This window comes from Microcebus murinus, chromosome 19 (assembly GCF_040939455.1).
Source record: "Microcebus murinus isolate Inina chromosome 19, M.murinus_Inina_mat1.0, whole genome shotgun sequence".
Taxonomy (NCBI): domain Eukaryota; kingdom Metazoa; phylum Chordata; class Mammalia; order Primates; family Cheirogaleidae; genus Microcebus; species Microcebus murinus.
In genome coordinates, this window is record NC_134122.1 from 28,884,470 (window position 1) to 29,023,043 (window position 138,574).

Below are 138,574 nucleotides of genomic sequence, written 5' to 3' on the forward strand. Positions count from 1 at the left end.
GTGTTTTGAGAAGGTAATGAGCAAGTGTATCAAATGAAGCTGGTAGTTTAGTAAAATGAGGACTGGAGCAGAGGCCATTGTGTTGACCAAGTAGAAGTCATTGGTGACTAGATGAGCAGTTTCCCTTTTGCTGAAGGGCAAAAGCCTAAGTGTAGTTGGCTTAAGAAAAAATGAGGGAGCTGGGCGCTGTGACTCACGCCTGTAATCCTACCACTCTGAGTGGCCAAGGCAGGAGGATCACTCAAGGTCAGGAGTCCAAAACCAGCCTGAGCAAGAGCGAGACCCTGTCTCTACTAAAAAATAGAAAGAAATTAGCCGGACAATTAAAAGTATATAGAAAAAATTAGCCCGGCATGGTGGCGCATGCCTGTAGTCCCAGCTACTTGGGAGGCTGAGGCAGAAGGATTGCTTGAGCCCAGGAGTTTGAGGTTGCTGTGAGCAAGGCTGATGCCATGGCACTCTAGCCTGGGCAACAGAGTGAGACTCTGTCTCAAACAAAAAAAAAAAAAAAAAGAAGAAGAAGAAGAAATGAGGGTTATCAACCCTGGGAGGCAGGCAGGAAACTTTATAAAAATGAAAAAGAAGAAATGAGAGGAGTGGATTAGAAACAGCTAGTATACACAACTTATCTGAAGAGTTTTTTATTTTTGAGACTGAGTCTCACTTTGTTGCCCAGGCTAGAGTGAGTGCCGTGGCGTCAGCCTAGCTCACAGCAACCTCAAACTCCTGGGCTCCAGCGATCCTTCAGCCTCAGCCTCCCCGAGTAGCTGGGACTACAGACATGCACCACCATGCCCGGCTAATTTTTTCTATATATATTAGTTGGCCAATTGATTTCTTTCTATTTATAGTAGATACGGGGTCTCGCTCTTGCTCAGGCTGCTTTTGAACTCTTACATCTAGCAATCCACCTGCCTCGGCCTCCCAGAGTGCTAGGATTACAGGCGTGAGCCACTGCCACTGCGCCTAGCCAACAACTTATCTAAAGAGTTTTGACATAAAGAAGAACAACAAAGAAATGGAGTGATAGCTAGGGGAGGTGGTGAATATAATCAAAATCTTTTATTTTTCTTTATAAGACAATAAATAAAGCCTATTTCATATACTGATGGGAATAATCCAATGGAAAGAAAAAACAAGATGATGAGTTGGGACTCAGTGCACAGTGGCAAGTTAACCTTAGGTGGTAGCTAGATCAGTTTGTCCCCAGTAACAGGAGGGAGAGCAGAGCAAACAGGCCTGAGGCCTGTGGGGGATGGGGTTGGGCAGAAGGGAGCTTTTAGTGTCTTCTGATGGCTTCTGTTTTCTTTTCTTTTTTTGAGACTGAGTCTCACTCTGTTTCCCAGGCACTCTGTGGCGTCAGCCTAGCTCACAGCAACCTCAAATTCCTGGGCTCAAGCAATGTGCCACCATGCCTGGCTAATTTTTTCTATATATATTTTTACTTGGCCAATTAATTTCTTTCTATTTTTTTTTTTTTTTGAGACAGAGTCTCGCTTTGTTGCCCAGGCTAGAATGAGTGCTGTGGCGTCAGCCTAGCTCACAGCAACCTCAATCTCCTGGGCTCAAGCAATCCTCCTGCCTCAGCCTCCCAAGTAGCTGGGACTACAAGCATTCGCCACCATGCCCGGCTAATTTTTTTTGTATATATATTAGTTGGCCAATTAATTTATTTCTATTTTTTAGTAGAAACGGGGTCTTGCTCTTGCTCAGGCTGGTTTTGGACTCCTGACCTTGAGCGATCCTCCCGCCTCGGCCTGGCTTCTGTTTTCTTAATGAGATAGGAAGCAAGACAAAGAGCTGAGAGTGGGAATGGCACAGGAAGCATTGGGAGGATAGGAGAAAGGATTGAAAAATTGAATCCAGGGTTATGGGAGAGTGAATGGTCCAGAGAGATATTCAGATGCTGGGCAGCATTAAGGACCTGCTTGAGGTTCAAGGTCATCTATTTGAAATGAGACTGGTTGCCACGGTTGGGTGTTTTCTCCAGCCACATTCAGCTGCTTGGGACAGGCTGAGTGAGTTTACCAGGTGTGTGGTTTTGCTAGACAGTATAATAAAGGGAGGGAAGGGCAAGGGAGATGAAGGTGTATGTAGGGGAGTGCTTATGTTTGACCAGCCTTGCCAGGTCTGTGCAGCCCAGTTTAGAGGGAATCCTTGCACCCTTGGTATTTGCTCACCCTCAGCTGCCTCCAGCAAGAACCCCCTGCCTTTGCTTCCTCGGATATTGCCTCTTAGTAATTTTCTATGCAGTGATCTCCCCCTGCCCAATTCTGCTAGTTGGCTGTAAACCCCAGCTGTCTTTGCTATATTCTGAGTTGAGTCCAATCTCTCTTCTCTATTGCAGCACCTTGATGCCAACCCTGAATAAAGTCTGCCTTACTGTTTTAACAAGTGTCCAGTGAAGTTTTCTCTTTAACAGGGGTACTAGAAGAGGTGAACTGAGGAGGAGGAGCTGCAGTTATAGGTAAAGACAAAGTCCAGGGCAGAGCTGATGTGGTAACAGGGTAGGGTGGAGGGTGAGATTTATGGGGAAGCACAGTTAAGCGACAGACAGGCCAGAGTGTTGGAAGTCTCATCAGTGTGGACACCAAAAATTGTGACAGGCGTGTGGGCAGTTAGGTAGCAGAGATGACCACTGAAAATGCCTCAGATTAACTGCTCATGAGAGCTCTCTCCCTGGCAAAGCCACGTTTGGGCTGGTTTGAACCCCTTCCTCTGCTAGGGAAACATTACAGCCAAAGGAGGGTGGCAGGAAAGGCTGTTTTCATTTCCTGAGGCTCCAATGACACTGTGATCATGAAAAACTGCATAAATGACTGAAACTTGCCAACCCGTCAATTTCCTAACCTGAAAAATTGAGATAATAGCAGTACCTACCTCACAGAGCGGTTATGCATATTTAATGCAGGACTATAGGCAAGAATAATTTGGTGAACATTTAGGCATTGTTCTAAAGTGCCTAGTAGCTCGCTGAACTGTCACAGTAACCTTAGGAGGGAGATTCTAGTTTATCCCCACTTTACAGGCTGTGCTGCTGTTGAGGGGACCTGTGAAGGGTGAGGAGGGAGTCCCAACTTTCAAGTTGGGTTCACAAGTTCCTTGATTTCTGCTGGAGGTGAGAACACTGCGCCCAGAGGCATGAAAGCACCCGACGACGCAGATCGATCACGGCCTGAGCCTCGGGGGCTCCGGACCCGATCTTTGGCCAATGGCTCCCTCCGGTGGCGGAAGCGAGTAGCGCAGCCGGAGGGCAGGATCGGGCGCAAGGGGAGGGTCTCCGCGGGGATAAGGGACGAGGCCGAGACCCAGCGGACGTTCCCGGGTTGGAGGATCCGGGCTGGAGGCTGGAGAACCCCGGAAGGCGCCAACCTCTGTGGCTTGGAGTTCCCAGCTACGCACCTGGCCAGGTGTCCCGGCCCCGCCCACCCCCAGGCCGCCCTCCGCCGTCCTCGCACGCCCCTTTCAGGAGTGGGGTCCAGTCCGCGCGGCGGCGCGGGTTGGCATCAGAGTGATGGGGGCTGTAGGACCCGTGGCCACACCCTGCCGGGGACGCACGCCTGTGCAGCGAGCCGGGTGGCATCGCGGGCGCACGTGGGGTCGGGGGCGCGGGGCTGGGGGAGCGCCGAGGGGCGGGGCCTCCCGGGGCGCGCCCACGGGGCGGGGCCCGGCCGGGACCAATGGCGCGCGGGCGCTGGCGGGGCAGGCTCCGGGCCTGGCATCCCGGTAGCCTCCGCTGTCTTTTCCGGCCCCGGCGCGCCCTCCGCCCGAGGCGGACCCCTCCGGCTCGCGGGGATCGCCCCGGAGCGGCGGCGTCCTTCGGGTGGGTGAGTGGGCGCCCCGCGGCACCGGCCTGTGGGGTGCATCTGGTCGGGAAGGAGGAGATCTTGGCCCCCGCACCCTGCTGCGGGAGCAGTGGGCAGGAGCCGGCTCGCGGGAGGAGGACGCGGGGACCTTGTGTTGTGCGATGCGAGCTGGCCTGTGTTTCTGTTTTGGTGTCCGAGGGGTGTGTTTGGGCTGGTAGGGTTTGGGGGGGCGCCTCGTGTGGATGAGGAATCCGGGAGGCAAAGGAGGTGAGGAGGGGACTGGCGATGGCTTGAGGGAGAAGCTTGCCGGAGGGTGGGGCTTTGGAGGTTTTGGAAGTTTCTTGATGCCTGTAGGCAAGGTGACTGACTGCCTGGGGAGACGTGGGAGGGGAAGCGCAGGACTCAGGAAGAGGGGGCGAGGAAGGCTTTCTGCCGGTAACTTACTTCCCTTTTGGGGGGTTTGCTTCCTCTTGTACTGCTAGTTCAGGAGCAAGAGGCTGGAGAAGCCTGCGCTGCCAGAAGGTCTTTGCCTCTTTCCAGACCGCTGCCATCTGTAGTCTCAGGGACATGTGGGAAGGGGCGGACCTCAGGAGCTGGGAGGGCCCTGACACCCATGCAGAGGGGCTTTGAGTCCACCTTTGTGGGGCAGTGACTGGGACCATCTGCAGCCCCACAGACTTGAGTTTCTGGTAAGCAGCGTTTGTTCGAGTGTGTCCTTGCAGCTCTCCCTTTTGGGAAGGGTTCTGGGTGTTTGGGGGCTCTGTGGGGCTGCTTTCCATGCATCATAATCTCTCTTACAGGTTTCCTAACCCATCTGTGGCTTCCGCTGCCTGCGCTCAGCCATGGCCAGCGAGAGCTCGCCTCTGCTGGCCTACCGGCTCCTGGGGGAAGAGGGGGTTGCCTTCCCTGCCAATGGAGCTGGGGGTCCTGGAGGGGTGTCTGCGAGGAAGCTGTCCACCTTCCTGGGTGTGGTGGTGCCCACTGTCCTGTCCATGTTCAGTATAGTTGTCTTCCTGAGGATTGGTGAGTGGGTGGTCTAGGCACTTATTCAGGTGGGAAGTGGTGCGGAAGGAGTGGGACTGGGATGAGATTGGGGAGGGACCCGGATGAAGGGCTTTGGGGGGGGAGGGCTCCCTCTGGGCTCTTGCTCTTGTGTAGGTCTGCCTTGGAGCTCTACTGGCCAGTGGGGTGAGCATGGGGGGGGGTATAAGCCCCATGTGACCTGATTTGCCACTCCTGCCCTAGGATTCGTGGTGGGCCATGCTGGGCTGCTGCAGGCCTTGGCCATGCTGCTGGTTGCCTACTTCATCCTGGTGCTCACTGTCCTCTCTGTCTGTGCCATCGCCACCAATGGAGCCGTGCAGGGGGGTGGAGCCTACTGTATCCTCCAACATCAGTGGAATGGGGTCCGGGCTGTTCTGTCGGGGAGGGTGTGGATGGAGTGGTACTGGCTTCAGCCAGTACCCTCCATCTGCTCCGGGGCAGGGCAAGTTTTAATGAATGTCTGGTAGGTAAGCTGGTATGGTGAAGGGGACCAAGACTGCCCTACGTGTTACTGCCACTTTCTAGTCACCCAACAATTTTGTTGATTAGCTAGTGATCATTTTAAAGGTGAGGAAACTGGAGCTCCTAGAGTACCAGTGACGTGGCTAGGGGCTGGCTGCACTGGTGGGTGCATTGCCTCAGGGAGTGCAGGGAGACAGGCCCGGAGGCCATGTGTGCAGTGCTCTGTGCTGTGGCCCCTTCCTTGTGTCTCTTTCAGTTTTCTTTCCCTTAACACTCACCCCTGCTTCTGCTTTTAGTTATGATCAGCCGGACCCTGGGGCCCGAGGTCGGGGGCAGCATTGGCCTCATGTTCTACCTGGCGAATGTCTGTGGCTGTGCCGTCTCCCTGCTGGGGCTCGTGGAGGCCGTGCTTGATGTCTTTGGGGCTGGTCTGTGCTCTCTCCACCCAGTCTGGGTAGCTCTGCAGGTCTGGGATTGTGGGATTGTGAAGGAGAAAGTCCCATGCAGCAGAGGGGCAAAGCAAGCCACTACCTGGGCTTTCTTGAGCTCCTGCCATGTGGCCAGCCTCCTACAGGAGATGGAGGCAGCCCCGAGGTTGGCCCTGCCCACAGGGAGCTTTTGTTTAGTTGGGGAGACCACCAGGGAGAGCTAAGATGCTGGGGTAGAGTTGAGGGAAAGGGGAGATGGCCTCTCTGACAGCAGGTGGGTAGAGGGGGGTCTCATCCTGCTTTGGGTCATGGTTGGGGCTGGGTACGTCCTTAGGCTTTCTAATTCTGTTCTTGCCTCTCCAGATGCCACAGGGCCCAGTGGGCTCCGGGTCCTGCCCCAGGGCTATGGCTGGAGCCTGCTCTACGGTTCCCTGTTGCTGGGCCTCGTAGGTGGGGTCTGCACGCTGGGAGCTGGCCTCTACGCCCGGGCCTCCTTCCTTACATTCCTGCTGGTTTCCGGCTCCCTGGCCTCAGTGCTGATCAGCTTTGTGGCTGTGGGGCCCAGGGAGATCCCCCTGCCTCCTCGGCCTGGCCCCAATGGCTCCTCCCTGACGCCGGGGTTTGGCCACTTCACTGGCTTCAACAGCAGCACCCTGAAGGACAACCTCGGTGGTGAGCTGGGCGCTGCGGTGTCATTGTTCTTGGGAAGAGGGGTGGGCATGAGTGAGGGCTGGGCCCTTAGAATCCCTGGATGAGAACAGGTGTCAGAGGGAAGCTGGGGGCAGGTGTCCAGACCTCAGAGCAGTGCAGTTTGATTTAAATCTGCCCAGCTCTCATTTGTCCAGTGAGGCACAAAAGAGCCCCCAAGCCAGTCCCTGCCTTAGAGGAAGTTGAGTTCTAGCTGGGGAGAATTCAGAAAACAAATAGCACAGTAAGACTGAGTGTGAATCAAGTGGACAAGCATCGCCCTGGGGCCCAGAGTAGGGGGCCTGACTGTGGCTGCGGAGGGGAGGGCAGGAGCTGACGGGCTGGAAGTGGCCTGAGACAGCGGGGGATGCAGGTAGCAGGAGGGCAGGCATCTCAGGAAAGAGCATGCAAGAAGGCCTGAAGGGAAGGACAGAAAGGGGAGATGAGTCTGGCCAACCCAGAGCCAGTGTGGAGCCAGGCTGGGGTCTGGTGACGTGGCGGAGGGAGGCATGGGGTGGGGTGAGGGAGGAGAATGTGAGGAGAGGGTGGCAGCACCAAGAGGCCTGGAGCCCTAAGAGAGATGCTGACATCCTCTACTTTCTGGGGACAATCTCCCTCAGCTGGCTACGCTGAGGACTACACCACGGGGGCCATGATGACCTTTGCCAGCGTCTTTGCCGTCCTCTTTAATGGCTGCACAGGCATCATGGCCGGGGCCAACATGTCAGGTGAGCTTCCCCCCTTGCCACCTCTGGGGGTGTGGGGCTGCCACCCAGATGGACCTAGGGCACCGGCGGGAGGGCTGACCTCTCTCTCTCTGCTCTCCTCCCTCCAGGGGAGCTGAAGGACCCCAGTCGGGCAATTCCCCTGGGGACGATTGTCGCTGTCGCCTACACCTTCTTCATCTACATCCTGCTTTTCTTCCTCTCCAGCTTCACCTGTGACAGGTACCTAGAGAGGATGGGGTGAGGTGTTGCAACAGGGTGTGCACCTGGGCCACCAATGGCAGCACAGACTGGGAGCAGATACCCACGTTGTTGGGGTGGAGGGGGAGAGATGGAGTTCCTGCCACTGATGGGGAGGGCTGGCTGTGTGGGGACGGCACCTGGTGGCCAGTGGATGCCATGGACCTGGTGCTGTTGGAGGCACTTAGTTTGGGGGTGGAGGTGGGGACTGCCTTTCTAGTCAATTTGCATTTCCACAAATATTTGGCCTCTCATGCATGTACTACTGGGAACGATCACTGGGTAATTAACTCGAAGGCAGCCCAAAGGTAACCAATGAATACCCAGTGTATCCCTTTAGCATATTTGCTGTGTTATTTCAATTCTTGAGATGGGGGCTGGCTCAGTTGCGAGTACCCAGCTCCTAACCACACAGTGTCTCGAGCACTTCTCTCACAAGGGCCCTGCAATGGATGGTTATCTGTGTCCACCCCCTTCCCTTCCTCCTAGGACCCTGCTGCAGCAAGACTATGGGTTCTTCCGTGCCATCAGCCTGTGGCCACCATTGGTGTTGATTGGCATCTATGCCACGTCGCTCTCAGCATCCATGAGCTCACTCATAGGTGCCTCTCGAATCCTCCATGCCCTGGCCCGAGATGACCTCTTCGGTGTGTTCTCCTCTGCTTCCTTGCTGGCTTTAAACATGCCCTCCTGTGTCTGTCTCAGTCCCGCTTGGTCCAGGCTGATATATCCACCGTGATTCTGTTTTTATAGGAGTGATCTTGGCACCAGCCAAAGTTGTGTCCCAAGGGGGAAACCCCTGGGGGGCTGTACTGTATTCCTGGGGCCTAGTGCAGGTGAGTCTTAATCTTTAAAGGGCCCTTCTCCTCACCCCACCAGCTGGCAGGATAGGGATGGGGGTTTTAGACATGAGCTGGGAGATGTGTATGGAAAAGCAGATGTGTTGGCACTTTGTGGGGGTGCACTGCTACTTTGGATCAATGCCTACCTCCTGATCCCTGCCCAGCTGGTGCTCCTTGCTGGGAAGCTGAACACACTGGCTGCTGTGGTCACCGTCTTCTACTTGGTGGCCTATGCTGCAGTGGACCTGTCCTGCCTGAGCCTGGAGTGGGCCTCAGCCCCCAACTTCCGGTGAGCGACTAAGAGGCCTGTGTCCCCAGAAAGAAGGAGGGAGGAATGGGAAGGACTTGCAGCCAGGGACTGGGGCTGGGGCTGGGGCTGGGGCTGGGGCTGGGAGCAACCAGCCAGGTACTTGGGGCAGACCCTGAGTTCCCTTCCTTCTGCCCTCCACCTACCTAGCCCCACCTTCAGCCTGTTCTCCTGGCATACCTGCCTGCTGGGCGTGGCCTCCTGTCTGCTCATGATGTTTCTCATCAGCCCCGGGGCCGCCGGCGGCTCCCTGCTCCTCATGGGTCTGCTTTCTGCCCTGCTCACGGCTCGTGGGGGCCCCAGCAGCTGGGGCTATGTCAGCCAGGCCTTGCTTTTCCACCAGGTTGGGGGAGCTCCAAGGGTGGTGGGGAGTGGGGAGGCAGTCTGGGAAAGCCCCCTGCCCAGGGTACCCCATCTTCCTTGGCTGGAGTTGGTGTTCCTGTCCGAGAGGTGTTGTCCATTGGGGCCCCTCCTCCCCACCATCTCCTCCCTGTCCCCAGGTGCGTAAGTACCTGCTCCGGCTGGATGTCCGGAAGGATCACGTGAAGTTCTGGCGGCCCCAGCTGCTGCTCCTGGTGGGGAACCCCCGGGGTGCCCTGCCTCTGCTGAGGTTGGCCAACCAGCTCAAGAAGGGGGGGCTGTACGTGCTGGGCCATGTCACGCTGGGAGACCTCGGTGCGTCACTCTCCTTCTGGCTCCCATCTGTCCTCTCCCCTTTCCTCCCAGAGCCCAGTGACCCTCCAACCAGCCCCAGCCCTGCCCTGGCCCATTTGGGGTTTGGACTCTAGGACAGAGTGAGTGAGTTTGGCCAACTTTGGCTGCCTTCCTTTCTGTCCCTTCTCCGCAGACTCCCTGCCCTCAGACCCTGTGCAGCCGCAGTACGGGGCGTGGCTAAGCCTGGTGGACCGGGCCCAGGTGAAGGCCTTTGTAGACCTGACTCTCTCGCCCTCTGTTCGGCAGGGAGCTCAGCATCTGCTGCGAATCTCAGGCCTGGGTGAGCCACTCCCCTCCTCTGAAGAGTAAACCACAGACTGCAAATTGCAAAAGGCCCTCAATCTAGTGCAAATAAGACCGGAGTGGAGTGCAGATAAGACCGTGCTCAAAGATAACAGTGCTCAAAGATAACAGCCACAGACAAGGTCTAATAGGATAAGCTAAGGACTAGCAGTGGGGTGACACTGTTGCGGTTTTTGTTTTCTTCTTGTTTTTTTCTGAGCCAGAGGTTGGGGCATAGGCCCTGAAGAGCATATTTCTGGCGACAGTGGGAGCATTATTTGAGTCTCGGGCTGTCCCATCAAATCCGATGGTTTCTAACCACCAGAGTTCAGAGAAAGAGACCACTGTGCACTGATGTGGCCAGTAAAGGTTCTGTGGAGAAATGGCAATTCGGCATGGCTGTGAGGGGGCTGAGGAGTAGTGAGTGTGATGTGGCGCCCAAGACCATGAAGATGCCAGAGGGCGTGTGGAAGGCGTGGAGGGTTCCAGCTCTTAGCGCTGAGGCCTCCAGGCTCCTCCAAATCCATGTTCAGCTTCCCCCTCCTCCCCTAATCCCAGGACAGCGACTGTCACCTAAGTGCATGCCATGCCTCCTTCTCCACTTAGAGCTGGCTAAAGGTCAACAGTGTTGAACATTGCTCTGTTCACTGTAAATCAGTAAATCAGATCCCTGGAAAATGCTTAGGAGGGGTTGTGACTAGTTTAATTTGCAAGATCAGCTGGAGTCACACCTGTGGAGATGTTTGGGGGTGTCATCAAGCATTATTAGCCTAGAGCATCTGAGAGCCTGATTTTCCCACCAGCCCCACTTCTTTGTGCAAACAGACCACTATGGTCATGAAACTTATCCTGTGGTAGATAATTCCAGTAAGAGGGAAAGCATTTATTTTAGGTGGTAAATTCTCCTGATACATAGAGATTGATTTACAGGTAGATTTTTCAGCACTCTGTCTGTTTACTGAGAAGGAGTCTTAGGGGAGGTCTCCAAGTCTCCCTGTAAACTCAGCCTGGTTAAAGGGCAGGATGATCTGATTCCACATTGGTTGCCCGAAAATTAAAAATCAGGAGCCGTCAGCAGGGACTTGGGACACTGTGGTTGGCATATGCCCAGCTCAGGCCTCATGCTGGGCGAGGGCAGGCTGTAGTCACCTATTGCCCCAGTACTGGCCAGCCATGAGCCTTTGGGCCAGTGACTTCACCGCTTGGTGCCTCAGGTTCCTTATCTGGGAAAGGGGGAGAATAAATATTAATAGTACCTACCTCATAGCGTTGCTTCAAGGTTCAAAAAGTTCAAATACAAAGTGCTTTCTATAGAGGACATAGCCCCTGAGAAGCGTGCGGATGTGAGCTGGGGACCATGCCATTGACCACCATTACTAGGGCTTTGCAGTAGTGTCACCGAAACACACTGTGCAGCCTCCATCCATTTTCTCATCTTCCCCCAGCAGGGTCTGGGGTGCTGTTACCCTGGGGATTGACCATGAGCTTGACTGATCAGTGTGTCTGGTTTGCTCGAAGGAGTCAGACTCCTATCTTGAAAACGGTGTGCTGCTTAAAGCTGGGAGTGAATAGCAGCCTACCCTCCACGGCTGGGCAGTGCTTATTATTTATAAGAATCCTAAGGTGAACTCTGCCTATTTAAGTGCAGATTAGTCATGGCGATAATCAAATAAATGCATGTGAAAGTGGTTAGGAAAACTAAAAGTCATTATGCAAATGTGTATAATGTTGCCATAAGAGCCTGAGCACAGTGGGCATGTCATACCTTATGGCTGACACACATTGCTGTCAGTGTGTACGAGTGGGCGCATGTTAGCGTTCTGTAAACTCCATCTGTGAGCCTGATTTCCTGTCTGTTTCTTTCTACCACCCCCTCTCTGCTCCCAGGTGGCATGAAGCCCAACACGCTGGTTCTGGGTTTCTACGATGACACGCCACCACAGGACCATTTCCTGGCAGATCCAGCTTTCTCTGAGCCAGTGGACAGCACCAGGGAGGGCATGTCCCCAGCCTTGAGCACCCTGTTCCCTCCACCTCGGGCTCCTGGGAGTCCCCGGGCGCTCAGTCCTCAGGACTATGTGGCCACTGTGGCAGATGCCCTCAAGATGAACAAGAATGTGGTTCTGGCCCGAGCCTGCGGGGACTTGCCCCCTGAGCGGCTGAGCCGGGGGTCTGGGGGGACCTCTCAGTTGCATCACGTGGATGTGTGGCCTCTCAACCTGCTTCGGCCCCGGGGTGGGCCCGGCTACGTGGACGTCTGTGGCCTCTTCTTGCTGCAGATGGCGACCATCTTGGGCATGGTGCCTGCTTGGCACAGTGCCCGGCTCCGGATCTTCCTGTGCCTGGGGCCTCAGGAGGCCCCTGGGGCGGCCGAGGGGCGACTCCGGGCACTGCTGAGCCAACTGAGGATCCGGGCAGAGGTGCAGGAGGTGGTGTGGGGCGAGGGGGCCAGGGCTGGGGCCGCAGAGGAGGAGGAGGAAGGGGACTTTGTGAACAGTGGGTTGGGAGACACCGAGGCAGAGGCCCTGGCACGCAGCGCCAACGCCCTTGTTCGGGCCCAGCAGGGGCGCGGCACAGGAGGAGGGCCTGGTGGGCCTGAGGCTGGCAGGGATGACGTGGGGCCTGCCACGGCCCTCACCTTCCTATACTTGCCTCGGCCGCCTGCGGATCCTGCCCGCTACCCCCACTACCTGGCACTGCTGGAGACTCTGAGCCATGACCTGGGCCCCACGCTGCTCATCCACGGTGTGACCCCTGTCACCTGCACTGATATCTGAGGCCCCTTCCTCCAGGGGTAGGTAGAGGGCCCAGGTCCTTGGCCCATCCGGATTCGTGGAGGAGGACGAGGAAGAGGAGCAGGAAGGAAGCACCGCCTCCTGCTGGCTCTGCCCTTGGGACGGGAGCCCCGCGGGGTTTTTTTTTAAGGGAATCCTGGGCTCGGGCCTCTCCTTTGGTAGAGGGACCTGGTGCACTAATGTGGGGTGCTGTCCCCACCGAACAGGGGAAAGAGTCCGCAGCCTCCCGGGCTGGCTTCCCTTCACTGGTGCCTTGGCGCGAGGGGCTGGGTCTCCTCCGCGACTCTAGGCTACCTCAGTCTCCCATCCTCGCCAGACTCACCGGCCCACGCGGCGTGGCGAAGTTTGTTCTGTATTATTTTTCTAACTCTGCTGACCATGAATAAAAGACCAAAAGACTATGGGCTGCCTAACTTTGCTGGCGGGTAGGTGAGAGGGAGGCGGGTGGGGACCTAGGCTCCGCGGTGAGGCTGCCACGTGCAGGGCGGGCGCGGCAGGGGAGCCGGGGGACTGGGAGGCGGCCTGGCTTGCGCCTGGGTCGCGAGCCCGCAGCCCCCGGCCCGTCCCCCTCGGAGCGTCCTCCCCTCTCGCAGGAGGGGGCCAACTCGGGGAGGGACGGCAGTTTAGGGCCAAGGGGGCCACGTGACCCTCCCCCAGGAATGCGGTGACGTCACCGGGGGCGTGGCCGTCCCCAAAATTGGGGAGGAAGGGAAAAAAAGCCAGAAAAAGTTTCTTTCCTGGAGTACCAAACGAGGTGTGGGACAGCAGAAGGGGTGCAGGCCAGAGGCCCAGGCTTCCGTGGGGCTGTCTGGAGTTCTCCGTTCCTGGCCATGTCGGGGCCCACCTGGCTTCCCCCGAAGCAGCCGGAGCCCGCCAGAGTCCCTCAGGGGAGAGCACTTCCCCGAGGCACCCCGGGGCCGCCACCAGTCCCGGGAGCCGGTAAGGCAGCCCCCTGGGGCTCGGGAACCGCCAGGCGCTCACCTCTGCCCTCCAGCTGCCGCCTCTCGCCCAAGCTGGGGGACCAGCTGCAGGAGCCCTCCTGCGGCCCCCACTGCCTCCTGCCATGCGGGACCCCGGGTTTGTGGGGAGGCTGGAGGGGCCAGGAGAGCATCACGCAACCTCATCTCGCTGCCCCCACCCCATCTTGGTTTCTCTCTCTCACCCCAGCACTGCAGCCCCACCCCAGGGTCAATTTTTGCTCCCTCCCACCTGAGCAGTGTTACCAGGCCCCAGGGGTGCCAGAGGATCGGGGGCCCACCTGGGTGGGGTCCCATGGAGCACCCCAGCGCTCGCAGGTGAGAGCTGGGATTGCCAGGTGGGGTGTGTGGGGCCCCCTAGAGCAGAATATGAGGGGGGGGCACCTGGGCAGGAGAGGAGACACAGTGATTTGCATCTTCCCTGCTCTGGCTCCATCCCCAGGGGCTCCCCCCAGAGAGGGGGGGCCTGCGCCCAGGAAGTCTGGATGCTGAGATAGACTTGCTGACCAGCATGCTGGCTGAGCTGAACGGAGGTCGTGGTCATGCTGCTCGGAGACCAGACCGACAGGTGACTCCCCTTACTGACCTCGATCCCCTCCCCAGCCTGCTCCCTCCTCTGGATTTTGGGTCCCAGGCCACCCTCACCTCCACCTCCCTGCATGTGAATGGTGTACATCCTGGCATGGAGGAAGCGTGGGCAGCAAGAGCTTACTGGAGTATGGGACCTTGTCAAAAGTCTGTGCTTGCCTGGGAGCCACACGTGGGTCACTTCTAGGAACACAGGTCCTGGAATGGCCATGATCACAGCTTCTGGCCTGCGTTTCTTCCCAGGCTTATGAACCCCCTCAGCCTCCTGCTTACCGCATGGGCTCCCTGAAGCCGAACGGAGGGGGTGCTCCACCCCAACCGCTGCCAGCATCCCCCTATGGGGGCCCCACTCCAGCCTCCTATGCTACTGCCAGCACCCCGGCTGGCCCAGCCTTCCCTGTGCAAGTGAAAGTGGCACAACCAGTGAGAGGCTGCGGCCCACCCAGGCGGGGGGCCTCTCAGGCTTCTGGGCCCCTCCCGGGCCCCCACTTTCCTCTGCCAGGCCGAGGTGAAGTCTGGGGGGCTGCCTATAGGAGCCAACGAGAGCCAGGGCCAGGGGCTAAAGAGGAGGCAGCTGGGGTCTGTGGCCCTGCAGGAGGAGGAAGAGGAGGTGGGCACGGGTCCCAGGTAAGCCCTGGAGTACAGGGACTTTTGGTCCTCACATTCAACTGGACATTGAATGGGTGGGGTGGGGGTGTGGTTTAGGAGGCTGGTTTTGGAGCAGAGTCAGAGGTTGGGTGTGGAGCAGGTCAGGAAACACAGATGGGAGGGGTCTTGAGATGATGCCTGCTGGGCCCTGGGCTGAGCTGTTCACAGATGAGCTTTCTGGGTTGAATTGCCTGGTCACTCTCAGGGATTTTTACAGCATCAGGAGCCAGAAGTGGGACCGACTCTCTGATTACCACCTTCCAGGTCCCCCTGAGCCAGCCTCCCGAGGAGGAGCTGGAGAGGCTGACCAAGAAGCTGGTGCATGACATGAACCACCCACCCAGTGGGGAGTACTTTGGTGAGCCAACTCTGTGGGCAGGGTGGGAGTCAGCAGGACAGCAGGTCCGGCTTCCTGGGTCTGTGCAGATTGATCCTGTTCCTCCTTGTCCTCAGGCCGGTGTGGTGGCTGCGGAGAAGATGTAGTCGGAGATGGGGCTGGCGTTGTGGCCCTTGACCGTGTCTTCCATGTTGGGTGCTTTGTGTGTTCTACGTGCCGGGCCCAGCTTCGGGGCCAGCATTTCTACGCTGTGGAGAGGAGGGCATATTGTGAGAGCTGCTACGTGGTGAGTGTTTGTGGCCGGAGGCTGGAGTCAGCAGCAGGTAGCAGGGGGCTTCCTTCCATCCAAGGTGGGAATTAGGTGTCCAAGCCTAAAAGAGGTACAGGGCTCAAAGCTGGGTTACTCAAACTAATGTATAAGAAGGGAGAAATTTACCAAGTAGTTCAAAACTGGCTGCTGGAGGGGAGGGATACAGTCTCTTACAAGTGTGAGGCATCTTAGAGTTAAAGGAATGCATTAAATTCCCACAATACCCCTGAAGCTCAGAGGTTAAATACATTATGGAGGAAGCTGCAGTGCTGGGACCTGAAGTCAGATTTGCTCAAGTCTATCTTTCACTGAATCGCATGCAGTGATAAATAGATGGGTGGGCCAGCAGGGTGCCTGCTGGACTGTGTGGCTCCCTCTCCCTGCCTTCCTGCCCTCCTTCCTAACAGGCTACCCTGGAGAAATGTGCCATGTGCTCCCAACCCATCTTGGACCGGATCCTACGGGCTATGGGGAAGGCCTACCACCCTGGCTGCTTCACCTGCGTGGTGTGTCACCGCGGCCTTGACGGCATCCCCTTCACAGTAGATGCCACCAGCCAGATCCACTGCATTGAGGACTTCCACAGGTCAGGCCTGGCCCCCGTCAAGATGTCTGACCTTTCCTATCTCTCTCATCCCTCCTTCATGCCCCAGGACTGTCCCCTCCTGTTTCCAACCCCTTGTTCTCCTTCATTCTGTTTGACATCATCCTTTTCCCAAGACCCAAGACCGTACATCTGGCCTCTTCCATTCCCTCTTGCCTCCCACCTTCTCTGGGATCCATTTTTGGTCCCTTGATAGCCTCTTTGGTTCCCTTCCACCCCAGGAAGTTTGCTCCACGATGCTCAGTGTGCGGTGGGGCCATCATGCCTGAGCCAGGTCAGGAGGAGACCGTGAGAATTGTTGCTCTGGATCGCAGTTTTCACATTGGCTGTTACAAGTGTGAGGTCAGAGGACCTGGGCAAGACCAAGAGGCTTGCAGTGTCTGGGGTGCTGGGTAGAACAGGAGGGAGGAGGAACCCTGGGGTCTGGGGCTAATGAAAAGATGTTGCTTCTTTCCCAACAGGAGTGTGGGCTGCTGCTCTCCTCCGAGGGTGAGTGTCAGGGCTGCTACCCACTGGATGGGCACATCTTGTGCAAGGCCTGCAGTGCCTGGCGCATCCAGGAGCTCTCAGCCACTGTCACCACTGACTGTTGAGTCTTCCTAGAAGCACTTGCTGCATTCTCAGTTCCCATCGATCACCCTCCCTGACATCTACCTTTACAACTTTGTCACCAAATGCTGTCTCCTCTTTCTCCAACCATGAAATAATAATTCCTTAAGAGTTTACAGAACACTTTCAAGTCTCTTGTCTCATCTGATTCTCATAGTAGCTTAATAAAAGCAAAATTGTTATTGTCTCCATTTTCACATGTGAGAATGCCAGAGCTGAGAAGTGACTTACCCAGATTGCATGGTTCTCGAGTGCCAGAACCAAGATCAGAACCTGGAACCGGGGTGTTGGCTCTGGTGCAGTTTTCTTTTTTTTTTTTATTTTCCAACTCTACTACACCTTTTAATGTCATTTGGTGTGAAGATACCCTCCTCTCAGTGCTGGAAGCAAGGCTGCAGCATTTCCTGTTCTTAAGTCTCACACTCAACTCATTGAGAAGGGACTTGGTGTTACCTGTGTGTGAGGGGTGGTGCATTTAATCTGGGGAGAGCCAGATCCTGTCTGTTGCTCAGGATCGTAACCTACAGCCTATCTCATCTAAGTAATGGTTGGGGTTTAAATCTGAGGTCTGCCCGTTTTGCTTAAAATTGGGAAGCCTTTGTCAAAGAACAGGAACAAAGGGTTTTGCAGGCATTTTGTGGTACCAATACAGGCTGATTCTCTGGAGGGAGCAGAAAATGGTGGGAGGAGATGCTTTAAGATGGTTGCTTTTATCTTCTATTTCCTGAACGTCCGCGCTCCCCAAGCCCATGCCCTGAGCGAGGAGGGGGCGAAACCATCCCCAATGAAATCAGGAGGCGCCCCAAGAAAAGGGGTCAGTGGAGGACAACGGCTGAATGCGACCTGGCTCTAACTCTGGGCACATCTAAAGGAGCACTTCCCTCGCCCTCAGCCAGAGAAAATTAAAAAGGCAGCTCCCTTCACGCCCAGAGAGCTCGCTTGGCTCCGCCCAACTCCCGTAGTTCCTCGCGATCTTGAAGTTCTCGTCTCAGAAAGCGCGCGAGGCTTCGGTGTCCCCGCCCCTTCCCATCACTCCCTGTTCTCTCCACTCTCCAATCGACGCTTAAATTCCAGTTCGGGTCGCGAGAGGGGGCTTGTGCTTCTGAGGCCCGGTTCCGCGGGCGACGCAGGCGCAGCGCGAGCGGCGCGCGCGACCGCTCAGCTTTAGTTGCCCTACTTTCTTGGCCTCTCTTCGGCCCCCTTGCTGAGAGCCCCGCGTCTCCCTCTTCCCCTCCTTGCCATCCCCGTCGCTCGTCCGAGGCCCAGTTCACCTCAAAACAAGCCCACCAGAGCGCGAATCCAACGGCCGCGGCCGCTCTCAGGTGGGGGAGGGGAGGAGGCTGGGGGGTCGTGCTGGTTCGGGTCTGAGGGAGAGGAGCCTGGGGCCCCACCGGGAAGAACATGGAGACCCTTGAGGCGAGTGGAGGATGGCGGCGGCAGCGGAAGGCTGGCTTTGGTGGGAGGGAGGCGGGTGCGCTGCCCCTGAGGAACTGTCCTTCCCTTCGCTGGTCCTTGTTCTGCACCCTGACCATCCCTCTCTGGGCCCCAGGCCTCTTCAGACCGCGCCATGGGTGACAGTGATGACGAGTACGATCGAAGGCGAAGGGACAAGTTTAGAAGGGAGCGCAGCGACTATGACCGTTCCCGCGAGCGAGATGAACGACGTCGAGGGGACGACTGGAATGACCGGTGAGACTGTTTTTTTTCTTTTTTTGTTAACTTAATCTTGTCCCTCTTCCATTCCGTTCCACCCCCATCCTCATTGCTTTTGCTTTATAATCTTATTAGGGTGAACCATATGAAATCGCTGATTTGATCCATTTCTGTGGTTCATCCTATTTGCTGTTGGCCAGAGTACCAGCTGCGGCTTGATTTTTGAAATGTCCTGAAGATCAGCAATAGAGCTAAGAGAGGTTTTTTTTTTTGTTTGTTTGTTTTTACTTTTTCGCCTGGAGAGGGGAAGTATGGAGAGAGTCTTAAGTATGAAAAAAAAACACTATTTATATATGCGTTGAAAGTGTGCATTTTATTATTAGTAAATCATACCTCCAAAATATTGTTTCAGGAAAAGTAATAATGTAGAATTGGTCTGACTGGAGAGGTTGTCAGACCAGATCCCTGACAAGATATGATTAAATTTCTTGTCATCATTTTGCCTAAAATCTCAGAGTTCTTTGGGTAGTGCTAATTGGATTTAGTTGATTATAAGATGTGGTTATTGGCCTGGCGCGGTGGCTCACACCTGTAATCGTAGCACTCTGAGAGGCCGAGGTGGGCAGATTGCTCAAGGTCAGGAGTTCGAAACCAGCCCAAGCAGGAGCGAGACCCCCGTCTCTACTATAAAATAGAAAGAAATTAATTGGCCAACTAACATACATATATATATAGAAAAAATTAGCCGGGCATGGTGGTGCATGCCTGTAGTCCCAGCTACTCAGGAGGCTGAGGCAGCAGGATTGCTTGAGCCCAGGAGTTTGAGGTTGCTGTGAGCTAGGCTGATGCCATGGCACTCACTCTAGCCTGGGCAAAAAAGTGAGACTCTGTCTCCAAAAAAAAAAAAAAAAAAAGATGTGGTTATTGCCTTTAGGATCTTACAGTGTGCGCTTGACAAGGGGATCAGATGGCCTCGGGTGAGCTGTAAATGAGCTTATATAAGAGATAGTCACAGGTGCTCACGCCTGTAATTTTAGCACTGTGGGAGGCTGAGGTGGGAGAATTGTTTGAGGTCAGGAGTTCGAGACCATCCTGAGCAAGAGTGAGACCCTGTCTCTAATTAAAAAAAAAAATAGAAAGAAATTAGCTGGGCTTGGTGGCGTAGTCCCAGCTACTCGGGAGGCTGAGGCAGGAGGACCCTTGAGCCCAGGAGCTTGAGGTTGCTGTGAGCTAGGCCAACACCATGGCTCTCTAGCCCCAGCAACAGAGCGAGACTCGTCTCAAAAGAGATCATCATAAAGATGGTAAGTGTTGAGGGACAAGTTTTTAGGGTAGAGGAGATGGTGTGTCAGAGCTGCAGAAAAGTGTCACTTGACTTGGAGAGATAAGTGAAGATTTCCCAGACATGAATAATGTGAACAGCTTGTAGTTGTGGACATAATGTTGTGTGCCGAGAAGAGCGCATATTCCAGTTTGGTTAAAGTCATGGTTCTCAAAATGTCCACAGACTCTAGGGAGTCTGCAGGGCTAAAATTATTTTTTATGGTAATACTTAGATGTTATTGTCATTTTCATGGTGTTGACATTTGCACATATGATGCTGTAGCAATGATAGGTAAAACTGCTGGTGCCTTAGCACAGATCAAGATGGTGATACCAAGGAGTTAAAAAAAATAAAAAGAAGCCTGTTTCACTTATTGCCCTTGATGAGGCAGTAAAAAATTTTTATTTATTTATTTATTTATTTATTTATTTTTTGAGACAGAGTCTCGCTTTGTTGCCCAGGCTAGAGTGAGTGCCGTGGCGTCAGCCTAGCTCACAGCAACCTCAAACTCCTGGGCTCAAGCAATCCTGCTGCCTCAGCCTCCCGAGTAGCTGGGACTACAGGCATGTGCCACCATGCCCAGCTAATTTTTTCTATATATATTAGTTGGCCAATTAATTTCTTTCTATTTATAGTAGAGATGGGGTCTCGCTCTTGCTCAGGCTGGTTTCAAACTCCTTACCTCTAGCAATCCAGCTGCCTCAGCCTCCCAGAGTGCTAGGATTACAGGCGTGAGCCGCCGTGCCTGGCCTAGCACTTCTGCATTTAGAAGTGCAATGGTTACTTTGAACAAGAGCCTTTCTGTGATTGAGTTTGAGCTGAACTACTAGCTTTTTTCCATAGGATGGCATTTTTACTTGAATGAATGACTGTCAGAGTGATTGTTCATACTTGAGTGTTTGGCAGAAGTTTTCTTGAAAATTAATTGAGAGAGCCTGTTACATCAAAGAAAGCTGTCAGTGTTTGTTGCTAATGATGAACTTTCCGGTGAAAACTAAAATTTTGGAAAACTTGTATCTATCAGTATGAGTTTAAGAGCTTCCTAGTACTTAAAAACTTTTCTGATGAGTTAGGTAATGATATTGATGAATATGGTATTTTGATATTGTATGAGACATTAAGAGCCTTTCAAAGAGCGAGATAGAACAATAGATTTGAACGCAGCAAAGTATGAAATGATCACTGATACAGTTTTAAATTGAACATTCCAACAAGCCCTCCTTTGTTTCTGTGTATATAGGGGTTTTTTTTGTTGTTGTTTTTTTGAGACATGGTCTCACTCTGTTGCCCGGGCTAGAGGGCCATGGCATTAGCCTAGCTCACAGCAACCTCAAACTCCTGGGCTCAAGCAATCCTGCTGCCTCAGCCTCCCGAGTAGCTGGGACTACAGGCATGTGCCACCATGCCTGGCTAATTTTTTCTATATATTTTTAGTTGAGCAATTAATTTCTTTCTATTTATAGTAGAGACAGGGCCTCACTCTTGCTCAGGCTGGTTTTGAATTCCTGACTTTGAGCAATCATCCCGCCTCGGCCTCCCAGAGTGCTAAGATTACAGGTGTGAGCCACTGCGCCTGGCCTGGGTTTTTTTTTTTTTAAAAGACAAAGTCTTACTGTTGCCTACACTGGAATGCAGTGGTGTCATCATAGCTCACTGCAATCTCAAACTCCTGGGCTCAAGTGATCCTCCTGCTTCATCTCCAGAGTAGCTGGGACTGTAGGTGGGTGGCGCCATGCCCAGCTAATTTTTAAATTTTTTAGTAGAGACAGGGTTTCACTACGATGCTCAGGTTGGTTTTGAACTTTTGGCTTCAAGCATGCCTCCCACCTTGGCCTCCCAAAGTGTTAGGATTATAGGCATGAACCATGGAGCTGGGGCCCCCAACTAGCCTTTAGAAACTAACTCTTGTTTTTGTTAGTATCAAAAGAGAATATCCACAGTTATCTGAAAAGGCTATTCAACTATTCCCTTTTCCAGCTACATATCAGTGTGAAGCCAAATTTTCTTCATATTTTTCAACCAAAACAAAATATCTCAACAGGTTGAATGTAGAAGCTATCTTCTATTAAGCCAGACCTGGAAGAGATTTGTAAAAATGCAAAAAAAATGCTACTTTTCTCACCAAAAATTTTTGGGAAAATAGTCACTTTTCATAAAAGCATGTAATTCATATTAATGGATAATTCTAAAATTAGTAGGTATTGAAATTTTATGTTTTAATTTTAATATAGTAAATATTTAATGTAGTAAGTATTGATAGTTATGACACACATACACAAAAACTCTCTGGTGTCCTCAATAATTTTTAAGAATAGGCCGGGTACGATGGCTCACGCCTGTAATCCTAGCACTCTGGGAGGCCGAGGTGGGCGGATTGCTCGAGGTCAGGAGTTTGAAATCAGCCTGAGCAAGAGCGAGACCCCGTCTCTACTATAAATAGAAAGAAATTAATTGGCCAACTAAAAATATATAGAAAAAATTAGCCGGGCATGGTGACTCATGCCTGTAGTCCCAGCTACTTGGGAGGCAGAGGCAGTAGTAGGATTGCTTGAGCCCAGGAGTTTGAGGTTGCTGTGAGCTAGGCTGACGCCACGGCACTCACTCTAGCCTTGGCAACAGAGCGAGACTCTGTCTTAAAAAAAAATTTTTTTTTTAAGAGTATATTGGCCAGGCATTGTAGCTCACGCCTGTAATCCTAGTACTCTGGGAGGCTGAGGCTGGCGGATCCTTTGAGCTCAGGAGTTTGAGACCAGCTTGAGCAAGAGTGAGACCGCATCTCTACTGAAAAAATACAAAGAAATTAGCTGGACAACTAAAATTAGCTGGACAACTAAAAAATACAAAGAAATTAGCTGGACAACTAAAAAATACAAAGAAATTAGCTGGACAACTAAAAATATATATATATAAAAATTAGCCAGGCATGGTGGCACGTGCCTGTAGTCTCAGCTACTTGGGAGGCTGAGGCAGGAGGATTGCTTGAGCCCAGGAGTTTGAGGTTGCTGTGAGTTAGGCTGATGCCACGGCCCTCTAGCCCGGCAACAGAGAGAGACTCTGTCTCAAAAAAATAAAAAGAGTATATGGGGGTCCTGAGACCAAAAAGTTCAAAAACCACTGGGTTAGAGCAAAGGCTTTTTTTTGGCTGTTAAGATGGGGGTGGCATGTGACTGGTGGAGATGATGCAGTAACCTCAGGAACCAAGATTTTAAACACTGTTATTTACTACCATTTAAGCAGGGGTATGGCATGATCAGATGTGTGTTTGAGAAAGGTTCCCTTGACAGCAGAGTAGAAGAGGTGAGACCAGAGACAGGTAAACAACCACTACTGCAGTTCCAGGAGAAATGACAAGGGCTAGGACTAGGCCTGTGTTTATCGAGATAGCAAAGAAGAGGACAGCTTTGGTAGGCATTGAGGTGGAGGGTTAACAGGATAATGGCAAATTAGTGGTGAGGGTTATGGTGGTTAACTGAGTGGACAGTGGTAAATTGATACAACTGAGAGTGAGAAGCAGGGAGGAGGGAGACAAGCTTGGGCCCATAGTGGTGGGACTCACAGGCTCAGTTCTGGCAGTGGACAATAAGGGGATTATTAATGTGGGTCTGAAGCACAGGAAAAAGGCCAGGCTGGAGAATGGGTTCAAGAGCCATCAGTTTGTGGATACTGGCTGAAGTCATGGAATTAGACAACAGTCTTTTTCTATTTAGAGTAGTTTTAGGCTTTTAGTCTGGTATCTCAGGTAGCATAGGAAGGGTCCATCCAGGAGTGTGCCATGGCACATCTGCTGTATATTTTCATTTCCTTTACTTGTTTTTATCTCCAGAGAGTGGGACCGTGGTCGTGAGCGCCGCAGTCGCGGTGAATATCGTGACTATGACCGGAATCGGCGAGAACGCTTCTCGCCTCCCCGCCATGAACTCAGCCCCCCACAGAAGCGCATGAGGAGAGATTGGTGAGATGGCAACAGTTTCTCTCTGTTCTTCTTAGCCTCAGTTCCACTTGGGCCTCAGCTCTCTTCATCTCTGCTAAACTCTTGATACTTTCCTCTCAAATTTCTCATACACTCATTGTTTCTTTGCCCCTTTAAACCCTTGGGTGAGACCACATTCTGTGTATGCCCCTTCCTCTGTCCCATTCACCTTTGTGCTCTGGAGAGATGGTTCCTTTCTGTCTGACTTTTGTGTTCCCCACCCTCAGGGATGAGCACAGCTCTGACCCATACCACAGTGGCTATGAGATGCCCTATGCTGGGGGGGGTGGGGGCCCAACTTATGGCCCCCCTCAGCCCTGGGGCCACCCAGATGTCCACATCATGCAGCACCATGTACTGCCTATCCAGGCCAGGTAAAGACCCGGGGTTCTGGGGTTCTTGGGAGGAGGGAGTTGGCAGGCATCAGGGAGGGGTCAGGTGCGAAGGCCATGGCTGGAGCCAGGCAGTAGGGTAGGCACATAGAGCAGTGCCTGTGGGATGGTAGCAGTTGGTGCTTGGGGTGATGTCCATGGTGAGCAAAGGAAGAGGGTAGCTGGCTCCCTTGGACCCCACAGTCCCCCACCTTTTTCTACCACAACCAAGACTTCCTGGCTGGGGCTCCCCCTAGGCTGGGCAGCATTGCAGAGATCGACCTGGGTGTACCACCACCAGTAATGAAGACCTTCAAGGAGTTTCTTCTCTCACTGGATGACTCTGTGGATGAGACGGAGGCGGTTAAGCGGTATAATGATTATAAGCTGGATTTTCGAAGGCAGCAGATGCAGGATTTCTTCCTAGCTCATAAAGATGAGGAGTGGTGAGTGCCCCTATTTCCCTGCTACCTTTTCCCTGGCATGTGTCCCCTGGCCCCACCAATGGAGCTGCAGCCCTGTCCTCCCATTTTGCCCTATTTGGAACTTCCTGGGGGTGGGGGATGGGAAATATAACAGCATTGGCTGATGGGGTCTCCCCCTTCAACAACTGCCACTGCCCCTACCCCATCTCCCTTTCGTACTGTCCTCAGAGAGTGGGACACCTCCAGGCTGCTGGCCAGAGCCATCAAGCCTCTTGGGGCAGCAGACAAGCTGCTTCCCACTTGCTGGTATTGGGTCATTGTCATTCGTGATCGCCAGGACCCTGTGTGGCTGTGGCTTCCTCCCAAAAGCGACGAGTGAATCCAGACAAGTAAAGCAAAGATCTCAGGGTCATTTGACAGAAAAAGAATTTTAATTTTTTTTTTTCCTTTTGTGGATGTTTTAATTTTAATCAACCATCTTTTCCCCCCTTCCTGCTCCTCCTCCTCCTCCTCCTCATCCTCTTTCTGCTCCTCCTCCTTGAAAAGAGCCAGAACTGGGAACTACACCCGCTCATCGACGGAGCTCGGAGCAAACCCACCTCCACCCCCACCATACCCAGCCCATACATGAGCCCCTGGGCTGAGCCGCGGTGCCCCGGCCAGGCAGACAGGCAGGGCACTGCTGTGCACAATGCAGCGGTTTAGCTGAATGTGATTGCTCAGGTAGTCAGTCAGTCAGGGCCCCCACCGCGGAGTCCCGCAGGGGTGGGGCATCTGGGCCGGGCACCCCAGCCAGGAGCCAGCCGGTGGCCCACCAGCCAGCATGGGCCCTGGGCGCCGCTAGTTAAATCTTGAGCTCTGTTTGACCAAGCGGCCAAGGTAAAGATCCTGGAGGTGATGCCTGCGGCTTTCCTTTCCTCTTACGCTCCACTTGTGGTTCTGTCATTGCTGTCCTCTCTTTCTAATTGCTCTATATGTCTTGTCTTTATCTCTTTCTTCTCTGTTCCTGTTCTTGCTCCCTGCCTAACACTTCTTCTGTTTTTGTTTTTTTCTAGTTTCTCTGTCTGGTCTTTAGTTTTTCTCTTTGTTTTTGATTTCTGGGACTTTCTCACACCTTTGCTTTCCTTCATATCTCTCTTTTTTTTCATACTCCTAATTTTGCCTGTTTTTTTTCCCCCTGAGTTCCTATTTGAAATATTTTATTTTTTTAATGCTCCATCCTAATCCTTTAGCCCTCTCCTTTCTCTATCCCTGTGGGCAGTACCTGAAGCTATAACAGCACTTCAGTTTCTCCCTTTGGTCTTTCCCTGTCCCCTTACCATCTTGCTTATCTTCCCGAGGGGGGAGAGAGGTTTCCTGCCTTTGGCTTTTCCTATCTGGTGCATTTCAGGTTTCCCTCTGTCTTCCACCTAGGGGTGGAGGGAGTTGGTGGGAGCAGTTCTTTTAATAATGGTAGTTTGGGGTTGTCAAGGAGAGGGAGGTTCTTCAGGGCCTACTATTTCCTGAGCCTTCCTCTCCGAAGCTGTGGGAAACATCTTCGTATGTTAGTGTTTCCCAGAGACTCGGGGTGATCTGTTAAATCTGCCTCTCCAACCCTGGCCTCCCCCTGTAGTCACTGGTCTTCCCAAATCCAGAGCTCTTAGTTCCTGGTTCTCCCCTAAATCTTCTTGGAGCACAACCTCTGGTTCCTTTTGGGGTGTTGGGTGGTTCTAGTGCACCCCTATCCCCTAATCTCTCTGCTTTTTGACCTTTTGTGGGTGTGAGAGGATGGGGACTATGCCTGGACTTTTCTGGGCCCCTCCCCACATCCTGGCCGTGGCCTCTAGTGACTATTTTGTCTTTCCCTCCCCCCATTCCTTCCCAGGTTTCGGTCTAAGTACCACCCAGATGAGGTGGGGAAGCGTCGGCAGGAGGCCCGGGGTGCCCTGCAAAACCGACTGAGGGTGTTCCTGTCCCTCATGGAGAGTGGCTGGTTTGATAATCTGCTCTTGGACATAGACAAAGCTGATGCCATTGTCAAGATGCTGGATGCAGGTGCATGGATTTGGAGGGGTGGCAGACATCCGGGCCCCTTAGGAGTTGTAGTATCTGGTGACCAAGATCTTGGTTGGGAAATAGCAGGTTGAAAGAAACACAGGGCCCTTGGATTGTGACCCTTGCTCCCTTTGTTGGTAGCTGTGATTAAGATGGAAGGAGGCACAGAGAATGACCTTCGCATCCTGGAACAGGAGGAGGAGGAGGAACAGGCAGGGAAGCCCGGGGAGCCCAGCAAGAAAGAGGAAGGCCGGGCTGGACCAAGCCTGGGAGAAGGAGAGTGTAAGGCCAACGATAAGGATGACAAGAAAGAAGGTGGCAAACAGGTCTGAGTAATGGGGCTTCTGAGTGCTGCCTTGGAGCGTGTGGGAGAAGAGAGGGGGACATCCTTGGTGGTGTGGTTGCAGGTACGGGGTGGGTGGGGGAAGGTGTGCTTCTGGGCTCGGTTGTGGAGGGTAAGAGGGGGCCCTTTGATAAAGGTCCACAGCAATTGTCTCTACCTGTAGGCTGAAAATGACAGTTCTAATGATGACAAAACTAAGAAATCCGAGGGTGATGGGGACAAAGAGGAGAAGAAAGAAGACTCTGAGAAGGAAGCCAAAAAGGTAAGGTGTCTCTTGCATGGTGTCAGAACATTGGGCTGGGGTCCGGGTTACTTGACTCATCCCCTCTGCCGCGGCTCTTACAGAGCAGCAAAAAGCGGAATAGGAAGCACAGTGGTGATGACAGCTTTGATGAAGGCAGTGTGTCTGAGTCTGAGTCTGAGTCTGAGAGTGGCCATGCTGAGGAGGAGAAGGAGGAGGCTGGTAGGTTTTATTTTCTGCTTCTAGTCCATTCTCTTCCTACTTAATGGGGATGGCAGGAGGTGAAAGGTTGGTGAAATTGATGGGAGGTGGCTTTTAGGGGAAGACTTCTCTGATGGGGGACAGTAACAGCTTCTGTTTCTTTCCTACCAAAATCAATAATAAAAATTCACCCTTACCACTTCCTACATAGAAGAAGCACTCAAGGAAAAGGAGAAGCCTAAGGAAGAAGAAAGGGAGAAGCCTAAGGATGCCGCAGGGCTGGAGTGTAAGCCCCGGCCCCTGCATAAGACATGCTCTCTCTTCATGCGCAACATTGCGCCCAATATCTCCAGGGCTGAGATCATTTCTGTGAGTGGGGAAATAAACTTGAGGGTAGGGGCTGATACCCAGGATGTGTTCCTTTGGCAGGGTGGGTGGAGAGGAAGGCATTGGCACTGCCTTTGACAGATATCCCTATTTCACTTAACAGGGAGGCCCCCTTCCCATGGGCCCATGCTCTTCAAGGGCTGGTCGTTGTTGCACCATTTGCTTTCAGGTGCTAGCATTCTTCAGCCCATGACTGGTTTTTTCTTGCCTGAGGATGGGAAGGATTGAAAGGCAGTTTCCTGGGGTTTTGAGGGCAGCAGGGATTGGAGGAAGAAGCAAATCCTTGAATCATTAAGTGGGGTTTCTGTTCCTCTGCTTCTTGCAGCTTTGTAAAAGATACCCAGGCTTTATGCGTGTGGCATTGTCAGAGCCCCAGCCAGAAAGGAGGTGAGGAACTAGGTATCTTGGCGAGAAGGTGCAGGGGAAGTCCCATGGTCCCACTTCTGGACTGTGCTGACATTTTCTTTCTTGTGTAGGTTTTTCCGTCGTGGCTGGGTAACTTTTGACCGCAGTGTTAACATTAAAGAGATCTGTTGGAACTTGCAGAATATCCGAGTGAGCTCTGGGAATGGGACTGTCTTGGGGAAGAGAAAGTGTGGTTCTCCAAGCCTGCATGACCTCTGACTTCATTGTTTATTTGTTGGTCTATTCATTTTGTGCCCTCTTTCATCTGTTCAGTCGCTCCCATTAATTGTTTACTCTTGTCTCTGGGCTGGGCTCTGGGGCTGTTACTATGGATTAGACATATCTGGTCCCTGTCTTCAGGGAGCTCACAGTCTAATCAATCACTGGTGCTCGCAGGAGGGGCCAGTCTTTGGACTGTTGCTTCTCAGGCAAGTGTTGGGAGCTTTCTGATTCTGTGTTCCTCTAGCTCCGGGAGTGCGAGCTGAGCCCTGGTGTGAACAGAGACCTGACTCGCCGCGTCCGCAACATTAATGGCATTACCCAACACAAGCAGATTGTGCGCAATGACATCAAGCTGGCAGCCAAGCTGATCCATACGCTGGATGACAGGACCCAGCTCTGGGCCTCTGAGCCAGGGACACCTCCCCTGCCAACAGTCAGTGACTCCCTTATGGGACTTTTTCAAAAGCAGCTGATACCACCTTATCTGCTGTGGGCACCTCTGACCTCACTTTGATCTGTAGTATTGACCCCTAGTATCCTCCTGCCTGCTCACTTGTTTGCCCCTCCTTGTCTGGGTAGTACCTCCTCCAGCTTTCAGCAGAACAGACTGACCATAGTAATCATTTGTGGGCTAGGGTAGAACAAGTACAAAAATGAAGGCAGATGCTAAGGGGGCAAAGATAACCCTGAACTCTGTTGCCCCTCACATTGCCTTTCCAAATGCACACGTTCTTTCTTGGGTTACCTGTGCTAGGTTTTTTTTCTCTGCCTCACTTGGTCCTCTTCTCTCTGCCAGAGCCTGCCCTCGCAAAACCCAATCTTGAAGAATATCACCGACTACCTGATCGAAGAAGTCAGTGCTGAGGAGGAAGAGCTGTTGGGGAGCAGCGGGGGAGCCCCTCCAGAGGAGCCTCCCAAGGAAGGGAACCCAGCTGAGATCAATGTGGAGCGGGATGAGAAGCTGATCAAGGTGCCAGTAGCACATGGGGTGCAGCTCAGGGTAGTTGAGGGGCGAGAGTAGGGAACCAAGGGTTTCTTGTTTCCCTTAGGTTTTGGACAAACTCCTTCTCTACTTGCGCATTGTGCATTCCTTGGATTATTATAACACCTGCGAGTACCCCAATGAAGATGAAATGCCCAATCGTTGTGGCATAATCCACGTTCGGGGGCCCATGCCACCCAACCGCATCAGTCATGGAGAAGGTGAGCTCCAGGTTCCCATTCCCTTTTTCTCCCTGGCTGCCCTTAGTCCTTTGGTGGCAGTCTTTTGTCACCTCCCCTGCAGTCCCCTCCCCACTCCTATCCTTCCTTCTGGCTTTCCCCTTCAACCTTTCTTTCTGTTCCCAAACTACAGTACTAGAGTGGCAGAAGACATTTGAGGAGAAGCTGACTCCACTGTTGAGTGTGCGAGAGTCTCTCTCAGAGGAAGAGGCCCAGAAGATGGGTCGAAAAGACCCTGAACAGGAAGTGGAAAAGTTTGTCACCTCTAACACCCAGGAACTGGGCAAGGATAAGTGGCTGTGTCCTCTTAGTGGCAAGAAATTCAAGGTCTGGGATGTTAGAGAATTGGTTGGGTAGAATTGTAGGAGGTGGGGTTGAGACAGGAGGTAGGAGTGTGGGGGTGGTGCTCACTGGATGGCAGGGGGGAGGCTGATGATCCTTCCAGGTTGGGCCTGGTAATGAGGGAACTCACGTGACTTGCCCTGTCCTGATCATCTCTCTCCACCCAGGGTCCTGAGTTTGTACGCAAACATATCTTCAACAAGCATGCGGAGAAAATTGAGGAAGTAAAGAAGGAGGTGGCATTTTTTAACAACTTCCTCACTGATGCCAAACGCCCTGCTCTGCCTGAGATTAAGCCAGCCCAGCCACCTGGCCCTGCCCAGAGTAAGATACGATCCATGAGGGTCTGCATGTTCCCTCTACCTGAACTGTCCACTGACTCCTGTTTCTCTTTAATGTGTCATCCCCTGAGGAGTTTCTGCCCCACCCCTCAGGCCATAGTCCTAGAAGTTAGTTGCACCCCCCCCCCCCCCCGCAGTAATTCATGTCCCTGTCCGTGTTGTACTCCCCCCAGGCCTGACCCCGGGACTTCCTTACCCACACCAGACTCCCCAGGGTCTGATGCCCTACGGTCAGCCCCGGCCCCCCATCTTGGGCTATGGAGGTAAGTATATGAGGGAGATGAAAGGCCTTGGTGGTTGTATGGGACTGGGAGAAAGAAAACTTAGCTAGGATGTAGTTGAAGTCATAGGTTTTTAACTCAACATTGATCTTTTTCATAGGTGGTGCAGTCCGCCCTGCAGTCCCCACAGGAGGTCCTCCGTACCCCCATGGCCCATATGGTGCTGGCCGAGGGAACTATGATGCCTTTCGAGGCCAGGGGGGTTATCCTGGGAAACCTCGCAACAGGTAAGAATAAGCTAAGATGTCTAAGCTTTCTTGTGTCTTTCAAACTCCCTTTCAGGAACCCTTAGCTCTCATCCTGTTTTACCTCTTCCCTCACAGGATGGTTCGTGGAGACCCAAGGGCCATCGTGGAATATCGTGACCTGGATGCCCCCGACGATGTTGATTTCTTTTGAGCCGTCCACCTTTCCTCACTCTTGGTACCACCTAAACTTGTTACTGCCTTGTCCCATCCAGCTGAGAATTTTTTTGTACGAACAGCCCTACCACCAATAAAAGCACTTCCATAGTGACTCCTGACTCAGTCTATGTTATGATACCTCTCCAAATCCTCCCAAATGTCAGCGGGGCCATGTTACCTTGGCCTTGCCACTTTTTTATTGATACTAAAGGCCTCTGGCTTTGTTGGGAACCCTTTGTGGTAAATAGGTACACATGTATGGGATCATAGAGCAAGTCTCAGTTCTGGGACCTTTACCCTCAGTCCAGGGCATGCTGCTGCCCTTCGGCGTCATGGGTGGTCAAGCACAGGTTGTAGAAGGAGTTGGGGTCAAAGGTTGTGCTTACCTCCTGCCAGCCCACCCACCCAGCAACCTGTAGTTCACTGGGGCTTTTTGGAGGGCCCCAGTAGTGAGGGTCCAATACCAGGACATAGGCTTCTGTGTCTGGCCCGATGCAGACTCCCAGCAAGGCCTTGGACTGGGCGTCCGCGTCTCCCCCCACCATCACAGGGCCCCCACCCCCTGAGAAATGGGAGTAGAGCCTCTCCAATTGTCCCCGAATCCCTGTTCCACGTGGCACATGGCACAGTCGCCCCTGAGGCCCTTTGAAGTGAGTGAGGCAGAGGCTGGCCTCTACACAGCCGATCCAGTTCCGGGAGCCCCGGAACCCGGGGGGCTTGTCGCCCATGTCCTCCAGGGCCGCCTGCATGGCGGCCAGTCCAGGCACGCCCACGGACTGGCCCTCTGGCCACGAACACAGCGTCTGTATTGTGCGGTAGCCGCAGCCCCAGCCCCGGTCGTCCAGCCCGTCGCAGCCGTAGTGATAGTAGAGGTAGTGGCCCGAGAGGACCGCCAGGCGAGCAGGTCCATGGCACGGCGGGTCCAGGCCCACATGGATGTCCTTCAACAGCTCCAGGGTGGTCGGTGGAAGCGGCGGTCCCGAAGCCAGACAGACACGTCCTCCTGGCGGCGCGGAGCGAACTCCAGGGAGAACTCCGGGCTCCAACACTTCCTCTCGGCTCTGGGTCTTAGACTGGCTGCCGGCAGGACCGGAGAGCTAGCTCCAGTGAGCAGCAGGGAGCAAGCTACACGATCGCCGCAGCTCCCACAATGCACCGCCGCGCCCGCCTGCAGGTCGCCAGCCTCACTGCGCAGGCGCGAGCTCCGCCCCGCGGGGCCGGGGCCTGGTCTCGCCTTGGTGGCTGGTGTGCGGCGCAGGCTGCCAGCGCCCCTCCTCCGAGACCCGCCTGTTCAGCGGCCTCCATCCCCACGCGTGCGTTCGCTCAGCCCCAGTGATTCAGGCGTCCTGCCGCCACCCCCAGCTCTCCAGTCGCGCACACTACTGTGGCTGTAACAGTTTATTGGCAGCCCACAGGGGCGAAGGCACCGCGGGGGGAGCTCAGCCCAAGACATGCAGAGGACGAGGAGCCCCCGGGGAAGTAGGGGGTGGGGTGGGCAGGGTCTGGGGCTCACTGTGTTATATCCCAGCCCTTAAATAAATACTATATACAGCTAGGGGTCCAGGCGGGCGGGAGGACGTGGGGGTCCCGCCTGGGTCACAGGTCTGAGCAGCGATCCTGCTTGCTGTAATGGTCGAACTGGTTCTTCCAGTGTACCATGTAGGAGCTCCAGCGGTGGAACTCGGCCTTCCACTGTCGCTCTGCCTCATCCAGCGTGTCTGCGGCCACCGCGCCCGGCAAATGGAGGGGGGGCGGGTAGGACACGAAGAAGGTCGGGGAACGGACGTGGGGAGGCACGAGTGCAGGGAGGACATGGAGAAATGTAAGACCACGTGAGGTGGTGGAAAGAGGATCAGGAGAATGTGCGAAAGATAGAAGGCGAGAGGGAGGGTGAGGGTAAGGCGGGGCCAGAGACGGATGGCAGGAAGGAGAGAGGAGAAAATGACCGGAAGACGGAGGAGGACAGAAGGGGGAGGGTCCGTGGGTTGGTGGGGAAAAGAGAAGACAAATGATTGACGGTTATAGCCCCACTGGGGGGTGCTATTCAACCCCGGGCCTCCTGCCCCCAACATCAGGCTCAGGCTCCAAAGGATAATTTTATAAAAGAATATTGGCTTTCCATTTCCATTTAAACAAAGGCGTGTGGGTCCCTGAGACAGGTAGCAGGTCATACTCCCCCACCCACCCTGTCCAGTTTGAGTAACTTGGTTTGAGGAGGGAGGGGGCGCTGGGTTGGAGGTCCCTGAGTGGGCTCTTCCCCACGGTCCGACCACTTGTTAGAGGGGGGGGGCCCTGGGGCTGGAGGAGGAAAAGGCCCAGGTCACAGCCGCAGGAGCTGATAGAGAAAGAGGAGGAGGAGGAGGAGGAGAAAGAGGGACAGGGGGAGGCCAGGCTTGGGCCTCGGGGCAGCCTCCCCATGGGCGGGGCCTGAGCAGGTGCTGGGGGATTCCGAGGCTGGGGGGAGAAGAGAGGGGTTACACCCCGCTGGCTCCCACTGCCCTCTTTCTGCGCCCTGAATCCCCCCCCCCACCTGCCCCTGCCCGCTGGCCCCAGCGTACCGGTGGCGCTGAGCAATTTGGGTAGGAAGCGGTTCCAGAAGGCGCAGGCCTGGGCGCGCAGCCCCCGGCGCACCTCCAGCGGCCGCAGGTCCAGGCTCACGTACTGCTGCGCTCCCGCCGTGTACGGTGGCCACTGCGGGGCTTTGGGGTCAACGGGATCATTGGGGTCTCTGCGGAAGGAAAGGGGACTCAGCCTGAAGCAGGCCAGCCCCACCCGGGGGATAGGAGTGGGGATGTGGAATGAAGATGAGCAGTGGGCACAGACTGTGGCCCATCCCCACCTGGCAGGCACTCTGCTGCTCTGCTGCCCTCTTACCGCCCTCCCACCGCCACTGCCCCAACCCTTCTCTCTCCTCTGCCCTTCCCTCAGTCTCTCTGTTCCATCTTCCCCTTTGTTTCTCCCGTAAAGAAACTGCTAGGATATCTTGGACCCTTCCCGCATAACCAGGCCTGGTCCTGTCTCTAGAAACATCACATTGTCTTTCCACAGCATCCATCTGATGCTGGATTGATTGTCCCCTTCTTCCGTCAGGTACTGGTGTGTGTGCAAGGGAGAATGTGTCACAGCTAATGAATCACCACTAGTCCCACTTAATCCAGCTCTGCAGTTCCTGCTATGACTGCCAAGTCCTTTGTCTTGGTCTCTCTTTGCCCACCTCTCCTCCTCGCTTTCCTCTGCCTCCGTCCCTGTCTCTCTGGGTCCTGCATCCTGCCTTCCTTCTTCCCCGAGTCTTCTGTGTGTCTCTCTTCCCTTCTGCCTCCTTCACAAACCTTCTCCTCTCTGGCTCCCCTTTCCTGCCTCTCTCCTGCTGCTCCTCTGTGTGTCTGTGTGTCTGCCTGTCTGTGGGCCCCCCGCCTCCCGACCCTGGAGCCTTCTCCCTCTCAGCACTGCTGACCCTGTGCGTGCGAAGTTGGCCCAGTATCTCATCAGTCGTTGGGCAAAGATTTTCTCCTCCGTGGTGTAGTTTAGCGAGGGGTTCAGGGGGAGCCCGAAGATGAACTCGATCTCGTAGCCGTGAGGCACCCCCATCCACAGGGGCCAGGAGATCGTGGAGGCACGGTGTTCAAAGATGTAGGCGTAGACCCGGGCACCCTGGGCGGCCAGTTGCCCAGCCAGCTGGGCCACGGGGCACACGACGTTGTGGTCGCCCACCACATCACTCAGGGCCTCCCTCAGGCGTGCTGGGTCCTCAGGATGCAGCCAGTCTGTGTAATGCAGGACCACAGCCTCGGCTGCCAGGTCACTTACCTGGGGGACCCCGACCCGCACCCCGGCCAGGAACTGGGCCCGGCTGATGAGAGACTCGTTGTCTTTGCTGAAGCCTGGGGCCCCGTAAACGAGAAAATAGGAGCCCTCATCCTTCACCACACCCACCAGCACCTGGGGGTGGAGGGTGGAATGGAGGGACAGGCACGGACAGACAGGCAGACAGAAACAGATGGACAAAGAACCAGAGAGATGAACAGTTACAGACCCAGCGCCATGGAGGGAGAGAGTACGAGGTTGGGGAAGGGACGGAGAGAAAGAGGAAATACACCCACAGTTCCTTTCCTCTCGGCCCCACTGACCACTTTGGGATCTGAGCCCTCGGGGCAGGGGGTGACCATGGGGCCCAGAAGCCTGGACCCCTGGGAGTGGGTCTGGAGGAGCCCTCATGCCTGGGTCCCGGGGGGGAGGTGGGGCTGTTGGGACCCAGAGGAACCAGCTCCACCCTCACCAGCCACTAGTCACCTGCAGGCCATGGAAGTCTCCTGCGTTGATAAGGGCCTCGGGTGTGTCACTGAGGAAGTCTCCATCCACCACAGGCACAAAGGAAAATCGGAAGACACTTTCCTGAGGCAGTACGTGCCACTCGTGGTCCACCAAGTCCTGAGCTGGTCGTGTCCGAAGGCAGGCTACCAGCTCTGTGTCATTGCCACCAGCACTGCCCGGGGGACAGCCCACAAGGCGGGCTAGCAGTGTGGCCCTGCGTCGGGCCTCTCCCATGCCCACCGTGGCCCAGGGCCCATTGGGTGCACCACTCTGCAGCACAGCCCTGTGGAACAGCCCCCGGCTGGGCGGGGACAGCAGGTGCATGCCCACTGAGGCAGCACCTGCACTCTCCCCAAACAGCGTCACTGACATTGGGTCCCCTCCGAAGGCTGCCACATTCTCCTGCACCCACTGCAGTGCCAGCCTCTGATCCAGTAGACCAACGTTTCCCGGGGCCTCTCGGCTCCCTGGCAGGGCCAAGAAGCCAAAGGCTCCTACCCGGTAGTTCATAGATACCAGCACAGTCCCCTCAGCTTGTACCAGGAAGCGGCCATCATACACATCCAGGGAGGAGGACCCACTGTAGAAGCCACCCCCATAGATCCAGACGAGGACAGGGGTGGGGGACGAAGGCCTGGGGTATGGTGTCCACACATTGAGGTAGAGGCAGTCCTCACTCAGCGCACGGTTGGGGTTCCACATCTCAGTGCCCTCAAAACCAGGGTACAGGGTGTCCACATATTGGTAGCAGACGCTCTGGAAGGTTGTAGCATCCAACACCCCTGGCCAGGGCCGCTTGGGCTCTGGTGGCAGAAAGCGACGGGGCCCCACAGGTGGCTCTGCGAAGGGAATGCCCAGAAAGGCAGAGACAGGGCCCCCAGGGACCTTTAGGCGAATACCTCGCAGCCGGCCACCTCGAACTGTCACCAGCAGCTCTGGGTCCTCCCGGCCCTCAGCACCTGCCCCTCCTCCCAGGAGGGAGAGGAGGAGGAGAAGGAGTGGGGAAGCCAAGGAGGAAGCGTGACACCACGGGGGCCTCATGGCTGTAGGGCAGGCAGCGTCTGCTGGGAGAAAGAAAGGGGAAGGGTGAAGGCCTCAGCGGCCAGGAGGGAGGAGATTAGGGAACAGTTTTGCCCAAGGGTTATCACTGAGCTACAGAGGAGGTGGGGCAGGAGGAGAGGGAGGGAGGGAGGGAGGGACATGCAGGGACAAGGACACAGGCCAGCAGGCAAGGGAGGACAAAGATCAGGCAGATACACATTCCCAGACAAATGCAGGGAACAGAGGTGAGTCCTGCCAAGGAATATCCTCCCCTGCCCTGCAGGGGACCCGCCACCCTCACCTCCTTTCCCAGGCTGGGAGGACTGGGCTGGGCCCTGTGTGTGCAGTGCGGGCACCAGAGGCCGCAGTCTCCTGTACAGGCCACCAGACAGGGGCGCGGCCCTCACTGACAGGCAGCACCTTTGGGGGAGCTTGAGGCAGCGTGAAGGCTCTACCCAAGTCTCCTGCGTTGGCCAGGGCTGGGGCCCTGAGGGGTGGCTTGAGCTTTCAGGGGCGGGAGCCCCAGGTCCTGGGGCACCCCAAATCCTACCTACCACACACCCTGCCCCACCCTGCCCAGCCTCATCCACTGTCTGGCACCGTGCTGATACTCGCCGGTTCCCATCACTATGCACCCGGTTAGCCTAGCCCTAGCAAACAGGCTCGCCAGCCCTGGACCCCAGGATTCATGCCCCCGTCTGTCCGAAGCTGCGGTGCACGCCGCCGCCGGCGGGAGGCAGTAGAGACCGACAAAAGGTCGGCGCTCCCCGCCGGGAGCCGGGTGCCGGGAACTTGGGGTGGGGGTCTGGCGGCTCGCGGGCATGGCGGAGGGGCCTGAAGGGCGAGCCGGGACGCCTGTGTTCCCGGAGCTCCGGAGATCCCCGGCGGCAAGGGCAGGGGCGCTATTCTGGGGCAGCAGCTGTTGCGGTTCCGGCATCTCCAGCCAAGGGATCAAAATTCCCCGGGTGGGAACTCCCCCCTCTCCCTCCCGGCGGGCACCCCTCACCCGGCCCCCGCCGCCCTGGACTAGGGGTGGTGGTGGTGCTGGAGATTAACTAGGGAACCCGAGTGCCGCTAATTATAACTCGGGGCTTCCGCTGAGCCTCCCCTTCCCCAAAAATAGAGATGGAGTCTCCGCGGGAGAGGGGTCCTGGGCCTCGGAGGGGGCCTCGGCTGGGCGCTACGCAGGGGGGCTGGACTCGCGGCTCTCCGGATGGGGGGGCCCAGCCAGCGCCAAGAACCTGCGCAGCAGCTCGGGTTCCGCCCCGATCGGGGTGTCTTGCAGTGGCCCCAGAGTTGGGGGCTAGCGAGGAAGGGGCGCTCGGGGTCTCCGCAGGAATTCGAGATGCGAGGCGGTGGCCGGCCCCGCGGGGCGCCTCGCGCACGGGCGTCGGCAAGTGCGGCGGCGAGGGAAGAGTTACGGGTGAGTGTGGGGCGGGGGTCGCTGGGCAGGCCCGTCCCGTTTGGGGGCCTGGATGCCCCGGGGAGCGCACCATCTCCCGGACGCCGAATGGGCCGCGGGCCGGGGCGAGGATCCCGGGCTGGGAGGCAGACTCACCTGAGGCGGCCAAGCCGGGCCGGGCCGGGCCACGCTGGGAGCTGGAGGCGGCCGATGTTCCCCGGCGCAGGCTGAGCCGACTCTGACAGCCGCCGCCTCCGGCCCCCCGCACACACCCCCTCCGGGTCGCGCGGCGCCCCCGCCCGCCCCCGCCCACTGTCTCCGCCCCCGCCCCTCCCCGCTTCCCTGGGCTGTCACTTCCCCTCCCTCTCCCTCCCTCGGAGTCGAGACCAGAGACCCCGGGGCCCAGACGCAATCCAGTGACAGACGCCGACAGACGACAGACACGCAGTGACAGACACGACCCAAAGACCCGTAGCAGCGAAGCAGACACCCACGTGACGGACAGACGGACAGAGCCCACGGAGAGAGACCCACGAAGACGGACAGTCTCATGCAGTGACAGTCACAGACGAACGCAGGGACGGACTTTCACAGACGGACGGACACGCTTGGACACGCTGACAACCTCAGTCGAGGCTGGGGAAGTTATCCCAAGGCGGAGGGCCCAAATAAACGAGCATCCCTGGCCACGACACAGACAGGGGTGACGGGGGGGGGGGGGAGCAGCAGATGAAAGTGTGGCTGAAGACCCCCCTCGGGGGTCCGGTGGCACTGGTGACATGGGACACTCTTGAGGATGAGGGGACACCTGTGGGAATGGAGATGTGAGCGTAGGATCTCCAGTAGAAATGAGGGGGCTTCCCCATGGAGGAAGGAGACCCCGGGGTAAGAGGTGACTCGGGGACACCTGCAGAGGAAGGCCAACGTGGTGGCACGCGCAAGGCTGCGGGGCGAGGCCGCACTCAGCTGCTGCAGTGGAAACTTCTGGAATCCCCGCGGGTGGGTTTGCGCTGGTTCCCTCACGGGTGACCTCGGACTTTCGTCACCAAGGGCCAGTCGGGGTATGACATCACCAGGTCAGGCATTCATTGGCCGCCGCGGCCGGCAGGTGGGAGCGGCCTGGCCCGAGCGCTCCCAGCCTGCTCCGAGGGGCCTGAGCCGCACGGACCCCCACGGCCCGCCCTGCAGGAGGTCACCCGTGGGAACGGTGCTGCCGCAGCGGCGTCCCCACGCCCCAGGTGAAGGTGGAAGCTGCGTGTGCGCCTTCCACACAGGCGGCTGGCTCGTGAGCCCGCGGGCCCGGGCGTGGGAGAGCGGCCGGCGCGGGCGAGCGTCGGGGCGTGCGTGCTCGCGCGCGCGGCGGTGCGGGGTGCTCGCGCGCGCGGCGGTGCGGGGTGCTCCGCGGGGCGGGCGCGGGCGCGGGCGCGCGTGCTCGCTCGGGCCGCCGCGGGCCTCGGAGCGCCCCGGGCACGCGTCCGCCGCCGCCAGCGAGCAGGGGCACCGGGTTTCAGGGTCTGTCACAGGGAGAACCAAGAGTCGTGCCTGGCCCTGCGCCGCACGGTTCCCAGCCCTCTGCCCCGCGGGATCCCGGCCCCGCGGACGCGGACCCCCGCGCTGGGCGCGCTCTGCGTTTTCTGGAAGCGGCCGCCAGGTGGCGCCAGAGACGGGGCTGGGGTAGGGGGTCAGGGGATTAACCCCTCGCCTCTCTTTCCTCGGTCTCCGACCCTCCGCGCTCCACTCCTCAGGCACCCCAAAACCCCTAGCTTGGACAGCGAGATTTCCTGCACCTGCCTTCAGAGTCTTGGCAGACTGCTTAAGGGCTCCCCACTGGCCAGACCGCGTCCCCTAGTTCAGTTCTCTGAAGAGCAGGCGTAAGGGCTGTGGATTGGGACAGGGGACAGAAAGATGGGCAGTCGGTGTTGCTGCGAGAGAAAAGGGTCTGAGGCAGGTTTCCGAGCGTGGCAATTATGAATTATTAGAACGGTTAAACAAACTATGAACGGCTGAGCAGAGGCCTCTGTCCTAATAGGGACTTTTGCTAGTGCTGAGGGCTTGCCCCTTGTCAACCTCCAAAACAGCCAGTGCCACGCAGGCGTGTCACCTAACCTCTGTAGTCATGAGTTCAAGGGTCTGGACAATGGAGATAAGGAGGGCAGGGACAGCTTGTTACCTAGGGTTGTCATTTTCAGGAACAATCCCTCCTTTTAACTCGAGTTTCTCCCAGCCTTTGGCCATGGACCTAACCTAACCAGGATGCCTTGTCCTCCACAGTCCAACAAAATAACCTCCTCCAGCGTCCTCTGTGATCACACTCTTCACAGCTGTCACTGTGGGGATGTCCTTGATTCTTCCTGTCCCCCCCTCTACTGCTTCTCCACGGACATGCATTGGTTCTTTGGTGGGTGCTGCAAGATGGCTGTCTGTTGGGGGCACTGCTTGGGGGGGCTGGCGGGGCTCCTGGAGGAGGGGTGGCCAGGGCGGAGGTTGGTGAGGGTGGCAGAGGGGTCCTGGATCAGGTGGCCCTGCCCTGACCTTGTGGGGCCCTGACCTGGGTCTTTCCACCATCCTCTTGTGCAAAGCATGACAAGGGGATTTTGGTTCAGCCCAAGGATTTCCTCCTAGGCTGCTGCATTCCCCTGCTCAGACTGCAGGGAGTCTGATGAGGCCATTGCCCAACTGGCATTAAGCTGGGTTGTTCCCCGACAGAGTTGGGAGCCGCAGGCCATGCAAGGGACTTTTCTTGTCTTCCCACCCCTTCCTGTGTTCCCTACTTAAGATTGGCCTAATATCATTCGTATTGAATCCAAGTTATGCCATTTGGGCTCGTCCATCCTGTTCCTCTTTTGTTTTGTCTTGTTTTGTTTTTTAGAGACAGTCTCCCTGTGTTGCCCAGACTGGTCTTGAACTCCTGACCTGAAGCCATCCTCCAGCCACAGGCTCTCAAAGTACTGGCATTACAGGCATGAGCCACTGTGCCCGGCCTTGTACCTTTGGCTCTTTTGCTAGTTTTGAGCATTTCACACATTTTTTCACCTGTCTCTGGACTCACTTTATTTTCACAATTTTGTCCAATACTTACCCAGTTTGCAGTATTTCCCGTGCAGTTCATCGAGCATCCTTTTGATTATGTGAGCCTCTTTTCCAGCTGGGGATAGGTACCCTCGTGTCAGGGGCTAGGTATCCTCGTGTTAGGATTGATTGACACCTTTCTCAGGGTTCATTTCTGCCCATGGGCTTCCATGATTCTGAAAGGAGTGAAATATGTAGTTTATGTTGTTTAATTCACCAACAGTGCACTGAAGTGTGCATTCCACTTCTCCTCCTTGGTGTCAGAATCCTAAAGGAACTCAGTATCCCAGAGTGACTCAATACCTGCCGGGCACAGTGCTCGGCATGCTGGCTTGCTGGCTGCTCAGGTTCCAGCCGACCCTGACTCGGGCTTTGGTTAAGCACTAGTAATGCATGTTGGGTGACTTCTTGGGAATAGCTGGCGAGGTCTTATTAGGTGCCATCGATGTTTGACACCCAGAGAGCTCCTGGCCACTCTTGACTGGCCAAATGAGAGCAATGCTGGAAGCACAGTTTCCTTAGCTGGCCCTGGCTGTGGTTCCAGGGACACCAAGTGTGTGCCACGGGGTGGTGAGGGGTTGTGGGTAGTGTGCTGTTCCACCAGAATGCAGGCATGGAAGATAACCTCAAAAACTAGCCTTATGGCTGGGCATGGTGGCTCACGCCTGTAATCCTAGCACTCTGAGAGGCTGAGGCAGACGGATCGCTCGAGGTGAGGAGTTCGAGATCAGCCTGAGGAAGAACGAGATCCTCGCTCTACTAAAAAATAGAAAGAAATTAGCTGGACAACTAAAAAAAAAGTATATATATATATATATATATATATATATATATATATAAAATGAGCTGGGCATGGTGGTGCATGCCTGTAGTCCCAGTACTCAGGAGGCTGAGGCATATCGCTTGAGCTCAGGAGTTTGAGGTTGCTGTGAGCTAGGCTGCCACCACGGCACTCTAGCCTGGGGAACAGAGTGAGACTGTGTCTCAAACAAAGCAAAACAAAACAAAAACCTAGCCTTAGGTGTCACGAGGGTGATGCTATCTATGGGAGAAATTTTAAAACAACTCCAGACTTAGCTAATATCGTTGCTATGCTCAAATGCTCATGTACAAGGAACTAACCTTGGGTCTGGGGGGTATAAAAATAAAGCGACCGGTGCATTGCTCACTCGAGTCATTGTCATGTCCGTGTGTGTCTGTGTCGTTATTTTATGTTCTGTGTCTTCCCTCGTCCTATAATCAGGCCACGACAAGCAATGAATCTTTATGACTGTCAGCTGTGTGACTCCTGAGTAGGAGGCGGTTATAGGAATGCAAGCTAGGGGACAATGGCTATTGTACATAAATTTCCCCTACCACAGTCCACACCCTGTGGCCCTTTATTAATTTTATAAAGGGCGGTAATACACTCTCTGGGGGCAGGTGGCGTCGTTTGCCTGCCACTGCCTGTACACTGTGCTAAACATCATCTCCTTTCATTCTCCCTCACGCCAAAGGGACAAGCCCTGTCATCATCACAATTTGATGGGAAACCAAAAGCGATGTGTAGAGACGCCCGATACAGGTGAGGATAGAGCAGTTGCTCACTCTTGCCAGCTGGTGAACTGGGGGCCCTGCCTGGACTTGGGATGAGAACTCTGACCTCGCTGGGCAGGGTGCTTTGCAGCCACTCCTGTGACTTCCAGAGAATTCACTCCTAGAGTCTCTCAGGCCCTTCCTTCCAAGAAGAGGGGGGTGTGTGTGTGGGTGGCCCTGCAGGAGCCTCCCATGCTTCCTGGGATATCTTCCTCCCTCCTCCCCCATGCTCCACTCCCCCCTCCTTCCCAGCCCTCCCTCCATCCCCCCTCCCTCACTCTCCATTTCTCTCTTTTCCCCTCTAGGGCCTCAGCCGGAGATCCAGCCTGTTTGACCTTCCAGCCATCTTGGCTCCTAGGATTTTGAGAGCAGATGCAGGATACCCAATTCTGGGGGAGAGGAGGGGCAGGTGATGGCCAATGTAGTTTTCAAGGACCTTCCTCATCCCGACTTGGGATGTCACACCCCCACTCCCAGACACAGAGACCTCTGTGACTGTAGGACGCAGCCCCCTCTGCCAGGGTGGGGGACTTGAGGGCGTGGGATGCCTAAGCTCCATGTGGTCAGAGGAGGGCCCATCCCCAGGCTTGACTCCTGACCCTCCCTGACCACCCCACCTCCTCAGGGACCACCTCTGGAGCCCCTTCCCCCATCCCTACACCACCCATTTCCTGGGGCTCCATGGCTTTCAGGGATTGCGATTCAAGGGGACAGGGGACCCCATCCCCAGCTCCTTCTCAGTAGGCTGGGAGCTCTTTGGGGGAGTGGAGGGGAGAGAAAGGCATGAGATCCACAGGGACCGTGGGGCGAGAGGAAAGTGGGAAGAGTTGAAGTCTTGGCAAGTGCTTCCTGCCCCCCATGGCCCTCGCCATCCGGACCCCTCCTCTCACTGACTCAGAGACCTCGGGTGGTGCCAAGAGGGCAGGTGGGGTGTGGAGCCCTGGAGCCACAGCACATGGTCGCTGGTAGGTTCTTCCTACCACCTTCTCAATGGAGAGGAAGGGTCTGGGCTGTTGACAGTTAATGGATTCATAGAATTCAAAAGCTATAAATGAAAAATGCTCTTCTTACCCCTGCCTCCAGACACCCAGTCTCTATCCCTAGAAGCAGTGGTACCTATTGGTCCTGCATTGCAAATATTATCAATAGATGTTCTTCTGTTCCCAATCCATGTTGTTCCATAGATTGTAGCACCCTATACATACTCTTCTTCTGCACTTGACTATTTTTTTTTAATCTAACAATGTATTTTAAGCATAGTTCCAGGTTGGTTCATAGACTTCCTCGTTCTTTATTTTCTCCATTTTTAATGAAAAGCTGCATAATTTACATTGCATGAAAGTAATGTGATTTAATTTGTTCCCCACTAATGCGCATTTAAATTACTTTAAGTTACTTGCTATTACAAACCTAGTACGAAAATCATTTTGCAATGTTGCAGGTATATCCTCGGGATAAATTCCTAGACTGGGAATTACTAGGCCACTACCTCCAGCGATATATGAGGGTTACTGGTTGCCTATAATGGTGCCAACACAGCCTCTTTTAAAATTTTAAAAAGTCATGGTCCAGGCCGGGCGCGGTGGCTCACGCCTGTAATCCTAGCACTCTGGGAGGCCGAGGCGGGCGGATTGCTCGAGGTTGGGAGTTCGAAACCATCCTGAGCGAGACCCCGTCTCTACTAAAAATAGAAAGAAATTAATTGACCAACTAAAAATATATATACAAAAAATTAGCCGGGCATGGTGGCACATGCCTGTAGTCCCAGCTACTTGGGAGGCTGAGGCAGGAGGATCGCTTGAGCCCAGGAGTTTGAGGTTGCTGTGAGCTAGGCTGACGCCACGGCACTCACTCTAGCCTGGGCAACAAAAGTGAGACTCTGTCTCAAAAAAAAAAAAAAAAAAAAAAAAGTCATGGTCCATTTAAGAGGTGAATGGTGTTTCAGTACAACTGTAATTTTGATTTCTCTTATTATGAGGGAGTTTGAGCATCTTCTTATGTGTTTAAGGGCCCCCATTCTTCCGTTTTCCAATTTATTAAGTTCTGCTTTTGTCCTTATTAAATTTTATCTGCTTTTTTTAAATTATTAAAATGTTTTTGGGACAGAGTCTCACTCTGTTGCCCGGGTCTAGAATGCCGTGGCATTAGCCTAGCTCACAGCAACCTCAAACTCCTGGGCTCAAGTGATCCTCCTGCCTCAGTCTCCTGAGTGCCACAATGCCTTGGCTAATTTTTCTATATTTACTAGAGACAGGGTCTCATTCTTGCTCAGGCTGGTCTCAAACTTCTGAGCTCAAGCGATCCTTTCCACCTCTGCCTCCCAGAAGCCTCCCTGGCTTCTTTCTGATCTTTTAGGTTTATTTTATTTGCTTTACAACTTCTGGAATTGGATGTTTAATTAGTTAATTTTGTATAATTAATTAATTCAGTCATTTTAAAGACATGGGGTCTTGCTATGTTGCCCAGGCTGGAGTGCAGTGGCTATTCACAGATGCAATCCCAGAGCAGTTTTTACTTGCTCTGTTTCTGACCTGGGCTGATTCACTCTTCCTTAGGCAACCTGGTGGTCCCCTGCTCCCAGGAGGTCACCATACTGATGCTGAACTTAGTACAGACATTTGATCTATGTAGTTTACTATAGCCTAGAACTCCTGGGCTCAAGTGATCTTCCTGCCTCAGCCTCCTGAGTAGCTGGGACTATAGGCACATGCCACTGCTCCAGCTGTTTAATTAATTTTTATTCTTTCTTATTTATTGACATAATTAATGTTATACATTTTCCTCTGAACATTGCTTTAGCTAGATCCTATAGGCCTTATGTGTATTCTTTTCACTATTTCTATGTTCTAGATGCTGTGTAATTTTGGTTTATATGTCTCTGAAGAGCTTTTAAGAAAAGGTTTTAAGGCTGGGCGTGGTGGCTCATGCTTGTAATCCTAGCTCTCTGGGAGGTGGAGGCAGGAGGATCGCTTGAGGTCAGGAGTTCGAAACCAACCTGAGCAGGAGCAAGACCCTGTGTCTGCTAAAAATAGAAAGAAATTAATTGGCCAACTAAAAAATATATAGAAAAAATTAGCCAGGCATGGTGGCACATGCCTGTAGTCCCAGCTACTTGGGAGGCTGAGGCAGAAGGATTCCTTGGGCCCAGGAATTAGAGTTTGCTGTGAGCTAGGCTGACACCACGGCACTGGTGAGACTCTGTCTCCAAAATAAAAATAAAAAAAAAAAAAAAAAAAGAAAAGGTTTTAAATTTCTAGGTGGTAGAATTTATTTTTAATTGGTTTATTATTAATTTCTAGGTTTAGTGCATTATGATCAGAGAATGTTGTCTATACAAACATATTTCATTGACTCTAAGATATTATAGTTGTAAGATGTGCCATTGTTATAGTTTTGAACTTTTTAATTTTTCAACTTGTCATTTTGAAATAATTTCAGGTTTACAAAATATTGCAAAAATGGCAAAGAGTTCCTGTATATCCTTCATCCATCTTTGAGTGTTAACATCTTATGTCACCATTATACAATTATCAAAATAAGGGAATGACCCTTAATACAACACTATGAAATAGTCTACATACCTCATTCAGTGTTGTTCAATTGTTTCATTAATGTCCTATTTCCAATGCAGAAGCCAATTCAGGATCACACATTCCATTTAGTTGTCATGTTTCCTTAGTGGACGTGACAGTTCCTCAATCTTTTTTTGTCTTTCATGACCTCAACATGTTTGAAGAGCCCTGACCATTTATTTTGTAGAATGTCCCTCAGTTTGGGTTTGTCCCAATCACAGGGTTAATGAGTATCATATTATTTTAAATACCACTAAGAAAGAAAAAGTTACTGCCAATGACAAATGTAAGACACCATCAATTGTAAGGCGTACACACATTTTAGAGATGTTAAAATGTGAAAAAATATGCAGCTTAGAACTAATGAAATCCTGTGTAGTTCTTTTAGGGATATTTTCTTTTTCGGTCTAATGTGTGGTAAAATTTGTGACTCATTGGCACCTGAGAAAAGATAGATTCTCTGTTTTCAGGATCCAGAATTCATTATATGGATCAATTAGATTGGTTGTACTATGTCATTTGGGCTTTTTATATTCTATTAAATCCTTTCTATTTTCATTTTTAAAATTTATTTATTTATTTATTTTTGAGACAGAGTCTCGCTTTCTTGCCTAGGCTAGAGTGAGTGCCGTGGCGTCAGCCTAGCTCACAGCAACCTCAAACTCCTGGGCTCAAGTGATCCTCCTGCCTCAGCCTCCCGAGTAGCTGGGACTACAGGCACAAGCCACCATGCCCGGCTGATTTATATATATATATATATATATTAGTTGGCCAATTAATTTCTTTCTATTTTTATGGTAGAGACGGGGTCTCGCTCAGGCTGGTTTTGAACTCCTGACCTTGAGCAATCCGCCCGCCTAGGCCTCCCAGAGTGCTAGGATTACAGGCGTGAGCCACCGCGCCCGGCGATATTTATTTTTTTTTATTTTTATTTTTTTTGAGACAGAGTCTAGCTTGTTTCCCAGGCTAGAGTGAGTGCCATGGCGTCAGCATAGCTTACAGCAACCTCAAACTCCTGGGCTCAAGCAATCCTACTGCCTCAGCCTCCTGAGTAGCTGGGACTACAGGCATGCGCCACCATGCCCGGCTAATTTTTTCTATATATATTAGTTGGCCAATTAATTTGTTTCTATTTATAGTAGAGACGGGGTCTTGCCCTTGCTCACGTTGGTTTCGAACTCCTGAGCTCAAATGATCCACCTGCCTCAGCCTCCCAGAGTGCTAAGATTACAGGTGTGAGTCACCGTGCCCAGCCAACAGTTTGAATTTGATATTTATTTTATGGGTTACTTCATGACATCAATTTGCATGGGGGAAACTTTGCATATTTTAACTCTATGATTATTTTGAACTTCATTTAATCTGAGATGGAAGCATCTTAAGATGTAAGACTGCAGGCCGGGCGTGGTGGCTCACGCCTGTAATCCTAGCACTTTGGGAGGCCGAGGCGGGCGGATTGCTCAAGGTCAGGAGTTCGAAACCAGCCTGAGCGAGACCCCGTCTCTACCAAAAATAGAAAGAAATTAATTGACCAACTAAAAATATATATACAAAAAATTAGCCGGGCATGGTGGCGCATGCCTGTAGTCCCCAGCTACTCAGGAGGCTGAGGCAGTAGGATCGCTGAGCCCCAGAGATTGAGGTTGCTGTGAGCTAGGCTGACGCCACGGCACTCACTCTAGCCTGGGCAACAAAGTGAGACTCTGTCTAAAAAAAAAAAAAAAAAAAAAAAAGATGTAAGACTGCAGATGCAGGTTAGCAATTTATACACTTAAACCAAAGCTGCACAGGTTACTGGAGTGATGCCAAACACTATGTGATTTCTGTTCAATTTTTAATTTAGTAAAGAGTCTAAGGTATAGCAAATAAGATCAAAAATCAAATTTTACAATATTACATTACACATCAATGAGATTTAAATGTAGGAATTGTAACCAGAATATACTGCAGTCCTTGGATTTTTCTGGCATTCATTTGTTTTGCAACTATGCGTGTGAATCGACATACTGGATCACTGCTATTTTCAAAACATTGTGCTTTAATTACTAGACACAGAGTGCTGGCATAAGGATTGCCAAAATTGTTATTCTTGAATGTCCTGGAAGATATTCCAAAGAAAAATAATAAAAATGTATAGAAAAGAATTGAGTGATAAAATAATTTAAATAAGAATATATAAATAAAGCTCATAATACTCACTTCCTTCTTGTTTGCATTTGCCTAGTAGATTTTGGCCACTGTTTTATTTGGAATCTTACCAGATCACTGGATCTGAGATATAGCTTTGTATACAGCAGAGCTAGCTATTCCTATCTGATTTTATCTTTCTTTTTTTTTTCTATATATTTTTAGTTGGTCAATTCATTTCTTTTTATTTTTTTAGTAGAGATGGGGTCTCGCTCTTGCTCAGGCTGGTTTTGAACTCCTGACCTTGAGCGATCCTCCCGCCTCGGCCTCCCAGAGTGCTAGGATTACAGGCGTGAAGCACCGTGCCTGGCCAAGAAAACAGTCTTGAACTGCCCATGGCTGTCTGGCTCTTGACAGTAGAGCTGCAATTCTCTGAACTCCTTTCACCACTCAAGGATGTAGAGGGAGCCTGGAATTGCTCTGTGCCTTTCATTCATCATCAGTAAAACATGTGTTTGGTCTACTTTTTTTCCAAATCTAAAATATACCCTTGCTGAGGTCTCAGAGAGCAGCAAGGCACAGTGATTAAGACAGTTGGCTCTGGAACTGAAACGTCTTGGTCCCTGTCCCAGCTCTGCCATTATTTCAGGTATGGCCTGGGCTAGTCTATTAACCTCTCTTTGCTTCTGTTTCCTCATCTGTAGGATGTGGCCGGCAAGAACAGTACTCAGGTCTGGGGACCTCTGTAGGCATGGATATGATCTTGGCGCACTCCCCAGGCACACAGGTGAGTACTCAGTAAATGAGAGCATTTAGTGATTCTCAAAGACTATTCAAGCATTCTCCTGGGCCTTTATTTACCTCAAAATATTCTTTCATGGCCGGTGCCATGGCTCACGCCTGTAATCCCAGCACTTTGGGAGGCATAGAAGGGAGGATCGCTTGAGGCCAGGAGTTTGAGCCCAGCCTGAGCAACATGGCAAGACCGTGTGGTGCATGCCTGGAGTCCTAGTTACTAGGGAGGCAGAGGCAGGAAGATTGGCTCGGTCCAGGAGTTCAAGGCAGCAGTGAGCTAATACTGGGCCACCTCACTCCAGCCTGGGCAACAGAGTGAGACCCTGTCTCTTAAAAAAATAAAATACTCTCTTGTTTCTTATTTATTCATTGAACAAATGTGTATTCACCTATTGGGTAGTTGCTGCAGTACATTAATTAAGACACTGGGAGGCACAAGACATAGCACACACAGGCATTATCTGACCGACATTTGTTTTGCTTTTCAGCTTTCAAACACTTGTAGCATCCGCCGTGCTGACTGCATTGCAAGGTGCTGCACGCTGCTTTAGATGTACATGAGTGGGCTTGAAATGGTTAGATGGCAAAACCCAATGTGGGGATGCTGGAAAATTGAGTAACAAGAGGCAAACCAAATGTGCTGTTTGTCTTTTTTGGCTTACCTTTTTTTTTTTTTGAGACAGAGTCTCACTTTGTTGCCCAGGCTCGAGTGAGTGTCATGGCGTCAGCCTGGCTCACAGCAACCTCAAACTCCTGGGCTCGAGCAGTCCTCCTGCCTCAGCCTCCCGAGTAGCTGGGACTACAGGCATGCGCCACCATGCCCGGCTAATTTTTTCTATATATATTAGTTGGCCAATTAATTTGTTTCTATTTATAGTAGAGACGGAGTCTCGCTCTTGCTCAGGCTGGCTTCGAATTCCTGACCTCGAGCAATCTGTCCGCCTCGGCCTCCCAGAGTGCTAGGATTACAGGTGTGAGCCACCGCCCCTGGCCCGGCTTACCTTTTTTATATAGTTTTTTGAGACACAATCTCACTCTATTGCCCTGGCTAGAGTGCAGTGGCATCATCACAGTTCATTGCAGCCTCGAACTCCTGGGCTCAAGTGATCCTTCAGCCTCAGCCTTCTGAGTAGCTGGGACTACAGGTGTGGACCACCACGCCCGCCTAATTTTTCTGTTTTTTGTGGAGAGTGGTTTCACTCTTGCTCAGGCTGGTCTTGAACTCTTAGCCTCAAGCAATCCTCCAGACTTGGCCTTTTTTTCCCCCCAGAGTTTTATTTATCGTGCTAAAATGCACACTGTAAAACTTGCCATCTGAACTATTTTTAAGTGTATAATTCAGTGGTATTAAATACATTCAGAATGTTGTGCAACCATTTCTGTCATCCATCTCATAACTGTTTTCATCTTGCAAAACTGAAACTCTACACTCATTAAACAATAGCTCCAGATTCCCCTCTCTGCTCAGCCCTTGGAAGCCATCATTCCACTTTTCTATCACTGTGATTTTAACTACTCTAGAGACCTCAGATAAGTGGAATCATACAGTATGCCTTTTTGTGACTGGTTTATTTCACTTAGCATAATGTCCTGAAGAGTCACCCATGTTGCAGCAGGTGTCAGAATTTCCTTCCTTTTTAAAGCTAACTCCCTTGTATGTGTATACCACATTTAGCTTATTCATTCTTCCATCAATGGACATTTGGGTTGTGTCCATGATTTAGCTATGGTGAATAATGCTGCTAGGAACATAGGTGTACAAATGTCTCTTCAAGACCCTCCTTTCAATTCTTTTACCCAGGAGTCGAATTGCTCAATCATACGGTAATTCTATTTTTAATATTGTGAGGAACCATTCTATTGTTTTCCACAGTAGTGTACTGTTCAACATTCCCAATAGGGCACAAGGCTTCCAATTGCTCTACTTCTTTATTAACACTTGTTATTTATTCATTTTTTTGATACTATACATTTTAGTAAGTAGGGAGTGATATGTCATTGTAATTTTGATTTGTATTTCCTTAATGATTAGTGATGTTGACCATCTTTTCATGTGCTTATTGGCCATTTGTATATCTTCTTTGGAGAAATGTCTGTTTCAGTTCTTTGCCCATTTTTTTTTTCCTGCCTGGTTTTGAATTGGGTTGTCTTTTGTTGTTGCTGAATTTTAGGAGTTTTTTTTAATATAATATTCTAGCTATTAATCCCTTATCAGATATATGATTTGCAAATATTTTCTCTTATTGTATAGATTGCTTTTTTACTATGTTGATAGTGTCTTTTTTTTTTTTAGACACAGAGTGTCACTCTTTTGCCCACGCTGGAGTGCAGTGGCCCAATCATAACTCACTGCATCCTTGAAATCCTTGCTCAAGTGATCCTCCCACCTCAGTCTCCCAAGTTGCTGGGACTACAGGCATGAGTTACCTGCCTAGTTATTTTTTTAAATTTTTTTTTTTTTTTTTTTTGAGACAGAGTCTCGCTTCGTTGCCCAGGCTAGAGTGAGTGCCGTGGCGTCAGCCTAGCTCACAGCAACCTCAAACTCCTGGGCTCAAGCGATCCTTCTGTCTCAGCCTCCCAAGTAGCTGGGACTACAGGCATGTGCCACCATGCCCGGCTAATTTTTTCTATATATATTAGTTGGCCAATTAGTTTCTTTCTCTTTATAGTAGAGACGGGGTCTCGCTCTTGCTCAGGCTGGTTTTGAACTCCTGACCTCGAGCAATCCGCCCGCCTCGGCCTCCCAGAGAGCTAGGATTACAGGCGTGAGCCACCGCGCCCGGCCTTTTTTAAATTTTTTGTAGAGACAGAGTCTTGCTATGTTGCCCAGACTGGTCTTGAACTTCAAACAATCTCCCTCCTTGGCCTCCCAAAGTGCTGGGATTACAGACGTGAGCCACCATCCCCAGATGAGATATGTATATATATATATATATATATATATTTTTTTTTTTTTTTTGAGACAGAGTCATGCCTGGCTAATTTTTTCTATATATTTTTAGTTGGCCAATTAATTTGTTTCTATTTATAGTAGAGATGGGGTCTCGCTCTTGCTCAGGCTGGTTTTGAACTCCTGACCTTGAGCAATCCTCCCACCTCAGACTCCCAGAGTGCTAGGATTACAGGCGTGAGCCACCACACCTGGCCTGGATGATAGTCTTTTGATGCACAAAATTTTTAAATTTTCATGCAATCCAATTTGTCTATTTTTTCTTTGTTGCCTTTGGTGTCATATCCAAGAAATCGCTGCCATAACCAGTGTTGCGAAGCATTTATACTATGTTTTCTTCTAAGAGTTTTATAGTTTTAGATCTTACTTTTAGGTCTTTGATCCATTTTGAGTTAATTTTTGTATATGGTTAGGTAACGGTCCAATTTCATTCTTTTGCATGTGGATATCTCATTTCTCCAGCACTATTTGTTGAAAAGGCTGTTCTTTCCTTATTGAATGGTCTTGACACCCTTGTCAAAAATTATTTGACAATATATATGAGGACTTATTTCTGTTCTTTCTATTCTATTTCATTAGTCTATAATCCTGCAATTGCAATAAAAATCAGCACCCTGGGAGAAAATTGAGGGGCAGAATGGAGTTGGCGTTCTCAAAATTCCCATTCCCAGAGAATTTTCTTTCTTTCTTTTTTTTTTTTAGAGACAGAGTCTCACTCTGTTACCTGGGCTAGAGTGCCATGGCGTCAGCCTAGCTCACAGCAACCTCAAACTCCTGGGCTCAAGCGATCCTCCTGCTTCAGCCTCCCAAGTAGATGGGACTACAAGGACGCACCACCATGCTTGGCTAATTTTTTCTGTTTTTAGTAGAGACTCCGTCTAGCTCTCGCTCAGGCTGGTCTTGAACCCCTGACCTCAAGCGATCCTCCCGCCTCAGCCTCCCAGAGTGTTAGGATTACAGGCGTGAGCCACTGTGCCTGGCTGAGAATTTTCATTATTCCATCTGTCTGGAAGTTCTTTGGACAACCCCACTTGCAAGGCTTGTCTTTATTTGATATGACTCAAAACTCACCTAGTGCAAGTGGCTTTTTTCACTGGGGACATTTGTCAAAAACAATCAGTGGCAGTTGTTTAACATCACAGCTACCTGAGGCAGTGCTAATAATCCAGGGGCAAATAACAAACTGACCAAAAACATTTTAAGGGAAAAGGTAGGGAGTGAATGAGATGTCCACAGGTGGCCTTGGAAAGCTCCAACATATTCCTAGGGCTCTAGCACTGCAGGTTTTCTGGCTGTACGCCAGTGTTCTCTCCCCTCCCACTCACCATCTTTGTGCTTACGGGGCTATGACAACAGAAACGAACATTGAAAACATGCTGAATGGCCGGGTGTGGTGGCTCACGTCTGTAATCCTAGCACTCTGGGAGGCCGAGGTGGGAGGATTGCTCAAGGTCAGGAGTTCAAAACCAGCCTGAGCAAGAGTGAGACCCCATCTCTGCTATAAATAGAAACAAATTAATTGGCCAACTAAAAATATATAGAAAAAATTAGCCCGGCATGGTGGTGCGTGCCTGTAGTCCCAGCTACTTGGGAGGCTGAGGCAGAAGGATTGCTCGAGCCCAGGAGTTTGAGGTTGCTGTGAGCTAGGCTGATGCCATGGCACTCTAGCCCGGGCTACAGAGTAAGACTCTGTCTAAAAAAAAAAGAAAAAAACCCAACATGCTCAATGAAATAAGCCCGACATGAAAGTCCTACTTAAATAAGGTGGAATTCATAGAGACAGAAGGTAGATTAGAAATTACTAGAGCCTGGGTAGGAGGGTGGGATGGGAGTTAGTGTTTAATAGGTACAGAGTTTCTGTTTGGGTTGATTAGAAGGTTCTGGAAATGGATCATGGTGATGGCTGTGCAACACTGTGAATGTGCTTCGTGCTACTGAATTATACACTTTAAGGATGGTTAAAATGGTAAGTTTTATGTTATGTATATTTTATCACAATAAAAAGGAGTTAAGTTTTAAAAAACTTAAATGCTGATAACATAGAGTTAAATGACAACAGCAAAGTAGAATAGATATTATCTAATTTTTGGAGGAAAAGAAATCTATTCACAAAGATAAAAAGTGTAGAGATAAATGAAAACACCAACAGTGACTTATACTGACTGTTGGGTTTGTAGGGGATGTAAATTTTCTTTTTTTTTTTTTTTTTTTTTTTTTTTGAGACAGAGTCTCGCTTTGTTGCCCAGGCTAGAGTGAGTGCCGTGGCGTCAGCCTAGCTCACAGCAACCTCAAACTCCTGGGCTCAAGCAATCCTCCTGCCTCAGCCTCCCGAGTAGCTGGGACTACAGGCATGCGCCACCATGCCCAGCTAATTTTTTATATATATATCAGTTGGCCAATTAATTTCTTTCTATTTATAGTAGAGACGGGGTCTCGCTCTTGCTCAGGCTGGTTTTGAACTCCTGACCTTGAGCAATCCGCCCGCCTCGGCCTCCCAAGAGCTAGGATTACAGGCGTGAGCCACAGCGCCCGGCCTGTAAATTTTCTTTATAGCTTTTTCCTCCTCCAAAATTTTTTCTTGGCAGCGAGAACGCATTTTTTAAATAAAAAGACAAAACATAACTGTATTGGTCTTTTTTCCTGTGGGCTCGTTTTACAAGGGCTGCTAACACAAGCCGCATGCAGTCCCCGGCGTGTGCTCCAGACACCAGGGCACGAGCCCAGTACTGGGTGTGCAGGTCTCTGTCCCCACCACGGGGCCATGCTGTATGTGAGGCTGGGAACAGCTTCGCGCCTCTTGGCTCGGAGTGGGATTCCCATCAGTCTGCTGGGGGTGCGAGCACTCAGGTCACCTGGGCTTCCGGAACTAGCAATGTGAGGTGTGGCAGTCCGTCAGGTCCCCACTGGAGAGAATGCACAACCTGCCCCGACACTCGGAAGGCCCCTACTGCAGTCCAGTGTCCCGCCCTGACCCCGTTTGCAGCGGCTGTGTTTTAACCTGCCCTGGAAGCTTAGCTGTTCCCTCAGCGAGTGGCTGGCTGGAGCTTTTGTCCTGACAGCTCATTTCCTGAGAGTGGGAAGTCTTTCTTGTACTTTTTAGCCTAAAGCTGCTTTTTTTTTTTTTTATCCCTAAGAGCACATCCCCTTGGTGTTTTATTGAAGGCCAGCCCTATCTAATACTCCTTAGCCTCTTTAATCTGAGCCAGTGTCTAGAATGGGGGCTGACACCTCCCCTAGGCTTTCCCTCTGCCATGAAACTGCTGGTGAACAGTTTTAGCTTGAAGACTCTTTGAGCAATATGTGTGCTGGCCCGGCCCCCAGGCTTGGATTTATTCTCTGACTACACAGAGTTTCTATTAGAGCTTTGTGAAATAATAAGTAATATTATATATATTCCTGACATAAAGCTCCTAAAACCCTTGTACACAGGGGCACCGGGAGAATTTTGTGATCTGATATTTCATCTTTGACTCCCAGTTCCCGACACAGAGCTCCTAAGACCTTTGTCATTTCCTGAGTGACATACACAGAGCACCTAAATCCTTTGGAATTTCCCCGGGAATGGTAGCATCTTTTGTTCTAAAGACAGCCTTAGAATGGGGCTGGTTGCCAGGGGACCCAACCCTGTGATTAGAGGTTGGGGACTTTCAGCCCCACCCCTGACCCCCAGGGAGGGGATAGGAGTGAAGGTTGAGTTGATCATCAATGGCCAATGACATAATCAATCATGCTTAGGTAATGGAGCGTCTGGAAAAGCCCCAAAGCTCAGACTTCGGAGAGTTTCCGGGTTGGCAAACACATCCAGTACTGAGAGGGTGACACACTCCAGCTCCATGGGGACAGGAGTTCTTGCTTTTGGGACCTTTCCATTCTTTGTCCTTTGTATCTCTTTATCTGACTATTCATTGTATCTTTTCTTACATCCTTTATTGAAATAATAAATAGGTAAAGTAAAGGTAAGTATTTCCCTGAGTTCTGTGAGCTGTCCTAGCAAATTAACCAAAGCTGACAAGGGGGTTGTGAGAACCTCTGATTTCTAGTTGGCTGGCTGGTCAGAAGTACAGGTGACAACCTGAGACTTGTGGTTGGTGTCTGGAGTGCGGGCTGTCTTGTAGGACTGGACCCTTAATCTATGGGATCTGACTCTAACTCCAGGTAGATAGTGTTAGAATTGAATCAAATTATAGGATACCCAGAAGATTGGCGTCCACTGGAGAACTGGGTGGTGTGTGGGGAAAGTGCCCCCCCATCTCGTGTCAGAAATATGCTGTGTTGTGTTTGAGGGTATGAAAAATGTATTTGTTTTTTTCCTACCTCTTAGAGGCTTGTGAGGTTCAGAGGTTGACCAGCAGGCTACGGAGGAAGGTATTTGTGTTTGGGAGGGACAGTGCCCGGGTTAGACCAATCTTGTGCTTCACAAAAGTGTGTTTGGTGGCGTGTAGAGGGGACAGGATAGAAGCAGGAGGTTGCGAGGTCACAGACTCTTCCAGGGCCCATAGGGCTTTTGGAACCCACCCTAGGGGTGACGGAGACCATTGTTTACTGGCCTCCTCGAGATGCTGGGGGCTGATGGCCGAGTCCTCCCTGGGGCCTGTGGCTGGATTTGCCAGCGTCAAGCCAGGGCAGTAAAGAAGGCGAGCCTAGTGGAAGGCAGGCGCGGAGTCCCAGGGGAAGACAGGAGACCTCCGCTGTAAATGCTCGGTGAACGCTTGTTCTTTCTGTTCTAACCCACGTCAGCTGGAGTCACCCACCCTTGATCTAGAAATGACAGGCCAATCGTTGAGGGAGTTCTAGGAGCGGGTGACTCCTTCTCCGGGTGTTCCTGGTCACTATGCACCGAACCAAAACAAGCCAAGGTAGTCAGCATGACCAAGAATTGAGAATCTGTAGCTCACAACAGACGCTGCTCTGTACCACCAGGAATCTGCTGGGTAAACATCCAAAGAGAGAGAGGGAAAAAATATATAGCCATCTAGAATTACAAGCAGTTCTAAATAATTTACTGGAGGGGAAAAAGTGCTGATTATCTTTAAGTTTGGGGTATGTGTGGAGTGTCCCAGAGAGAGGCCATTGCCTAGAGGCACTGGGTCCCTTTCCTCCTCCCTCATCTCTTATTAACCAGAGAAAGAAACTAAGAACCTTGGCTCCAGGTGGCTAAACACATAAAAGAAAACAAAAAACAAAACAAAAAACCCACCTACAAGTCCAAGACAAAGAGGAACTTTAAATACTGAGCAAATGCCAGGCCTAGCAAACATAAAGCTAGCCTTAGATTATTTATCAATTAATGAACAAGCCCCTAGTTAAAGGGGGGTTAATATGGCCGGTGGCGGTGGCTCACGCCTGTAATCCTAGCACTCTGGGAGGCCGAGATGGGCGGATCGCTGGAGGTCAGGAGTTCAAAACCAGCCTGAGCAAGAGTGAGATGCCGTCTCTACTGAAAATAGAAAGAAATTAATTGACCAACTAAAAATATGTATACAAAAAATTAGCTGGGCATGGTGGCACATGCCTGTAGTCCTAGCTACTCAGGAGGCTGAGGCAGTAGGATCCCTTGAGCCCAGGAGATAGAGGTTGTGAGCTAGGCTGACGCCATAGCACTCACTCTAGCCTGGGCAACAAAGTGAGACTGTGTCTCAAAAAAAAGGAGGGGGGAAAATAAAAGGTAATTTAAAAAAATTATGTATACTTGTTTTTTTTTTGAGACTGTTGCCCAGACTAGAGTGCAGTGGCATCATCATAGCTCCCAGCAACCTCATACTCCTGGGTGTTGCGGTCAGCTAAAATAAGGGTCTGGTTGTAGATGAAAGCAAAGCAATCCACTTGTAACTAAATGCATATTCTGCCCAACGCATGTTGTAACATTTTACTCTACCCCAGACTAACTGACAGCTATCTGCTTCTGTAACAGCTTGCTTTGAGATAGTTCTCTGCTCAGGGGCTCAAGGCCGGCCTGGGGCTCCAGCCATCTAGAGAGAAAATGATAAAATGTAAAAAACAACACCCTCGCTTATGTGCCTCTGACACGTAAGCCCCCTGTGACTGTGCTTAAACAATTAGATAATTTTTTAGAGTGTGTCTTTTGTCTTTAAAAGGGGCCGTTTTTTTCTGGCTCATCACTACTTTTCTGTGCCTGCCACTCTGCAGGACAAGAGTAGTCCTGTCCAGTAAATAAAGACTCACAATTTGACCCAATTTGGTTTCTAAGGTGGTCTTTTCTTGCACTTTAGAGCATAACATTGGGCTCAAGTTATCCTCCTTCCTCAGCCTCTTGAGTAGCTGAGCCTATAGGCACACAGCAACACACCTAGCTGATTTTTAAAATTTTTTGTAGACATGGGTTTCCCTATGTTGCCCAGGCTGGTCTCAAACTCCTGAGCTCAAGTGATCCTCCTACGTTGGCCTCCCAAAGTGCTGAGATTACAGAGGTGAGCCATCACACCTGGCCCACATTATTCTTTATATTAAATACCTGTATAATATTTCATTGTGTAATCATTCCACAACTGGTTCAACTATTCTCTTATCTATTTTTTTTTGAGACAGAGTCTCACTTTGTTGCCCAGGCTAGAGTGAGTGTCTGGCATCAGCCTAGCTCACAGCAACCTCAAACTCCTGGGCTAAAGTGATCCTCCTGCCTCAGCCTCCCGAGTAGCTGGGACTACAGGCATGCGCCACTATGCCCGGCTGATTTTTTGTATATATATTTTTATTTTTTTTATTTTTTATTTTTTTTTTTTTTATTTTTTTATTTTTTTTTTGAGACAGAGTCTCACTTTGTTGTCCAGGCTAGAGTGAGTGCCGTGGCGTCAGCCTAGCTCACAGCAACCTCAAACTCCTGGGCTCGAGTGATCCTTCTGCCTCAGCCTCCCGAGTAGCTGGGACTACAGGCATGCGCCACTATGCCCGGCTAATTTTTTTTTATATATATATATCAGTTGGCCAATTAATTTCTTTCTGTTTATAGTAGAGACGGGGTCTCGCTCTTGCTCAGGCTGGTTTTGAACTCCTGACCTTGAGCAATCCGCCCGCCTCGGCCTCCCAAGAGCTAGGATTACAGGCGTGAGCCACAGCGCCCGGCCGGTATATATATTTTTAGTTGGTCAATTAATTTATTTCTATTTTTAGTAGAGAGGGGGTCTCGCTCAGGCTTGTTTCGAACTCCTGACCTCGAGCAATCAGCCTGCCTCGGCCTCCCAGAGTGCTAGGATTACAGGCGTGAGCTACTGCACCCGGCCAACTATTCTCTTACTGATGCAGCTTCATTTTCTGACTTTTTAATCACTACAATACAATAAACGACTTTGCCTAGCAATCCATATATTATGGCTTTTATTTTTACAGAACAGAGTCCCAGGCCGGGTGCTGTGGCTCACGCCTGTAATCCTAGCTCTTGGGAGGCCGAGGCGGGCGGATTGCTCAAGGTCAGGAGTTCAAAACCAGCCTGAGCAAGAGTGAGACCCCGTCTCTACTATAAACAGAAAGAAATTAATTGGCCAACTGATATATATATATATAAAAAAAAAATTAGCCGGGCATGGTGGCGCATGCCTGTAGTCCCAGCTACCCGGGAGGCTGAGGCAGGAGGATCACTCGAGCCCAGGAGTTTGAGGTTGCTGTGAGCTAGGCTGACGCCACGGCACTCACTCTAGCCTAGACAACAAAGTGAGACTCTGTCTCAAAAAAAAAAAAAAAAAAAAAAAAAAAAAAAAAGAACAGAGTCCCAGGAGTGGGATAGTTGTGTGGAAGGGTATGTGTAATTTTTATTTTAATTGTTAGATTTCTTTCAGCAAGAGCTGAAAAATTCATATTTCTCCACCTACAATGTGTGGGAGTAACTTTTCCTCCAAATTTTCACCAGTAGTCTGATGGGTGTAAAGTAATTTCTGTTATTTTAATTTGCATTTCTCCGCCACTGGGAGGTTGAGGCACTTTCATACATTTATTGGCTATTCAAATTCCTTTTATAAATTACTTATTTATATCCTCTGTCTGTGTTTCTATTGAGTTATCCTTTGTTCCCTCCCTCCCTCCCTCCCTCCCTCCCTCCCTCCCTCCCTCCCTCCCTCCCTCCCTCCCTCCCTTCCTTCCTTCTTTCCTTCCTTCCTTCCTTCCTTCCTTCCTTCCTTCCTTCCTTCCTTCCTTCCTTCCTTCCTTCCTTCCTTCCTTCCTTCCCTCCCTCCCTCCCTCCCTCCCTCCCTCTCTCCCTCCTTCCTTCCTTCCTTCCTTCCTTCCTTCCTTCCTTCCTTCCTTCCCTCCCTCCCTCCCTCCCTCCCTCCCTCCCTCCCTCCCTCCCTCCTTCCTTCCTTCCTTCCTTCCTTCCTTCCTTCCTTCCTTCCTTCCTTCCTTCCTTCCCTCCTTTCTTCTACTGTGAGTGCAGGGGCACCACGAAGTCAGTAATTCATTTTGAGCAATATATGTAGAGAATATATCACAATGCTGGTTACAGCCTAATCAGTATGGTTTTAATGGACAGTAGGAATCTGTGAGAAATACTATATGCAAGATTATTCTTTTTTTTCCTCTCTTTTTTTAAAGTTAAATATTTATTTTGCCTTATTTTTTTATATATATTTTTTTCTTTTCTCTGCAAAATCAAAGGGCATGCAAGATTATTCTTGACATAACAAAGAACTGTCCTCAAATACCTAGTTATGATCTTAGCTTTACAGATGGACTCAGGGTTAGGGTCCAAATGTTGTGTCTCCTCCAAATCTTTATGTCAAAACCCTAAATTCCAAGGCCATAGTATTAGGAGGTGGGGCCTTTGGGAGGTGATTAGACCGTGGTGGTGGAGCTCTCAAGATCAGGATTAGTGTCCTTACAAAAGAGACCCCAGAGACATCCTTGCCCTTCTACCATGTGAAGGCACCGTCTATAAGGCAGAAAGTGGACCATCTCCAGACACCAAATCTGCCTTCATCATTGACTTTTCAGCCTCTAGAACTATGAGAATAAATTTCTGTTGCTGGTATTTTGTTACAGTGGCCTGAACAGAATAAGGCGCTTTGCTGTTTTTTTGTTTTGTTTTGTTTTATTTTATAACTATCCTTTCATAGATTGAGGAAGTTCCTATACTACTAGTTTGCTGAGAGTTGTTATCAGGAATGGATATTGAGCTTTCTCCAGTGCTGTAGGGATGATCATGTGGTTTTTCTTCCTTAGTCTGTTGATATAGTACATTGTATTGATCTATTTCGAATGTTTAACCAGCTTTGCATTGCTGGGATTAACCCCACTTGGTCTTGATGTTGGGATTAACCCCACTTGGTCTTGATGTATTATTTTTATGTGTTGTCAAATTTTATTCATTCATATTTTCTTGAGAATTTTTGTATCTATATTTGTTTGAGAAATTGGTCTGTAGTTTTCTCATTATGTCTCTGTCTGGGTTTGTTATGCTGGGCTCATAAATTAAGTTGGGAGGTGTTCCTTCTGTTTCTGGAAGAGTTTGTGTACACTGGTGTTATTTCTCCCTTACATGTTTGCTAAGCCACTCAGTCATATTAATGAGCTTAGATCTTTCTGTAGGAAAGACTAGCACTACCAGTAGGGATTCTTTTTCTTTTCTTTTTTTTTTTTTTGAGACAGAGTCTCACTCTGTTGCCCGGGCTAGAGTGCTGTGGTGTCAGCCTATCCTACAGCAACTTCACACCACTAGGCTCAAGCGATCCTCCAGCCTTAGCCTCCTGATTGGGACTACAGATACATGCCACCACGTCCAGCTAGTTTTTTCTATTTTTAGTAGCCTAGCTAATTTGTTTTCTATTTTTTATTAGAGATGGGCTCTTGCTCTTGCTCAGGCTGGTCTTGAACTCCTGACTTCAATTGATCTACCACCTTGGCCTCCCAGAGTGCTAGGATTATAGGTGTGAGCCACCGAGCCTGGCCAGTGGGCATTCTTATGTAGAGGCATTTTTAGTGATTTGGTTTTAATAATCCAATCAACAATGCTTTATTTTAATCTCATTAAACTAAATTCCCTGTAGTATAAAGTATAAAAATTATGTAGGACCTTGTAATATTTTTTAAAATATGGCATTCATTCATATCATAAAAGTAAAACTAAATTGGCCAGGGGCTCAAGAGATCCTTCTGCCTCAGTCTCCTGAGTAGCTGGGACCATAGGCACAGGCCACCACGCCTGGCTAATTTAAAAAATTATTGTTTTTTCATAGAGACAAAGTCTTGCTATATTGCCTAGGCTGGTCTCAAACTCCTGGCCTCAAGCCATCCTCTTGCTTCAGTCTCCCAAAGTGCTGGGATTATAGGTATGAGCCACCACGCCCATACCTGTTTTATTTTATTATATACAAACAAAACAAAGTTTTACTTTGTCACCCAGGCTGGAGTGCAGTGGCTTGATAGCTCACTGCAACCTCAAACACCTGGGCTCAAGTGATCCTCCTGCCTTAGCCTATCAAGTAGCTAGGACTATAGGCATGTGCCACAATGCCGGGCTAATGTTTTTTTGTAGAGATGTGGTCTTGCTATCTTGCCCAGGCCGTGAGTGTACTCTTTAAGATCACCCATGGTAAAAACTGATTTTACCTTCTAAAATATTCCTGAGATTTTGGGGAAAAGCATTTACTAGCATGATTGGAGTTGGGGGTTGATGCATATAGCACGGTTGGAAGAAAACAAACAAACTAGTTCAAAACCAGCCTGAGCAAGATTGTGACCCGGTCTCTACTAAAAAAAATAGAAAGAAATTAATTGGCCAACTAAAAACATATAGAAAAAATTAGCCGGGCATGGTGGCACATGCCTGTAGTCCCAGCTACTTGGGAGGCTGAGGCAGGAGGATTGCTTGAGCCCAGGAGTTGGAGGTTGCTGTGAGCTAGGCTGATGCCACGGCACTCTAGCTCCAGCAACAGAGTGAGACTCTGTCTCAAAAAAAAAAAAAAAAGAAAAAGAAAAAAGAAAAGAAAAAAAAAAAAGAAGATGGGATAAGAGAGAAGAAATTAACATCAGAGAAAGGTAAGACCCAATTTCCCTGATTCGATATTTCTTTGCTGAACCTCTAGAAAAATCCTCAAGCTGACCTGGGCTTCCTTTTATGTAAGCCTTGGAAAACAATTACCATATAGGAAATGTTTGCACAAGCTTTCTGTGAGTTTTTTTTAAACGCCGTAAATCCATAAATAGTGGCATTTATTACTCTAATTTAATGTGAGCGTTCCTTCTAAGAAGATAAGTCTCATACTTAAACTGATGAGGTTATTAGTCCTCCTTAGGAGCAGAAGGTAGCATATTGGCATATGGCAAACAGAAACTGGCAAGCTCTTGCTCTCCCCTTCCCGCCCTCCTGCCCCTACTTTCTTGTCTCCAGCTAGGGTGTTTGCATTAAATCATAAAGCACAGTGATGAACTGAATTCTCAGGAACTGCATGAAAGCAGTGGTGATAAATGAAACTGCAGATAAGAAAGTGAAAAACAGAATGGCTGCCACTTGACAACAAGCCTTTGTGATCTTAGGTTCCTGAAGATTTTGTGCTAAACAAGGAAGGAGAGAGAGAGAGAGAGGGAGAAAGAGAGAGAGAGAGAGAGATTAAAGAAAAAAAAAACTTTAGGTAGAACAAATTTCACATGGAAACAGAAGTTGGAAAAACTATATCGAAAAACATTTTACCTGTGATTCCTATATTATAAACATACTACAAGACTCTTAAATAACCAACAAAATTATGTTGTGAAACCTGAAAGTATCTCAGGAGGAGGCATTAAATATATAGTGCTCATGAGGGTGGGGTTGAACAACTTGGGTTTTTAAAATATAAATTTGTACATGCTATTTGTATATTACAGATATTAACCCTTTATCTATCATTTGCATTGCAAATAATTTCCCCCAATTTATTCTTGGTCTACTCTGTATTGTTTTGGTACATTTCCCCTATAAAAAGTTACTTTTTATTTATTTATTTATTTTTAAAAGTTACTTTTTTATGCAGTAGGATATGTCTACTTTTATTTTTATAGCTTTTGGGCTTCTGGCTTTGATTATAATAGTCTCCTCAGCTCCAAAATTATACATATAGTCTCCTAAATTTTCCTCTAGGATTTTTTTTTTTTTTTTGAGACAGAGTCTCGCTTTGTTGCCTAGGCTAGAGTGAGTGCCATGGCGTCAGCCTAGCTCACAGCAACCTCAATCTCCTGGCTCAAGCAATCCTTCTGCCTCAGCCTCCCGAGTAGCTGGGACTACAGGCATGCGCCACCATGCCCGGCTAATTTTTTTTATATATATATATTAGTTGGCCAATTAATTTCTTTCTATTTTTATAGTAGAGACGGGGTCTCGCTCTTGTTCAGGCTGGTTTCAAACTCCTGACCTCGAGCAATCCGCCCGCCTCGGCCTCCCAGAGAGCTAGGATTACAGGCGTGAGCCACCACGCCCGGCTCCTCTGGGATTTTTAAGTGTCTTTTTTCTTATGTCTTTCATTAACTTTGCTTCAAAATTTAATGTTATAAGATAAAGATCCAACTTTATTTTCTGCTATGTAGATAGTCAGTTGTGTTATTAAATAAGCCATTCTTTCATCTGAATTAAGTTCCACCTTTGTTGTATATTAAAATAATGAGATCTATGTATGGTTTTTGCATTCTGTTTCATAGATCTATTGTTTATTCTTTTTTTTTGAGACAGAGTCTCACTCTGTTACCTGGCCGGGCTAGAGTGCTGTGACATCAGCATAGCTCACAGCAACCTCAAACTCCTGGGCTCAAGTGATCCTCCTGCCTCAGCCTCCTGAGTAGCTAGGACTATAGGTGTGCACCACCACGCCCGGCTAATGTTTTCTATTTTTAGTAGAGATGGGGTCTCACTTTTGCTCAGGCTGGTCTGGAACTCCTGACCTCAAGGGATCCTCCCTCCTTGGCCTTCCAAGTGCTAGGATTACAGGCATAAGCCACCCCTCCCGCCCTTGTTTATTCTTATGGCAGTATCATACTGTGTGGATTGCAGTAGTTTTATAGCATGTTTTATTTATTTATTTATTTTTTTATTTTTTGAGACAGAGTCTCACTTTGTTGCCCAGGCTAGAGTGAGTGCCGTGGCATCAGCCTGGCTCACAGCAACCTCAATCTCCGGGGCTCAGCAATCCTACTGCCTCAGCCTCCCGAGTAGCTGGGACTACAGGCATGCACCACCATGCCTGGCTAATTTTTTGTATATATATTTTAGTTGGCCAATTAATTTATTTCTATTTTTAGTAGAGACGGGGTCTCGCTCAGGCTGGTTTTGAACTCCTGACCTTGAGCAATCCGCCCGCCTCAGCCTCCCAAAGTGCTAGGATTACAGGCATGAGCCACCACGCCTGGCGCATGTTTTATTTTTAAGTTTTTAAGTATGTTTTAACATATTACAAGACAAACTCCTTTGCTATTTTTTTAAACAATTTTATGCTATATTCTTAGACATTTATTTTTCTATATAAGCTTTATGGTAATTGTAGCCATTTTAAAAATTCAACCCTGTTGTGATTTTAATTAAACTTGCATTAAATGTATATATTACTTTCAGAAGACTAGACATATTTGTGTTATAAAAATCTTTTTTTTTTTTTTTTTTTATTTGGAGACAGAGTCTTGCTTTGTTGCCCAGGCTACTAGAGTGAGTGCTGTGGCATCAGCCTAGCTCACAGCAACCTCAAACTCCTGGGCTCAAGTAATCCTGCTGCCTCAGCCTCCCGAGTAGCTGGGACTACAGGCATGCGCCACCATGCCCGGCTAATTTTTTTTTGTATATATATTAGTTGGCCAATTAATTTCTTTCTATTTATATTAGAGACGGGGTCTCACTCTTGCTCAGGCTGGTTTCGAACTCCTGATCTTGAGCAATCCGCCCACCTCGGCCTCCCAGAGTGCTAGGATTACAGGCGTGAGCCACCGCGCCTGGCCTAAAAATCTTTATACCTGAGAACTTGGTACATCCTTTCAAAGGCTTTATGCCTTTGAGTAAAAATGTTATAGATTTTCTTTTTTTTCCAGACAGAGTCTCGCTTTCTTGCCTAGACTAGAGTGAGTGCCGTGGCGTCAGCCTAGCTCACAGCAACCTCAAACTCCTGGGCTCAAGCGATCCTCCTGCCTCAGCCTCCTGAGTAGCTGGGAATACAGGCACGAGCCACCATGCTCGGCTAATTTTTTATATATATATATATATTAGTTGGCCAATTAATTTCTTTCTATTTTTTTATAGTAGAGAAGGGGTCTCGCTCAGGCTGGTTTTGATCTCCTGACCTTGAGCAATCCGCCCACCTCAGCCTCCCAGAGTGCTAGGATTACAAGCGTGAGCCACCACGCCCAGCCTTAGATTTTCTAATATATGTTCTTTCTGTTAAATTTATCTCTAAATATTCATCCACTTGAGTTTCTATTGTGAATGGAACATTTCTTCCAATGTCTATTTCTAGCTGGTTATTTCTAGAATGGAAAATTATTTATTTATTTTATTTTATATCCAGCTACCTTATCAAGGCCTCTCATTAATATAGTAGTTTTTTTCCCCAACTAGCGTCTTTTAGATTTTCTATTTATACAACAATTTCATCAGCAAAAATGGGAAAATTTAACTTTTCTCTATTGTTTATGCCAAATATTTCTTTTTATGTTTGCCTTATACATTAGCCAAAACCTTCCCAAATAATGTTGAAATAATAATGTCAACTGTGAGCATCCTGTCTTGGTCTTGGTTTTGGTTTTAGTTTTGATTTTGATAAAAATAGCTTGAGTGGGTGATTATTTAGAATATATGATGCTACTGTCTAGTCCCTTCAATTATTTTTTTATTGAGAACTATATTATGCATACTAAAGTGTGGAAAACATGCAAACTGATTAAAGAATAAAAAAGAATGTCCATTTACCCATCACCAAGCTTAGGAAATTAAACATCATATAATTTAGAACTGCTATCCTGAATTTTGTATTAATAGCTACTTTGATTTTCTTTGTGGTATTACTATATATATATATGTACCCCTAATAAAAATATTGCTTAGATTAGCCTTTTAAAAACTCATATAGAGTTATTATACTGCATATATTCCTCTGTGAATTGATTTTTCTTCTCGATATTACCCTACCTTGATCTTAAGATGTGAAATATCACATTCTATCATCTCCTACTAGTACCGAAACGTCACTGTCTCATCACTTCTACAAAGTGTCCAGAAGTGACACCAGTTGTTACCATCTCTGCTTCTCACACCTCCCCATGTCTAGACAAAGGACCCTGTGCTGCAACTACCTCCTTCCTATTGACAGGAGCCACTTCCAATACTTGTAGAAGCACCCACCAGATCTCCCCAGTCCTGGGAGGACACTTCCCTTTCCTAACATGCAACAGTGTCCAATCTCTCCAGTACTGGGGTTTACTCTCCTTAACCTCCAGGCAGTTCTCCAACATCCTTGAATCCTGGGTTCAGCCCACCAGCACCCCAACTGAGCCTCTTAATTAATTCTAGCATCTCAGAGACCATCTCCATTTTCAGGGCACACAAAGACCCACCAGGGGTTCCATCCTGCCTGCCAGTGTCACTGAGGGAACCTTGATTAGCATAAGCCTGCCAGGATCCCAGCTGTCCTAGATTGTGCTATTGTTGACAATACTACTTTCCCTCCCTGGGGTGGATCGCACCTCCCTGCCTGCCTTGCAGGGCCTCTCTCTGATAGTATTTTATTAATATACACAGGGTGACCATGTGACTTGGTTTGGCCAATAAAGTGTGGGTGGAAGGGACACACATTGTCTCTGGAAAGAAGGTTTGGGAGCCAGCTAGTGGTTTGGCCATCTATCGCTTTCAACTGCCTTGAGACTGGCAATGTTCCCAACAGGGTGTGGTCCACCAGCCTGGGTCCCAGAGTGAAAACAGCGTTGGAGCAAGGCACAGACATTGAGATGGCCAAGTAGCAGGAGTGAGAAATAAACCTCTGCTATTGTCAGCCACAGAGCCTTTAGGATTGCTTGTTACCTCAGCATAACCTGACACCTCCTGACTGCTACACCAACCCTCTCTTTGGTCTCAAAGCCAAGTAGCAGCTTTTCATCTGCCAGTAGCAGATCAGTGCCCCCTACCAACCAGTACACTCCCCCAACCATGACTTCAGAGACAGCTCCCCTGACTCCCAGCACCTGACACCGCCTGTGACAATTGCAGCTACTATTCAGATAATCACACAGTGGCCCAACATTCCCAACTCCCCCCGCCTCCACTCCTAGGGGTGGGGGAGAAGGAGTGGCCTATTCTCTGGCCCTGCTTTTGACATATTGTCCCTAGACATATTGACATTTGAGAGATGGTCCTAGCCTGTACTTTCCTGGAGTTACATCTTCCTGCAGGTACCTGTGATGACAGTGAGTCCTTGGAGATGGGCCAGTGCCTCCCCACTGACTTCCCATGAACCCCACTTAGTGTCACCTGACTGTGGAGTGAGGTGCCAGGTGGGTGTCACTGATGATTGGGCCACCAGCTCCAGCCTCAGCTCTGGTCTTGCTACGTCTGCCCCTTCCTTCTCCCCAGAAGCCCTCTTGTCTGTCTTGAGCTCTGGCTGGGACTGCATTAATGTCTGGAGCCACCTCTGGGTCTCAGCTGTGCGTGGGCAGCCTACAGACAGGCTGCCTCTGACACTCACAGCAGCGCCTCTCAACCCCGTAGAGCACTCTTTCCCTTCCGTCTTCTCCCGCACGTCCACGTGGGCATGGGGGTGTTTCTGGACAGCAGCAAGAGGATCCCCCGCAGTCTCAGCTTGTCCACCTCCTCCCTGAGTGGGGCTGGGGCTCCCCTGGCTCTGGAGGCAGAGTGGCCACTGCCCCAGCTCAGAGTGCAAAGATGTCATGTTTCCCTCTCCTTTCTGGGCAGGCGTTCAAAGGACTGTGCTCCCAGCCAGTAAATCCTAAGTCAGCGGCATGGGACAGATACTGGTAATTAAAATACCATCGATTTCAGAGTGAGAGAAGTCACGCCCTGATTCCACCTGCCTTCCTGGCAGAGGTGAGGAGGGTGTAGAACTGTACAGGATGGGTGGATTTTCAAGGCTGAGAGGAAGCAGCAGGGAGATAGAGAGGGCATTTGCCGGGTAGGAGGTGGGCAAAGCCTGAGGCCAGGAGGCCTGGTGGCTGGAGGGGAGGAGGGGCATGAAAGAGAAGGGGCGAAGGGGAGGGAGCAGGGTGCTCCCCAGGAATCCGGTGCTCCTTACAACAGGGACCCCTTCAAGTCTGCATTCCCCTCACAGTGACAGTATTTCATGGTGTTTGATAGCCCAGCTTTGTTTGGGCAGCCCTGAGGCTTGGCCACACAACTCCAGTGGTCTCCATGGAGACTGCTCTGAAAAACAGTAACAACACTTTTCTTTCTTTCTTTCTTTTTTAGAGACAAAGTCTCACTCTGCTGCCCAGGCGGGAGTGCCGTGGCATCATCATAGCTGACTGCAGCCTCAAACTCCTGGGCTCGAGAAATCCTCCTGCTTCTGCCTTCTGAGCAGCTGGGACCACAGGCAACAAAACTTTTTGAAAACAAAGATCTGAATACTGGGCAAATTGGTCAAAAGTGTTACAGAATTGATAAGTAGGACCCTAAGAGCAGCCCAGACCCCTGTCTTCTATCACCACTGAGCTGTGCCAGTAATGTCATTGTTTGGCTGCCACAACTACCTCATCTGGACACTTTCTCTTTTTATTCCTACTTCCCCAACTTGGCTGCACAGCCTCTGCGGCCGGGTCAATATCATGTATTTCCCAGGTTTCAATCTTGGAGCAGCCACCATCGCTTGGTGGGAATGCACCAAGCCTTTCCTTTGGGATTCCTCCAGGAACTCTGGATAAAGCCGGCGGGGGGTAGAGGGACACCCCAAAGATGTGAGAGGGACAGCCACAGCCCCTCAAGGACCTCCAGGCTTCAGAGTTCACTGGCTGCCTTTGCAACTCCTGGCCCTTCCCAGGCTCGGGCCCTCTGGGAAGAGAGGATTTGCAGCGTTCCTCTCTGCAAAGCTTCTTCCCTGAGTGAGGATCAGACCTAATTTTATATTCTTGTTTTTTCAGAGAAACCCCCAATTGTGGTGAGGCTGGCACTCTGCCCTCTGCCTTGAAATGCTTCCCTGGGGACTGTAGTCTTTCCTGCACCTCCCTCGTGTTCCCTCTGCTCCCCTCAACAAGCTCTCTGGTTGTGTCCCCCTGTGCCAAGGCTGAGGTCACCTCCTGGTCTGAATTCCCATCATGAGAAAGTCACGTCTTGGCTGAACTTGGGCTTTGTAGCGGATGAGGCAGCAGCCCACCTTATTTGAGGTTTAAAGTTATTTTTCCATTACCTTCAAGCACATAACATAGTCTCCAAGTTGTCAGAGATAAGCAAAGCCCGAGGCTAGCTAAAGTGCCAAGGACAGATTTAATCAATAGTAACTACTGCAACAGGAAGGATCAGTGGGAACTGAACTTTGACTTGTACAGAGGTGACGGAGTGTCTTAAAGGGAGAAAGTGGAAATGGGGAGGGGGTGGGGAGATCAGTAGAGGCAGGGAAGTGAAAAGTCACAAAAAGCAGGAAGAGGGGGTGGCCCTTATGGAAACCCATCTGCCTTATGGAAGTTAGACTCCTCCCCTGCTGCAAAGCTGGGAGGGCCCTGTCCTCAGGTGTTCATGGAAAACCAGGAACTTCTTCTGGCAGCCTTGAACTTTCTCAGGCACGCACTTTAAGGGAGGCTGAGGTCATCCTAGGGCTGGGGGCTTGGGCTGTTAGAAAGTGCGTCAGTGTTCCTTCAAATCTGCACAGGCCAAGGCTTAGCACAGTTGAGAAAGGACGAAAATTCCCTGTCTTGCTTCTCAGAGCTAATCTAACTTGCTGCTGGGTAGGCGACCCCCCTCCCAAAGTGTGAAAACACTTATACATATATGTATATGTATGTGTGTCCTGTGTCCAACCAAACTATGTTACCGCTTTCACATAACAAGACACTGTGGGTGTCTCTCCATCATAATACCATTCTTTCTGACTTAAGCAGTGTTCCATAGCTTGACTAAGCCCTAGTCTTTCTGGATTGAAACAATCCAATTTGGGTTGTTTCCAATTTCCAATGGAATTTCAATAAAGTGGTCAGCAATAAACATCCTCGTGAATGCCTCCTTGAGGTGCTTTTTGGACACGGAGATGGAGGGTGGGATGGCGGTCCTAGGGCATGCACTTACAATTTTAATGGATCCCATCAAATTGTCCTTTTAAAGCAACCCAACGCACTCACACTCCCATCAGCTGGGTAAGAACATTTCTTCTTCACACCTGTGCCCAGACTGCATGGGCTCAAACTTCCTAATGGTTGCTAGGAAGCAACTGGTTATCTATGAAGGTCAAAAAGTTTGCTAAGTCAAAACTTGTATTTTTGTTTGTTTCCTTTGGTCATCTGTATTTCCTATTCTGGGACCTGCTTTGCCTCTTCAGATTTTAAAATGACTTCTGATTGATTTCTGTTACTTTGTCTGGCTGTGGGGTCCTGCTGTTGGCAGGATGGGGAGACAGCAAGACAGGGACAGGCGGGAGTTGAGGAGAGCAAGTAGCAAGTTCTACCCCGGCCCCAGCAGGAGGAACCGAAACTAAGTAGAGGCTGCAGGAGCCGGCCACACTCCAGAGTCCAAGCCCTGGCCAAGTGTATCTCCATGGGGGAGGGAGTGGGGAGGGGAGGAAGGGCAGCCTCCAGGGAAGGCGCCTGGGGACAGGCAGGCTGGGGGCTGGGCCACCAACTGTTCTCCTGCCTGACACCCCAGGCTTGTGTCCCACAGCACTCGGGGGTGGGGAGAAAAGGGGTGAGGTGGGGTGGGGCAAAGGTGAGGCTGTGCTTGGCTATCACGCCTAGCAGAGCAGGTAACCATCACTTTCACTCTGACCTGGGTGCTGACTCCCTGCTGCTGTCGCTGTTCTGGTGCTGGCTCTGCCCCAGCCCCTTGGGCTGCCCTGCCCACCAGGCCCATGCAGCTGCTCGGGCTCCTCGGCCTCCTCTGGATGCTCAGGGCCTCCCCAGGGGCCACAGGTGAGGGGAGAGGTGGGAGGGGCTGGAGGGACCTTCCTGATACTCAGGGGCTGGGGTGTGGAGGGTGGCTCCAGGGTCTCAGGGAGCGGAGGAGGCACGGCTCCGAGCTCAGGGTGCAGGAGAACCGAGTTGGGAGGGGACAAGAACAGCTGTGGCTCTGTCCGCTGAGCGGGTGGTAGGGTCACACAGGGGAATGTGGAATGGGGGGGCAGGAGTCACCTCTCCCCAGAGGAGTGCTCTTCCTGCTTTGGCCCTTTAGTCGCCCACACTGGCCTCGGCCTCCCTGCGCTTCCATCGGGCTGCCTCCGCCTTCCTCTGTCCCCTCACTTCCGGCACAGCCAGCTCCCTGATATCTATAGAGTGATTCAAGTTGGTATACTAACTAATCCAGTGGCTGAAACAAAATAGTTATATAAAATGTCTATTACTGTGATTAACACCACTAAACCTTAGGTCTTGGGGACTCAAGCCTGCCTGCTGACATAGCTTTTTCTGGAAGCTTCCTTCTCTGTCCCATCTGTCGGCCTCTCAGTGTGGTCCTCGGTCCATGTCCCTCAATCCCAGCAAAGGCTGAGCTCTGTCTCTTTTCCCCTTTGGTGTTCTCTACACAGCTTCCCCCTATGGCTGCTTGTCCCCTGGTGGGGCCTTGGCTGGGTTCTCTCTCCCAGCAGAGGGCAGGGGTGGGGGTGGAGGTACTCCAGGCAGTATGGGGAGGAGAGGGAGGAGCAGACAGAGGGGAGCACAGGAGGGCTGCCACACAGACAAGGCCAGGGAGGGGCTGAGGGCCCCCCACTGCTCCCCAGATAGCAGACGGTAGGTGGGTTCCAGAACTGAGTAGGTGGGCTCCAAACTACCTTGGGTGGGGGCGTGAGCATGGCACTTCCTACCCTCTGTGACATGTGTCTGTAACGTGGGATGATGGGTAACCTGTGTGGTGTGCTGTGACATGATGGCCTGCAGATTCACCAGTGCATTCCTCTGTTCTCCCATCACTACAGGAACCTTATCCACGGCCACGGCCACCTCCCATGCACTTCCCCCCAGGACAGATGCAGCCCACACTGTACTCAGTTCCCCCCCGCCCTCCTCTCCCACTCCTGGCAATAAGGAAAACACACCCACCCCTCTCACCACCTCCCCTCATGATAAGCCCATTCCTGAGACACTGATCAAATCTCCCATCCGTTCCAACACCTCAACAATCCCCCCGTCCAAGTTTGTCTTCAAGGTTGAAACCACCCCACCCACCGTCTTTGTCTATGCAGCCACCACAGAGTGCGTATATCCAACGAGTTTCATAGTCACCACCTCCTACCCCACCACCACCTGTGTGACTGTGACCCAGGCGTCCTTCACCAGCTCTTACACCTCCAGTCCCGTGACACAGAGGCCAGCCACAACCGTCACCAGCACTTCCCCTATTACCACCACTGAGAAAGTGACCTCAGCCGTCACATCTTCTCTCACCACCAGCACTGCCACAGCCCCACCCTCCTCCTCTGCCACAGCCACGGCCACGACCCTCCACACCATGATTTCCTCTGCAACTGGAACCACAAGAAGGACGACCCTGACCCCTGCAGGTGTCCATACAACCAAGTCCCCTACCCCAGAAATTACTCCTGTCTCTGCCACTACCTCTTCTCTAGATACTATAAAACCCTTCTTAACAACAGGAACTAATGACAGATCCTCACCTACCACCAGGACCACCCTGACCACAACGGCCATGATTCCAACTTCATTTCCTAACACCAGTGGGACATTGAAAACAGAAACTATCACAACCCACTCTACCACCTCTACAAGGGTACTAACAACACCTGCTACGTCCACAACTGACACTCGAAAAACTCTCACCCCGGAACTCACACCTACTTCCCCCTTCATTTCATCAACCACACCCACCAATAGTGGGAGTTCTTCCACAGCCAACAGCTCTACCCCTATGACAACCAGCACCTTAACGATACCCACTGGTGGGCTTCCGTCTTCTGCATCTACAAAAATCTCACCCTCTGCCCTAACCTCAGCTGCAACAACCTTGATTATCCGGGAGACATCCACAACCCAAATCACACAGACTTCTGGCACAAACATTCCTGTAATAACACCACCAGTCACCCCCACATCTCTGAGGACCACTAATACACGGACTACAATCACAGACCTGAGCTCAACACCTACTGTTCCCAGTACCTCAGCAACCTTCACAAATATCAGCCCATCATCTCCTCCTACCCAGAATACAGAAATCACATCCCTTGTTAGCACAAGCCCAACCACAACTCCCACTGTGACAACTACTCTCACAAGTACTGAGAACCTCCCGACAACTTCTCTCACTACGGAAATTCCAATCACTTCTGCATTCCCCTCTTCCAAGGCTGACAGCACTACTCCCACAGAGACTGTCTCCTCAACTTCGGCCACCACCCACACACTGCAGACAACAGCTGGATCCATCCCTACACTCACCACCACCAACACACTCACATCACCAACAACCACGGAAAAACCTCCGTCCACTGGAGCACCCACACCCACAGGCCCGGCGACCCTCACCAGCCCTAGAGCCACATCCACCGTGAAAACCGCCCTGACTCCCACCACCCATGTTTCCACAGAATCTCACACAACAGATATTACTTCTACTTCCCCCAAAACCTACTCAACCACTCCTACAAATACAGTGACTTTCAGGACCACCACAAGCTCTCCTCCCACAACCACCAACGTTTTGACATCACCTACCAGTACGACTGCAACTTCTGCACCTGTTCGAAGCACAGAACCGCTCACTAGTGGGAACACACAGACATTCACCAACCCTCAGTCTACCTTGCTTACCACACACCCTACTACAAACACCAGGTCGACACCTACATCGGAGACCACCTACCCCAACGCTCCCACCAGCACTGTCACACACTCCACCACTGACGTCACCTCTATCACCACTGTGACAGACACTGAATCCACCACAACCTCTCTCAAACCCTCGTCTCCCTCTCTCCCAACGACAGAAACAGCAAAGACTGCTACATCACACTCGGTGACAGAGGTGACCCTGTCCACCCCACATAGCATTCCCAGCTTCACTTCCTCAGATGTCTACTCCACAGTCAGCATGGCCACCACTGCCATCACCTCACCTACCACTACAGGGAGCACCATGGTCACTTCCACAATGGTGACCCCTTCTACTCTGAGTTCAGATATTCCTACCCCAACACTGACAACTATCACCCCCTCATCCCAGGGCACCACAGGTGTATTGACTATGTTGACAGACCTCACCTCAACACCCACTGTTCCCAGTACCTCAGCAACCTTCACAAACATCAGCCCATCATCTCCAACTGTCCAGAATACAGAAATCACATCCCTTGTTAGCGCAAACCCCACCACAACTCCCACTGTGACAACTACTCTCACAAGTACTGAGAACCCCCGGACAACTTCTCTCACTACGGAAATTCCAGTCACCTCTGCATTCCCTTCTTCCACCACTGACAGCACCACTGCTACACAGACGGTAACCTCTACCTTAGCCACCACACACACACTGCAGACAACAGCTGGATCCATCCCCTCACTCACCACCACCAACACACTCACAACACCCACAACTGCGGAAAAACCTCTGTCCACTGGAGCACCCACACCCACAGGCCCAGCGACCCTCACCAGCCAAAGAGCCACATCCACCGTGAAAACTTCACTGACCCCCACCACCCATGTTTCCACAGAATCTCTCACGACAGATATTACTTCTACTGCCCCCATCACCTATTCAACCACTCCTACAAATACAGTGACTTCCCGGGCCACCACCAGCTCTCCTCCCACTACCACCACCGTTTTAACATCAACTACCAGTACGACTGCATCTTCTACACCTGTTCCAAGCACAGAGCCCGTCACCAGCGGGACCACGCAGACATTCACCACCCCTCAGTCTACCTTGCTTACCACACACCCTACTACAAACACCAGGTTGATACCTACATCGGAGACCACCTACCCCAACGCTCCCACCAGCACTGTCACACACTCCACCACTGACGTCCCCTCTATCACCACTGTGACAGACACAAAATCCACTACCATGGCTCTTACACTGTCATCGAGGTCTCTCCCAACCACAGAAACAGTGAAGACGGCTACCACACACTCAGTCACAGCAGTGACCCTGTCGACCCCACATATCACTCCCAGCTTCACTTCCTCGGACATCTACTCCACAGTCAGCAAGTCCACCACTGCCATCACCTCACCTACCACTACCTCGAGCACCCTGCTGACCTCCACAACAGTGACTGCATCTACTCTGAGTACAGACATGCCTGCCTCAACACTGACAACCATCACCCCCTCATCCCAGGGCACCACAGGTTCATTGACTACATTGATAGACCTCACCTCAACACCCACTGTTCCCAGTACCTCAGCAACCTTCACAAACATCAGCCCATCATCTCCAACTGTCCAGAATACAGAAATCACATCCCTTGTTAGCACAAGCCCCACCACAACTCCCACTGTGACAACTACTCTCACAAGTACTGAGAAGCCCCGGACAACTTCTCTCACTACGGAAATTCCAGTCACCTCTGCCTTCCCCTCTTCCACGGCTGACAGCACCATTCCCACAGAGACTGTCTCCTCAACTTCGGCCACCACAAACACACTACACACAACAGCTGGATCCATCCCCACACTCACCACCATAAACACACTCACATCACCCACAGCTACGGAAACACCTCCGTCCACTGGAGCACCCACACCCACAGGCCCAGCGACCCTTACCAGCCCAGGAGCCACATCCACCGTGAAAACCTCGCTGACTCCCACCACCCATGTTTCCACAGAATCTCTCACGACAGATATTACTTCTACTCCCCTGATCACCTACTCAACCACTCCTACATATACAGTGACTCCTCGGCCCACCTCCAGCTCCTCTCCCACCACCACCACCGTTTTAACATCAACTACCAGTACGACTGCATCTTCTACACCTGTTGCAAGCACAGAACCAGTCACCAGTGGGACCACGCAGACATTCAGCACCCCTCAGTCTACCTTGCTTACCATACACCCTACTACAAACACCAGGTTGACACCTACAACGGAGACCACCTACCCCAACCTTCCCTCTATCCCTGTCACACACTCCACCACTGACATGACCTCTACCACCACTGTGACAGACACTAAATCCACTACAACCTCTCTCACAGCCTCGTCTCTGTCTGTCCCAACCACAGAAACAGTGAAGACTGCTACCACACACTCAGTCACAGCAGTGACCCTGTCTACCCCACATAGCACTCCCAGCTTCACTTCCTCAGACGTCTACACCACAGTCAGCAAGGTCACCACTCCCAGCACCTCAACTACCACTACAGGGAGCACCGTGGTCACTTCCACGATGATGACCCCTTCTACTCTGAGTTCAGATATTCCTACCCCAACACTGACAACTATCACCCCCTCATCCCAGGGCACCACAGGTGTATTGACTATGTTGACAGACCTCACCTCAACACCCACTGTTCCCAGTACCTCAGCAACCTTCACAAACATCAGCCCATCATCTCCAACCATCCAGAATACAGAAATCACATCCCCTGTTAGAACAAGCCCAACCACAACTCCCACTGTGACAACTACTCTCACAAGTACTGAGAACCTTCCGACAACTTCTCTCACTACGGAAATTCCAGTCACCTCTGCATTCCCCTCTTTCACCACTGACAGCACCACTCTCACAGAGATGGTATCTTCAACTTTGGACACCACCCACTCACTGCACACAACAGCTGGATCCATCCCCACACTCACCACCACCAACACACTCACATCACCCACAACTACGGAAACACCTCCGTCCAGTGGAGCACCCACACCAACAAGCCCAGCAACCCTCACCAGCCCTAGAGCCACATCCTCCATGAAAACATCGCTGACTCCCACCACCCATGTTTCCACAGAATCTCTCACGACAGATATTACTTCCACTCCCCCCAAAACCTACTCAACCACTCCTACAAATACTGTGACTTCCCGGACCACCACCAGCTCCCCTCCCACAACCACCAACGTTTTGACATCACCTACCAGTATGACTGCATCTTCTGCACCTGTTCCAAGCACAGAACTGCTCACCAGCGGGACCATGCAAACATTCACCACCCCTCAGTCTACCTTGCTTACAACACACCCTACTACAAACACCAGGTCGACACCTACATCGGAGACCACCTACCCCAACGCTCCCACCAGCACTGTCACACACTCCACCACTGACGTCACCTCTATCACCACTGTGACAGACACTGAATCCACCACAACCTCTCTCAAACCCTCGTCTCCCTCTCTCCCAACGACAGAAACAGCAAAGACTGCGACATCACACTCGGTGACAGAGGTGACCCTGTCCACCCCACATAGCATTCCCAGCTTCACTTCCTCAGATGTCTACTCCACAGTCAGCATGGCCACCACTGCCATCACCTCACCTACCACTACAGGGAGCACCGTGGTCACTTCCACAATGGTGACCCCTACTACTCTGAGTTCTGATATTCCTACCCCAACACTGACAACTATCACCCCCTCATCCCAGGGCACCACAGGTGTATTGACTATGTTGACAGACCTCACCTCAACACCCACTGTTCCCAGTACCTCAGCAACCTTCACAAACATCAGCCCATCATCTCCAACTGTCCAGAATACAGAAATCACATCCCTTGTTAGCACAAGCCCAACCACAACTCCCACTGTGACAACTACTCTCACAGGTACTGAGAACCTCCGGACAACTTCTCTCACTACCAAAATTCCAGTCACGTCTGCCTTCCCCTCTTCCACCACTGACAGCACCACTGCTACACAGACGGTAACCTCTACTTTGGCCACCACCCACACACTGCAGACAACAGCTGGATCCATCCCCTCACTCACCACCACCAACACACTCACGTCACCCACAACTACGGAAACACCTATGTCCACTGGAGCACCCACACCCACAGGCCCAGCCACCCTCAGCAGCCCAGGAGCCACATCCACTGTGAAAACTTCACTGACACCCACCACTCATGTTTCCACAGAATCTTTCATGACAGATATTACTTCTACTCCCCCCATCACCTACTCAACCACTCCTACAAATACAGTGACTTCCCAGGCCACCACCAGCTCCCCTCCCACCACCACCAACGTTTTAACATCAACTACCAGTACGACTGCATCTTCTACACCTGTTCCAAGCACAGAGCCCGTCACCAGCGGGACCACGCAGACATTCACCACCCCTCAGTCTACCTTGCTTACCACACACCCTACTACAAACACCAGGTCGATACCTACATCGGAGACCACCTACCCCAACACTCCCACCAGCACTGTCACACACTCCACCACTGACGTCCCCTCTACTACCACTGTGACAGACATAAAATCCACTACCATGGCTCTTACACTGTTGTCGAGGTCTCTCCCAACCGCAGAAACAGTGAAGACGGCTACCACACACTCAGTCACAGCAGTGACCCTGTCGACCCCACATATCACTCCCAGCTTCACTTCCTCGGACATCTACTCCACAGTCAGCAAGTCCACCACTGCCATCACCTCACCTACCACTACCTCGAGCACCCTGCTGACCTCCACAACAGTGACTGCATCTACTCTGAGTACAGACATGCCTGCCTCAACACTGACAACCATCACCCCCTCATCCCAGGGCACCACAGGTTCATTGACTACATTGATAGACCTCACCTCAACACCCACTGTTCCCAGTACCTCAGCAACCTTCACAAACATCAGCCCATCATCTCCAACTGTCCAGAATACAGAAATCACATCCCTTGTTAGCACAAGCCCCACCACAACTCCCACTGTGACAACTACTCTCACAAGTACTGAGAAGCCCCGGACAACTTCTCTCACTACGGAAATTCCAGTCACCTCTGCCTTCCCCTCTTCCACGGCTGACAGCACCATTCCCACAGAGACTGTCTCCTCAACTTCGGCCACCACAAACACACTACACACAACAGCTGGATCCATCCCCACACTCACCACCATAAACACACTCACATCACCCACAGCTACGGAAACACCTCCGTCCACTGGAGCACCCACACCCACAGGCCCAGCGACCCTTACCAGCCCAGGAGCCACATCCACCGTGAAAACCTCGCTGACTCCCACCACCCATGTTTCCACAGAATCTCTCACGACAGATATTACTTCTACTCCCCTGATCACCTACTCAACCACTCCTACATATACAGTGACTCCTCGGCCCACCTCCAGCTCCTCTCCCACCACCACCACCGTTTTAACATCAACTACCAGTACGACTGCATCTTCTACACCTGTTGCAAGCACAGAACCAGTCACCAGTGGGACCACGCAGACATTCAGCACCCCTCAGTCTACCTTGCTTACCATACACCCTACTACAAACACCAGGTTGACACCTACAACGGAGACCACCTACCCCAACCTTCCCTCTATCCCTGTCACACACTCCACCACTGACATGACCTCTACCACCACTGTGACAGACACTAAATCCACTACAACCTCTCTCACAGCCTCGTCTCTGTCTGTCCCAACCACAGAAACAGTGAAGACTGCTACCACACACTCAGTCACAGCAGTGACCCTGTCTACCCCACATAGCACTCCCAGCTTCACTTCCTCAGACGTCTACACCACAGTCAGCAAGGTCACCACTCCCAGCACCTCAACTACCACTACAGGGAGCACCGTGGTCACTTCCACGATGATGACCCCTTCTACTCTGAGTTCAGATATTCCTACCCCAACACTGACAACTATCACCCCCTCATCCCAGGGCACCACAGGTGTATTGACTATGTTGACAGACCTCACCTCAACACCCACTGTTCCCAGTACCTCAGCAACCTTCACAAACATCAGCCCATCATCTCCAACCATCCAGAATACAGAAATCACATCCCCTGTTAGAACAAGCCCAACCACAACTCCCACTGTGACAACTACTCTCACAAGTACTGAGAACCTTCCGACAACTTCTCTCACTACGGAAATTCCAGTCACCTCTGCATTCCCCTCTTTCACCACTGACAGCACCACTCTCACAGAGATGGTATCTTCAACTTTGGACACCACCCACTCACTGCACACAACAGCTGGATCCATCCCCACACTCACCACCACCAACACACTCACATCACCCACAACTACGGAAACACCTCCGTCCAGTGGAGCACCCACACCAACAAGCCCAGCAACCCTCACCAGCCCTAGAGCCACATCCTCCATGAAAACATCGCTGACTCCCACCACCCATGTTTCCACAGAATCTCTCACGACAGATATTACTTCCACTCCCCCCAAAACCTACTCAACCACTCCTACAAATACTGTGACTTCCCGGACCACCACCAGCTCCCCTCCCACAACCACCAACGTTTTGACATCACCTACCAGTATGACTGCATCTTCTGCACCTGTTCCAAGCACAGAACTGCTCACCAGCGGGACCATGCAAACATTCACCACCCCTCAGTCTACCTTGCTTACAACACACCCTACTACAAACACCAGGTCGACACCTACATCGGAGACCACCTACCCCAACGCTCCCACCAGCACTGTCACACACTCCACCACTGACGTCACCTCTATCACCACTGTGACAGACACTGAATCCACCACAACCTCTCTCAAACCCTCGTCTCCCTCTCTCCCAACGACAGAAACAGCAAAGACTGCGACATCACACTCGGTGACAGAGGTGACCCTGTCCACCCCACATAGCATTCCCAGCTTCACTTCCTCAGATGTCTACTCCACAGTCAGCATGGCCACCACTGCCATCACCTCACCTACCACTACAGGGAGCACCGTGGTCACTTCCACAATGGTGACCCCTACTACTCTGAGTTCTGATATTCCTACCCCAACACTGACAACTATCACCCCCTCATCCCAGGGCACCACAGGTGTATTGACTATGTTGACAGACCTCACCTCAACACCCACTGTTCCCAGTACCTCAGCAACCTTCACAAACATCAGCCCATCATCTCCAACTGTCCAGAATACAGAAATCACATCCCTTGTTAGCACAAGCCCAACCACAACTCCCACTGTGACAACTACTCTCACAGGTACTGAGAACCTCCGGACAACTTCTCTCACTACCAAAATTCCAGTCACGTCTGCCTTCCCCTCTTCCACCACTGACAGCACCACTGCTACACAGACGGTAACCTCTACTTTGGCCACCACCCACACACTGCAGACAACAGCTGGATCCATCCCCTCACTCACCACCACCAACACACTCACGTCACCCACAACTACGGAAACACCTATGTCCACTGGAGCACCCACACCCACAGGCCCAGCCACCCTCAGCAGCCCAGGAGCCACATCCACTGTGAAAACTTCACTGACACCCACCACTCATGTTTCCACAGAATCTTTCATGACAGATATTACTTCTACTCCCCCCATCACCTACTCAACCACTCCTACAAATACAGTGACTTCCCAGGCCACCACCAGCTCCCCTCCCACCACCACCAACGTTTTAACATCAACTACCAGTACGACTGCATCTTCTACACCTGTTCCAAGCACAGAGCCCGTCACCAGCGGGACCACGCAGACATTCACCACCCCTCAGTCTACCTTGCTTACCACACACCCTACTACAAACACCAGGTCGATACCTACATCGGAGACCACCTACCCCAACACTCCCACCAGCACTGTCACACACTCCACCACTGACGTCCCCTCTACTACCACTGTGACAGACATAAAATCCACTACCATGGCTCTTACACTGTTGTCGAGGTCTCTCCCAACCGCAGAAACAGTGAAGACGGCTACCACACACTCAGTCACAGCAGTGACCCTGTCGACCCCACATATCACTCCCAGCTTCACTTCCTCGGACATCTACTCCACAGTCAGCAAGTCCACCACTGCCATCACCTCACCTACCACTACCTCGAGCACCCTGCTGACCTCCACAACAGTGACTGCATCTACTCTGAGTACAGACATGCCTGCCTCAACACTGACAACCATCACCCCCTCATCCCAGGGCACCACAGGTTCATTGACTACATTGATAGACCTCACCTCAACACCCACTGTTCCCAGTACCTCAGCAACCTTCACAAACATCAGCCCATCATCTCCAACTGTCCAGAATACAGAAATCACATCCCTTGTTAGCACAAGCCCCACCACAACTCCCACTGTGACAACTACTCTCACAAGTACTGAGAAGCCCCGGACAACTTCTCTCACTACGGAAATTCCAGTCACCTCTGCCTTCCCCTCTTCCACGGCTGACAGCACCACTCCCACAGAGACTGTCTCCTCAACTTCGGCCACCACAAACACACTACACACAACAGCTGGATCCATCCCCACACTCACCAGCATCAACACACTCAGAACACCCACAACTACGGAAACACCTCCGTCCACTGGAGCACCCACACCCACAGGCCCAGCGACCCTTACCAGCCCAGGAGCCACATCCACCGTGAAAACCTCGCTGACTCCCACCACCCATGTTTCCACAGAATCTCTCACGACAGATATTACTTCTACTCCCCTGATCACCTACTCAACCACTCCTACATATACAGTGACTCCTCGGCCCACCTCCAGCTCCCCTCCCACCACCACCACCGTTTTAACATCAACTACCAGTACGACTGCATCTTCTACACCTGTTCCAAGCACAGAACTCGTCACCAGTGGGACCACACAGACATTCAGCACCCCTCAGTCTACCTTGCTTACCATACACCCTACTACAAACACCAGGTTGACACCTACAACGGAGACCACCTACCCCAACCTTCCCTCTATCCCTGTCACACACTCCACCACTGACATGACCTCTACCACCACTGTGACAGACACTAAATCCACTACAACCTCTCTCACAGCCTCGTCTCTGTCTGTCCCAACCACAGAAACAGTGAAGACTGCTACCACACACTCAGTCACAGCAGTGACCCTGTCTACCCCACATAGCACTCCCAGCTTCACTTCCTCAGACGTCTACACCACAGTCAGCAAGGTCACCACTCCCAGCACCTCAACTACCACTACAGGGAGCACCGTGGTCACTTCCACAATGGTGACCCCTTCTACTCTGAGTTCAGATATTCCTACCCCAACACTGACAACTATCACCCCCTCATCCCAGGGCACCACAGGTGTATTGACTATGTTGACAGACCTCACCTCAATACCCACTGTTCCCAGTACCTCAGCAACCTTCACAAACATCAGCCCATCATCTCCAACTGGCCAAAATACAGAAATCACATCCCTTGTTAGCACAAGCCCAACCACAACTCCCACTGTGACAACTACTGTCATAAGTACTGCGAACCCCCGGACAACTTCTCTCACTACCGAAAATCCAGTCACCTCTGCATTCCCCTCTTCTACCAGTGATAGCACCACTCCCACAGAGACTGTCTCCTCTACTTCGGCCACCATCCACACACTGCAGACAACAGCTGGATCCATCCCCACACTCACCACCACCAACACACTCACATCACCCACAACTACGGAAAAACCTCCATTCACTGGAGCACCCACACCCACAGGCCCAGCGACCCTCACCAGCCAAAGAGCCACATCCACCATGAAAACCTCGCTGACTCCCATCACCCATGTTTCCACAGAATCTCTCATGACAGACATTACTTCTACTCCCTCGGTCACCTATTCAACCACTCCTACAAATACAGTGACTTCCCGGGCCACCACCAGATCTCTTCTCACCACCACCAATGTTTTAACATCACCTACCAGTACGACTGCATCTTCTACACCTGTTCCAAGCACAGAGCCCGTCACCAGTGGGACCACGCAGACATTCACCACCCCTCAGTCTACCTTGCTTACCACACACCCTACTACAAACACAAGGTTGACACCTCCATCGGAGACCACTTACCCCAACCTTCACATCAGCACTGTCACACACTCCACCACTGACGTCCCCTCTACCACCACTGTGACAGACACAAAATCCACTATGATGGCTCTTACATCCTCCTCTCCTTCTGTCTCAACCACAGAAAGAGCGAAGACTGCTACCACACACTCGGTCACAGCAGTGACCCAGTCCACCCCACATAGCACTCCCAGCTTCACTTCCTCAGATGTCTACTCCACAGTCAGCATGTCCACCACTGCCATCACCTCACCTACCACTACAGGGAGCACCGTGGTCACTTCCACAATGGTGACCCCTTCTACTCTCAATTCTGATATTCCTCCCCCAACACTGGCAACTATCACCCCTTCATCCCAGGGCACCACAGGTGTATTGACTATGTTGACAGACCTCACCTCAACACCCACTGTTCCCAGTACCTCAGCAACCTTCACAAACAACAGCCCATCATCTCCAACCATCCAGAATACAGAAATCACATCCCCTGTTAGAACAAGCCCAACCACAACTCCCACTGTGACAACTACTCTCACAAGTACTGAGAACCTTCCCACAACTTCTCTCACTACGGAAATTCCAGTCACCTCTGCATTCCCCTCTTCTACAATTCACAATACCACTCCCACAGAGACTGTCTCCTCTACTTCGGCTACCATCCACACAGTGCAGACAACAGCTGGATCCATCCCCACACTCACCACCACTAACACACTCACAACACCCACAACTACGGAAACACCTCCGTCCACTGGAGCACCCACACCCACAGGCCCAGCCACCCTCAGCAGCTCAAGAGCCACATCCACTGCAAAAACTTCTCTGACTCCCACCACCCATGTTTCCACAGAATCTCTCATGACAGATGTTGCTTCTACTCCCCCCAACACCTACTCAACCACTCCTACAAATACAGTGACTTCCCAGGCCACCACTAGCTCCCTTCCCACCACCACCAGTGTTTTAACATCATCTACCAGTACGACTGCATCTTCTACATCTGTTCCAAACACAGAACCAGTCACCAGTGTGACCACGCAGACATTCACCACCCCTCCGTCTACCTTGCTTACCACACACCCTACTACAGACACCAGGTCTACACCTACATCGGAGACCACCTACCCCAACCTTCCCTCTATCCCTGTCACACACTCCACCACTGACATGACCTCTACCACCACTGTGACAGACACAAAATCCACTATTACGGCTTTTACACCCTTGTCTCCCTCCTTCCCAACCACAGAAACAGTGAAGACTGGTACCACACACTCGGTCACAGCAGTGACCCTGTCCACCCCACATAGCACTCCCAGCTTCACTTCCTCAGATGTCTACTCCACAGTCAGCATGGCCACCACTGCCAGCACCTCACCTACCACTACTGTGGGCACCCTGCCGCCCTCCACAATGGTGACTGCATCTACTCTGAGTACAGACATGCCTGCCCTATCATTGACAACTGTCACCCGGGGACCCACTAATTTGTTTACCACAACTAGACAACTCACTTCAACACCCGTTGTATCCAGTGTTTCAGCCACCACTACAAAGACCCTTTCTTCCTCTCCCACTGTGCAGCACACAGAGTTAACATCTCTTGTCAGCACAACCTCTGTCCCCACACCCACTTGGAGAACTAGTATTGCAGTTACCCCTGACACTTCAGTGTCAAGCCATACAACTCCTATATTGACATCCAATGTAGGGACTCAAACATCTCAGGTATCCACAACTCTTGCCCTTGGAAGCACAGATTCCTCCATCTCCTCTGTTCACACTGTTACTCCATCAACCAGTGTCAGCACCATCATGTTGACGTCACCTGTGCAGAGTGGAAGTACACATTTCGTCACTCTGAAAACTTCTCTTTCAACCCCCTCCATGCAAACTTCACTCCAATCTACAAGTCAGCCCACTAGTGCATCTTTTACTAGGATGAGTACATCTACAAATGCAATAACCACGTCTTTCAGTACAATCATCTTGTCTTCGATACCCACTGTAATAATGTCCTCTTTCCTGTCCTCCACCAGCACAAGGACAGCGCTCACCACTACCTTTCACCCTCCTCCTTCCTCCCCAGTCATGTCCAGTACAGAAAATCTAGGCTCTTCTTCTGTCCCAGCGTTTCCTACTCTGTCTTCCTCTGCAACTACCAGAACTTCTCCCACCATCTCCTCTGTGACCACAGCTCCCACCGAAACAACCCCGTTTTCTTATATTTCTCTTCCTTCCACTACACCCTGTCCAGAAACTATAATCATCACCATAGTCCCTACCTCTCCCACAACTCCGTGTGTTGAAATGGGTCCCAGCGGTGAAGTTACTTCTCCTCCCACCACCCCGTTATCTGTCCTTCCCTTTACTACGGAAATGGTCACCTCTCCTACTTCCACCAGTATGAGAACTGCCTTTCCTACAAACATGGGCACATCTACTCCCATGGCTCTGGAAAGTGAGCCTGCCATCATCCCAACTAATGGCACTGGAACCGTTCCCATGAGCCCAGTTGTGACGAGCACCCACTTGCACACCAGTGAGACCTGGCTGAGCACCAGCTTGGCAACCACCCCACGCATACCTGGTCTCACCACGAAGCCACACAGTCCAACTGCCATGACGACTTCAAGGAAGTTGACACACTCGGCCCCACCAACCAGGAGAACTTCAGCCCCACCGGTGCCTACTACCCAGACTCCCACCACCCTTACGTCACCCAAGACAACTTCGACCACTACTCAGATGACCACACAGACAAGGCTGACAACTACCCCAGGTTGGACCTCCTGCCTCCCTGTTCTCTCTCCTCCCTCTCCTGCTAAATTCCTGTGTCACCAGGGTCAGGCTCTATCCTGAACTTCCCTTTCTTTCTGTGCTTCCAGGCACCTGTGACAATGGTGGCACCTGGGAACGAGGCCTGTGCCTTTGTCTCCCAGGGTACTCTGGGGACCGCTGTCAGTTCCAGGAGATCAGGTGTCAGAATGGGGGCACATGGGATGGCCTTAAGTGTCAGTGCCCAAGCACCTTCTATGGCTCCCTCTGCGAGTATGCTGTGGAACAGGTAGATCTAGGTGAGTTGCCAGAGCCATGGCCTCTGCCCTTCCTCCTGGAGGTGCCATCGATGCTCCCTGGGTCCAGCTGTGTGTGTGGCCTGGAGGCACCCATGCCATTTTGCCTAATCCTTCCATTCCTGCCATCTCTCCCATGCCCTCCACTGCCTCGTATCATGCCTCCTCTCCATCCTTCAGGAGGTGACTGGGACCCCACTCCCTCTTGGGGCCTCTTCCTTAGAAGAGGAGGTCTGGGCTGTTTGGAGCTGTATTCGTGTCCAATGGCCTTCTTCTCCCATTGTTAAGGACCCTTGTGTTTACAAGGGCCCACCCAGATAGTTGAGGTTAATTTTCTCATTTTAAGATCAGCTGATTAGCAAGCTAATTCCATCTACATCCTTGATTCTCCCTTGACGTGCGGTGTAACATATCCACAGGTTCTGGGGATCAGGATATAGATGTCTTTGAGGGCCATTATTCTGCCCACCATGGGGCAGGCAGGGAAGGACCACAGCCTGACTGCAGAATGTCCTGTGTACTGTATACCGACCGCAGTCCATCCTGACTTCTTTCCCTCATTCCCAGACAATGCATCCCCAAATTCCTCCTCTGTCCCTGCACTGTGTAGTTAGTCCTCAGGGACCATGGAAGGGGCAGTGGGAGGAGCCTATGGGGCGGGATGGCGGTGGTGGTGATGTCAGACAGGGGCAGATGTGCAGTGACCAGGGCTGTGCATGTTGTGTGCAGAGAAAGTGGACGCTGAAGTGGGCATGGAGGTATCTGTCGACGAGGTGTTCTCCCCAGACCTCAATGACAACACTTCTAAGGCCTACGAGGATTTCAGCAACACTTTCCGGAATCAGGTGAGGAGAAGGGGAGAGGAACTTAAGGGTCCTCCCCTGGACCTAGGCTTGTGCCCCTGGGTGCCCTCAAGCCTGCAGGTTCAGATACAAGCCCAGGGGATCCTTGGCATTTCAGATGCAGAAGATTTACCAAAATGTGCAGGGGTTCAAGGAGGTGCAGATCCTGTCCCTAAGGTAGGAGACTCTTCTGGGGATGTGAAGGCAGTGTCAGGTAGGGGAAAGGGGTGCAAAGAAGGCTAGAGAATCCATCCCTTGCTTTTGGAATTGTCAGATTTCGTAGAGATGGGTGGAGGGAGTATGCAAGGACATCACTCCATGATAGCTTTGTGACCATTTTCTGGGCCCATGTCTTCCTGGTGGGGGGGAGTGGCACCCTCCTCTTCAGCACCCTGGAAGGAGAGAGGTTGCAGGGACATGCGCGGAGGTGGTGTCTGGACTGGTGATGTGACCTCCCTCTGGTTGGCCCCTGCTCTGCTGGGTGGGTCAGCATGAGAGAGGGGCAGAGGGCCCAGGAATTCTTGGTCGGTGGCAGCTGGATGCAACATGAAGTGAAAGTCAATTACTCCTTGCCCTGCCTTCCCAGGTCGACCAAGTCAGGGATGCTGGCAGCCCCCTCTGAAAAGGATGTGTTTGGCATCCTACCTCATGACCTTTGCCCCCTTCCCATGCCCTTGTGGGTGGACCCCGAGGTGCCCCTCCAAGAACCTATGTGCCCCAGGCCTGGGCCCCTTCTAAGGTCCCTGACCCTTCAGGAATGGCAGCATCGTGGTGGACTACCTGGTCCTGCTGGAGCTGTCCTTCAGCTCCCAGCTGGACAGCGAGTATGAGAAGGTGAAAACGGCCCTGAAAGAGGAGCTTCAGAACTCCAGCCAGGATGAGGACAGCTGCCACAGCAAACAGAGTGAGCACAGCTGGAGGGAGGGTCGGGCTGGAGCTCCAGCTCAGTCAGGGGCCTTCGGGCTCAGGCGGCAGCCCTGTGGTGTCTCTGGCAGGTTGGGAGACGGGGCACAGGTCCACACCCAAGGGGGCCAAGGCTGGGCTAGAGTGGGTCTCACCAGCACTTGGTGCTGAGAAAGAGACCCCCTGGCAATTACCACAGCGTTTCCAGGGTGGCCGCAGACCCCTGTGATTGGGAGAGATGAGGGAGGCAGTAGGAGTCTTCCCTGCGGTGCCTCCACAGCCCCCACACTGAGAGAGCCCTCCAGCCCCCCACCCCTGTCCTGCTTCCTGGCCCTAACCCCGTTACCAGACCCGGTCATTCCATCTCTGTTCATGTCCCCACAGCTCTGTGTTTTAAGCCTGACTCCATCAAGGTGAACAACAACACTAGGACAGAGCTGACCCCAGAAGGTGAGGGTGGGAAAGGGCTGAGTGGCCTCAGGCAGCCATAGCCCCTCCCACCAGGGACAGGGGCGAGGGGAGGAGCCCTGTGGGGGAGGCAGGTGATGTGGCCCAGGGCTGCCCTTCCTGACGCTTGCTAGCGGTTTCCATCGGAGGACCTGCAGGGACCGCCAGGGCAGGGTGAGGGCCTTCCTCTCATCGAATCCCAGGGTCTACCGCACGACACACCCTCAGAAATGTAGTCTTCCCCATGCGTTTTCAAAGTCGCCATTCTCAGGCCCCTAAGTAGGATGGATGAGGTCCCCGTCTCTCTGCAACCTCCCCTCCCTCCCCACCCCCAGCCATCTGCCGTCGCGCCGCACCCAAGGGCTATGAGGAGTTCTACTTCCCCTTGGTGGAGGTGAACCGGCTCCGATGCGTCACCAAATGCACGTCGGGCGTGGATGGCGCCATAGACTGCAACCAGGGCCAGTGCGTCCTGGAGCTGAGCGGTCCCGCGTGCCGGTGAGGCCCCGCCCCTGCGCTGGAGCCCCGCCCACAGCCCCTAGCCCCACCCCGCGCTCGGACCGGCGGGAAGGTGCTGAGGATCTGAGACCTGCGCCCCTAGGTGCTTCTCCACCGACGAGCTCTGGTTCTTTGGCCCGCGCTGCGAGGTGGCCGTCCGCTGGAGGGCGCTGATCGGGGGCCTGGCGGGGGCCGCGGCGCTGCTGCTGCTGCTGCTGCTGGCGCTGGGCTTCGTGGTGGCCCGCTTCCGCAGGAGGGGCGGCCGCCAGGGCAGGTGAGCACGCGGGGGAGGATGGGAGGGGGCGCGGGGCGGCAAAGGGTTCCAGACGGGGCAGCCCTGCCTGACCGTGCGGCGGCCCCACCTAGGTCCTGGGAGGAGGACAGGAAGTGGCTCGAGATCTGGGACGAGGACAACGTGGGTACTTTTTCAAACATGGGCTTCGAGGACGACAAGATAGGTGAATCCTGCCTCCTGGGGAAGCGGGTAGGGGTTTCCTGGGGCACCACTGCGAGAACGACGAATATCTCGTGCTGGGGGGCTTGTGTCCATGCTTCCGTCCCCCCCCCCTTTTGCGGAGGGCAGGAGGGGAGGGCAGGAGGGCAGGCAAGGGCTTCTGTGCCCCGAGGCCTGGCCTTCCTCACGTTCCCCCTCCTCTCCCTTCCCTGTCCTCCCCTCCGTTCCTCTTTTATGTCTCTAGTCAAGGATGAAAACTTCCATGTGGCTTTGGAGACCGTGGACACCAATATCAGGGTGAGAGGGCTAAGGGGGGACCTAAGGTGCTCTCCCACCTCTGGTTCCAGATTCCCTCCCCAACTCCCACCAGGGCAGGGGCTGGGCTAGGATCCCAAGGTTGTGGCCCCTGCCAGCCAAGCTGGTGGCTCCCTGTTCCCACTCTGGCAGGTGCAAATCCAGAGACCTGAGTTGACCTCGTCTTCCTCATTGTGAGCCCTGACTAGGATGGAACCATCTACACTGCGTCCATTTCAAGAGCGGCCTGAGGGCATGTGCATCCCAGGCTCCTAGTGCCCTTGGGTAAAATGAGACTGACTCCCTGAATCCCATCCTTTTCCTAACTTGGCCAAAACCCACCTGGAGACCCAGTGCACTAGTCTCTTCTGCTGTGGGACTTTGGGCAAGTCAGTGACTTCTCCGAACCTTGGTTTCCTCACCGGTAAAATGGGCACAACGTGCTCGTCTTGATACCTCCTAGTTATTGTGCAAACCACATGGGCTTGCTCAATTAATTCTCTGCCCCAGTCCCCATGTTCCCATTGGCTCTCTCAGCTCCCCCAGTCCTCATGTCCTGTGCCTGGTCTCAGGCCCACCCTCTCCTAACTCCTTGCTCTCATTCCTTACTCCGTCTACTCTTCTGAGGCCACTCCGTAGTCAGTGCCCCCCTCCCCTTCCTGTTCCCTCAGCCCCAAATCCTTGCTTCCCCATCCAGTTCCCCAGCACTAAATCCTCCCTCCTCCCCTAAACCCATCCCTGGCGAGGCACCGACACTCTCTGTGTCTTAGACTCTGCCAGCCCCCCCCAGCCCCCATTCTGAGGCTCTGCTCCTTCTCCTTGCCCCCAAGGGCCATGATCCCTGTGGGTGGGGGGAGGGTGTGAGTTGCCCAGGTCCCTGAGGATAAGGGGAAGTGGGGCCCTGAGCCCTGGAAGCCCCCTCAGTTCCCCCCCCTCATTCCCCAACCCTCCCTCCTCCTTAGCCTACTGCTGCCTTTTTCCCATTCCCTCCACCTTCCCCTCTTCCCCCCTCCCTTGTGTCACCCCCATCCCTGCAGTAACCTCTGAGCCCCAAGCCCTGAACCTCCTTTGCCAGGAAGGTCTGCTTTGGGGACAAGAGGTCGGCAAGTCTCCCTTCTCCACGTGAACACAATACAGCACTTTTTGTAAACGAAGCTGCTCTGTCTCTCTCCTTTTCACCCCCAGTGGACCCTACTTGGTTGGAGAACAGGGACTTCTGGGTGAGGGAGGAGGGAGGGTCTGTGAGCAGCCCTCAGGGGGCCATGACTGTCCTGGTGGGGAACATAGGATTGGGGGGAACCATTTTGTTAGAGAGTGGGTGGGTACGGGGCCCCTTGGGAGCTTAGGGCTGGGGCTTTGGGAGGAATTAGAGCCCTGGTGCTGGGTCAGGGACGTGGGTGGAGCTGCCCGGGCCAGTGGCCTATTGTGAGGATGGGCCTCCCCAAACCCCTTGAGCCCCCAAGCCCTGATTGCAAACACGTACTTGCAGCAGGGCCTGTCTGTACTGGGACGGGCCCTCCTGTTCGCTGTGGGGAACTGACCAGCTAAGGAGGGTCAGGAATAATTTGTCTTCTTGGCTCTTTGGGTGGGGGTTTGGGAGAGGCCTCTGCAACCTTTGCACTAGGCAGGGACTGGCCGTGGCATTTCCTCACCTCTCTTTCTGGCCAGAGGTGGGGACCAGGACCATAAAGTGTCCGGTGTGAGTGGACACTCCACCCAGGGGTAAGGGCTGGGAGCTGGGAGCTGGGCCCTGGGGGAAAGTACTAGAAATTTGAAAGGGGCCAACTGGTGGGGAAGGGGCTGGGTGTTGGGGAAGAAAGGCTGGACCTAAGAGAGGCTTCTGTGGGGCAGGGGTGAGGTCTCTTCATGTGGCCTGGCCTCTGGCTGGCTGACCCTCCCTCCATGGCCCTCTCTGGTTGGCGGTCCTTGGCCCCCAGCCCTTGGCATCCATTGCCAATGTCACACCTCTGGCCTCTGTCCCTCCCTCTGGCTCTGCCCCACTGTGGCTCTGGCTTCCGCTGAAGAGACTCTGGCTCAGGGCAGTCAGTGCTCCAGCAGTCAGAGGGAAGGAGGTTGAAGGCTGTCCTTTGTCGCCACTCCCTGTGGTCACCATAAACCACCCACTACATGTCATCACCTCACCTCCACCCTGGGCCTGGCATTGTCCTTCTTCAAGGCAAAGGTCTCTGGGGTCCTTTATATAGCTGATCCCTTCTTGGGAGGCTCTCACTTCTTGGTCCTTCCTGACGAGGGAAGACGGTGTTGCCTGGGTCCCTTCCGGGAGATGCTGGTGATCTGGATCCTGCCGCTGGCTCTCCGGCTCTGGGCATCTGCCACCACCCTTGCTGCAACAACACAGACACAGAGTGAGTGTGCCCGGGCTGGTGCTGGGGGCTGGCGGGGTACAGGCCTCCCTGCCTCCTTTTGCAAGGAAGGGGACTGCCAAAAGGCTGGAGATTGTGCTGTGACCTCATCCTGCCTTTGGGATCCTACAGGGGTCACTCTGGAGGCCAGTGGGTGCCTGTGGTTGTGCAGGTCACAGCCCTGCACACAGCCCCGGCCTCAGGGCGAGGGGCCACCGAAATCCACCCATCTTGCTCTCCCCAGGCTCTCCCAGAGGACAAGGGGCTTTCTGTCACATACACGGTGGTCTCGGCCTGCCCTCATCCTCAGGGCTGCATCCGAGGGCCAGGTCTTCCCAGGTCACAGAGCCACTCACAGCACAGGCTGCTGTCCCGCTGGTGGGGAGGGAGTCCTGGGGTATCTGGCAGCTTTGCCCCCTAACCTGGGGGAGCCCTTCTAGTTAGAAATGACTGAGAGTCTGGGGGAGGGGACACAGGCTTGGGGTCCTTGTTGAGCCTCTTGTGGTCATGTCGGGTGCAGGCCAATTTCCCTCAGGCACGGAGGAGCCCCAAGGAAGGGGTGGGCAGGGCTGAGGGGTGGCAGGAGAGGGAGACTTTGAGTTGGAGCCCATGGGGTGGGTGGGGAGGGGCAGGGGAGCTGGAGTGGGGGGTCTCTGGAGCCTGGTGGAGCACCCGTGAGGTAACCTAAGAGGCAAGCTTGGCCACCTAGTCAAGAACTCAGCCTGGCCTGCCCAGACAGACGTCTGCCCCCACCCCAGACATGCTAAGGGGAGCTGACGGGACAGGAGTGAGGGCTGGAGTGTCGAATTGTGTGGGTTTTGGGACATTATGAGAATACATCAATAACAGATTCCCTTTAAGGAAATGTATCGAGCATAGGAAGCTGTGGGCGAGGCAGAGGGGGTGGCGGGGGGGAGTCAATCTTAGGGGTGGCCCTCCCCACCCCTGCTGGCCAGGTCTGGCCTTGCTGCTCCTGGGAGCTCTCTCTGGCCCAGTGACCTGAGGGGATGGTGGTGGTGGTGACGCTGATGATGGAGGCATTGCTCTGTGGGCCCAGTCACGTCTTAGAGACAGCCACCAGCAGCCAAAGGCCCCGTCCCTAAGGTGCTTATAATCACATGGAAAAGATAACAGGTGAATCTGTTAGTGCAAAAGAGTGAGGAAAACACCTACCTATGGTCAGTGCAGAGAGCAGAGGAAGGGGTGAGGCCAGGCAAGCAGGGCCCTTCTGGAGGGCTCTGGAAGGCCTGATTATACCCAGCGACCCCTGAGCCCCACCCTCAGAGGGCTGCCCCATTACAAAGCCATTTCACAGCATGTAGCTCATAGGATTCTCTTGGGTAGAATTGCGTGCGTCAGTCAGGACAGGAACCGAGGGCTCAGAGAGGATGGGTGACTTGCCTGGGTCCGCACAGCCGGTAATTAACACGACCACCCTTTGACACGGGGTTTGTGGGGGGCCCACCCTCCTTCTGGAGGACCTCAATCCTCTGCAGTCCCCTCACCCCCCAACAGGCATATATTCCGAGTCCTGGGGGGAGCAGTTCAGATGTCAGGTCAGAGACCACCGGCAACATCCGTAGCTTTCTTTCCTTCCTACTGTCTGCACCGTCTTCTGGGCACGCCAGCAGGCTGAGGACTGAGGCAGGTTTGGACATGCAGACAGTGGGGCGAAGGAAGACCACCCTGAGAAGGCAGGAAAAACATTTCCACGACTGTGCAGGGAGCTAGGGCATAGGAATGCCCTGGAAGGAGAGGGGCGCGTGCCAGGAGGAGGGAGAGGTTGGGAGGAGAAAGCGCGGTGGTGCTGGTGTGCCTGTGTGTGACCGGAGCAGGAAAGTTGGGCTGAAACTTTTAGACACCAGAGGAACCTCTGTGGGCTGAGCAGGGCTGGGGCGCAGCATCAGAGAGGCCTGTGGAGAGGCCTCGAGAGCCATCCTAGAAGGACGTGAGGGCTTAGCGGGGAACCCACCTCCCCTGGAAAGGGAGGCTCCACTTGACGGTGCGCTGTGGGGGCAACAAGGTGGCCAGTCCAGCAGGCTGTATTGACTGGGAGGGCAGGAGCCACTATTTGCTGGGTGGCAGTGGCTCCAGTTGGGCCTGTTGAGCTTGGGGTGACTGTGGAGTTTCTGGGTGGAGGAGTCCTAGAGGCCTGTGGCTCAGGGAAGAGCCTCCAGGAATAGGGGCACAGTCTAGAATTCTACATTCCCCATGTGCTGCAGGGGGGACAAAGACCACAAAATGCCAGAAAAATGCCAGGAGTCAAATGAGGACTGGAACCTATATCCTGTTTTGTGTACACGAAGTTCCAATATGTTCACAAGGGAGAGGGACAAAGTGCCTGTCCCAAAGGGCTGGGGCAGGGGCTGGAAGGGACCAGAGTTCTTGAGCCTGGAAAGGTGAAGGTGGAGAGGGAAATGCTCACCCTCTATAAAATTGGGAAGAGCGTGGAAAAGGTGAGAACAGATTTGTTCACAATAGACAAAGGGGCAACCTTTGAAACACACATGATGTTTCAAAATGACGTCTTAATTGCTTTTGAGCAATTAAAAGGTGGTGCTTTTTTTTTTATAGAAAGTAATAAAGTTACTCATTGAGTAAACAGCTGGGCAGGTGCTCTGGAAGGGGCAGGATGAACAAACAGTTCATAGTTGCCATGGGGACTATGGGGAAACAGCCACAGCCCAATCTGGTGCTGAAGCTACAAGAGGGGCCCAGAGCTGAAAGGGGGCAGAGGGGACCTCAGAGGCTACAAGGAGTGAGGTCATTCGAGTTTGGTGGCTGTTGAGAAGCAGTATAGGAAGTACTAATAGATGCTGAAAGGCTTTAGACAAATTCAGAACCGACAAAGCCATACATAGCTGTGAAAAGAACTGGAATATTGATAAACATATTCCCTGGGGAGCCACGGTGACCCCGGAGTCTGGGCATGATATTAATAATACAACTGGCTGATGTGCATTGAGGGTCTGCTAATATGCTGGACACTGTTCGAAGTATCTATTATCTCATTTAACTTTCACAACAACCCTAGGAAGAAGGTTCTGTTACTGATTTCTGTTTTAATACATGGGGAAACTGAGGCACAGAGCTGGTAAATAATTTGCTCAAGGTCTCCTATTCATTACTTGGAAAAGTTGCAACTGGAATCCAAGCCTTCTGGCTCCAGAAGCCACATTCCTTATCACTTGCTATAATTGGGATGCCTATTTGTGTTAGTTTCCTGTGGCTGCTACAACAAATAACCACAAACTTGGTGGCTTAATGCAACAGAAATTTATTCTCTTACAGTGTGGAAGCCTGAACATCAAGGTTGTCATTAGTGCCATACTCCCTTCAAAGGCTCTAGGGGAAGATCCTTCCTTGCTTCTTCCAGCTTCTGGTAGCTGCCAGTATTGCTTGGCTTATAGCAGCATCACTCTGATCTCTTCCTTGTGCATCAAATCTCTTTTACGAGGACACCAGTGTTTGGATTTAGGGCCCATTCTAAATCTGATCTAGAGATCCTGAACTTAATTATATCTGCAAAACCTCCTATTTCCAAATAAGATCACATTCACAGGTACCATGGGTTAATACTTGGAGATATCTTTTGGGGGAACACAGTTCAACCCATTCCGCCAAGCTTCAGCGGCAGTCATTTTAGGGAGGCAATGGCACCGCCTGCTGGCACTAGAGGGTCAGGAAGCCCTCCACTCACTGTGGGTGTGTATGGGGAGAGGAAAGAGCCAGCGTGGCCCCGGTCCTGTCTCACTGCAACTCTGCCAAGCACGAATGACCTTTCAGGAAGGACACAGACCCAGGCCACTGAGGTCATGTGTGGCAAGCCTGAATGCCTACCCAGGACTGGGTGACCTCAGCTCATCCCAGTGCCATTGTAAGATTGGAGAATATTCTAGAATGAGCAGAATGGTCAGGGCCCCATTTTCCAGGGGAAGATGGAAGTTCAGAGAAGTCCACTGGCTTGCACGAGGTCACACAGCTGTGTAGAGGCTGATCTTGGATACACATCGGGGCTCCCACTCCGTACCTCATGGGAGGGGTGCTGCCAACACAGCCTCTGCCTCTTGGGCAGGGTGGGGGTGCGAGGGCTGCTGGGGACCCCACTGACTGATTTCACCACTGGCAGAAATGTGTTTTGAGGGTGGTAGGAGGGGACAGTCTCGTAGTTTGGGGGTGGTCTTCAGATATGTCCCTGCGGTGCTAACGCTCTTCCCCAAGAATGTGACAATGTGAAAGATTTGCTTGACAAACCTGCTGCCTTCATTAAATAATTATTGTTTTAAAGAAACATCCAAATACATGTAGAATGAAGATGCAATAAAAAACTATAAACGGGACAAGAAAGTACTCAACTTTACTTGTTTAATGAGATACTACATTGTAACTTTTAGACAGAACAAGAAAGTACCAAACTTTACATGCTTAGTAGGAGAGCTGCCTGGCATCTTTAATGACCCAGATGCAACGTGAGGGAATAGGTAAATTTTTTAAAGTGTTTCGATCATGAAGATCTGGGGAATCCCAGCTTGGCACACATTAACAGTGAGTGATTTTCCCTGGCTTCTCCAAGAGTGCACATACATTATTTTCTTTCTTTCTTTCCTTTTCTTTCTTCCCTTTTCTTTCTTTTCTCCTCTCCCTTCCCCTTCCCCTTCCCCTTCCCTTCCCTTTCTTTTGAGACAGCGTCTCATTCTATTGTCCCAGCTAGAGTGCAGCGGTGTGATCATAACTCACTGCAACCGCAAACTCCTGGGCTCAAGCGATCCTCCTCTCTCAGCCTCTCCAGTAGCTGGGACTACAGGCATATGCCATGGCGCCCAGCTAATTTTTCTTTTTATAGAGACAGGGTCTTGCTGTTGCTCAGGCTGGTCTCGAACTCCTGGCCTCAAGTGATCCTCCCACCTCAGCCTCCCAAAGTGCTGGGATTACAGACATGAGCCACAATGCCCAGACATTTATTGTGTTTAAAAAATTATAAAATGAAGGCATATCTGTTGTGAAACATTCAGAAAATATAGACAAAAAGAAGAAAAATCTCCCTTAACCTTACCACTCAGATAAACACTGTTAACATTTTGGTTTATTTCCGAATGTGTATTTAGATTTATTCTGTGGGCAGTTCATATTTTAATGGCTGATTATGATTCTGTTCTATGGACTACCACAGTCATCTAACCAATCTCCTATTTGTCTATTGTTGGACATGTTTACCCCAGTGTTCCACTAGAATAGACAATGATGCAGTAAACATTCTTGTATAAATTTCTTTTTATATCTTCATCAGATTGTTTTAGGATCGGTCACAAGAAATGGCATCGTTAAAATGGCATGACTATTCCTGCGGTCCCTGAGGCATATTTTCAAATTATCCCCTAGAACTGTGACACCAAACCCACATCCACTGACATCACACGAGAATGCCCCAACCGACACCAGCTATTATGGTCATCTAACATTGTGTGATTTGATAGGTAAAAAATAAATAGTATCTTGCTTTGTTTTGAATTTCTTTGCTTCCTGGTAAAGTGTATTTACTTTTTACTTCTCATAGACTGGTTGGCCATTCGAGTTTCTTTGCAGGAGAAATGTGCTTTTCTTTTGCCCGGTTTCCTTGTGGGGCACTCTGACCCTGGAGGTTGACCTTGGGAGGGAAGCCTCACCTGCTCTCCCACATCTTTTGGGGACACTGTTGCCCCCAGGATACTGGGCTGAGAGGGATGTGAACCTATTCACCAGGGCACTGTTCCCTTGTCCCTCCCGCAGAGAATGCAAAGCTGTGGCATGGAGGAGCTTGCCTGCCCACAGGATGGGGTGGCAGAGCCAAAACCTTTAGCCTGGGGCTCCCACTTAGATGGTGAGCAGGGAAGAGCTGGGGAGAAGGACTGTAGGAGGGGCTGGTGCCTTGGGAACTCAAGCAGATGAAAGATTCTAGAAAGAGGTAGAGCAGCTCTATGAGACAATGAGAGGGACAGGAATTCAGTCACTCAGAGCTCAGTGTGATCCAGGAGGGCAATTGTCATGGAGACGTGGGTGGTTAAGGACAGATCAAATGGTAACAAAATGGAGAAAATTGTATGAGTTCAGGAATAAAGACAAAAGAGAGCAGGTGTCTAAAGCAGTCCCCTCCACTCCACAGAGTGTCCCTGTCTTCTTTGGGTCCCCTGGTGGCCCACCATGTGACTGCTGTGGCCCCTTCGTGCAGCCTCCAGGGCACAGCTTCCAAGGCATGGCTGGGATCACAGCTTTTTGCTGGACGCTGCTGCTCGGTCAAGTCCAAACCCCACTTCCAGGCTGGGATCATGCCCACCTTCCCAGCTTCCCTCAGCCCCACTGCAAAGGTGCAATGAGCACTTATTTGCCTTTGAGCCTCCGCACATGCTGTTCCCTGCCTTGAGACCTTTCCCTTCCTCTGCTTAACTCCCTGAACCCTTTTCTGCTGCTAAAAGTAAAAGCCATCTTTAGAATGTGCTTGTATTCTATCTTACAAGCGCAGTGACTTGGGGAAGTATTTAACCTCAGAACCTGGATGCATGGGTAAAACAGAAACAGCAATGTCTACCTCGCAGGGTTGTCATGAATACATGCTCAGTGCCTAAGAGAAAGTGTCTGGTAGACTTTGCAGTGTTCGCTGGCTCATGTACTGAAGACCTTCACACTGAGCATCGCTCTGGGGCAGAGAGGCTCTCTACTCTCAGAGTTTACAGCCTGCGAGGCAAAGCCATCCCATGGGCAGTCGCAGAATCCCGGAGCTCCAATTGCAGTAGGTCCTGTGCTAGGGCGAGTGCGGGGGTCCGACTCGTAGCCAGTAAATGCTGGTGTCCCCACCTCTCTTTGTTCTCTGTGAGTCGGTTAGGGTGATAATTGTAAACTGCCTTTATATGCCTTTTCATTGCTTGACTTGTGACAACGAACGTATTCTACTTTTATAACTTAAAAAGTCCAGTAAAATTTATGAGTAAACCCAAGAAACTCCTTTTTTTTTTTTAGATGGAGTCTCCCTTTGTTGCCCAGGCTAGAGTGAGTGCCATGGCGTCAGCCTCGCTCACAGCAACCTCACACTCCTGGGCTCAAGCAATCCTCCTGCCTCAGCCTCCCGAGTAGCTGGGACTACAGGCATGCACCAGCATGCCCGGCTAATTTTTTCTATATATATTAGTTGGCCAATTAATTTCTTTCTATTTTATAGTAGAGACGGGGTCTCGCTCTTGCTCAGGAGTTCTTGGTTTCGAACTCCTGAGCTCAAACGATCCGCCCACCTTGGTCTCCCAGAGTGCTAGGATTACAAGCGTGAGCCACCGCACCCAGCCTGAAACTCCTTTTTTTAAAGAAGAAGGAAAAAATAATGGATTAGGCATTATTTTTTCCTGGAAGACTTCCTCAGCAAGAGGCTGAGGGAGTGGCCAGCCCCTCTGTGGACTCTTGCCCTACCTTGGGGGGGCCTCTGTGCCCCCTCATTGTGCTGCCACACACCCTGCCCTCTCTAAGGGGTCCCCTATACGCTGTTCTGGAGAATTGCTAAGAACCCCTAAGCAGATGGCAGCATTGTCACCTACTCTGTCCATATATGATCCGATTCATCTCATAGGCAGGTTGAAGAGGAGCCGGGGATTATATTCCCATCTCACACAGGAAAGCACAGTCTTACATGTCCAGCCACACACTCAAAGTGGCACAGAGAAGACGGAGTTGGCCTTCCAGTCCCTGGGCCGAACCTGATTCTCTTACTCCTACATAGCTGCAGCCTGCTGAATGGGCAGAGGGACGAGGGGCAGGACGCACCCCCTCCGCAGGCTGTGAGGGCTGCGGGACGGTCAGGTAGAGGTGGCAGCACCCCAGCTAGGGGGGCCAGCCCTTGTGTGTGTGAATACTTCTGGAGAGAAAGGACAGAGACAGCATTTTCTGTGGCAATGGATGACTGCATTGGCTTTCCTGTTGCCCCGCCTTGGTGGCAACTGCCTGTGTAGAGGTTAGGGGGTCACACATAGAGGATAAGTAAGAGACCATGACACAGGGTGAGCATGTGGTCTGCAAATCACAGAGTGAGAGGAACGAGAGGAATATGCGCAGGGCATTTGTGTGAGTACAACCCTGTGCTCCACTTCATGCCAGAGACCTGAGTAAACGCATGTATCCCAGTGTCCTGAGAGAGGAATGTGCAGGACATATTATACAGACGTATATAAATATGGTTCTACATAACCATACACATTTATAAGCATTCATGGCCGTATTATTAACAAATCAGGTCAGAAATCACAATTAATACCCAGGAAATTATCTAGTGACATGATACCCACTAGACAAACTGATACACTATTGAATTCCACAGAAGAGAAAACTATGTATGCACCAGCAAAGCATATTACTCCAAAACCACAGGTTTACCTGACACTTCCGGTACCTGTCCAAAACAGAGCTGAGCAGCCATACTGTGGGCTGAGGAATTATGTCCCAGCCCAGCTGCCATAGGACTGAATGCCACAAAACACAAGGAGAAAATCATAAACAATACCATATTATCTGATTTTTCTAAACCCACAGGCACATCAGGAATACCTGATACAACTTCAACACCAAGGTTAGTTAGCCAAGGTTCAATACACAACGGAGTGTCTGAACATGGATCCTCCACACCAAAACCTGATGAAAACACTACAAACTTCGAGAAGAGCCCAGGTTCGATTCACACCACAGTGCCACCTGACATCTCTACAAACCCACTCCTCAATGAAATAGAGACCACATTAAGCGGCAGCCCAGGCTCAACTCCCAATATGGTGCCATCTGGGAGCTCCGCTGTCCCAGGTGCTGGTGGGAGATCTATGATATACCCTAGCAGCCCCAGCACCTCCCAAACGACAGTGTCACTTGCCGATGCAATGACTTCTGGACACAGCGAGTCCACAAACTCAACAAGCAGCCCAGGGTCAAAAGATCAAACAGCGTTTCCTGAAACCTCCCCAATGGCAGGTACCAGTAAGACATCTAAACCCATCACAGGCACTGAAGTCTCACTGCAGAACACCGGGTCAGCTGCTGACTCTTCCATACCAGGCCTCAGTGAAGGATCAACAAGCGCCTCAAGGAGCCCCACTTCTCCTATCTCCACAGTGTCCCCAGGGAACTCTGGCACTCCAGCCCTTGGAGCAGGATCCACAACACCCTCAAGCAGTGCTGTCTCTCCTCACAACACCGTGTCACCTGCTGACTCTTCTACACCGGGCCTCAGTGAAGGATCTACAAGAGCCTCAACGAGCCCCACTTCTCCTATCTCCACAGTGTCCCCTGGGATCTCTGGCACCCCAGACATCAGCGCGGAATCCACAACTCCCTCTGGCAGTGCAGGCTCAGCACACAGTACCGAGTCAGCTGCTGGCTCTTCCACACTGGGGCTCAGTGAAGGATCTACAAGGGACTCAACGAGTCCCACTTCTTCTTTCTCCACAGTGTCCCCTGGGATCTCTCTCACCCCAGCGTTTGGAGCAGGATCCACAACCCCCTCAAGCAGTGCCGGCTCCCCACACAGCACTGTGTCAGCTGCTGGTTCTTCCACACTGGGACTCAGTGAGGGATCTACAAGCCCCTCAACGAGCCCCACTTCTCCTCTCTCCACAGTTTCCTCTGGGAGCTCTGGGACCCAAGGTCTAGGGGGAGGATCCACAACCCCCTCAGGCAGTACAGGGTCACCACACAGCACCGTGTCAACTGCTGGCTCTTCCACACCGGAGTTTGGTGAAGGCTCTAGCCCGGCTTCTCCTCTCTCCACAGTGTTCCCTTGGAGCTCTGGCACCACAGGCCTCAGTGGGGGATCCACAATCCCCTCAAGCAGTGTAGGCTCACCTCACAGCACTGTGTCAGCTTCTGGCTTTTCCACACCAGGCCTCAATGAAGGATCTACAAGTGCCTCAACCAGCCCGGCTTCTCCTGTCTCCACAGTGTCCCCTGGGAACTCTGTCACCCCAGGCCACAGTGCGGGATCCACAACCCCCTCAAGCAGTGCTGTCTCACCTCACAGCACTGTGTCAGCGGCTGGCTCTTCCACATCGGGCCTCAGTGAAGGATCTACAAGCGCCTCAATGAGCCCAGCTCTTCCCCTCTCTACCGTGTCGCCTGGGAGCTCTGGCACCACTGGCTTTGGCACGGGATCCACAACCCCCTCAGGCAGTGTAGGCTCACCACACAGCACTGTGTCAGCTGCTGGCTCTTCCACAACAGGCCTCAGTGAAGGATCCACAAGTGCCTCAATGAGCCCGGCTTCTCTCTCAACAGTGTCCTCTGGGAGTTCTGTCACTCCAAGCCCTGGCGGGGAATCCACAACCCCCTCAGGCAGTGCAGGCTCACCACACAGCACCCTGTCAGCTGCTGGCTCTTCCACTCCAGGCCTCAGTGAAGGATCCACAAGTGCCTCAACAAGCCCCACTTCTCCTATCTCCACAGTGTCCCCTGGGGGCTCTGCCACGCCAGGCCTCGGCGGGGGATCCACAACCCCCTCAAGCAGTGCTGTCTCACCCCACAGCACCATGTCAACTGATGGCTCTTCCACACTGGGGGTCAGTGAAGGATCTACAAGTGCCTCAACGAGCCTAGCTACTCTTCTCTCCACAGTGTCCCCTGGGAGCGCTGGCACCCCAGGTGTCAGCTCGGGATCCACAGCCTCCTCAAGTAGTGCAGGCTCACCACAGACCACCGTGTCACCTGCTGACTCTTCTACACCGGGCCTCAGTGAAGGTTCTACAAGAGCCTCAACGAGCCCCACTTCTCCTATCTCCACAGTGTCCCCTGGGATCTCTGGCACCCCAGACATCAGCGCGGAATCCACAACCTCCTCTGGCAGTGCAGGCTCAGCACACAGTACCATGTCAGCTGCTGGCTCTTCCACACTGGGGCTCAGTGAAGGATCTTCAAGGGCCTCAACGAGCCCCACTTCTCCCATCTCCACAGTGTCCCATGAAATCTCTCTCACCACAGCCGTTGGAGCAGGATCCACAACCCCCTCAAGCAGTGCTGTCTCACCTCACAGCACTGTGTCAGCGGCTGGCTCTTCCACATCGGGCCTCAGTGAAGGATCAACAAGCGCCTCAAGGAGCCCCACTTCTCCTATCTCCACAGTGTCCCCTGGGAACTCTGGCACTCCAGCCCTTGGAGCAGGATCCACAAAACCCTCAAGCAGTCCTGTCTCTCCTCACAACACCGTGTCACCTGCTGACTCTTCTACACCGGGCCTCAGTGAAGGATCTACAAGAGCCTCAATGAGCCCCACTTCTCCTATCTCCACAGTGTCCCCTGGGATCTCTGGCACCCCAGACATCAGCGCGGAATCCACAACTCCCTCTGGCAGTGCAGGCTCAGCAAACAGTACCGTGTCAGCTGCTGGCTCTTCCACACTGGGGCTCAGTGAAGGATCTACAAGGGACTCAACGAGTCCCACTTCTTCTTTCTCCACAGTGTCCCCTGGGATCTCTCTCACCCCAGCGTTTGGAGCAGGATCCACAACCCCCTCAAGCAGTGCCGGCTCCCCACACAGCACCGTGTCAGCTGCTAGCTCTTCCACACTGGGACTCAGTGAGGGATCTACAAGCCCCTCAACGAGCCCCACTTCTCCTCTCTCCACAGTTTCCTCTGGGAGCTCTGGGACCCAAGGTCTAGGGGGAGGATCCACAACCCCCTCAGGCAGTACAGGGACACCACACAGCACCGTGTCAACTGCTGGCTCTTCCACACCGGAGTTTGGTGAAGGCTCTAGCCCGGCTTCTCCTCTCTCCACAGTGTTCCCTTGGAGCTCTGGCACCACAGGCCTCAGTGGGGGATCCACAATCCCCTCAAGCAGTGTAGGCTCACCTCACAGCACCCTGTCAGCTGCTGGCTCTTCCACAACAGGCCTCAGTGAAGGATCTACAAGTGCCTCAACCAGCCCGGCTTCTCCTGTCTCCACAGTGTCCCCTGGGAACTCTGTCACCCCCGGCCACAGTGCGGGATCCACAACCCCCTCAAGCAGTGCTGTCTCACCTTACAGCACTGTGTCAGCTGCTGGCTCTTCCACATCGGGCCTCAGTGAAGGATCAACAAGCGCCTCAAGGAGCCCCACTTCTCCTATCTCCACAGTGTCCCCTGGGAACTCTGGCACTCCAGCCCTTGGAGCAGGATCCACAACCCCCTCAAGCAGTGCTGTCTCTCCTCACAACACCGTGTCACCTGCTGACTCTTCTACACCGGGCCTCAGTGAAGGATCTACAAGAGCCTCAACGAGCCCCACTTTTCCTATCTCCACAGTGTCCCCTGGGATCTCTGGCACCCCAGACATCAGCGCGGAATCCACAACTCCCTCTGGCAGTGCAGGCTCAGCACACAGTACCGTGTCAGCTGCTGGGTCTTCCACGCCCGGGCTCAGTGAAGGATCTACAGGCGCCTCAACCAGCCCGGCTTCTCCTCTCTCTACCTTGTCGCCTGGGAGCTCTGGCACCACAGGCCTCGGTGGGGGATCCACAACGCCCTCAGGAAGTGCAGAGTCACCTCACAGCACGGTGTCAGCTGCTGGCTCTTCCACACTGGGGCTCAGTGAAGGATCTACAAGGGACTCAACGAGTCCCACTTCTTCTTTCTCCACAGTGTCCCCTGGGATCTCTCTCACCCCAGCGTTTGGAGCAGGATCCACAACCCCCTCAAGCAGTGCCGGCTCCCCACACAGCACCGTGTCAGCTGCTGGCTCTTCCACACTGGGACTCAGTGAGGGATCTACAAGCCCCTCAACGAGCCCCACTTCTCCTCTCTCCACAGTTTCCTCTGGGAGCTCTGGGACCCAAAGTCTAGGGGGAGGATCCACAACCCTCTCAGGCAGTACAGGGTCACCACACAGCACCGTGCCAACTGCTGGCTCTTCCACACCGGAGTTTGGTGAAGGCTCTAGCCCGGCTTCTCCTCTCTCCACAGTGTTCCCTTGGAGCTCTGGCACCACAGGCCTCAGTGGGGGATCCACAATCCCCTCAAGCAGTGTAGGCTCACCTCACAGCACTGTGTCAGCTGCTGGCTCTTCCACACCAGGCCTCAATGAAGGATCTACAAGTGCCTCAACCAGCCCGGCTTCTCCTGTCTCCACAGTGTCCCCTGGGAACTCTGTCACCCCCGGCCACAGTGCGGGATCCACAACCCCCTCAAGCAGTGCTGTCTCACCTCACAGCACTGTGTCAGCTGCTGGCTCTTCCACAACAGGCCTCAGTGAAGGATCCACAAGTGCCTCAATGAGCCCGGCTTCTCTCTCAACAGTGTCCTCTGGGAGTTCTGTCACTCCAAGCCCTGGCGGGGAATCCACAACCCCCTCAAGCAGTGCAGGCTCACCACACAGCACCCTGTCAGCTGCTGGCTCTTCCACTCCAGGCCTCAGTGAAGGATCCACAAGTGCCTCAACGAGCCTGGCTTCTCTCTCAACAGTGTCCCCTGGGGGCTCTGCCACCCCAGGCCTCGGCGGGGGATCCACAACCCCCTCAAGCAGTGCTGTCTCACCCCACAGCACCATGTCAGCTGCTGGATCTTCCACACTGGGGGTCAGTGAAGGATCTACAAGTGCCTCAACGAGCCTAGCTACTCTTCTCTCCACAGTGTCCCCTGGGAGCGCTGGCACCCCAGGTGTCAGCTCGGGATCCACAGCCTCCTCAAGTAGTGCAGGCTCACCACAGACCACCGTGTCACCTGCTGACTCTTCTACACCGGGCCTCAGTGAAGGTTCTACAAGAGCCTCAACGAGCCCCACTTCTCCTATCTCCACAGTGTCCCCTGGGATCTCTGGCACCCCAGACATCAGCGCGGAATCCACAACCTCCTCTGGCAGTGCAGGCTCAGCACACAGTACCGTGTCAGCTGCTGGCTCTTCCACACTGGGGCTCAGTGAAGGATCTTCAAGGGCCTCAATGAGCCCCACTTCTCCCATCTCCACAGTGTCCCATGAAATCTCTCTCACCACAGCCGTTGGAGCAGGATCCACAACACCCTCAAGCAGTGCTGTCTCTCCTCACAGCACTGTGTCAGCTGCTGGCTCTTCCACACCAGGCCTCAATGAAGGATCTACAAGTGCCTCAACCAGCCCGGCTTCTCCTGTCTCCACAGTGTCCCCTGGGAACTCTGTCACCCCAGGCCACAGTGCGGGATCCACAACCCCCTCAAGCAGTGCTGTCTCACCTCACAGCACTGTGTCAGCGGCTGGCTCTTCCACATCGGGCCTCAGTGAAGGATCTTCAAGCGCCTCAATGAGCCCAGCTCTTCCCCTCTCTACCGTGTCGCCTGGGAGCTCTGGCACCACTGGCTTTGGCACGGGATCCACAACCCCCTCAGGCAGTGTAGGCTCACCACACAGCACTGTGTCAGCTGCTGGCTCTTCCACAACAGGCCTCAGTGAAGGATCCACAAGTGCCTCAATGAGCCCGGCTTCTCTCTCAACAGTGTCCTCTGGGAGTTCTGTCACTCCAAGCCCTGGCGGGGAATCCACAACCCTCTCAAGCAGTGCAGGCTCACCACACAGCACCCTGTCAGCTGCTGGCTCTTCCACTCCAGTCCTCAGTGAAGGATCCACAAGTGCCTCAACAAGCCCCACTTCTCCTATCTCCACAGTGTCCCCTGGGGGCTCTGCCACCCCAGGCCTCGGCGGGGGATCCACAACCCCCTCAAGCAGTGCTGTCTCACCCCACAGCACCATGTCAACTGATGGCTCTTCCACACTGGGGGTCAGTGAAGGATCTACAAGTGCCTCAACGAGCCTAGCTACTCTTCTCTCCACAGTGTCCCCTGGGAGCGCTGGCACCCCAGGTGTCAGCTCGGGATCCACAGCCCCCTCAAGTAGTGCAGGTTCACCACAGACCACCGTGTCACCTGCTGACTCTTCTACACCGGGCCTCAGTGAAGGATCTACAAGAGCCTCAACGAGCCCCACTTCTCCTATCTCCACAGTGTCCCCTGGGATCTCTGGCACCCCAGACATCAGCGCGGAATCCACAACCTCCTCTGGCAGTGCAGGCTCAGCACACAGTACCGTGTCAGCTGCTGGCTCTTCTACACTGGGGCTCAGTGAAGGATCTTCAAGGGCCTCAACGAGCCCCACTTCTCCCATCTCCACAGTGTCCCATGAAATCTCTCTCACCACAGCCATTGGAGCAGGATCCACAACACCCTCAAGCAGTGCTGTCTCTCCTCACAGCACTGTGTCAGCTGCTGGCTCTTCCACACCCGGCCTCAGTGAAGGATCTACAAGTGCCTCAATTAGCCCAGCTTCTCCTCTCTCTACAGTGTCCCCTTTGATTTCTGGCACCACAGGCCACAGCACGGGATCCACAACCCCCTCAAGCATTGCAGTCTCACCACACAGCACGGTGTCAACTGCTGGCTCTTCCGCAGCAGGGCTCAGTGAAGGATCCACAATCGCCTCAACAAGCCCAGCTTCTCTTTCCACAGTGTCTCCTGGGAGCTCTGTTTCCCCAGGCCTCGGCGGGGGATCAACAATTCCCTCAACCAGTGTAGGCTCACAACACACCGTGTCAGCTGCTGGGTCTTCCACGCCCGGGCTCAGTGAAGGATCTACAGGTGCCTCAACCAGCCCGGCTTCTCCTCTCTCTACCTTGTCGCCTGGGAGCTCTGGCACCACAGGCCTCGTTGGGGGATCCACAACGCCCTCAGGAAGTGCAGAGTCACCTCACAGCACGGTGTCAGCTGCTGGCTCTTCCACACTGGGGCTCAGTGAAGGATCTACAAGGGACTCAACGAGTCCCACTTCTTCTTTCTCCACAGTGTCCCCTGGGATCTCTCTCACCCCAGCGTTTGGAGCAGGATCCACAACCCCCTCAAGCAGTGCCGGCTCCCCACACAGCACTGTGTCAGCTGCTGGTTCTTCCACACTGGGACTCAGTGAGGGATCTACAAGCCCCTCAACGAGCCCCACTTCTCCTCTCTCCACAGTTTCCTCTGGGAGCTCTGGGACCCAAGGTCTAGGGGGAGGATCCACAACCCCCTCAGGCAGTACAGGGTCACCACACAGCACCGTGTCAACTGCTGGCTCTTCCACACTGGAGTTTGGTGAAGGCTCTAGCCCGGCTTCTCCTCTCTCCACAGTGTTCCCTTGGAGCTCTGGCACCACAGGCCTCAGTGGGGGATCCACCATCCCCTCAAGCAGTGTAGGCTCACCTCACAGCACTGTGTCAGCTGCTGGCTTTTCCACACCAGGCCTCAATGAAGGATCTACAAGTGCCTCAACCAGCCCGGCTTCTCCTGTCTCCACAGTGTCCCCTGGGAACTCTGTCACCCCAGGCCACAGTGCGGGATCCACAACCCCCTCAAGCAGTGCTGTCTCACCTCACAGCACTGTGTCAGCTGCTGGCTCTTCCACATCGGGCCTCAGTGAAGGATCTACAAGCGCCTCAATGAGCCCAGCTCTTCCCCTCTCTACCGTGTCGCCTGGGAGCTCTGGCACCACTGGCTTTGGCACGGGATCCACAACCCCCTCAGGCAGTGTAGGCTCACCACACAGCACTGTGTCAGCTGCTGGCTCTTCCACAACAGGCCTCAGTGAAGGATCCACAAGTGCCTCAATGAGCCCGGCTTCTCTCTCAACAGTGTCCTCTGGGAGTTCTGTCACTCCAAGCCCTGGCGGGGAATCCACAACCCCCTCAAGCAGTGCAGGCTCACCACACAGCACCCTGTCAGCTGCTGGCTCTTCCACTCCAGGCCTCAGTGAAGGATCCACAAGTGCCTCAACAAGCCCCACTTCTCCTATCTCCACAGTGTCCCCTGGGGGCTCTGCCACGCCAGGCCTCGGCGGGGGATCCACAACCCCCTCAAGCAGTGCTGTCTCACCCCACAGCACCATGTCAACTGATGGCTCTTCCACACTGGGGGTCAGTGAAGGATCTACAAGTGCCTCAACGAGCCTAGCTACTCTTCTCTCCACAGTGTCCCCTGGGAGCGCTGGCACCCCAGGTGTCAGCTCGGGACCCACAGCCCCCTCAAGTAGTGCAGGTTCACCACAGACCACCGTGTCACCTGCTGACTCTTCTACACCGGGCCTCAGTGAAGGTTCTACAAGAGCCTCAACGAGCCCCACTTCTCCTATCTCCACAGTGTCCCCTGGGATCTCTGGCACCCCAGACATCAGCGCGGAATCCACAACCTCCTCTGGCAGTGCAGGCTCAGCACACAGTACCATGTCAGCTGCTGGCTCTTCCACACTGGGGCTCGTTGAAGGATCTTCAAGGGCCTCAACGAGCCCCACTTCTCCCATCTCCACAGTGTCCCATGAAATCTCTCTCACCACAGCCATTGGAGCAGGATCCACAACACCCTCAAGCAGTGCTGTCTCTCCTCACAGCACTGTGTCAGCTGCTGGCTCTTCCACACCCGGCCTCAGTGAAGGATCTACAAGTGCCTCAATTAGCCCGGCTTCTCCTCTCTCTACAGTGTCCCCTTTGATTTCTGGCACCACAGGCCACAGCACCGGATCCACAACCTCCTCAAGCATTGCAGTCTCACCACACAGCACAGTGTCAACTGCTGGCTCTTCCGCAGCAGGGCTCAGTGAAGGATCCACAATCGCCTCAGCAAGCCCAGCTTCTCTTTCCACAGTGTCTCCTGGGAGCTCTGTTTCCCCAGGCCTCGGCGGGGGATCAACAATCCCCTCAACCAGTGTAGGCTCACAACACACCGTGTCAGCTGCTGGGTCTTCCACGCCCGGGCTCAGTGAAGGATCTACAGGCGCCTCAACCAGCCCGGCTTCTCCTCTCTCTACCTTGTCGCCTGGGAGCTCTGGCACCACAGGCCTCGTTGGGGGATCCACAACGCCCTCAGGAAGTGCAGAGTCACCTCACAGCACGGTGTCAGCTGCTGGCTCTTCCACACTGGGGCTCAGTGAAGGATCTACAAGGGACTCAACGAGTCCCACTTCTTCTTTCTCCACAGTGTCCCCTGGGATCTCTCTCACCCCAGCGTTTGGAGCAGGATCCACAACCCCCTCAAGCAGTGCCGGCTCCCCACACAGCACCGTGTCAGCTGCTGGCTCTTCCACACTGGGACTCAGTGAGGGATCTACAAGCCCCTCAACGAGCCCCACTTCTCCTCTCTCCACAGTTTCCTCTGGGAGCTCTGGGACCCAAGGTCTAGGGGGAGGATCCACAACCCCCTCAGGCAGTACAGGGTCACCACACAGCACCGTGTCAACTGCTGGCTCTTCCACACCGGAGTTTGGTGAAGGCTCTAGCCCGGCTTCTCCTCTCTCCACAGTGTTCCCTTGGAGCTCTGGCACCACAGGCCTCAGTGGGGGATCCACAATCCCCTCAAGCAGTGTAGGCTCACCTCACAGCACTGTGTCAGCTTCTGGCTCTTCCACACCAGGCCTCAATGAAGGATCTACAAGTGCCTCAACCAGCCCGGCTTCTCCTGTCTCCACAGTGTCCCCTGGGAACTCTGTCACCCCAGGCCACAGTGCGGGATCCACAACCCCCTCAAGCAGTGCTGTCTCACCTCACAGCACTGTGTCAGCGGCTGGCTCTTCCACATCGGGCCTCAGTGAAGGATCTACAAGCGCCTCAATGAGCCCAGCTCTTCCCCTCTCTACCGTGTCGCCTGGGAGCTCTGGCACCACTGGCTTTGGCACGGGATCCACAACCCCCTCAGGCAGTGTAGGCTCACCACACAGCACTGTGTCAGCTGCTGGCTCTTCCACAACAAGCCTCAGTGAAGGATCCACAAGTGCCTCAATGAGCCCGGCTTCTCTCTCAACAGTGTCCCCTGAGAGCTCTGTCACTCCGAGCCCTGGGGGGGAATCCACAACCCCCTCAGGCAGTGCAGGCTCACCACACAGCACAGTGTCAGCTGCTGGCTCCTCCACACCAGGCCTCAGTGAAGGATCTACAAGAGCCTTAACTAGCCCCTCTTCCCGTTTCCCAACCATATCTCCTGGGAGCTCTGGCATCACAGGCTTCGGTGGGGGATCCACAACCCCCTCAGACAGTGTAGGCTCACCACACAGCACCGTGTCAGCTTTTGCCTCTTCCACACCAGGCCTCAGTGAAGGATTTACAAGCAATGCAACCAGCCCAGCTTCTGCTCTCTCCACAGTGTCCCCTGGGAGCGCTGGCACCCCAGCCCTTGGTGCGGGATCCACAGCCCCCTCAAGCAGTGCAGGCTCACCACAGAGCACCATGTCAGCTGCTGGCTCTTCCACACCTGGGGTCAGTGATCGATCTACAGTTGCCTCAAGGAGCCCGGCTTCCCCTCTCTCCACAGTGTCCCCCGGGAGCTCTGGCACTACATCCCTTGGTGCGGGATCCACAACCCCCTTAAGCAGCGCAAGTTCGGCTTATGCAACACTGTTCTCCGACAGCACCCCAACCTCAGGCCTCAGCCGTCAATCCACAAGCTTCCGAAGCAGTTTTGGCTCTACACACATCACACAATCACCCAACACTTCCCCTTCTCCTGGAATTGCTGAGGGATCTACCACTCTACAAGGCAGCTCCGCCCCTGCACACACAGCAGCGTCACCAGTGAGCTCTACAACAGCAGGGTCCAGCCAGGAATCTACGTCCTTTCCAGGCAACCTGGGTTCCTCGCACACAACAGTGTCTTCTAATGTTTCCACCCCCTCAGGCCTGGGCGAAACATCCACAGGGTTGCTCAGTGTCCCCAGCACCACTCACGCCACAGGGCCAGCTGACAGCTCCGGAACCCCTGGCCTGGGTGAAACATCGACCCCATTCCACAGCAGCCCGGGCTCAACTCCCACAACGGTGCCATCTGGGAGCTCCCCTGCCCCGGGCCCTGGTGGCTTCTCTACCGCATTCCCAAGCAGCCCCGGCTCCCCACACACGACAGTGTCACCTGCCGCTTCCGCCACTCCTGGACCCAGCGAGGCATGGACAACTTCCCAGAGCAGCCCAGGCTCAAAGGACCAAACGGAGTCTCCTGATACCTCCCCAACGGCAGGTCCCGCGGACACATCTACCCACATCCCCGGCAGCCCGGGCACACTGCAGACCGCACTCACCACTGAGAGTGTACACACCTCATTTCCAGGTTCTGCCTCTTCCGGTTCAAGTATTTCTGGCTTCTCCTCGACAGCAGTGTCCGAGTCTCCTTCAGCCCTCACAACTTCTGGTGGTTTTCCTTGGCTATCACCGACTTCCCCTCCGTCCACTGCTTCTGCAGTTTCTGGGTTCAACACTACTTCCAGTCTTCTTTCGTCGTTCACTAGCTCCCGCACAGCTGGTACAGACACGGACTCTCCAGCTGTGACATCGTGTGAGTCACTTTGTATATCTTTCTATGAACTCCCTTGTCTCTTTGGACTTTTAATGTGATTCCACATTTTTTGTGTTCTGGTTTCACTTTTTTAAAGCTTTCTTCTCATGATTACACATCATTTCTCTTTATAGATTTGTCACCTTTTCACAGGTATTAGCTTTGTTTTCTTTGGTTGTGGTCTTAGTATTCCCTCTTTCTCCCTTCCTTTTTTCTTCCATCTCTCCCTCCCTCCCTTCTTTCCTTCCTCCCTCCCTCTGTCCCTCCTTGCTTTCCTCCCTCCCTCCCTCCCTCCTTCCTTTCCTCCCTCCCTCCCTCCTTCCTTTCCTCCCTCCTTCCCTTCCTTCCATTTTTTCTTTCTTTTTCATGGTGTCCTTTGTCACCTAGAGTAGTGTGCAGTGCTATTATCATAACACACAGCAAACTGAACCTCCTGGGCTCTAGTGATCCTCTTGCCTCTATCTCCCAATTAGCTGTGACTACTGGTGCATACTACCACTCCCAGCTAATTTTTCTATTTTTAATAGGATAGGGTCTCACTCTTGCTCAAGCTGGTCTTGAATTTGTGGCCTCAAGCAATCCTCCTGCTTCGGCCTCCCAATCTTGGTAGACCTTGTTTCCTTACTCCCTGCTATTTCTCCCATTCTTCTTACAATCCCCTCGGGATGGCATTGGAATCTGAGGGGTCTCTGTTGCTGTGTCGTCATCTGGTCCATCCCCCTCGTCTGCTCAGTGTTGAATTTTGAGACTTGGAATAGAAGCCAGTATTGTTGTCCCTTGGGCTTCCATGCTGACTGCTGTGAATTCTATCCCTCCACAGGGAACTGCCAGGATGGGACAACATGGAATGGAAAAGAGTGTGTCTGTCCCCAAGGCTACTTTGGTTACCAGTGTCAGACCCCCTTGGAATCCTTCTTAATAGGTAATGACTTTTTCTGAGAACTGCAGCTCTTCCCAGTCCCACTGACCACTTAAAATAGGTTGGCAGTGTTGGAAGGCTCAGCCTCCAAGGCCTCCCTATGTGGGTGGAGGACATGATGTGACTTTCCTCAGGCCATACTGCAGGTAGAACAAGGACCTTTTGTCTCCACTCCTTTTCACTAGCTCGCCTGCCCCTCTCATGAGGGATTTCTATGCCCACACCGTCTAGTTCCCTCCTCCATCCTGGCCACCAGCCCCCCACGGTTTGAGAGACAAGGGACAGAGTCTCAGTGACCCCCACCATCTTCCTCTTAAGTTTGCATCCTCTCTCCTACCCACTTCCTTCACCCCCAAGACACCAATAGGCAGAGAATGTATTAATCCCAGGGGACATTACAGAGAGGCTGCTGTGTCATGCATAGTGTGACCTGTTCCCACAGACGTCCCGGGAAAGATCAACGCCACTTTAGGTGTGATAGTGAAAGTGGTTTACAAGATTTTCACAGAAGACCTGAATAACACGGCTTCCCAGGCATACTTAAATTTTGTTGAACTATTCAAGAAAGAGGTAAGAGTGGGGACTGCCTGGACTCCCCAGGGTGATGCCCCATGTGAGAGGGGATGTAGTGGCTCATCCTGACTTACTGATCAGAGCTCATAAACTCTCGGGGCCCCTCAATCTCTCCAGAGAGGGGGTCCTCTGGGAGTGTCCATCCTTGAACCCCACGCACCCAGCCACATCCAGCAGAGGGAGCTTCCTATGGGCTCATACATAGGCTGCATAGGGGAGCCTGGGGCTGCCCCAAGGTGGGGACCATGGGCCTCTGCATGCCCCAGCCCTGTGTGAGCTCAGCCACCTCGTTTTTTTTTCAGATGGATAAAGTTTACTCAGGCAACGACCTTCCTGAGTATAAAGGTGTCATCATTAGGGAACTTTCGTGAGTATGAGGGGGGGCAGGTGTATGGGGACCCCCTCTCTGTCTCTGCTCTCCTGCCTCCTCCCACCATGAATGGTTAGAGTCTCAGTACCTGGCTGGGCCAGAGGGGTCCCCAGCTTCTAGGCAACACCCGAGGGCCTTAAGATCATTCATTCATTCATCATTCAGCCACTTAACAAATATTTGTGAAAAGCCAGCCCTCTGCTGGATGCTGGGAACACAGTAGTCCCAGCCCTCCTGGAGCTCAGAGTGGTAGAACACGGATCACAAAGTGGCTATGCATTCTGGTTAGGGTTACGGTACGGGACACACAGGGGGCAGGAGGAGGGCTCCTGAAAGGAAGCTTGGTGAGGTGGACAAAATTCTTCCCGGAGGAAGTGACAACTGAGCTGAGGCTTAAATGATGATGAGGAATGAGGGAGAGAGAAGAGGGAGGGAGGGAAATGACAGTAATGGGAATCGGTGACATGGAGCCCAGAGGACAGAGAGAAGGGCAGAGTCCAAGAACCTACAGAGATTGCTCAGAGCAGCTGGCAGATTGAGGGCAAAGGGTTGATGATGGAGAGGAGGACAGAAAGACAGCTCTTGCCAAGTTAGACTTCAGGCATCGACAGTGTAGCCAACGATTTAGGGATTGCCTCTGATTTGCAGAGCAGACAGCTCAGTCTGGCTGCAGGGTGCAGAAGGTGTGGGCAGGGATCTACAAGAGAGAGGACAGTGCAGGAGAAGAGGGGTCCAGTGTGAAAGGTCTTTGGGAGGCAGGAACAGGGGATTATGGGGATTTGTGTGAGGGAGGAGAGGAGCAATGGCAGATTTCTGGGCTGCTAGAGACACGGGGTGCCTTGTGCGGGGCTGAGGGATGTCAAAAGGCATAGGATGGGGGAAGATGATGACCTCGGTGTCAGCCAAGCTCCAAGTGCCAGGGCCTCACCACATGGAGTATGTGCTTTGAGGGTCTCGGGGCAGACACAGGCATTGGACCCTGAAGGATGTGGCTAGAAGCCCAGGAGTGGACGAGATGGCCTGGGGTGGTCATGGCACAGGGATGAGGGTCTTCCAGGGAAGAAACTGGAAGGAACCAGCAAGTAAACAGTAGGCAGGGCCACAGTGGAGAGTGGAAAGAGGCAGACAGAGGTGGGAAGTAGGCTCTGAGGATGTCGTGTCTCAGCAGTGGTAAAGACAGGTTTCAGGAAGGAGGGAGGGAGCACCACACTGCCAGGGGTCCCCTCTGCCCCCACCTCACCCCACCCAGCATCAGCACCCTGGTCTCTGTTTCCATTTGGCTCAGGATTTTGCTAGTTTAAGTGCTCCTGAGTCCTGCCACTGACTTCTCTTTTGAAACGATGATGACAGGTGACTTCCCTTATTTCAAGACCTCTCTCTTCTGTAGTGTAACTGGCTGTCCAAGAAGTTTCCAAGTTGGAATCCTACGTTCCTAACATGACCTCACATTTCTTTTTCTTTCCTTTCTTTCTTTTTTTTTTTGCTTATTTGCTTTTTTTTTTTTTTTTCTGAGACAGAGTCTCGCTTTGTTGCCCAGGCTAGAGTGAGTGCCGTGGCGTCAGCCTAGCTCACAGCAACCTCAAACTCCTGGGCTCAAGCAATCCTCCTGCCTCAGCCTTCCGAGTAGCTGGGACTACAGGCATGCACCAGCATGCCCGGCTAATTTTATATATATATATATTAGTTGGCCAATTAATTTCTTTCTATTTTTATAGTAGAGACAGGGTCTCCCTCAGGCTGGTTTTGAACTCCTGACCTTGAGCAATCTGCCTGCCTTGGCCTCCCAGAGTGCTAGGATTACAAGCGTGAGCCACCACGCCCGGCCTTTTTTTGCTTATTTGCTTTTTAAAATATAATCTAAGTGCCTTTACTTTTTATTTAAAAATTTTTATTGTGGTAAAATATCCATAACATAAAATTTACCATTTCAATCAATTTTAACTGCCCATTTCAGTGGCATTAATACCTTCATATGGTTGTGTAACTATTACCACCATCCATCTCCAGAGCATTATCATCTTGCAAAACTGAAACTCAGTCCCCCTTAAACACTAGCTGTCCATCACCCCCTCCCTAGCCTCTTGGCACCCACCGCTCTACTTTGTCTCTATGAATTAGTCTACTCTAGGAACCTTATATAAGTGAAATCACAGTGTTTGTTCTTTTATGACTGCCTTATTTCACTTAGCATAATGTCCTCAATGTTGGGACAGGTATCAGAATTTCTTTCCTTCTTAAGGCTGAATAACATTCCAGTGTATGGATAGACCGCATTGTGTTCATCCATTCATCTGTTGGGCTGCTTCCACCTTTTAGCCACTGTGAATAATGCGGCTGTGAAAGTGGATCTGCAAAGATCTCTTTGAGACCCCATTTTCCATTCTTTTACCCCAAAGTGGAATTGCTTGAGCGTATGGTAATTCTACTTTTAGCTTTTTGGGGCACGACCATACTGTTTTCCACAGTGGCTGCGCCATATTGCATTCCCACCCACAGGGCACAAGGGTTCCTGTTTCTCCACATCCTCGAGCAAGAGCCTCTATTTTTACAGAAATGTATTTCACCAGTGGGCATTTATTGTGGTCACTGATATTTTGGGATCTTAAATTATTTTGCTCTACTGAGTCGTTAGCTGTGGAGGGGAGGGTCTGGATTTTTTCCTACCTCTGGGTCACGTGGCCGCTGCGTGAGCGCCACTTGCTGGGTGGGTGGGTGACATGCGGCAACTAACCGATTGACCAATTCCACCTCCAGCAATGGCAGCATTGTGGTGAAATATGACGTCGTCCTGGAGGCGAACTACACCGCACAGTATAAGCAACTGTTTGAAAACCTCACCAAGATCGCAAAAGCCAAGATTGTGACTGCAACCAAAAAAATTCCTGGTGATATTGATGAGTGCCAAGGTGGGCCCACCTAAAACCCCTGACATGGGTGGGAAGGGAAGGGAAGTCTTGGCTTCCCCCTCCATCCCCATCTCTCCTGTCTTCTGGAATGCCCAAGACTTCTGCTGGAGGAATCCAGAAACCAGGCTCGGGGCCTTCCTCAGACCCTGTGCTGCTCCCAGTCCCAGGCTGAGGTTGTCACCAACCTTCACGTCCCTATTCATGCCTGGGAATAGCTGCATGTCTAGGATGGGCCAAGACCCCACTCACACTGGCCCAGGGAAAGGTGTGGGTTAGAAGACCAGGGAGTCCCAGCTACCCCCAGGAAGGCAGAGGGGAGCATTTCTGTCCTGTTTTCCTTCCCACCCACCCTTAGCAGAGTCCACACTGTGCTACAGTGAGAAGGACACTTCCGTGGATGAGGCCGTGCAGCTAGGCTTCAACTTCCAGGGTAAGCAGCTGAGAGGAGCATGGGTGGTGAACGTGGGGGGCTAGGGGGCTTTATCCTGGCTGACGCTTGTACCCCACCCCTCACCACAGAGCAATGCACCCAGAATGCTGCCCAGGAGTTTGCGAAGTTCTACTATGTGGATGTACTGGATGGGAAGCTGGCCTGTGTGACCAAGTGCACCTCGGGGACACAGTCGCAACTGGACTGTCACAGGGGTGCATGCCAGCTGCAGCGCAGTGGCCCCCTCTGCCTGTGAGTGCCTCCCCAAGCCCAGCGCCCACCCTCTCCTGGTGGTAGGGCCTTCCCCCTCCCCCAGTTACCCACAGGTTGGGGGCTTGGGTAGGGCTTGGAAGGCGCCTCCTCCGCCATTTGTATATCCCTCTTCCCTCTGCCTGGGGTTCCCATCACCCTCCAGCCCACGAGAGTGAGGGGTAGGTGCAGATTATGGGTACAGACATCCTAGATTAAGTCCCTCTCTGAAAAAGTTCGTGCTATCGATTTCCAAATCTCTCTCTCTCTCTCTCTTTATCTCAATCTCTATTTCTATCATCAGTTTCCCTTATGTTATCTCAGCCGTGGCACGATTATCACCTCTAGCTGTAGCCAAGGCACCAAGTCCGAGAGACCATAAATTAAAGTACGAAATATAAGATGTGATAACAGCCCATCTAGGTGCCAGCTGCTTAGAGATTAGACAGGTAAACATCACGTGTCTGGGACGAGGCAGCCCAAACCCTGAGATCCCTCTGAGCGCTAGTCATTCTGAATTCCTGATCTGCAGTCCTGGGTCCCCGTCAGCCCTGGGGAGTGGGGGACCCAGGCTTCCCGGGTGCTGAGCGCCAGCCCTCAGAGGGAGGGAGAGTCAGTTTCCTGTGCTTTGGACATTGTTTTTTGCTTTGGGGACACTGGGTGTGCGTATTGCCAGTGGGCCAGCCTGAGCCTGCCTCTGTCCCCAGGTGTCCGAAATCGAATACTCATTGGTACTGGGGAGAGACCTGTGAGTTTAGCACCAGCAAGAGCCTCGTCTACGGGGTTGTGGGGGCTGTCATGGCTGTGCTGCTAGTCGCAGTGGTTGTCCTGGTCGTCTTCCTTGGCCTATCTCAGAGAAAACTGCACAGGTGAGCTTGTGGGACCAGCGCCATGGGCCCAGAGAGAGGGGACAGATGCAGAGCAGGAACCCAGGGCGGCCACCACCTGAACATCCTGAGGCTCTGCTCCTTCTAGCCCCATAGCCAGGGAGGTCAGCTGGGCCCAGGCGGGGTGCCCAGCCCCACCCAGCTCTAGGTACAGCAAAGAGCGGCCTCTGACATGCTATGTCCATTTGGCACAGTGTTGTAGTTGTTTTGTGCTACTATGGCAGAATACCACCCACTGGGTATTTATAAACAACAGAAGTTGATTTTGCTCATGGTTCTAGGGGCCGGGAAGTCTGAGATTGTGGGCCTGCATCTGGCGAGGGGCTTCTTGCTGCATTATAACATGGGGGAAGGGAGAGAGAGAGGAAGGGAGGCCTGAACTCAGTTTTACAGCAACCCATTCTTGCAGTAACAATGTTAATCCAGTCAAGAGGGCCAAGCCCTCAAGACCTAATAACCTGGGCAAAGGCTCCACCTCTTAGCACTGTTGCATTGGGGATTTGGTACCTTCCAACCATAGCACAGAGAAATGGAAACAGAAACTTATGTACTAAAATTAGGTTATGTGATGAAATAGCCCGTGGTTTATTACCCACAGAGCGGCACCTCCACGCTAGGAGACTGGGAATAGGCCAGCTGGGTCTGCCTTTTCCCAACTGTCAGTGGGGTGAGGTGCACCTGCTAAGGTTGCCATGAAGCCCCTGGCAAAGTACCTGGCTCGCGGTTGGCAATCGAAGGGAGCCACCCTGATTTTAGCCCAATGCCCCCATCTCACAGATAAAGAAACTGAGGCAAACTGAAGGGAGTGAGGGGCAGTGGGGTGGGAGGTGGCCATGGTGATGTTGCTCTTTGTCTTCTCCCACCATCGCCACTGAAGGGAGGGCCCTCTCTGGCTCAGGGCTGTGGCTGTGACGGTCCCCTCGAGAGAGCCCCCTTCTCAGCCTCCTTGCCTCCAGCTGCTCACGGCATTTCTGTTGGCAGGCAAAAGTACGATGTGTCTCCAGACTGGAAAAGAGAAGACGTTGCAGGCACCTTCCAGAACACAGGCATCTGGGAAGGTACTTCTCATTAGAGCAAGGGGGTGAGCAAAGCTGGAGGGTGGAGGAAGGCAGGGAGGCACCCATGGCTTCAGGGGTGACACGGCTGGGGTTGGGGGTAACAGCCTGTTCCACATGCTGCAGCCAAGTGCACACACTCCCTCTGCAGCCTCCAACCCAGACGCTTCCTCATGTACAGGGGCAGAGGTGGCCGAGGGTCAGATCCTGCCCTGAGACCACCCTGGTGAGGGCATCAGACACGCTAAGCGGGATGAGAGGGCATTGGAGCACAGAAGTGTGGCTGACGCACCTGGGTGGGGTGGGGGTCAGAAAAGGGCTGAGCTGACTCTAGGGCAGGTGAGTAAGCAAGTGCGCCTCCTGCTCTCACACACCCAGTAAGGAGGGAGGAGCAGGGACAGGTGGCCTAGGTGGGGGTGCCTCGTGGACACAGTCTGGAGAGGGGACGCACTTGCCTGTGGGGGGACTGGAGGCAGGTTGATCTCACCAAGAAAGAGGAAGCTGAGGGCCGTGAGGCTGGCAGGGCCTGGTTGTGGAGGACTGTGAGGGCCAGAATGGGGTGGGGGGATCCACTAGGTGGCTTTGAGTCACTCATTCAGGTGGATATGAGGCTGGGGGCTGGGCGGGGGTTGGGGGGAGAGGAGGGTAGCCTGGTGTGGTTTGGAGGGGCTGGGAAAGGGAGGAGTGAGGGCAGATTCTGGGGGTGTCTGAGCTGCCCCTGGGATCCCCGAATTGGGGAGAAGCAGCAGGTGGGGGCACACTTAGTTGGAGGGTGGCATTTGTTCTGAAGCCTGGGCAGAGGTCTGTGGCCTGAGGGGACCTGAGAACCATCAGCTTGGCTCATGGGGGTCTGGACCCACTGTGAGGAGGTGAGAGGCGGCCCAGGAGCCACCGCAGAAGCAGGCAGACCTCGAAGGAGGCAGGTGCAGGGTCTGTAGGAGCAGGAAGTGAGCACTGAGCTCCCGGGAAGGTGATGGAAGAAAGATTCCAGGCACAGCTGCTCTGTGCTGTGGTTGCTGTGGCCAGGAGAGAGGGTGGCCTTGCTGAGTCCTGCCCCACCCTGACCATCACCTGCCACGGCCGCACAGGCCTTCACCCACACTCTATGTGGCTGTGGCTTTCAACTCCGTGGCATGTGGTGGGGGGCTGCTACTCCGCTCCCTCCTGTGCCTGGGGCCGACTCCCCGGCAGGGCTCAGCACCCCAGAAATAAGCTGTAGTGGGAGAGGCAGCGGGAACCCTGCTCCTCCACTGGCAGAGGCCCCCTGTGCTCCAGCTGCCCCAGGCTTCGGCACTCCTGTACCCCTCCCTCTCCACAGACAGCAATCTGAAGGAGGACAGATATGGCCTTGAGAACGTCTACAGCCACTTCCGGCCCTCCTTGGAGACCGTAGACCCTGCCACAGAGGTGACTCAGCTGGGAGCTCCCCCCCATCCCCGGAGCTTCCCCCAGGGCTTCCCCCTCCGCTGGGGCTCCCCATCGGCTCCTGTCGGCCTCACCTCTTCTCTCTCACCCTCCAGCTCCGCATCCAGAGGCCCAAAGTGGTGATGCCCACTCGGTGAGGCAGCAGGGCCCCCCTCATAGAGATCTGGACAAGAGAGGGCAGAGAGCCCCCCACAGGCTCCCCACTGGCCAAGAGGAAACTGAAGCCAGGCCCTGAAGCTGCCCTGCTCAGAGCTGCCAGACGCGGCAGGTCCTGCCAGCGCCCACCAGGAGGGGTGGGGGCTGTGAGCACCCTATCCAGGGGCCCCAAGGCTCCCAGACATCTTGGCATCCTCGATTGCTTCTTGGTGACCCCCTGTCCTGGAATTTCCTACCAATAAAAGCAAATCTTAAAGTGCAGAATATGAAGTGAGAGGTGTCTTTCCCCCATTGCAGTTTGGGGGTGCTGCAGGGTAGGTGGGGTGGGGACCCCTCTTGGGGAGACCATCCCTCCCAGGCCTGGGTGCCAAATCTGGGCCCCTTCCCTGCTCCAGCCAGGCAGGGCCAGGCCCACCTCTGCCTGAGGTCTCTGTGGCAGACAAGCCTGCGGGCAGGTCCTGGGAGCAGGAGTGGACCTTAAGCCCAAGGAGTGAGGAGAGGGAACCTCTGATGACCAAGGAATGAGCAATTGGCACAGCTGAACTTGGGCAGGGCAGGGTCACCCCAGATGGCCACGGAGGGCTGTGCTTTCCTCTGAACCCGCACACCCAAGAACCCTGACCATCCCAGGCTGGGCACTGGCCCAAGTGTGGCCACAGCCTGTACCCCATGTCCCGGTGCATGGGCTGGGGCCAAATGCAGGGTGCCCTTCTCCTCTCATGCTGGGGCCCGGCCCCTCTTGTCCACCTGTCCCCTCCCTCTGGGGGTCTCCTCCATTCTCCCAGGCTGCTGCTGACCCTGTGTGCCCATCTTTTAGGGTGATCAGTCTGATGGCTCATATGCCTGTGTGCTGCAAGGGAGGGGCTCCTCCTCCCTCTGCCCTTTGGCCTGGAGCGGGCCTTGCAACTTCCAGTCATGAGGGAAGCTCCCCAACTGACTCAGGTCCAGGGTGGCCCCCCAATCCCCAGTGTCAGGGACCAAAGGTCTCCAGGGCCCATTTATTTCTGAGTTTCCCGGGCTGACATTCATTCTGCGGGCTCCCACGAGAGCGAAGCTCCGATGCCGAGGCTGGTGACAGTGGCGCTGTGCCTGCTGGCCCTCATCCTCCAGCTCCCGAGCCCCCATGCTACAATTGAGCAGGGTAAGTGACCCCAACCCGGGGAAGGGCTGCCTCCCGGGCTCTGCTGGGGGCCCCGTAGAGCTTAGCCTCACGCCTGGACTCCTCTCCTCTCCCCGAGAGCTCTGGGGGAAGAGCCAGGTCTTTGGAGCCTCCACATCAGCTCTGGGAGCCTCAGTTTCCTCTCCAGAAAGGAGGAATAATAGCGCCTACTTGTCAGGGCTGCCACCAGGGTGAAATGGAATCCCTCGGGTTGATCCTAGGCACAAAACAGGTGCCATCCGATGTGAGGATCTATCTATAAGGAATGCTCCCGAAAACTCTCTCACTCCCCACCCTGCACCAGTGCCCAGGGTCTTCCTTACACGATGCAGGCACCCGCCTTACAGCCCCCTCCCTCCAACTCTCGTCCTGGCCGGTCCTGCCTCAGACCAACCCTGCCTTGCTCCCCGAGGATGTCGCAGGGCTATAGCCAAATAGGCACAAGATGGGGTTTCCGGAGCCCCCGATTCTAATCCCGCCATGAATCAGCTGTGTGCCCTGGGGCCTCTCAGTGCACCTCTGGTCTCAGTTTCTCTTCTGAAAACACAAGGATTGGGGCCTTTGAGGATCCTCCCATCTCAGCTGCTTTGGGCTCCATGGCCACAGGGGACAAGGCTCAGGTCAGCAGGAGGTGACAGTGGGTCCCGGCAGGACCCTCTGAGAGCTACCCCCTGCCCCTCACCTGTCCCAGAGGAGGGAGGGAGACCAAGACACATACTGTAGCCATGGGGCTCAGGATTCCTCCCTGAAATGACATTCCCATCCTGTGAGGATGTCATCCAGAGCTTCTGGACTAAGAGTGGTTAAAAAAATACCCGTGATTCCTACACTTTCTTTTTTTCTTTTCTTTTCTTTTTTTTCTCTTTTCTTCTCCTTCCTTTCTCTTTCTTTCTTTCTTTCTTTCTTTCTTTCTTTCTTTCTTTCTTTCTTTCTTTCTTTCTTTCTTTCTTTCTTTCTTTCTTTCTTTCTTTCTTTCTTTCTTTCTTTCTTTCTTTCTTTCTTTCTTTCTTTCTTTCTTTCTTTCTTTCTTTCTTTCTTTCGTCTCACTCTGGTGCCTCGGCTAGAGTGCCGTGGCATCAGCCTAACTCATAGCAACCTCAAACTCTTGGGCTCAAGTGATCCTCCTGCCTCAGCAGAAGGCAGGGACTGAGTTTCTGAGTTTCCTTGGCTGATATCCATTCTGTGGGCTCCCATGAGAGTGAAGTGCCGAGGCTGGCAATGGTGGCGCTGTGCCTGCTGGCCCTCATCCTCCAGCTCCCCAGCCCCCATGCTGCGGCTGAGGACTACAGGCACAGGCCATCATGCCTGGCTAATTTTTTTTCTCCTGTTTTTATTAGAGACAGGGTTTCACTCTTGCTCAGGCTGGTCTCGAAAACCTGAGCTCAAGCGATCCTCCCGAGTCAGCATCCCAGAATGCTAGGATTACAGTCGTGAGTAACCACGCCCAGCCAATTCCCATACTTTCTATGCTCCCAATCCTTGGTCACGCATCTCTTACAGTGGCACTTTAGATAACACCGTAGGCCTTAGTAGCAGAGGATATTCCTGCTTCCTCCCATCCCTCCACCCCGCTCTCCTCTCCTTTCTTTCCCTCTGCTTCTCCCTTCCTTCTTCTCTCCTCCTCTTCCTTGCCCCCTCCTGACTCCCCCACATACCATATGCTGTGGCTAATGTCATCTCCAGCCTCAGTCTTCCCCTCTGTAAGATGGGAGCATCCAGACTCTCTGCTCCTGCTCCCCAAGATTCTGTGGGTCCCTCCTCCATGGTGCAGAGTCTCCAGGGCCCTGGCCACCTCTGAGTGGCCTCTGACCCTCCCATATCCCCTCTGGGGACCCAGAGCCTGTCCTTGGGCCACGGAGCTGGGGATGCCAGGACAGGGCGTGGATCTAGAGAAAGAGCCTAATTGCCTTTCCTGGTAGACACGCCCACTCATCTTACAGCTCACCTGGTTATATTGCATATCAGCAAAACACAATGTCCTCTCTGCTGGCCCAGCCCTGTCCTGCCTTGGCATGTGCCCTCTCACCTCCATACCTGTGTGACTGTGACCACAGCTGGGGAGCTAAGTCACCTGTCCACAGCATGTGTCCCTCTGCCCTTTCCCGATACCTGGCCGGGTGCTTTCAACCCCCCCCCCCCGCTGTGTTTCCACCACATGTCACATGCTCTCTTCCTGGAGAGTCTGAGGAGCACACATTCAAGTGCCCACGCTGTCCTCTCAACACGACCCGCCTCCTCCTAGGAGCCTTCCCAGGAAGCTCCACTAACTCCCCGAACTTCAGACCCATCCCTGCAACCTCACAGGGGACCAGGAAGAAACTGCACTTTCTCCCTGGGGCTGTCATAATAGGATATCGCCAGCTGGGTGGCTTAGAACAGCAGAAACGTGTTGTCTCACCGTTCCAGAGGGAGTCTGCAACCGAGATGCGGGCAGGGCCACGCTCCCTTTGAAAGAGCTGGCCAAGGGTCTGTCCCAGCGTGTCTCCCAGTTCTGGTGGTTGGCGCGCCATGTCCGGCCTTCCTCGGCTTCACCTCAGTCTCTGCCTCCATCTTCACGGGATGTTCTCCCTGTGTACGTGTCTCTGAGTCGGATTAGGGTCCATGCTAGTGACCTCAATTTAATTTGATCACCCGCAAAGACTCTGTCTCCAAATTAGGTCACGGTCTGGGGTACTGGGGGTTGGGGCTTCAACTCATAACAGAAAGGATTGAGAGGAGACCCTGCGGGGTAGGGGGTGGGGAGTCGGCCTTTTAAAAGGAAGTTATTGCTATTAGCCAGAAAGAAGAGTGAGAGAGGAAGCCAGTGGAGAGAAGAGGTGGGTGGCCCTGGTGGCGCCTGCCACCCCCTCCAGTGAGGAGGCCACTGCCTCGTCTGCCCGGCCCCTACCCAACCCACAGCCCTGCTCTCCTGAAATCCAGGTGAACTCTTCTGGCCTCAACATGAACAATCTATTTCTCTGTAGTTGGTCAAAAACAAGAGGTGGGGGAAGATTAGAACCAACATGGAAAAAAAAAACCTGAGCCATGCCCTCATAGTGGATGTTATGAACTTGATTGCTTGATGTGTGGGGTCCTCACCCCCAGTACTGTCCCAGGTCTGGTCCCTTCTGTCCCCTCAGCCCTGCCCCAGCCCTGCAGTCTAGAGCTTCCTTCGCACTCCACCCTCTCCCCACCTTTCGGGAATCAGTAAGGTCAAGGCCTTCAAGGAAGAAGTGGGTGAAGATGCTGACCTTGAATCCTTGGACTCCTGTATTTGTCCCGATTTACTGGCAGGAGCCAGGCCCAGGCTGGGACAGGGATGGGCAGGTTCCATCTTTGCCACAAGGATCACTGGTTCTGGGCCTTCTTGGTCTCATGGAGCTGCTTTTCCTCCTCATCCTTGGCCAGCCCTGGCCACCAGCACCTCACAAATTGGGTGACTTCAGGTAACTAGTAGTGCTGAGATGATGGGCCCAAGACCTCTCGTCGGGGTCTAGGCTGGACTGGTTATGAAATTTGTAGGGCCCAGTGAAAAACAAACATGCAGCACCCTTTGTTCCAAAATTATTAAGAATTTCCAGAAAAAGACAAGGACAAGAAGGCCCAGCTTCTAGGCAATTGGCTGAAAACAAATCAGATTTTTAAAATCAATTTTTAAGAATTGGTCAAAAGTACATTCCCAGTCACAGCTTTCTCAGCTGTTGCAGTGGGTGCACTATGGGAAGGGGTGTTTGAAAACTTCTAATATTTCTTTAAGACTGTATTTCAGAATGAGGGACTGGTTGGGGGGGCTTTCTTTTACTGTTTTGATTTGTACATTTCTTTAATCATATTTTTTCAACTTCTTACTTCAAAAAATGCCAAACTTAAAAGAGAATAGATCTAAATGTATTTTCAAATTTATGAAACAATTTCAGTGATTCCATAATTTTTATATGCTTGACTCCAGCTCTAAGCAAACAATTGTTGGAAACCGATTGGCAGAAAACAAATACTTCCAACTACCAGCTCGTGTTTCTTCCACCTTTTGTACACCCTAGAATGACTTGATTAACATCCAATGACTTGGATTAACATCCAAGTTGATGTTTTGTTTATAAGGTGATCTTATCTGCTTTTGGGCTCATTTGGTTTTTAATTATTTTTGAAACAAAAAACGTAACTACTACTATTTACATTTTATCTTTTCATTAAAAGATAATAAAAAGTCTATTAATAGGGGGAAAGGGCATTTATTGAAACCTTAAAATTTGTACCCCCATAGTATGACGAAATCAAAAGAAAAGAAAAGAAAAAGTCTATTAATAGACTTAGAAAGATAATAGATAGAAATATCATAAAAGATAATAGAAAGATAATAAAAAGTCTATTAGTTTACATCATTCTGGTGTGGATTAAGAGTAGTGATTGAGTGGGAAGGCTGGTTAGGAGGAGGGCAAAGGTCCCACACGTACCACAAATTGGGTGGCTTATACCCCAGAAACCTATTATTGTCTCACAGTTCTGGAGGCTGGAAGTTCAAGATCAAGGTGTCAGCAGGGTTGGTTTCTCCTGAGGACGGGGAAGGAAGGTCTGATCCATGCTTCTCGCCAGCTGCTGGTGGTTTGCAGGCAATTTTTGGCATTGCTTGGCATGTAGAAGCCCTCACCTTTCTTTTCTCCCCTCTTCCTCCTCCTCTGCCTCCTTTTTTTTTAAGAATAAAAAGGTGCACTCGCTAGAGTCTGCTGTGCCATGTCGAACAGATTGGCAGGGAGCTTTCTTGTGTTGGTTCAGGGGCTTGTGTTCCTTCATGCTGAGGCTTCACGCTTCCCTACTGCCCTGCTCACCATCCGCCTCCACCTGGCAGAAAGGAAGAACAATTGGTATCATCAGGGAAGGTTTTAAAGCCAGGTTTTAGCACCCATCCATGGTGCCCACATTCCACTGGAAAGTACTGAGCCACGTGTAATATTTACTTTCCTGAAAGCTGACTCCAGAGTTGGGCAAAAGATCTCTTCCTTACACCTGCACAACCTGACACGGCCCCACATGCTCCAGGCCCACCCCACCCCTGCCCCATCTTCTTGCTTCACTTCTATGGGGACAAGGTCCTGGTGCCTGATTGCTAACTGAGACTTAAGCATGCTGGTCCAAATGCCACAGCCTTTGCAGAGCACAGAGTGCAAACTCGGAGGACTTCCCGGGGGTGGAAGGAGGATTGAGACTCTAGGATCCTAATGTCTTTTCTCTCTTGCAGACCTCAGAGAGAACAGGGCTGTGTGGGATGGAGGCGGGTGCATCTCCCCAGAGGACCTTGGGGACCCTCGGTGCCGGCAGCTGGCTGGGAGCTATCAGGCAGGTGAGGAGACGTACTCAGAGATCTGGGAAGGGGTCACACCCACGAACAGACACAGCAATCCCCACCAGGCTGGTGAAACCACTGGATTGCAGGGTCTGTGACAGCTTAGGACCTGGGACCAGGAATGACAATCCAAACCTGGAAGGACCCAACCAGGGAATGTGGGAGGGGATTCAGGCGAGGTCCCTTCCTGACAGGAGACAAGGGAGGGCAGGAAGGACACACATGCACTGGAGCATGGATTCGCCCAGCTCTCACAAGGGACTGTGACGGTGTCGCTCCTCTAACATGTTTTCTGTAAAATCCCCAAGTACAACACCATAAATGATGTGGAGAACCTGGAGAAAATGCCTAACGACATGTTTTATCTTCAACAGGTCATACTAATAATATCACTGTACGGGGACACACGACGAAGTCCACTGAGCCACGAGCTGGGTACAGTGACAATAATTCCTCACCCACAAGCACGCCATTACAAGCTGACAACTCCGCTGCGGGCACCACACATGGGGCAAGCCTACCACCTAACACGCTAGATGAAACGACCACACTTTTCAACCCTTCTACTGAATACAGTCCTTCACAAACAACTGAAGATGGCATCAGTCCCTCACCACAGACGGACACAGTGCAAAGCAATCCCTCAACAGCTCTTCATCACAGTACCCCACCCATGACGACTCACAACGGGGCACGCACATTTCCTGTTGATGCCAACCCATCCTTGACCACTGTAGTTGAAGCCAGCTCTTCTCCGACCACAGTGGAAGGCACCACCCTGTCTTGGCCAACTCCCAGTGAAGGCAGCAGTCCATTATCTACTGTCCTCGTCAGCACGTTCCCTGGGACCAGTCCTACTGAGGCCAGCACTCCAGCAACAACTCCAGCTGCCACCACCACATATTTGCCCTCTTCTACAGAGGCCATCTCATCTTCTACCACTGTTGAAGGCACCACCGTTCCTTTGTCAACTCCGAGTCAAGGCGGCACGCCGAGCGCTAGTACTCACTTTAGCACTGCACCTGTCACGAGTCCCACTGAGGCCAGCAAAACTCCTGTTGATGCAACCACATCTGTGACCCCTGTAGTTGAGTCCAGTTCTCCTACCACAAGGGATGGCACCACCCTGCCTTCGTCAACTCCCAGTGAAGGCAGCAGTTCTTTAACAACTGTCCTTGTCAGCACCTTGGCTGGGACCAGTACACCTGAGGCCAGCACACCTCCTGTTGATGCCACCACATCTTTGACCACTGTCATTCAGGGCAGTTCTTCCCCTACAACAGTGGAAAGCACCACCCTGCCTTTGTCAACTCCCAGTGAAGGCAGCAGTCCATTAACAACTGTCCTCGTCAGCACGTTCCCTGGGACCAGTCCTACAGAGGCCAGCACACCAGCAGCAACTTCAGGTTCTACCACCACATATTTGCCCATGTCTACAGAGGCCATCTCATCTTCTACCACGGTTGAAGGCAACACCATACCTTTGTCAACTCAGAGTCAAAGTGGCACGCCAAGTGCAAGTACCTTCTTTAGCCCTTCACCTGCCACCAGTGCCACTGACGCCAGCACACCTCCTATTGATGCCACCACATCTGTGACGCCTGTAGTTGAGTCTAGTTCTTCAGCGACCACAGTTGATGGCACCACCCTGCCTTCATCAACGCCTAGTGAAGGCAGCAGTCCAATAACAACTGTCCTTGTCAGCACCTTGCCTGGGACCAGTGCCCCTGAGACTAGCACACCTCCTGTTGATGCCACCACATCTTTGACCACTGTATTTCAAGTCAGTTCTTCTCCTACCACAGTGGAAGAAACCACCCTGTCTTGGTCAACTCCCAGTGAAGTCAGCAGTCCATTATCAACTGACATTGTGAGCACCTTACCTGGGACCAGTCCCCATGAGGTCAGCACACCTTCTATTGATGCCACCACATCTTTGACCACTGTTGTTGAGGGTAGTTCCTCTCGTACCACAGTGGAAGGCACCACCCTGCCTTTGTCAACTCCCAGTGAAGGCAGCAGTCCATTAACAACTGTCCTTGTCAGCACTTTGCCGGGGACCAGTGCCCCTGAGACTAGCACACCTCCTGTTGATGCCACCACATCTTTGACCACTGTATTTGAAGCCAGTTCTTCTCCTACCACCGTGGAAGGAACCACCCTGTCTTGGTCAACTCCCAGTGAAGGCAGCAGTCCATTATCTACTGTCCTTGCCAGCACGTTACCTGGTACTAGTCCCCATGAGGCCAGCACACCTTCTGTTGATGCCACCACATATTTGACCACTGTTGTTGAGGCCAGTTCCTCTCCTACTACAGTGGAAGGCACCACCCCGCCTTTGTCAACTCCCACTGAAGGCAGCAATCCATTAACAACTCTCCTTCTCAGCACGTTCCCTGGGACCAGTCCTACTGAGGCCAGCACACCAGCAACAACTCCAGGTTCTACCACCACATATTTGCCCACGTCTACAGAGGCCATCTCATCTTCTACCACTGTAGAAGGCACCACCGTAACTTTGTCAACTCTGAGTGAAGGCAGCACGCCAAGTGCAAGTACCCTCTTTAGCACTGCACCTGGTACCAGTGCCACCAAGGCCAGCACACCTCCTGTTGATGCCACCACATCTGTGACCCCTGTAGTTGAGTCCAGTTCTTCACCGACCACAGTTGATGGCACCGCCCTGCCTTCGTCAACTCCCAGTGAAGGCAGCAGTCCATTAACAACTGTCCTTGTCAGCACCTTGCCTGGGACCAGTGCCCCTGAGAGTAGCACACCTTCTGTTGATGCCACCACATCTTTGACCACTGTATTTGAAGCCAGTTCTTCTACCACAGTGGAAGGAACTACCCTGTCTTGGTCAACTCCCAGTGAAGGCAGCAGTCCATTATCAACTGACATTGTGAGCACCGTACCTGGGACTGGTCCCCATGAGGTCAGCACACCTTCTATTGATGCCACCACATCTTTGACCACTGTTGTTGAGGGCAGTTCCTCTCCTACCACAGTGGAAGGCACCACCCTGCCTTTGTCAACTCCCAGTGAAGGCAGCAGTCCATTAACAACTGTGCTTGTCAGCACGTTCCCTGGGACCAGTCCTAGTGAGGCCAGCACACCAGCAGCAACTCCAGGTTCTACCACCACATATTTGTCCACGGCTACAGAGGCCATCTCATCTTCTACCACTGTAGAAGGCACCACCGTAACTTTGTCAACTCTGAGTGAAGGTGGTACGCCAAGTTCAAGTACCCTCTTTAGCACTGCACCTGGAACCAGTGCCACCGAGGCCAGCACACCTCCTGTTGATGCCACCACATCTGTGACCCCTGTGGTAGAGTCCAGTTCTCCTACCACAGTTGATGGCACCACCCTGCCTTCGTCAACTCCCAGTGAAGGCAGCAGTCCATTAACAACTGTCTTTGTCAGCACCTTGCCTGGGACCAGTGCCCCTGAGACTAGCACACCTCCTATTGATGCCACCACATCTTTGACCACTGTATTTGAAGCCAGTTCTTCTCCGACCACAGTGGAAGACACCACCCTGTCTTGGTCAACTCCCAGTGAAGGCAGCAGTCCATTATCTACTGTCCTTGCCAGCACTTTACCTGGGACCACTCCCCATGAGGCCAGCACACCTTCTATTGATGCCACCACATCTTTGGCCACTGTCATTCAGGGCAGTTCTTCTCCTACAATAGTGGATGGCACCACCTTGCCTTTGTCAACTCCCAGTGAAGACAGCAGTCCATTAACAACTGTGCTTGTCAGCACGTTCCCTGGGACCAGTCCTACTGAGGCCAGCACACCAGCAGCAACTCCAGGTTCTACCACCACATATTTGCCCTCTTCTACAGAGACCATCTCATCTTCTACCACTGTTGAAGGCACCACTGTTCCTTTGTCAACTCCGAGTCAAGGCGGCACGCCAAGTGCTAGTACCCTCTATAGCACTTCACCTATCACCAGGGCTACTGAGGCCAGCACACCTCCTATTGATGCCACCACATCTGTGACCCCTGCAGTTGAGTCCAGTTCTCTTACCACAGTGGCAGACACCACCCTGCCTTGGTCAACTCCCAGTGAAGGCAGCAGTCCACCAACAACTCTCCTTGCGAGCACCTTACCTGGGACCAGTCCCAATGAGGCCAGCACAACTTCTATTGATGTCACCACATCTTTGACCACTTTAGTTGAGTCCAGTTCTTCTCCTACCACAGTAGAAGGCACCACCCTGCCTTTGTCAACTCCCAGTGAAGGCAGCAGTCCATTAACAACTGTCCTTGTCAGCACGTTCCCTGGGACCAGTCCTACTGAGGCCAGCACACCAGCAACAACTCCAGGTTCTACCACCACATATTTGCCCACGTCTACAGAGGCCATCTCATCTTCTACCACTGTTGAAGGCAACACCATACCTTTGTCAACTCCGGGTCAAGACGGCACGCCAAGTACAAGTACCTTCTTTAGCCCTTCACCTGGTACCAGTGCCACTGAGGCCAGCAAACCTCCTGTTGATGCCACCACATCTGTGACCTCTGTAGTTGAGTCTAGTTCTTCACCGACCACAGTTGATGGCACCACTCTGCCTTCGTCAACTCCCAGTGAAGGCAGCAGTCCAATAACAACTGTCCTTGTCAGCACCTTGCCAGGGACCAGTGCCCCTGAGAGTAGCACACCTCCTGTTGATGCCACCACATCTTTGACCACTGTATTTGAAGCCAGTTCTTCTCCTACCACAGTGGGAGGAACCACCCTGTCTTGGTCAACTCCCAGTGAAGGCAGCAGTCCATTATCTACTGTCCTTGCCAGCACGTTACCTGGTACTAGTCCCCATGAGGCCAGCACACCTTCTATTGATGCCACCACATCTTTGACCACTGTTGTTGACGGCAGTTCCTCTCCTACCACAACAGAAGGCACCACCCTGCCTTTGTCAACTCCCAGTGAAGGCAGCAGTCCATTAACAACTGTGCTTGTCAGCACGTTCCCTGGGACCAGTCCTAGTGAGGCCAGCACACCAGCAGCAACTCCAGGTTCTACCACCACATATTTGCCCTCTTCTACAGAGGCCATCTCATCTTCTACCACTGTAGAAGGCACCACCGTAACTTTGTCAACTCAGAGTGAAGGCGGCATGCCAAGTGCAAGTACCCTCTTTAGCACTGCACCTGGAACCAGTGCCACCAAGGCCAGCACACCTCCTGTTGATGCCACCACATCTGTGACCCCTGTTGTTGAGTCCAGTTCTCCTACCACAGTTGATGGCACCACCCTGCCTTCGTCAACTCCCAGTGAAGGCAGCAGTCCATTAACAACTGTCCTTGTCAGCACCTTGCCTGGGACCAGTGCCCCTGAGACTATCACACCTCCTATTGATGCCACCACATCTTTGACCACTGTATTTGAAGCCAGTTCTTCTCCGACCACAGTGGAAGGAACCACCCTATCTTGGTCAACTCCCAGTGAAGGCAGCAGTCCATTATCTACTGTCCTTGCCAGCACTTTACCTGGGACCACTCCCCATGAGGCCAGCACACCTTCTATTGATGCCACCACATCTTTGACCACTGTCATTCAGGGCAGTTCTTCTCCTACAATAGTGGATGGCACCACCTTGCCTTTGTCAACTCCCAGTGAAGGCAGCAGTCCATTAACAACTGTGCTTGTCAGCACGTTCCCTGGGACCAGTCCTAGTGAGGCCAGCACACCAGCAGCAACTCCAGGTTCTACCACCACATATTTGTCCACGGCTACAGAGGCCATCTCATCTTCTACCACTGTAGAAGGCACTACCGTAACTTTGTCAACTCTGAGTGAAGGCAGCACGCCAAGTGCAAGTACCCTCTTTAGCACTGTACCTGGAACCAGTGCCACCAAGGCCAGCACACCTCCTGTTGATGCCACCACATCTGTGACCCCTGTAGTTGAGTCCAGTTCTTCAACGACCACATTTGATGGCACCACCCTGCCTTCGTCAACTCCCAGTGAAGGCAGCAGTCCATTAACAACTGTCCTTGTCAGCACCTTGCCTGGGACCAGTGCCCCTGAGAGTAGCACACCTCCTGTTGATGCCACCACATCTTTGACCACTGTATTTGAAGCCAGTTCTTCTACCACAGTGGAAGGAACTACCCTGTCTTGGTCAACTCCCAGTGAAGGCAGCAGTCCATTATCAACTGACATTGTGAGCACCGTACCTGGGACTGGTCCCCATGAGGTCAGCACACCTTCTATTGATGCCACCACATCTTTGACCACTGTTGTTGACGGCAGTTCCTCTCCTACCACAACAGAAGGCACCACCCTGCCTTTGTCAACTCCCAGTGAAGGCAGCAGTCCATTAACAACTGTGCTTGTCAGCACGTTCCCTGGGACCAGTCCTACTGAGGCCAGCACACCAGCAGCAACTCCAGGTTCTACCACCACATATTTGCCCTCTTCTACAGAGACCATCTCATCTTCTACCACTGTTGAAGGCACCACCGTTCCTTTGTCAACTCCGAGTCAAGGCGGCACGCCAAGTGCTAGTACCCTCTATAGCACTTCACCTATCACCAGGGCTACTGAGGCCAGCACACCTCCTATTGATGCCACCACATCTGTGACCCCTGCAGTTGAGTCCAGTTCTCTTACCACAGTGGCAGACACCACCCTGCCTTGGTCAACTCCCAGTGAAGGCAGCAGTCCACCAACAACTCTCCTTGCGAGCACCTTACCTGGGACCAGTCCCAATGAGGCCAGCACAACTTCCATTGATGTCACCACATCTTTGACCACTTTAGTTGAGTCCAGTTCTTCTCCTACCACAGTGGAAGGCACCACCCTGCCTTTGTCAACTCCCAGTGAAGGCAGCAGTCCATTAACAACTGTCCTTGTCAGCGTCTTGCCTGGGACCAGTGCCCCTGAGACTAGCACACCTCCTGTTGATGCCACCACATCTTTGACCACTGTAGTTGAAGCCAGTTCTTCTCCTACCACAGTGGAAGGAACCACCCTGTCTTGGTCAACTCCCAGTGAAGGCAGCAGTCCCTTAACAACTGTGCTTGTCAGCACGTTCCCTGGGACCAGTCCTACTGAAGCCAGGACACCAGCGACAACTCCAGCTGCTACCAATACATATTTGCCCACTTCTACAGCGGCCATCTCATCTTCTACCTCTGTTGAAGGCACCACCATACCTTTGTCAAGTCCGCATCAAGGCAGCACACCAAGTTCTAGTGCCCTCTTTAGCACTGTACCTGTCACGAGTCCCACTGAGGCCAGCACACCTCCTATTGATGCCACCACATCTGTGACCCCTGTTGTTGAGTCCAGTTCTTCTTCTACCACAGTTGATGGCACCACCCTGCCTTCATCAACTCCCAGTGAAGGCAGCAGTCCATTGACAACTGTCCCTGTCAGCACCTTGACTGGGACCAGTGCTACTGAGACCAGCATACCTCCTGTTGATGCCACCACATCTTTGACCACTGTATTTGAAGCCAGTTCTTCTCCAACCACAGTGGAAAAAACCACCCTGCCTTTGTCAACTCCCAGTGAAGGCAGCAGTCCATTAGCTACTGTCCTTGCCAGCACCTTACCTGGGACCAGTCCCAATGAGGCCAGCACACCTTCCATTGATGCCACCACATCTTTGACCACTGTAGTTGAGGGCAGTTCTTCTCCTACCACAGTGGAAGACACCACTCTGCCTTCATCAACTCCCAGTGAAGGCAGCAGTCCATTATCTACTGTGCTTGTCAGCACGTTCCCTGGGACCGGTCTTACTGAGGCCAGCACACCAGCAGCAACTCCAGGTTCTACCACCACATATTTGCCCACGTCTACAGAGGCCATCTCATCTTCTACCACTGTTGAAGGGGCTACCGTACCATTGTCAACTTCGAGTGAAGGCAGCACGCCAAGTGCAAGTACCCTCTTTAGCCCTTCACCTGGCACCAGTGCTACTGAGGCCAGCACACCCCTTGTTGATGCCACCACATCTTTCACCAATGTAGTTGAAGCCAGTTCTTTTCCTACAACAGTGGATGGCACCACCCTGCCTTTGTCAACTCCCAGTGAAGACAGCAGTCCATTAACAACTGTCCTTGTCAGCACCTTCCCTGGAACCAATCCCACTGAGTTCAGCACACCAGTAACAAGTCTTGTTGACACGAGCAAACCTTTCACCTCTTCTACTGAGTCCAGTTCTTCTGCTACAACTTATCAAGCCACCTCTATATCTGTGTGGACAGATACAGCAGAAAGCAGCCCTCCAACAACTCATCTTGATACTACCCCATGTGGCAGCAGTCCCACGGAGTCCAGCACAGCTCCTGTTTTTGCCACCACAGCTTCTACTACTGTAGTTGAAGCCAGCTCATCTCCTACCTCAGTAGTAGTTAGCACAATGCCTATGTCTACAGCCAGTGAAGGAAGCACTCCAGTAACTAGTGTCCTTGTCACCAATCTACCTGGGACCAGTCCTTCTGAGAGTATCACAGCATCAACAGCTGTGGACACCACTATACTTTTAACAACATCTCCTGACACCATTTCTTCTCATATACCTATTGAAGACACCACTACATCGGTGTCAACTGGTACAGAAGGAATCACCCGTAGGACAACAAGTTTTGTTAGCAACCCTCCTGTGACCACTTCTGTTGTTGTCACTGCTGCAACAAGTGTTGCTGGGTCTTCCCCTGTGACAACTTTCACCCAAGTCACCACACCATCAACCAGTAACAGTGGTGCCACCACATCTTTTTCAACTGCTGAGGAAGTCACAATCAGTGCAACGACTATTGGTGACAGCTCCACATCTGTGTCCGTGTCTACTGCACCCAGCACACCTGCCACCACCAGCAGTGGCTTCATGACCTCTGCTTCAACTCCCCTTGTGGCCAGTACACCTGCCACCTCCACCTCTGTCAGCACCAGTCCTGGGGCCCCTCCATCAGAATCCAGCGTGCCATCCACCATTGCCTCTCACACCACCTCTGCCACGTTCCCTCCTGCCCCTTCCAGCAGACCCCCACCAACTTCTGCCTCCTCCACACCTGTGACCCCTGCCACCACAACAACCAGGTCAAAAACCAGCACAACGACTACACCCAAGTCCACGGTGTCTACCCCTACTGTCCCCACCAGGCCCTCGACTCCTACAGTGAGACCCACTCTCGCCCCAACTCCTGCTGTGGTCAAGTGCCAGAATGGAGGCATCTGGGATGGGATCAAGTGCGTGTGCCCCAGCCCGTACTATGGGCAGAAGTGTGAGGAAGTCTTCGACAGCCTCGAGATGGGTGAGCATGAGCCCAGGGTCCCCGACCTGCAACCCCAGGCCCAGCCTCCATGCAGGCCCCTGTCTCTGCCCCACCTTGATGCGTGGCTGCGAATATGGCCTCTTCTGGGCTGTATTTTTTTTTACCCAGTGGTAAGAAAGCTATTTAAAAATGCATAAGATTGCACTCATTGCATTGTCCCCCCCCCAAAAAAAAATGCATAAGAAAAGAAAGGAACGTTTTGGAACAAAATACAAACGGCACAGC

The 138,574-nt window shown here is 52.4% G+C and overlaps 8 protein-coding genes and 1 long non-coding RNA gene across 21 annotated transcripts in view; 7 read left to right on the forward strand and 2 right to left on the reverse strand.

Moving 5' to 3' along the window:
* The first annotated feature begins 3,699 nt into the window (after nucleotides 1–3,699).
* On the forward strand, nucleotides 3,700–12,731 carry SLC12A9 (solute carrier family 12 member 9). Of its 4 annotated transcripts, none has more exons than XM_012759124.2 (15): nucleotides 3,741–3,823; nucleotides 4,289–4,495; nucleotides 4,607–4,829; nucleotides 5,052–5,186; nucleotides 5,609–5,740; nucleotides 6,104–6,412; nucleotides 7,048–7,155; nucleotides 7,263–7,374; nucleotides 7,882–8,039; nucleotides 8,146–8,228; nucleotides 8,399–8,523; nucleotides 8,692–8,884; nucleotides 9,042–9,216; nucleotides 9,389–9,535; nucleotides 11,425–12,731. In XM_012759124.2, exons 3-15 carry the CDS (start codon nucleotides 4,649–4,651, stop codon nucleotides 12,312–12,314), a joined length of 2,748 nt encoding a protein of 915 aa, XP_012614578.1. In that variant the 5' UTR covers nucleotides 3,741–3,823; nucleotides 4,289–4,495; nucleotides 4,607–4,648; the 3' UTR covers nucleotides 12,315–12,731. The 4 variants fall into 4 exon arrangements, with proteins under 4 accessions (XP_012614584.1, XP_012614578.1, XP_012614579.1 ...); XM_012759125.2 differs by having other exon boundaries at nucleotides 3,746–3,823; nucleotides 4,294–4,495; XM_012759123.3 differs by having other exon boundaries at nucleotides 3,748–3,827.
* A 311-nt stretch (nucleotides 12,732–13,042) lies between these two features.
* Nucleotides 13,043–16,528, forward strand: TRIP6 (thyroid hormone receptor interactor 6). Its single transcript, XM_012759145.3, has 9 exons — nucleotides 13,043–13,271; nucleotides 13,500–13,627; nucleotides 13,752–13,877; nucleotides 14,141–14,524; nucleotides 14,810–14,903; nucleotides 14,999–15,168; nucleotides 15,600–15,778; nucleotides 16,018–16,138; nucleotides 16,258–16,528. Exons 1-9 carry the CDS (start codon nucleotides 13,163–13,165, stop codon nucleotides 16,387–16,389), a joined length of 1,443 nt encoding a protein of 480 aa, XP_012614599.1. The 5' UTR covers nucleotides 13,043–13,162; the 3' UTR covers nucleotides 16,390–16,528.
* Nucleotides 16,529–17,442: 914 nt separating this feature from the next.
* On the forward strand, nucleotides 17,443–30,682 carry SRRT (serrate, RNA effector molecule). 3 transcript variants are annotated; one of them, XM_012759132.3, is made up of 20 exons: nucleotides 17,443–17,727; nucleotides 17,955–18,094; nucleotides 23,206–23,334; nucleotides 23,580–23,726; nucleotides 23,981–24,169; nucleotides 26,013–26,182; nucleotides 26,324–26,508; nucleotides 26,689–26,787; nucleotides 26,871–26,988; nucleotides 27,179–27,336; nucleotides 27,680–27,741; nucleotides 27,831–27,909; nucleotides 28,226–28,414; nucleotides 28,778–28,951; nucleotides 29,031–29,184; nucleotides 29,336–29,529; nucleotides 29,712–29,868; nucleotides 30,047–30,148; nucleotides 30,267–30,393; nucleotides 30,490–30,682. In XM_012759132.3, the coding sequence occupies exons 2-20, from the start codon at nucleotides 17,973–17,975 to the stop codon at nucleotides 30,563–30,565; spliced, it is 2,631 nt and encodes an 876-aa protein (XP_012614586.1). In that variant the 5' UTR covers nucleotides 17,443–17,727; nucleotides 17,955–17,972; the 3' UTR covers nucleotides 30,566–30,682. The 3 variants fall into 3 exon arrangements, with proteins under 3 accessions (XP_012614586.1, XP_012614587.1, XP_075851462.1); XM_012759133.3 differs by having other exon boundaries at nucleotides 30,059–30,148; XM_075995347.1 differs by lacking the exons at nucleotides 17,443–17,727; nucleotides 17,955–18,094; nucleotides 23,206–23,334 and having other exon boundaries at nucleotides 23,643–23,726; nucleotides 23,956–24,169.
* Nucleotides 30,683–30,744: 62 nt separating this feature from the next.
* On the reverse strand, nucleotides 30,745–31,424 carry UFSP1 (UFM1 specific peptidase 1). The gene has a single exon (XM_012759154.3). The coding sequence runs from the start codon at nucleotides 31,317–31,319 to the stop codon at nucleotides 30,870–30,872; it is 450 nt and encodes a 149-aa protein (XP_012614608.1). The 5' UTR covers nucleotides 31,320–31,424; the 3' UTR covers nucleotides 30,745–30,869.
* A 529-nt stretch (nucleotides 31,425–31,953) lies between these two features.
* ACHE (acetylcholinesterase (Yt blood group)) lies at nucleotides 31,954–37,570 on the reverse strand. Of its 7 annotated transcripts, none has more exons than XM_075995348.1 (5): nucleotides 37,481–37,570; nucleotides 34,861–35,945; nucleotides 34,025–34,509; nucleotides 33,129–33,298; nucleotides 31,954–32,288 (listed from the first exon to the last, which is right to left on the reverse strand). In XM_075995348.1, the coding sequence occupies exons 2-5, from the start codon at nucleotides 35,920–35,922 to the stop codon at nucleotides 32,167–32,169; spliced, it is 1,839 nt and encodes a 612-aa protein (XP_075851463.1). In that variant the 5' UTR covers nucleotides 35,923–35,945; nucleotides 37,481–37,570; the 3' UTR covers nucleotides 31,954–32,166. The 7 variants fall into 7 exon arrangements, with proteins under 7 accessions (XP_075851463.1, XP_012614598.1, XP_012614597.1 ...); XM_012759144.2 differs by having other exon boundaries at nucleotides 34,861–35,942; nucleotides 37,481–37,567; XM_012759143.2 differs by having other exon boundaries at nucleotides 31,954–33,024; nucleotides 37,481–37,567.
* LOC105868370 (uncharacterized) lies at nucleotides 36,121–70,505 on the forward strand. 2 transcript variants are annotated; one of them, XR_012913517.1, is made up of 6 exons: nucleotides 36,121–36,167; nucleotides 39,596–39,722; nucleotides 41,890–41,957; nucleotides 42,274–42,377; nucleotides 48,372–48,454; nucleotides 68,781–70,505. It is a non-coding gene; the product is annotated as an uncharacterized LOC105868370 (long non-coding RNA). The 2 variants fall into 2 exon arrangements; XR_012913516.1 differs by lacking the exon at nucleotides 36,121–36,167 and adding an exon at nucleotides 36,495–36,678.
* Nucleotides 70,506–71,361: 856 nt separating this feature from the next.
* On the forward strand, nucleotides 71,362–91,583 carry MUC3A (mucin 3A, cell surface associated). Its single transcript, XM_075994854.1, has 13 exons — nucleotides 71,362–71,422; nucleotides 72,421–73,050; nucleotides 74,059–87,231; nucleotides 87,338–87,526; nucleotides 88,253–88,368; nucleotides 88,484–88,542; nucleotides 89,121–89,269; nucleotides 89,653–89,718; nucleotides 90,051–90,213; nucleotides 90,317–90,487; nucleotides 90,580–90,671; nucleotides 90,912–90,964; nucleotides 91,115–91,583. Exons 1-13 carry the CDS (start codon nucleotides 71,362–71,364, stop codon nucleotides 91,157–91,159), a joined length of 14,967 nt encoding a protein of 4,988 aa, XP_075850969.1. The 3' UTR covers nucleotides 91,160–91,583.
* A 20,913-nt stretch (nucleotides 91,584–112,496) lies between these two features.
* LOC105868481 (mucin-12) lies at nucleotides 112,497–122,787 on the forward strand. Its single transcript, XM_075994855.1, has 13 exons — nucleotides 112,497–112,526; nucleotides 113,060–113,207; nucleotides 113,503–113,595; nucleotides 114,416–114,517; nucleotides 114,957–115,084; nucleotides 115,390–115,454; nucleotides 118,212–118,363; nucleotides 118,722–118,793; nucleotides 118,883–119,045; nucleotides 119,750–119,911; nucleotides 120,911–120,987; nucleotides 122,303–122,391; nucleotides 122,505–122,787. Exons 1-13 carry the CDS (start codon nucleotides 112,497–112,499, stop codon nucleotides 122,544–122,546), a joined length of 1,323 nt encoding a protein of 440 aa, XP_075850970.1. The 3' UTR covers nucleotides 122,547–122,787.
* Nucleotides 122,788–129,717: 6,930 nt separating this feature from the next.
* The window catches only part of MUC17 (mucin 17, cell surface associated), an 18,330-nt gene continuing 9,473 nt past the window's right edge, over nucleotides 129,718–138,574 (forward strand). The window contains exon 1 of the mRNA XM_075994856.1: nucleotides 129,718–138,345. Coding sequence (XP_075850971.1) covers nucleotides 129,718–138,345 — 8,628 coding nt within the window. The remainder of the gene's footprint in view (nucleotides 138,346–138,574) is intronic.

Coding starts and splice junctions, on each gene's coding strand:
- ACHE (XM_012759137.3), bottom strand. CDS start 35,922: ATGAGGCCCCCGTGGTGTCACGCTTCCTCCTTGGCTTCCCCACTCCTT. Junction 34,510..34,860: donor GAGACTTCCATGGCCTGCAG/GTGACTAGTGGC, acceptor CTCCACCCCCAG/GTGCTGGTGGGTGTGGTGAA. Junction 33,025..33,128: donor CAAATTGCTCAGCGCCACCG/GTACGCTGGGGC, acceptor TTCTCCCCCCAG/CCTCGGAATCCCCCAGCACC.
- LOC105868481 (XM_075994855.1), top strand. CDS start 112,497: ATGTCAGCTGCTGGCTCTTCCACACCTGGG. Junction 112,527..113,059: donor CTGGCTCTTCCACACCTGGG/GTCAGTGATCGA, acceptor CCCATTCCACAG/CAGCCCGGGCTCAACTCCCA. Junction 113,208..113,502: donor CCACTCCTGGACCCAGCGAG/GCATGGACAACT, acceptor CTGCTTCTGCAG/TTTCTGGGTTCAACACTACT.
- SLC12A9 (XM_012759130.2), top strand. CDS start 4,649: ATGGCCAGCGAGAGCTCGCCTCTGCTGGCCTACCGGCTCCTGGGGGAA. Junction 7,375..7,881: donor TCCAGCTTCACCTGTGACAG/GTACCTAGAGAG, acceptor CCTTCCTCCTAG/GACCCTGCTGCAGCAAGACT. Junction 9,217..9,388: donor TGTCACGCTGGGAGACCTCG/GTGCGTCACTCT, acceptor CCTTCTCCGCAG/ACTCCCTGCCCTCAGACCCT.
- UFSP1 (XM_012759154.3), bottom strand. CDS start 31,319: ATGCAGGCGGCCCTGGAGGACATGGGCGACAAGCCCCCCGGGTTCCGG.
- TRIP6 (XM_012759145.3), top strand. CDS start 13,163: ATGTCGGGGCCCACCTGGCTTCCCCCGAAGCAGCCGGAGCCCGCCAGA. Junction 13,878..14,140: donor CTCGGAGACCAGACCGACAG/GTGACTCCCCTT, acceptor GTTTCTTCCCAG/GCTTATGAACCCCCTCAGCC. Junction 16,139..16,257: donor TTGGCTGTTACAAGTGTGAG/GTCAGAGGACCT, acceptor CTTTCCCAACAG/GAGTGTGGGCTGCTGCTCTC.
- SRRT (XM_012759132.3), top strand. CDS start 17,973: ATGGGTGACAGTGATGACGAGTACGATCGAAGGCGAAGGGACAAGTTT. Junction 28,952..29,030: donor GGGATGAGAAGCTGATCAAG/GTGCCAGTAGCA, acceptor TGTTTCCCTTAG/GTTTTGGACAAACTCCTTCT. Junction 30,149..30,266: donor CCCCATCTTGGGCTATGGAG/GTAAGTATATGA, acceptor TCTTTTTCATAG/GTGGTGCAGTCCGCCCTGCA.
- MUC3A (XM_075994854.1), top strand. CDS start 71,362: ATGCAGCTGCTCGGGCTCCTCGGCCTCCTCTGGATGCTCAGGGCCTCC. Junction 87,232..87,337: donor AAGGCTGACAACTACCCCAG/GTTGGACCTCCT, acceptor CTGTGCTTCCAG/GCACCTGTGACAATGGTGGC. Junction 87,527..88,252: donor TGTGGAACAGGTAGATCTAG/GTGAGTTGCCAG, acceptor TGTTGTGTGCAG/AGAAAGTGGACGCTGAAGTG.